Here is a 144179-nt window from a genome sequence, read left to right on the forward strand (position 1 = left end):
TGGGCTGTGTGTGGTATTATTTACACATTGTATGGTGCTGTTATATGGGCTCTGTGTGTGGTATTATTTACACATTGTATGGTGCTATTATATGGGCTGTGTGTGGTATTATTTACACATTGTATAGTGCTGTTATATGAGCTCTGTGTGTGGTATTATTTACACATTGTATGGTGCTGTTATATGGGCGCTCTGTGTGGTATTTACACATTGTATGGTGGTGTTATATGAGCTCTGTGTGTGGTATTATTTACACATTGTATGGTGCTGTTATATGGGCACTGTGTGTGGTATTATTTACACATTGTATGGTGCTGTTATATGGGCTGTGTGTGGTATTTACACATTGTATGGTGCTGTTATATGGGCACTGTGTGTGGTATTTACACATTGTATGGTGCTGTTATATGGGCACTGTGTGTGGTATTATTTACACATTGTATGGTGCTGTTATATGGGCACTGTGTGTGGTATTATTTACACATTGTATGGTGCTGTTATATGGGCTCTGTGTGGTATTATTTACACATTGTATGGTGCTGTTATATTGGCACTGTGTGTGGTATTATTTACACATTCTATGGTGCTGTTATATGGGCTCTGTGTGTGGTATTATTTACACATTGTATGGTGCTGTTATATGGGCGCTTTGTGTGGTATTATTTACACATTGTATGGTGCTGTTATATGGGCGCTTTGTGTGGTATTATTTACACATTGTATGGTGCTGTTATATGGGCACTGTGTGTGGTATTATTTACACATTGTATGGTGCTGTTATATGGGCTGTGTGTGGTATTATTTACACATTGTATGGTGCTGTTATATGGGCTCTGTGTGTGGTATTATTTACACATTGTATGGTGCTGTTATATGGGCACTGTGTGTGGTATTATTTACACATTGTACGGTGCTGTTATATGGGCTGTGTGTGGTATTATTTACACATTGTATGGTGCTGTTATATGGGCACTGTGTGTGGTATTATTTACACATTGTATGGTGCTGTTATATGGGCTGTGTGTCTTATTATTTACACGTTGTATGGTGCTGTTATATGGGCTGTGTGTGGTATTATTTACACATTGTATGGTGCTGTTATATGGGCTGTGTGGGGTATTATTTACACGTTGTATGGTGCTGTTATATGGGCTGTGTGTGGTATTATTTACACATTGTATGGTGCTGTCATATGGGCTGTGTGGGGTATTATTTACACGTTGTATGGTGCTGTTATATGGGCTGTGTGTGGTATTATTTACACATTGTATGGTGCTGTTATATGGGCACTGTGTGTGGTATTATTTACACATTGTATGGTGCTGTTATATGGGCTGTGTGTCTTATTATTTACACGTTGTATGGTGCTGTTATATGGGCTGTGTGTGGTATTATTTACACATTGTATGGTGCTGTTATATGGGCTGTGTGGGGTATTATTTACACGTTGTATGGTGCTGTTATATGGGCTGTGTGTCTTATTATTTACACATTGTATGGTGCTGTTATATGGGCTGTGTGGGGTATTATTTACACGTTGTATGGTGCTGTTATATGGGCTGTGTGTGGTATTATTTACACATTGTATGGTGCTGTTATATGGGCTCTGTGTGTGGTATTATTTACACACTGTATGGTGCTGTTATATGAGCTCTCTGTGTGGTATTATTTACACATTGTATGGTGCTGTTATATGGGCTCTGTGGTATTATTTACACATTGTATGGTGCTGTTATATGGGCTCTGTGTGTGGTATTATTTACACACTGTATGGTGCTGTTATATGAGCTCTCTGTGTGGTATTATTTACACGTTGTATGGTGCTGTTATATGGGCTGTGTGTGGTATTATTTACACATTGTATGGTGCTGTTATATGGGCTCTGTGTGTGGTATTATTTACACACTGTATGGTGCTGTTATATGAGCTCTCTGTGTGGTATTATTTACACGTTGTATGGTGCTGTTATATGGGCACTGTGTGTGGTATTATTTACACATTGTATGGTGCTGTTATATGGGCTGTGTGTGGTATTATTTACACATTGTATGGTGCTGTTATATGGGCACTGTGTGTGGTATTATTTACACATTGTATGGTGCTGTTATATGGGCTGTGTGTGGTATTATTTACACGTTGTATGGTGCTGTTATATGGGCTGTGTGTGGTATTATTTACACATTGTATGGTGCTGTTATATGAGCTCTCTGTGTGGTATTATTTACACATTGTATGGTGCTGTTATATGGGCACTGTGTGTGGTATTATTTACACATTGTATGGTGCTGTTATATGGGCACTATGTGTGGTATTATTTACACATTGTATGGTGCTGTTATATGGGCTGTGTGTGTGGTATTATTTACACATTGTATGGTGCTGTTATATGGGCTGTGTGTGTGGTATTATTTACACATTGTATGGTGGTGTTATATGGGCCCTGTGTGTGGGGTATTATTTACACATTGTATGGTGCTGTCATATGGGCTGTGTGTGGTATTATTTACACATTGTATGGTGCTGTTATATGGGCGCTGTGTGTGGTATTATTTAGACATTGTATGGTGCTGTTATATGGGCTGTGTGTGGTATTATTTACACATTGTATGGTGCTGTTATATGAGCTCTGTGTGTGGTATTATTTACACATTGTATGGTGCTGTTATATGGGCTGTGTGTGGTATTATTTACACATTGTATGGTGCTGTTATATGGGCTGTGTGTGGTATTATTTACACATTGCATGGTGCTGTTATATGGGCTCTGTGTGTGTGGTATTATTTACACATTGTATGGTGGTGTTATATGGGCTGTGTGTGGTATTATTTACACATTGTATGGTGCTGTTATATGGGCACTGTGTGTGGTAATTTTTACACATTGTATGGTGCTGTTATATGGGCGCTCTGTGTGGTATTATTTACACATTGTATGGTGCTGTTATATGGGCTCTGTGTGTGGTATTATTTACACATTGTATGGTGCTGTTATATGGGCTGTGTGTGTAGTATTATTTACACATTGTATGGTGCTGTTATATGGGCTCTGTGTGGTATTATTACACATTGTATGGTGCTGTTATATGTGCTCTGTGTGTGGTATTATTTACACATTGTATGGTGCTGTTATATGGGCTGTGTGTGTGGTATTATTTACACATTGTATGGTGCTGTTATATGGGCTGTGTGTGTGGTATTATTTACACATTGTATGGTGCTGTTATATGGGCTCTGTGTGGTATTATTTACACATTGTATGGTGCTGTTATATGGGCTGTGTGTGGTATTATTTACACATTGTATGGTGCTGTTATATGGGCTCTGTGTGTGGTATTATTTACACATTGTATGGTGCTGTTATATGGGCTGTGTGTGGTATTATTTACACATTCTATGGTGCTGTTATATGGGCACTGTGTGTGGTATTATTTACACACTGTATGGTGCTGTTATATGAGCTCTGTGTGTGGTATTATTTACACATTGTATGGTGCTGTTATATGGGCTGTCTGTGGTATTATTTACACATTGTATGGTGCTGTTATATGGGCACTGTGTGTGGTATTATTTACACATTGTATGGTGCTGTTATATGGGCACTGTGTGTGGTATTATTTACACATTGTATGGTGCTGTTATATGGGCGCTCTGTGTGGTATTATTTACACATTGTATGGTGCTGTTATATGGGCGCTCTGTGTGGTATTATTTACACATTGTATGGTGCTGTTATATGGGCTGTGTGTGGTATTATTTACACATTGTATGGTGCTGTTATATGGGCTGTGTGTGGTATTATTTACACGTTGTATGGTGCTGTTATATGAGCTCTCTGTGTGGTATTATTTACACATTGTATGGTGCTGTTATATGTGCTCTGTGTGTGGTATTATTTACACATTGTATGGTGCTGTTATATGGGCTGTGTGTGGTATTATTTACACATTGTATGGTGCTGTTTATATGGGCTCTGTGTGTGGTATTATTTACACATTGTATGGTGCTGTTATATGGGCTGTGTGGGGTATTATTTACACATTGTATGGTGCTGTTATATTGGCTGTGTGTGGTATTATTTACACATTGTATGGTGCTGTTATATGGGCGCTTTGTGTGGTATTATTTACACATTGTATGGTGCTGTTATATGGGCGCTTTGTGTGGTATTATTTACACATTGTATGGTGCTGTTATATGGGCACTGTGTGTGGTATTATTTACACATTGTATGGTGCTGTTATATGGGCTGTGTGTGGTATTATTTACACATTGTATGGTGCTGTTATATGGGCTCTGTGTGTGGTATTATTTACACATTGTATGGTGCTGTTATATGGGCACTGTGTGTGGTATTATTTACACATTGTATGGTGCTGTTATATGGGCTGTGTGTGGTATTATTTACACATTGTATGGTGCTTGTTATATGGGCACTGTGTGTGGTATTATTTACACATTGTATGGTGCTGTTATATGGGCTGTGTGTCTTATTATTTACACGTTGTATGGTGCTGTTATATGAGCTCTCTGTGTGGTATTATTTACACATTGTATGGTGCTGTTATATGGGCACTGTGTGTGGTATTATTTACACGTTGTATGGTGCTGTTATATGGGCTGTGTGTGGTATTATTTACACATTGTATGGTGCTGTTATATGAGCTCTCTGTGTGGTATTATTTACACATTGTATGGTGCTGTTATATGGGCACTGTGTGTGGTATTATTTACACATTGTATGGTGCTGTTATATGGGCACTATGTGTGGTATTATTTACACATTGTATGGTGCTGTTATATGGGCTGTGTGTGTGGTATTATTTACACATTGTATGGTGCTGTTATATGGGCTGTGTGTGGTATTATTTACACATTGTATGGTGCTGTCATATGGGCTGTGTGTGTGGTATTATTTACACATTGTATGGTGGTGTTATATGGGCCCTGTGTGTGGGGTATTATTTACACATTGTATGGTGCTGTCATATGGGCTGTGTGTGGTATTATTTACACATTGTATGGTGCTGTTATATGGGCGCTGTGTGTGGTATTATTTACACATTGTATGGTGCTGTTATATGGGCTGTGTGTGGTATTATTTACACATTGTATGGTGCTGTTATATGAGCTCTGTGTGTGGTATTATTTACACATTGTATGGTGCTGTTATATGGGCTGTGTGTGGTATTATTTACACATTGTATGGTGCTGTTATATGGGCTGTGTGTGGTATTATTTACACATTGCATGGTGCTGTTATATGGGCTCTGTGTGTGGTATTATTTACACATTGTATGGTGGTGTTATATGGGCTGTGTGTGGTATTATTTACACATTGTATGGTGCTGTTATATGGGCTGTCTGTGGTATTATTTACACATTGTATGGTGCTGTTATATGGGCTCTGTGTGTGGTATTATTTACACATTGTATGGTGCTGTTATATGGGCTCTGTGTGTGGTATTATTTACACATTGTATGGTGCTGTTATATGGGCTGTGTGTGGTATTATTTATACATTGTATGGTGCTGTTATATGGGCGCTCTGTGTGATATTATTTACACATTGTATGGTGCTGTTATATGGGCTGTGTGTGTTATTATTTACACATTGTATGGTGCTGTTATATGGGCACTGTGTGTGGTATTATTTACACATTGTATGGTGCTGTTTATATGGGCTGTGTGTGGTATTATTTACACGTTGTATGGTGCTGTTATATGAGCTCTCTGTGTGGTATTTACACATTGTATGGTGCTGTTATATGGGCACTGTGTGTGGTATTATTTATACATTGTATGGTGCTGTTATATGAGCACTGTGTGTGGTATTATTTACACGTTGTATGGTGCTGTTATATGAGCTCTCTGTGTAGTATTTACACATTGTATGGTGCTGTTATATGGGCACTGTGTGTGGTATTATTTATACATTGTATGGTGCTGTTATATGAGCTCTGTGTGTGGTATTATTTACACATTGTATGGTGCTGTTATATGGGCTGTGTGTGGTATTATTTACACATTGTATGGTGCTGTTATATGGGCTGTGTGTGGTATTATTTACACGTTGTATGGTGCTGTTATATGGGCTGTGTGTGGTATTATTTACACATTGTATGGTGCTGTTATATGGGCTGTGTGTGGTATTATTTACACGTTGTATGGTGCTGTTATATGGGCTGTGTGTGTGGTATTATTTACACATTGTATGGTGCTGTTATATGGGCTGTGTGTGTGGTATTATTTACACATTGTATGGTGCTGTTATATGGGCACTGTGTGTGGTATTATTTACACATTGTATGGTGCTGTTATATGGGCTCTGTGTGTGGTATTATTTACACATTGTATGGTGCTGTTATATGGGCTGTGTGTGGTATTATTTACACGTTGTATGGTGCTGTTATATGAGCTCTCTGTGTGGTATTATTTACACATTGTATGGTGCTGTTATATGGGCTGTGTGTGGTATTATTTACACATTGTATGGTGCTGTTATATGAGCTCTCTGTGTGGTATTATTTACACATTGTATGGTGCTGTTATATGGGCTCTGTGTGTGGTATTATTTACACATTGTATGGTGCTGTTATATGGGCTGTGTGTGGTATTATTTACACATTCTATGGTGCTGTTATATGGGCACTGTGTGTGGTATTATTTACACACTGTATGGTGCTGTTATATGAGCTCTGTGTGTGGTATTATTTACACATTGTATGGTGCTGTTATATGGGCTGTCTGTGGTATTATTTACACATTGTATGGTGCTGTTATATGGGCACTGTGTGTGGTATTATTTACACATTGTATGGTGCTGTTATATGGGCACTGTGTGTGGTATTATTTACACATTGTATGGTGCTGTTATATGGGCGCTCTGTGTGGTATTATTTACACATTGTATGGTGCTGTTATATGGGCGCTCTGTTGTGGTATTATTTACACATTGTATGGTGCTGTTTATATGGGCTGTGTGTGGTATTATTTACACATTGTATGGTGCTGTTATATGGGCTCTGTGTGTGGTATTATTTACACATTGTATGGTGCTGTTATATGGGCTGTGTGTGTTATTATTTACACATTGTATGGTGCTGTTATATGGGCACTGTGTGTGGTATTATTTACACATTGTATGGTGCTGTTATATGGGCTGTGTGTGGTATTATTTACACGTTGTATGGTGCTGTTATATGAGCTATCTGTGTGGTATTATTTACACATTGTATGGTGCTGTTATATGGGCACTGTGTGTGGTATTATTTATACATTGTATGGTGCTGTTATATGAGCTCTGTGTGTGGTATTATTTACACATTGTATGGTGCTGTTATATGGGCTGTGTGTGGTATTATTTACACATTGTATGGTGCTGTTATATGGGCTGTGTGTGGTATTATTTACACGTTGTATGGTGCTGTTATATGAGCTCTCTGTGTGGTATTATTTACACATTGTATGGTGCTGTTATATGGGCACTGTGTGTGGTATTATTTACACATTGTATGGTGCTGTTATATGGGCACTATGTGTGGTATTATTTACACATTGTATGGTGCTGTTATATGGGCTGTATGTGTGGTATTATTTACACATTGTATGGTGCTGTTATATGGGCTGTGTGTGGTATTATTTACACATTGTATGGTGCTGTCATATGGGCTGTGTGTGTGGTATTATTTACACATTGTATGGTGGTGTTATATGGGCTCTGTGTGTGGGGTATTATTTACACATTGTATGGTGCTGTCATATGGGCTGTGTGTGGTATTATTTACACATTGTATGGTGCTGTTATATGGGCGCTGTGTGTGGTATTATTTACACATTGTATGGTGCTGTTATATGGGCTGTGTGTGGTATTATTTACACATTGTATGGTGCTGTTATATGAGCTCTGTGTGTGGTATTATTTACACATTGTATGGTGCTGTTATATGGGCTGTGTGTGGTATTATTTACACATTGCATGGTGCTGTTATATGGGCTCTGTGTGTGGTATTATTTACACATTGTATGGTGGTGTTATATGGGCTGTGTGTGGTATTATTTACACATTGTATGGTGCTGTTATATGGGCTGTCTGTGGTATTATTTACACATTGTATGGTGCTGTTATATGGGCTGTGTGTGGTATTATTTACACATTGTATGGTGCTGTTATATGGGCGCTGTGTGTGGTATTATTTACACATTGTATGGTGCTGTTATATGGGCACTGTGTGTGGTATTATTTACACACTGTATGGTGCTGTTATATGAGCTCTGTGTGTGGTATTATTTACACATTGTATGGTGCTGTTATATGGGCTGTCTGTGGTATTATTTACACATTGTATGGTGCTGTTATATGGGCTCTGTGTGTGGTATTATTTACACATTGTATGGTGCTGTTATATGGGCACTGTGTGTGGTATTATTTACACATTGTATGGTGCTGTTATATGGGCGCTCTGTGTGGTATTATTTACACATTGTATGGTGCTGTTATATGGGCGCTCTGTGTGGTATTATTTACACATTGTATGGTGGTGTTATATGGGCGCTCTGTGTGTGGTATTATTTACACATTGTATGGTGCTGTTATATGAGCTCTGTGTGTGGTATTATTTACACATTGTATGGTGGTGTTATATGGGCGCTCTGTGTGTGGTATTATTTACACATTGTATGGTGCTGTTATATGGGCTCTGTGTGTGGTATTATTTACACATTGTATGGTGCTGTTATATGGGCTGTGTGTGGTATTATTTACACATTGTATGGTGCTGTTATATGGGCGCTCTGTGTGGTATTATTTACACATTGTATGGTGCTGTTATATGAGCTCTGTGTGTGGTATTATTTACACATTGTATAGTGCTGTTATATGGGCTGTGTGTGGTATTATTTACACATTGTATGGTGCTGTTATATGAGCTCTGTGTGTGGTATTATTTACACATTGTATGGTGCTGTTATATGAGCTCTGTGTGTGGTATTATTTACACATTGTATGGTGCTGTTATATGGGCTGTGTGTGGTATTATTTACACATTGTATGGTGGTGTTATATGGGCTGTGTGTGGTATTATTTACACATTGTATGGTGCTGTTATATGTGCTCTGTGTGTGGTATTATTTACACATTGTATGGTGCTGTTATATGGGCTGTGTGTGGTATTATTTACACATTGTATGGTGCTGTTATATGTGCTCTGTGTGTGGTATTATTTACACATTGTATGGAGCTGTTATATGGGCACTGTGTGTGGTATTATTTACACATTGTATGGTGCTGTTATATGGGCTCTGTGTGTGGTATTATTTACACATTGTATGGTGCTGTTATATGGGCTGTGTGTGGTATTATTTACACATTGTATGGTGCTGTTATATGGGCTCTGTGTGTGATATTATTTACACATTGTATGGTGCTGTTATATGGGCTGTGTGGGGTATTATTTACACATTGTATGGTGCTGTTATATTGGCTGTGTGTGGTATTATTTACACATTGTATGGTGCTGTTATATGGGCTCTGTGTGTGGTATTATTTACACATTGTATGGTGCTGTTATATGGGCACTGTGTGTGGTATTATTTACACATTGTATGGTGCTGTTATATGGGCTCTGTGTGTGGTATTATTTACACATTGTATGGTGCTGTTATATGAGCTCTGTGTGTGGTATTATTTACACATTGTATGGTGCTGTTATATGAGCTCTGTGTGTGGTATTATTTACACATTGTATGGTGCTGTTATATGGGCTGTGTGTGTGGTATTATTTACACATTGTATGGTGCTGTTATATGGTCTGTGTGGGGTATTATTTACACATTGTATGGTGCTGTTATATTGGCTGTGTGTGGTATTATTTACACATTGTATGGTGCTGTTATATGGGCTGTGTGTGGTATTATTTACACATTGTATGGTGCTGTTATATGAGCTCTGTGTGTGGTATTATTTACACATTGTATGGTGCTGTTATATGGGCACTGTGTGTGGTATTATTTACACATTGTATGGTGCTGTTATATGGGCACTGTGTGTGGTATTATTTACACATTGTATGGTGCTGTTATATGGGCTGTGTGTGGTATTATTTACACATTGTATGGTGCTGTTATATGGGCTGTGTGTGTGGTATTATTTACACATTGTATGGTGCTGTTATATGGGCTCTGTGTGGTATTATTTACACATTGTATGGTGCTGTTATATGGGCTGTGTGTGGTATTATTTACACATTGTATGGTGCTGTTATATGGGCTCTGTGTGTGGTATTATTTACAAATTGTATGGTGCTGTTATATGGGCTGTGTGTGGTATTATTTACACATTGTATGGTGCTGTTATATGGGCTGTGTGTGGTATTATTTACACATTGTATGGTGCTGTTATATGGGCTCTGTGTGTGGTATTATTTACACATTGTATGGTGCTGTTATATGGGCTGTGTGTGGTATTATTTACACATTGTATGGTGCTGTTATATGGGCACTGTGTGTGGTATTATTTACACATTGTATGGTGCTGTTATATGGGCTGTGTGTGGTATTATTTACATATTGTATGGTGCTGTTATATGGGCGCTGTGTGTGGTATTATTTACACATTGTATGGTGCTGTTATATGGGCTCTGTGTGTGGTATTATTTACACATTGTATGGTGCTGTTATATGGGCTGTGTGTGGTATTTACACATTGTATGGTGCTGTTATATGGGCTCTGTGTGTGGTATTATTTACACATTGTATGGTGCTGTTATATGGGCTGTGTGTAGTATTATTTACACATTGTATGGTGCTGTTATATGGGCTCTGTGTGTGGTATTATTTACACATTGTATGGTGCTGTTATATGGGCTGTGTGTGGTATTATTTACATATTGTATGGTGCTGTTATATGTGCTCTGTGTGTAGTATTATTTACACATTGTATGGTGCTGTTATATGGGCTCTGTGTGTGGTATTATTTACACATTGTATGGTGCTGTTATATGGGCTGTGTGTGGTATTATTTACACATTGTATGTTGCTGTTATATGGGCTGTGTGTGGTATTTACACATTGTATGGTGCTGTTATATGGGCGCTCTGTGTGTGGTATTATTTACACATTGTATGGTGCTGTTATATGGGCTGTGTGTGGTATTATTTACACATTGTATGGTGCTGTTATATGGGCTGTGTGTGGTATTATTTACACATTGTATAGTGCTGTTATATGGGCTGTGTGTGGTATTATTTACACATTGTATGGTGCTGTTATATGGGCACTGTGTGTGGTATTATTTACACATTGTATGGTGCTGTTATATGGGCTGTGTGTGGTATTATTTACACATTGTATAGTGCTGTTATATGGGCTGTGTGTGGTATTATTTACACATTGTATGGTGCTGTTATATGGGCTGTGTGTGGTATTATTTACACATTGTATGGTGCTGTTATATGAGCTCTGTGTGTGGTATTATTTACACATTGTATGGTGCTGTTATATGGGCTCTGTGTGTGGTATTATTTACACATTGTATGGTGCTGTTATATGGGCTCTGTGTGTGGTATTATTTACACATTGTATGGTGCTGTTATATGGGTGCTGTGTGTGGTATTATTTACACATTGTATGGTGCTGTTATATGGGTGCTGTGTGTGGTATTTACACATTGTATGGTGCTGTTATATGGGCTGTGTGTGGTATTATTTACACATTGTATGGTGCTGTTATATGGGCTGTGTGTGGTATTATTTACACATTGTATGGTGCTGTTATATGGCCTGTGTGTGGTATTATTTACACATTGTATGGTGCTGTTATATGGGCACTGTGTGTGGTATTATTTACACATTGTATGGTGCTGTTATATGGGTGCTGTGTGTGGTATTTACACATTGTATGGTGCTGTTATATGGGCTGTGTGTGGTATTATTTACACATTGTATGGTGCTGTTATATGGGCTGTGTGTGGTATTATTTACACATTGTATGGTGCTGTTATATGGCCTGTGTGTGGTATTATTTACACATTGTATGGTGCTGTTATATGGGCTCTGTGTGTGGTATTATTTACACATTGTATGGTGCTGTTATATGGGCTGTGTGTGGTATTATTTACACATTGTATGGTGCTGTTATATGGGTGCTGTGTGTGGTATTTACACATTGTATGGTGCTGTTATATGGGCTGTGTGTGGTATTATTTACACATTGTATGGTGCTGTTATATGGGCTGTGTGTGGTATTATTTACACATTGTATGGTGCTGTTATATGGGCTCTGTGTGTGGTATTATTTACACATTGTATGGTGCTGTTATATGGGCTGTGTGTGGTATTATTTACACATTGTATGGTGCTGTTATATGGGCTGTGTGTGGTATTATTTACACATTGTATGGTGCTGTTATATGGGTGCTGTGTGTGGTATTTACACATTGTATGGTGCTGTTATATGGGCTGTGTGTGGTATTATTTACACATTGTATGGTGCTGTTATATGGCCTGTGTGTGGTATTATTTACACATTGTATGGTGCTGTTATATGGGCTCTGTGTGTGGTATTATTTACACATTGTATGGTGCTGTTATATGGGCTGTGTGTGGTATTATTTACACATTGTATGGTGCTGTTATATGGGCTGTGTGTGGTATTATTTACACATTGTATGGTGCTGTTATATGGGCTGTGTGTGTGGTATTATTTACACATTGTATGGTGCTGTTATATGGGCTGTGTGTGGTATTATTTACACATTGTATGGTGCTGTTATATGGGCACTGTGTGTGGTATTATTTACACATTGTATGGTGCTGTTATATGAGCTCTGTGTGTGGTATTATTTACACATTGTATGGTGCTGTTATATGGGCGCTCTGTGTGTGGTATTATTTACACATTGTATGGTGCTGTTATATGGGCTGTGTGTGGTATTATTTACACATTGTATGGTGCTGTTATATGGGCTCTGTGTGTGGTATTATTTACACATTGTATGGTGCTGTTATATGGGCGCTCTGTGTGTGGTATTTACACATTGTATGGTGCTGTTATATGGGCTGTGTGTGGTATTATTTACACATTGTATGGTGCTGTTATATGGGCTGTGTGTGGTATTATTTACACATTGTATGGTGCTGTTATATGGGCTCTGTGTGTGGTATTATTTACACATTGTATGGTGCTGTTATATGGGCTGTGTGTGGTATTATTTACACATTGTATGGTGCTGTTATATGGGCTGTGTGTGGTATTATTTACACATTGTATGGTGCTGTTATATGGGTGCTGTGTGTGGTATTTACACATTGTATGGTGCTGTTATATGGGCTGTGTGTGGTATTATTTACACATTGTATGGTGCTGTTATATGGCCTGTGTGTGGTATTATTTACACATTGTATGGTGCTGTTATATGGGCTCTGTGTGTGGTATTATTTACACATTGTATGGTGCTGTTATATGGGCTGTGTGTGGTATTATTTACACATTGTATGGTGCTGTTATATGGGTGCTGTGTGTGGTATTTACACATTGTATGGTGCTGTTATATGGGCACTGTAGTGTGACTGCTCTTACAGTAATAATAGTATAGGTGATGTATAATAATAGTATAGGTGATGTATAATAATAGTATAGATGATGTATAATAATAGTATAGGTGATGTATAATAATAGTATAGGTGATGTATAATAATAGTATAGATGATGTATAATAATAGTATAGGTGATGTATAATAATAGTATAGATGATGTATAATAATAGTATAGGTGATGTATAATAATAGTATAGGTGATGTATAATAATAGTATAGGTGATGTATAATAATAGTATAGGTGATGTATAATAATAGTATAGGTGATGTATAATAATAGTATAGGTGATGTATAATAATAGTATAGGTGATGTATAATAATAGTATAGATGATGTATAATAATAGTATAGGTGATGTATAATAATAGTATAGATGATGTATAATAATAGTATAGGTGATGTATAATAATAGTATAGATGATGTATAATAATAATATAGATGATGTATAATAATAGTATAGGTGATGTATAATAATAGTATAGGTGATGTATAATAATAGTATAGATGATGTATAATAATAATATAGATGATGTATAATAATAGTATAGATGATGTATAATAATAGTATAGGTGATGTATAATAATAGTATAGATGATGTATAATAATAGTATAGGTGATGTATAATAATAGTATAGATGATGTATAATAATAGTATAGGTGATGTATACTAATAGTATAGGTGATGTATACTAATAGTATAGGTGATGTATAATAATAGTATAGGTGATGTATAATAATAGTATAGGTGATGTATAATAATAGTATAGGTGATGTATAATAATAGTATAGGTGATGTATAATAATAGTATAGATGATGTATAATAATAGTATAGGTGATGTATAATAATCGTATAGGTGATGTATAATAATAGTATAGGTGATGTATAATAATAGTATAGGTGATGTATAATAATAGTATAGATGATGTATAATAATAGTATAGGTGATGTATAATAATAGTATAGGTGATGTATAATAATAGTATAGATGATGTATAATAATAGTATAGGTGATGTATAATAATAGTATAGGTGATGTATAATAATAGTATAGGTGATGTATAATAATAGTATAGATGATGTATAATAATAGTATAGGTGATGTATAATAATAGTATAGGTGATGTATAATAATAATATAGATGGTAAATACAGTTTTCATTTATCACTCATTTGACATTGACGGACTCTTTTTGTTTTTTCTTACATGGTTGTGACCTCTGAATTTTTCAGTCTGGCACCGGGTGTTTGCCAACGGTGAGTCCATAAATGTCCGTGTGCCGTGTAGCCTCTCTGATCATGGAACAACTTGTCAGATTATATCATGGGAAATAACACTGTGAATTCTTTGTTTCACATCTTAAGCTCTGATCACTACCAGAGCTGCATTCACAATTCTACTGGCTGCCACTTGGGATTCCTCTGATAGACCCAGGCCCAGCAGCTCAGCTGAGATCTTATAATGCACTGCACTGTGGGTTCATATTTTTTCTCTGTCTGGGTGTTGAACGATGCCTTGTGTAAACACTTCATCTCCAACAATCCACTGCAGCAGAGAAATCTCCATCAGAATCAAGCAAGGAAATGTGATTTCATGCAGCCTTATAGTATAAAGAAACCAAGGGTGGGGGGGGGGGTCTGTGTGGCTCATGAGAGGAATTCATAAATCCATTAGTAGCTCTACAAATTGTCCATTATAAAACCCATTCTTTAATAAACCACAAGCCGCTCGGTGATCATGTGGAATAAATCTCTTGTTGTGGCCGTAGAAAGTATGGTGGGGGCACGGGGCGTCAGACAGACATGAATAATTCTGCTGTGTACATATATTACATTACTTATTCTGTACTGATCCTGAGTTATATCCTGTATTATACTCCAGAGCTGCACTCACTATTCTGCTGGTGGAGTCACTGTGTATATACATTACATTACTTATCCTGTACTGATCCTGAGTTATATCCTGTATTATACTCCAGAACTGCACTCACTATTCTGCTGGTGGAGTCACTGTGTACATACATTCTATTACTTATCCTGTACTGATCCTGAGTTACATCCTGTATTATACTCCAGAGCTGCACTCACTATTCTGCTGGTGGAGTCACTGTGTACATACATTACTTATCCTGTATTATACTCCAGAGCTGCACTCACTATTCTGCTGGTGGAGTCACTGTGTACATACTGTTAAGGATCTGCCAGGCACAGCTTCTGTATCCACGCCCTAAGGTAATCAGTCTGCACCTGCTTCTATGTCTGTGAGACTGACTCCATCTTCCACCACTCAGGATGGCAGGCTTAGGAGTGGGAGAGCCTATCACAGCCTGGCCAGACGGAGCTAGCTCCCGCCCTCTGTCTATTTATACCTGCCTTTCCTGTTCCTCCTTGCTTGTGATTCTTCTCTGTTGTTTTCCTGGCCCTGCTGCAGCTTCTGAACTATTTGTCCCTGCTTCTTATTGACCCTGGCTTACTGACTACTCTCCCTCTCTGCGTTTGGTACATCGTACACTCCTGGTTTGACTCGGCTCGTTCACCTCTCTTGTTGCTCACGGTGTTGCCGTGGGCAACTGCCCCTTTTCCCTTAGCTTCTGTGTACCATTGTCTGTTTGTCTGTCGTGCACTTATTGAGCGTAGGGACCGTCGCCCAGTTGTACCCCGTCGCCTAGGGAGGGTCGTTGCAAGTAGGCAGGGACTGAGTGGCGGGTAGATTAGGACTCACTTGTCTTATCCTTACCCCCATCATTACATAATCACAAGCCCATATACCTACTCTACCCTGGTCCCTCACACTACTATGGACCCCCTTGAGACCCTGGTTCAGCAAATGCAGGGTCTCTCACTACAGGTGCAGGCCCTGGCTCAGAGGGTCAACCAGCCTGATGCTACCATGGTAGTGCCCCTCACCTCACCTCTTGAACCCCACCTCAAGTTGCCTGACCAGTTCTCAGGGGACCGGAAGACTTTTCTCTCCTTTCGGGAGAGTTGTAGGCTCTATTTTCGTTTAAAGCCCCACTCCTCAGGTTCTGAGAGCCAGCGCGTGGGTATAATTATGTCCCAGCTCCAGGAAGGGCCCCAAGAATGGGCCTTCTCCTTGGCTCCTGACGCCCCTGAACTTTCCTCTGTTGATCTTTTCTTTTCTGCTCTCGGACTCATTTATGACGAGACTGACAGGACTGCCTTTGCTGAGAGTCAGCTAGTGACCTTACGTCAGGGTAAGAGACCTGTTGAGGAGTATTGCTCTGACTTTAGGAAGTGGTGCGTAGCTTCTCGGTGGAATGACCCTGCCTTAAGGTGCCAGTTTAGGTTGGGTCTGTCGAACGCCCTGAAAGACCTGCTAGTTAGCTATCCCTCTTCTGACTCCCTTGACCAGGTTATGGCTTTAGCGGTACGACTTGACCGACGTCTCAGGGAACGACAACGTGAAAGTTTTTATGTTTTCTCTAAGGAGGCCTCCGAAGTGTTACCACCTCATAGAGAATATGATTGCGCAATCAATTTGGTACCAGGAGCTGAGCTCTCTAAGGGTAGGATATTTAATCTCTCTTGTCCCGAACGTGAAGCCATGAGAGAGTATATCCAGGAATGCCTGGCCAAGGGTTACATTCGCCCCTCTACTTCTCCGGTAGGTGCTGGCTTCTTCGTAGGGAAGAAGGATTGTGGTCTTAGGCCATGCATTGACTACCGAAGCTTGAATAAGGTCACTGTAAGGAACCAGTATCCCCTTCCTCTGATTCCTGATCTCTTTAATCAAGTTCAGGGGGCCCAATGGTTCTCTAAATTCGATCTACGGGGGGCGTATAACCTTATCCGCATCAAAGAGGGGGATGAGTGGAAGACTGCGTTTAACACGCCCGAAGGTCATTTCGAATACCTCGTCATGCCCTTTGGGTTGTGTAATGCTCCCGCGGTCTTCCAGAATTTCATAAATTAGATTTTAAAAGATTACCTGGGGGTATTTCTTGTAGTGTACCTTGATGACATACTGGTGTTTTCCAAGGACTGGTCCTCCCACATTGAGCATGTCAGGAAGGTGCTCCAGGTCCTTCGGGAAAACAAACTGTTTGCGAAGACCGAAAAATGTGTGTTTGGGGTGCAGGAGATACCATTTTTGGGTCAAATCCTCACTCCTCATGAATTCCGCATGGACCCCGCCAAGGTCCAGGCTGTGGCGGAATGGGTCCAACCTGCCTCCCTGAAGGCGTTACAGTGCTTCTTGGGGTTCGCTAATTATTACAGGAGATTTATTGCTAACTTCTCGGTCATCGCTAAGCCTCTTACGGACCTCACTCGCAAGGGTGCTGATCTCCTTCGCTGGCCTCCTGAGGCTGTCCAGGCTTTTGAGGTCCTTAAGAAGTGCTTTATCTCGGCCCCGGTGTTGGTTCAGCCCAACCAAATGGAGCCATTTTATCGTGGAGGTTGACGCGTCCGAGGTGGGAGTGGGGGCTGTCTTGTCCCAGGGTACCAGGTCCCTCACCCATCTCCGTCCCTGTGCCTACTTCTCCAGGAAGTTTTCGCCCACTGAGAGTAACTATGATATTGGCAACCGCGAACTCTTAGCCATTAAATGGGCATTTGAAGAGTGGCGCCACTTCCTGGAGGGGGCTAGGCACCAGGTAACGGTCCTTACCGGCCACAAGAATCTGGTTTTCCTAGAATCTGCCCGGAGGCTAAACCCGAGACAAGCTCGATGGGCGTTATTTTTTACCAGATTCAATTTTTTGGTTACCTATAGGGCTGGGTCTAAAAATATTAAGGCTGATGCACTGTCGCGTACCTTCATGGCCAGCCCTCCTTCGGAGGAAGATCCTGCTTGTATTTTGCCTCCAGGTATAATCATTTCCTCTATTGATTCTGATTTAGTCTCTGAAATTGCGGCTGATCAAGGTTCAGCTCCCGGGAACCTTCCTGAGAACAAGCTGTTTGTTCCCCTGCAATTCCGGCTAAGGGTACTTAGTGCGGAGTCATGATTTTCCCTATCTGGTCATCCAGGCATCCTGGGTACCAAGCACCTCATTGCCAGAAACTATTGGTGGCCTGGGTTGCCTAAAGACGTTAAGGCCTACGTCGCCGCTTGTGAGGTTTGTGCTAGGTCCAAGACTCGCAGGTCCCGACCAGCGGGCTTGCTACGTTCTTTGCCCATTCCCCAGAGACCTTGGACCCATATCTCCATGGATTTTATCACCGATTTGCCTCCATCTCAAGGCAAGTCGGTGGTGTGGGTTGTAGTAGACCGCTTCAGTAAGATGTGCCACTTTGTGTCCCTCAAAAAACGACCCAATGCTAAGACGTTAGCTACCTTGTTTGTCAAACACATCCTGCGTCTCCATGGGGTCCCTGTCAATATTTTTTCTGATAGAGAGGTACAATTTGTTTCATTGTTTTGGAGAGCCTTCTGTAAAAAGTTGGAGATTGATCTGTCCTTCTCCTCTGCCTTCCATCCTGAAACTAATGGCCAAACTGAGAGGACTAATCAGTCTCTAGAACAATATTTAAGGTGTTTTATCTCTGACTGTCAATATGATTGGGTCTCATTCATTCCACTCGCCGAATTTTCCCTTAATAACCGGGTCAGTAACTCGTCAGGGGTCTCCCCCTTTTTCTGTAATTTTGGGTTTAATCCATGGTTCTCCTCCGTTTCACCTGGTAGTTCCAACAATCCCGAGGTAGAGGTCGTTCATCGGGAACTGTGCACAGTCTGGGCCCAGGTTCAGAAGAACCTAGAGGCGTCCCAGAGCATACAAAAAACTCAGGCAGATAGAAGACGTTCTGCTAACCCCTTATTTATGGTCGGGGATCTGGTGTGGCTATCGTCTAAGAACTTGCGCCTTAAAGTCCCGTCCAAGAAGTTTGCTCCCCGGTTTATAGGGCCGTACAAGGTCATTGAAGTCCTCAATCCTGTCTCCTTCCGACTGGAGTTGCCCCCATCTTTTCGAGTACATGACGTGTTTCATGCCTCCCTCCTTAAACGCTGCTCCCCGTCCTTGGCTCCCTCGAGGAACCCTCCTGTCCCCGTTCTCACCCCTGAGGGGGTAGAATTTAAGGTGGCCAAGATTGTGGACAGCAAGATGGTCCAAGGCTCCCTCCAGTACCTGGTCTATTGGTCAGGAGGTTCCACCTTCGTTTCCCCAATAAACCAGGTCCATCTAGAAAGTGTCCGGTGGCCCCTCATAAAAGGGGGGGTACTGTTAAGGATCTGCCAGGCACAGCTTCTGTATCCACGCCCATAGGTAATCAGTCTGCACCTGCTTCTATGCCTGTGAGACTGACTCCATCTTCCACCACTCAGGATGGCAGGCTTAGGAGTGGGAGAGCCTATCACAGCCTGGCCAGACGGAGCTAGCTCCCGCCCTCTGTCTATTTATACCTGCCTTTCCTGTTCCTCCTTTGCTTGTGATTCTTTTCGTTTGGTTTCCTGGCCCTGCTGCAGCTTCTTGAACCATTTGACCCTGCTTCTTATTGACCCTGGCTTACTAACTACTCTCCTGCTCTGCATTTGGTACCTCGTACACTCCTGGTTTGATTCGGCTCGTTCACCACTCTTGTTGCTCACGGTGTTGCTGTGGGCAACTGCCCCTTTTCCCTTGCTTCTGTGTACCCTTGTCTGTTTGTCTGTCGTGCACTTATTGAGCGTAGGGACCGTCGCCCAGTTGTACCCCGTCGCCTAGGGCGGGTCGTTGCAAGTAGGCAGGGACTGAGTGGCGGGTAGATTAGGGCTCACTTGTCTTTCCTTACCCCCATCATTACACATACATTACATTACTTATCCTGTACTGATCCTGAGTTACATCCTGTATTATACTCCAGAGCTGTACTCACTATTCTGCTGGTGGAGTCACTGTGTACATACATTACTTACACTGTACTGATCCTGAGTTATATCCTGTATTATACTCCAGAGCTGCACTCACTATTCTGCTGGTGGAGTCACTGTGTACATACATTACATTACTTATCCTGTACTGATCCTGAGTTATATCCTGTATTATACTCCAGAGCTGCGCTCACTATTCTGCTGGTGGAGTTACTGTGTACATACATGACATGACTTCTCCTGTACTGATCCTGAGTTACATCCTGTATTATAATCCAAAGCTGCACTCACTATTCTGCTGGTGGAGTCACTATACATACATTACATGACTTATCCTGTACTAATCCTGAGTTACATCCTGTATTATACTCCAGAGCTGCACTTACTATTCTACTGGTGGAGTCACTGTGTACATACATTACTGATCCTGAGTTACATCCTGTATTATACTCCAGAGCTGCACTCACTATTCTGCTGGGGGAGTCACTATGTACATACATTACATTACTTATCCTGTACTGATCCTGAGTTTCATCCTGTATTATACCCCAGAGCTGCACTTACTATTCTGCTGGTGGAGCCACTATGTACATACATTACATTACTTATCCTGTACTGATCCTGAGTTACATCCTGTATTATACTCCAGAGCTGCACTCACTATTCTGCTGGTGGAGTCACTGTGTACATACATTACATTACTTATCCTGTACTGATACTGAGTTACATCCTGTATTATACTCCAGAGCTGCACTCACTATTCTGCTGGTGGAGTCACTGTGTACATACATTACATTACTTATCCTGTACTGATCCTGAGTTATATCTTGTATTATACTCCAGAGCTGCACTCACTATTCTGCTGGTGGAGTCACTGTGTACATACATTACATTACTTATCCTGTACTGATCCTGAGTTATATCCTGTATTATACTCCAGAGCTGCACTCACTATTCTGCTGGTGGAGTCACTGTGTACATACATTACATTACTTATTCTGTACTGATCCTGAGTTATATCCTGTATTATACTCCAGAACTGCACTCACTATTCTGCTGGTGGAGTCACTGTGTGCATACATTACATTACTTATCCTGTACTGATCCGGAGTTACATCCTGTATTATACTCCAGAGCTGCACTCACTATTCTGCTGGTGGAGTCACTGTGTACATACATTACATTACTTATCCTGTACTGATCCTGAGTTACATCCTGTATCTCTTTATTTTATATAAATTTACAAAACATAAACTGAAAAACAAATACATAACTAATTCCATATAACCAAAAAGTCACAACCCAATTCTTATAAACAAATTTTCTTATATACATCTCTGTATATGAGAAGAGAAAACTATACCAGACCCGGCCACATACACCCCACTCTTATATACTTACATCTACACTTCATCCGAAACGAAACAATAACTAGAATATATATATACACATCATATAAACGTGATATTATTATATAGAGACTGTACACTGAATATAGGAGGAGATATTATTATATAGTGGCTGTACACTGAATATAGGAGGGAGATATTATTATATAGAGACTGTACACTGAATATAGGAGGATATATTATTATATAGAGACTGTACACTGAATATAGGAGGGAGATATTATTATATAGTGACTGTACACTGAATATAGGAGGAGATATTATTATATAGAGACTGTACACTGAATATAGGAGGGAGATATTATTATATAGAGACTGTACACTGAATATAGGAGGGAGATATTATTATATAGAGACTGTACACTGAATATAGGAGGGAGATATTATTATATAGAGACTGTACACTGAATATAGGAGGGAGATATTATTATATAGTGACTGTACACTGAATATAGGAGGGAGATATTATTATATAGAGACTGTACACTGAATATAGGAGGGAGATATTATTATATAGAGACTGTGCACTGAATATAGGAGGGAGATATTATTATATAGAGACTGTACACTGAATATAGGAGGGAGATATTATTATATAGAGACTGTGCACTGAATATAGGAGGGAGATATTATTATATAGAGACTGTACACTGAATATAGGAGGGAGATATTATTATATAGTGACTGTACACTGAATATAGGAGAGATATTATTATATAGAGACTGTACACTGAATATAGGAGGGAGATATTATTATATAGTGACTGTACACTGAATATAGGAGGGAGATATTATTATATAGAGACTGTACACTGAATATAGGGGGGAGATATTATTATATAGTGACTGTACACTGAATATAGGAGGAGATATTATTATATAGTGGCTGTACACTGAATATAGGAGGAGATATTATTATATAGAGACTGTACACTGAATATAGGAGAGATATTATTATATAGAGACTGTACACTGAATATAGGAGGGAGATATTATTATATAGTGACTGTACACTGAATATAGGGGGGAGATATTATTATATAGTGACTGTACACTGAATATAGGAGGGAGATATTATTATATAGAGACTGTACACTGAATATAGGGGGGAGATATTATTATATAGAGACTGTACACTGAATATAGGAGAGATATTATTATATAGAGACTGTACACTGAATATAGGAGGGAGATATTATTATATAGAGACTGTACACTGAATATAGGAGGGAGATATTATTATATAGAGACTGTACACTGAATATAGGAGGGAGATATTATTATATAGAGACTGTATACTGAATATAGGAGGGAGATATTAATATATAGTGACTGTACACTGAATATAGGAGGGAGATATTATTATATAGAGACTGTACACTGAATATAGGAGGGAGATATTATTATATAGAGACTGTATACTGAATATAGGAGGGAGATATTATTATATAATGACTGTACACTGAATATAGGAGGGAGATATTATTATATAGAGACTGTACACTGAATATAGGAGGGAGATATTATTATATAGAGACTGTACACTGACTATAGGAGGGAGATATTATTATATAGTGACTGTACACTGAATATAGGAGAGAGATATTATTATATAGACACTGTACACTGAATATAGGAGAGATATTATTATATAGGGACTGTACACTGAATATAGGAGGGAGATATTATTATATAGTGACTGTACACTGAATATAGGAGGGAGATATTATTATATAGTGACTGTACACTGAATATAGGAGGGAGATATTATTATATAGAGACTGTACACTGAATATAGGAGGGAGATATTATTATATAGTGACTGTACACTGAATATAGGAGGGAGATATTATTATATAGAGACTGTACACTGAATATAGGAGGGAGATATTATTATATAGTGACTGTACACTGAATATAGGAGGGAGATATTATTATATAGAGACTGTACACTGAATATAGGAGGGAGATATTATTATATAATGACTGTACACTGAATATAGGAGGGAGATATTATTATATAGAGACTGTACACTGAATATAGGAGGGAGATATTATTATATAGAGACTGTATACTGAATATAGGAGGGAGATATTAATATATAGTGACTGTACACTGAATATAGGAGGGAGATATTATTATATAGAGACTGTACACTGAATATAGGAGGGAGATATTATTATATAGAGACTGTATACTGAATATAGGAGGGAGATATTATTATATAATGACTGTACACTGAATATAGGAGGGAGATATTATTATATAGAGACTGTACACTGAATATAGGAGGGAGATATTATTATATAGAGACTGTACACTGACTATAGGAGGGAGATATTATTATATAGTGACTGTACACTGAATATAGGAGAGAGATATTATTATATAGACACTGTACACTGAATATAGGAGAGATATTATTATATAGGGACTGTACACTGAATATAGGAGGGAGATATTATTATATAGTGACTGTACACTGAATATAGGAGGGAGATATTATTATATAGTGACTGTACACTGAATATAGGAGGGAGATATTATTATATAGAGACTGTACACTGAATATAGGAGGGAGATATTATTATATAGTGACTGTACACTGAATATAGGAGGGAGATATTATTATATAGAGACTGTACACTGAATATAGGAGGGAGATATTATTATATAGTGACTGTACACTGAATATAGGAGGGAGATATTATTATATAGAGACTGTACACTGAATATAGGAGGGAGATATTATTATATAATGACTGTACACTGAATATAGGAGGGAGATATTATTATATAGAGACTGTACACTGAATATAGGAGGGAGATATTATTATATAGAGACTGTACACTGAATATAGGAGGGAGATATTATTATATAGACACTGTATACTGAATATAGGAGGGAGATATTATTATATAGAGACTGTGCACTGAATATAGGAGGGAGATATTATTATATAGACACTGTATACTGAATATAGGAGGGAGATATTATTATATAGACACTGTATACTGAATATAGGAGGGAGATATTATTATATAGAGACTGTACACTGAATATAGGAGGGTGATATTATTATATAGAGACTGTACACTGAATATAGGAGGGAGATATTATTATATAGAGACTGTATACTGAATATAGGAGGGAGATATTATTATATAGAGACTGTACACTGAATATAGGAGGGAGATATTATTATATAGAGACGGTACACTGAATATAGGAGGGAGATATTATTATATAGTGACTGTACACTGAATATAGGAGGGAGATATTATTATATAGACTGTACACTGAATATAGGAGGGAGATATTATTATATAGTGACTGTACACTGAATATAGGAGGGAGATATTATTATATAGTGACTGTACACTGAATATAGGAGGGAGATATTATTATATAGTGACTGTACACTGAATATAGGAGGGAGATATTATTATATAGAGACTGTACACTGAATATAGGAGGGAGATATTATTATATAGTGGCTGTACACTGAATATAGGAGGGAGATATTATTATATAGTGACTGTACACTGAATATAGGAGGAGAGATATTATTATATAATGACTGTACACTGAATATAGGAGGGAGATATTATTATATAGAGACTGTACACTGAATATAGGAGGGAGATATTATTATATAGAGACTGTACACTGAATATAGGAGGGAGATATTATTATATAGTGACTGTACACTGAATATAGGAGGGAGATATTATTATATAGTGACTGTACACTGAATATAGGAGGAGAGATATTATTATATAATGACTGTACACTGAATATAGGAGGGAGATAGTATTATATAGAGACTGTACACTGAATATAGGAGGGAGATATTATTATATAGAGACTGTACACTGAATATAGGAGAGAGATATTATTATATAGTGACTGTATACTGAATATAGGAGGGAGATAGAGACTGTACACTGAATATAGGAGGGAGATATTATTATATAGACACTGTATACTGAATATAGGAGGGAGATATTATTATATAGAGACTGTGCACTGAATATAGGAGGGAGATATTATTATATAGACACTGTATACTGAATATAGGAGGGAGATATTATTATATAGACACTGTATACTGAATATAGGAGGGAGATATTATTATATAGAGACTGTACACTGAATATAGGAGGGTGATATTATTATATAGAGACTGTACACTGAATATAGGAGGGAGATATTATTATATAGAGACTGTACACTGAATATAGGAGGGAGATATTATTATATAGTGACTGTACACTGAATATAGGAAGGAGATATTATTATATAGTGACTGTACACTGAATATAGGAGGGAGATATTATTATATAGAGACTGTACACTGAATATAGGAGGGAGATATTATTATATAATGACTGTACACTGAATATAGGAGGAGATATTATTATATAGAGACTGTACACTGAATATAGGAGGGAGATATTATTATATAGTGACTGTACACTGAATATAGGAGGGAGATATTATTATATAGAGACTGTATACTGAATATAGGAGGGAGATATTATTATATAGTGACTGTATACTGAATATAGGAGGGAGATATTATTATATAGTGACTGTATACTGAATATAGGAGGGAGATATTATTATATAGTGACTGTACACTGAATATAGGAGGGAAATATTATTATATAGAGACTACACTGAATATAGGAGGGAGATATTATTATATAGAGACTGTACACTGAATATAGGAGGGAGATATTATTATATAGTGACTGTACACTGAATATAGGAGAGAGATATTATTATATAGTGACTGTACACTGAATATAGGAGGGAGATATTATTATATAGAGACTGTACACTGAATATAGGAGGGAGATATTATTATATAGAGACTGTATACTGAATATAGGAGGGAGATATTATTATATAGAGACTGTACACTGAATATAGGAGGGAGATATTATTATATAGTGACTGTACACTGAATATAGGAGGGAGATATTATTATATAGTGACTGTACACTGAATATAGGAGGGAGATATTATTATATATTGACTGTACACTGAATATAGGAGGGAAATATTATTATATAGAGACTGTACACTGAATATAGGAGAGAGATATTATTATATAGTGACTGTAGACTGAATATAGGAGGGAGATATTATTATATAGAGACTGTACACTGAATATAGGAGGGAGATATTATTATATAGTGACTGTACACTGAATATAGGAGAGAGATATTATTATATAGAGACTGTACACTGAATATAGGAGGGAGATATTATTATATAGAGGCTGTACACTGAATATAGGAGGAGATATTATTATATAGACACTGTACACTGAATATAGGAGGGAGATATTATTATATAGTGACTGTACACTGAATATAGGAGAGATATTATTATATAGTGACTGTACACTGAATATAGGAGGGAGATATTATTATATAGTGACTGTACACTGAATATAGGAGGGAGATATTATTATATAGAGGCTGTACACTGAATATAGGAGAGAGATATTATTATATAGAGACTGTACACTGAATATAGGAGGGAGATATTATTATATAGTGACTGTACACTGAATATAGGAGGGAGATATTATTATATAGTGACTGTACACTGAATATAGGAGGGAGATATTATTATATAGTGACTGTACACTGAATATAGGAGAGAGATATTATTATATAGTGACTGTACACTGAATATAGGAGGAAGATATTATTATATAGGGACTGTACACTGAATATAGGAGGGAGATATTATATAGAGACTGTACACTGAATATAGGAGGGAGATATTATTATATAGTGACTGTACACTGAATATAGGAGGGAAATATTATTATATAGTGACTGTACACTGAATATAGGAGGGAGATATTATTATATAGTGACTGTACACTGAATATAGGAGAGAGATATTATTATATAGTGACTGTACACTGAATATAGGAGAGAGATATTATTATATAGTGACTGTATACTGAATATAGGAGAGATATTATTATATAGAGACTGTACACTGAATATAGGAGGGAGATATTATTATATAGTGACTGTACACTGACTATAGGAGGGAGATATTATTATATAGAGACTGTACACTGAATATAGGAGGGAGATATTATTATATAGTGACTGTACACTGAATATAGGAGAGAGATATTATTATATAGAGACTGTACACTGAATATAGGAGAGAGATATTATTATATAGAGACTGTACACTGAATATAGGAGGGAGAGATTATTATATAGTGACTGTACACTGAATATAGGAGGGAGATATTATTATATAGTGACTGTACACTGAATATAGGAGGGAGATATTATTATATAGTGACTGTACACTGAATATAGGAGGGAGATATTATTATATAGAGACTGTACACTGAATATAGGAGGGAGATATTATTATATAGTGACTGTACACTGAATATAGGAGGGAGATATTATTATATAGTGACTGTACACTGAATATAGGAGGGAGATATTATTATATAGTGACTGTACACTGAATATAGGAGAGAGATATTATTATATAGTGACTGTACACTGAATATAGGAGGAAGATATTATTATATAGGGACTGTACACTGAATATAGGAGGGAGATATTATATAGAGACTGTACACTGAATATTGGAGGGAGATATTATTATATAGTGACTGTACACTGAATATAGGAGGGAGATATTATTTTATAGTGACTGTATACTGAATATAGGAGGGAGATATTATTATATAGTGACTGTACACTGAATATAGGAGAGAGATATTATTATATAGAGACTGTACACTGAATATAGGAGAGAGATATTATTATATAGAGACTGTACACTGAATATAGGAGGGAGGATATTATTATATAGTGACTGTACACTGAATATAGGAGGGAGATATTATTATATAGTGACTGTACACTGAATATAGGAGAGAGATATTATTATATAGTGACTGTACACTGAATATAGGAGGAAGATATTATTATATAGGGACTGTACACTGAATATAGGAGGGAGATATTATATAGAGACTGTACACTGAATATTGGAGGGAGATATTATTATATAGTGACTGTACACTGAATATAGGAGGGAGATATTATTTTATAGTGACTGTACACTGAATATAGGAGGGAGATATTATTATATAGAGACTGTACACTGAATATAGGAGGGAGATATTATTATATAGTGACTGTACACTGAATATAGGAGGGAGATATTATTATATAGAGACTGTACACTGAATATAGGAGGAGATATTATTATATAGTGACTGTATACTGAATATAGGAGGGAGATATTATTATATAGAGACTGTACACTGAATATAGGAGGGAGATATTATTATATAGTGACTGTATACTGAATATAGGAGGGAGATATTATATAGTGACTGTACACTGAATATAGGAGGGAGATATTATTATATAGAGACTGTACACTGAATATAGGAGGGAGATATTATTATATAGAGACTGTACACGGAATATAGGAGGGAGATATTATTATATAGTGACTGTACACTGAATATAGGAGGGAGATATTATTATATAGTGACTGTACACTGAATATAGGAGGGAGATATTATTATATAGTGACTGTACACTGAATATAGGAGGGAGATATTATTATATAGAGACTGTACACTGAATATAGGAGGGAGATATTATTATATAGAGACTGTACACTGAATATAGGAGAGATATTATTATATAGTGACTGTATACTGAATATAGGAGGGAGATATTATTATATAGTGACTGTACACTGAATATAGGAGGGAGATATTATTATATAGAGACTGTACACTGAATATAGGAGGGAGATATTATTATATAGAGACTGTATACTGAATATAGGAGGGAGATATTATTTTATAGTGACTGTACACTGAATATAGGAGGGAGATATTATTATATAGTGACTGTACACTGAATATAGGAGAGATATTATTATATAGAGACTGTACACTGAATATAGGAGGGAGATATTATTATATAGAGACTGTACACTGAATATAGGAGGGAGATATTATTATATAGAGACTGTACACTGAATATAGGAGAGAGATATTATTATATAGTGACTGTACACTGAATATAGGAGGGAGATATTATTATATAGAGACTGTACACTGAATATAGGAGGGAGATATTATTATATAGAGACTGTACACTGAATATAGGAGAGATATTATTATATAGTGACTGTACACTGAATATAGGAGGGAGATATTATTATATAGAGGCTGTACACTGAATATAGGAGAGAGATATTATTATATAGAGGCTGTACACTGAATATAGGAGAGAGATATTATTATATAGAGGCTGTACACTGAATATAGGAGGGAGATATTATTATATAGAGACTGTACACTGAATATAGGAGGGAGATATTATTATATAGAGACTGTACACTGAATATAGGAGAGATATTATTATATAGTGACTGTACACTGAATATAGGAGGGAGATATTATTATATAGAGACTGTACACTGAATATAGGAGGGAGATATTATTATATAGTGACTGTACACTGAATATAGGAGGGAGATATTATTATATATTGACTGTACACTGAATATAGGAGGGAAATATTATTATATAGAGACTGTACACTGAATATAGGAGAGAGATATTATTATATAGTGACTGTAGACTGAATATAGGAGAGATATTATTATATAGAGACTGTATACTGAATATAGGAGAGAGATATTATTATATAGAGACTGTATACTGAATATAGGAGGGAGATATTATTATATAGTGACTGTACACTGAATATAGGAGGGAGATATTATTATATAGTGACTGTACACTGAATATAGGAGGGAGATATTATTATATAGTGACTGTACACTGAATATAGGAGGGAGATATTAATATATAGTGACTGTATACTGAATATAGGAGGGAGATATTATTATATAGTGACTGTATACTGAATATAGGAGGGAGATATTATATAGAGACTGTACAATGAATATAGGAGGGAGATATTATTATATAGAGACTGTACACTGAATATAGGAGGGAGATATTATTATATAGTGACTGTATACTGAATATAGGAGGGAGATATTATTATATAGTGACTGTATACTGAATATAGGAGGGAGATATTATTATATAGTGACTGTACACTGAATATAGGAGGGAGATATTCTTATATAGAGACTGTAGACTGAATATAGGAGGGAGATATTATTATATAGTGACTGTATACTGAATATAGGAGGGAGATATTATTATATAGTGACTGTACACTGAATATAGGAGGAGATATTATTATATAGTGACTGTACACTGAATATAGGAGGGAGATATTATTATATAGAGACTGTACACTGAATATAGGAGGGAGATATTATTATATAGAGACTGTACACTGAATATAGGAGAGATATTATTATATAGTGACTGTATACTGAATATAGGAGGGAGATATTATTATATAGTGACTGTACACTGAATATAGGAGGGAAATATTATTATATAGAGACTGTACACTGAATATAGGAGAGAGATATTATTATATAGTGACTGTACACTGAATATAGGAGAGATATTATTATATAGAGACTGTATACTGAATATAGGAGAGAGATATTATTATATAGTGACTATACTGAATATAGGAGAGATATTATTATATAGTGACTGTACACTGAATATAGGAGGGAGATATTATTATATAGTGACTGTACACTGAATATAGGAGGGAGATATTATTATATAGAGACTGTACACTGAATATAGGAGAGAGATATTATTATATAGAGACTGTACACTGAATATAGGAGGGAGATATTATTATATAGAGACTGTACACTGAATATAGGAGAGATATTATTATATAGTGACTGTACACTGAATATAGGAGGGAGATATTATTATATAGTGACTGTACACTGAATATAGGAGGGAGATATTATTATATAGAGGCTGTACACTGAATATAGGAGAGAGATATTATTATATAGAGACTGTACACTGAATATAGGAGGGAGATATTATTATATAGTGACTGTACACTGAATATAGGAGAGAGATATTATTATATAGTGACTGTACACTGAATATAGGAGAGAGATATTATTATATAGAGACTGTACACTGAATATAGGAGGGAGATATTATTATATAGAGACTGTACACTGAATATAGGAGGGAGATATTATTATATAGTGACTGTACACTGAATATAGGAGAGAGATATTATTATATAGAGACTGTACACTGAATATAGGAGGGAGATATTATTATATAGAGACTGTACACTGAATATAGGAGGGAGATATTATTATATAGTGACTGTACACTGAATATAGGAGGGAGATATTATTATATAGAGACTGTACACTGAATATAGGAGGGAGATATTATTATATAGTGACTGTACACTGAATATAGGAGGGAGATATTATTATATAGAGACTGTACACTGAATATAGGAGGGAGATATTATTATATAGAGACTGTACACTGAATATAGGAGGGAGATATTATATAGTGACTGTACACTGAATATAGGAGGGAGATATTATTATATAGTGACTGTACACTGAATATAGGAGGGAGATATTATTATATAGAGACGGTACACTGAATATAGGAGGGAGATATTATTATATAGAGACTGTACACTGAATATAGGAGGGAGATATTATTATATAGAGACTGTATACTGAATATAGGAGGAGATATTATTATATAGTGACTGTACACTGAATATAGGAGGGAGATATTATTATATAGTGACTGTATACTGAATATAGGAGGGAGATATTATTATATAGTGACTGTATACTGAATATAGGAGGGAGATATTATATAGAGACTGTACACTGAATATAGGAGGGAGATATTATTATATAGAGACTGTACACTGAATATAGGAGGGAGATATTATTATATAGTGACTGTATACTGAATATAGGAGGGAGATATTATTATATAGTGACTGTATACTGAATATAGGAGGGAGATATTATTATATAGTGACTGTACACTGAATATAGGAGGGAGATATTCTTATATAGAGACTGTAGACTGAATATAGGAGGGAGATATTATTATATAGTGACTGTATACTGAATATAGGAGGGAGATATTATTATATAGTGACTGTATACTGAATATAGGAGGGAGATATTATATAGAGACTGTACACTGAATATAGGAGGGAGATATTATTATATAGAGACTGTACACTGAATATAGGAGGGAGATATTATTATATAGTGACTGTATACTGAATATAGGAGGGAGATATTATTATATAGTGACTGTATACTGAATATAGGAGGGAGATATTATTATATAGTGACTGTACACTGAATATAGGAGGGAGATATTATTATATAGAGACTGTACACTGAATATAGGAGGGAGATATTATTATATAGTGACTGTATACTGAATATAGGAGAGAGATATTATTATATAGAGACTGTACACTGAATATAGGAGGTAGATATTATTATATAGAGACTGTACAGTGAATATAGGAGGTAGATATTATTATATAGAGACTGTACACTGAATATAGGAGGGAGATATTATTATATAGAGACTGTACACTGAATATAGGAGGGAGATATTATTATATAGTGACTGTACACTGAATATAGGAGGGAGATATTATTATATAGTGACTGTACACTGAATATAGGAGGGAGATATTCTTATATAGAGACTGTAGACTGAATATAGGAGGGAGATATTATTATATAGTGACTGTATACTGAATATAGGAGGGAGATATTATTATATAGTGACTGTACACTGAATATAGGAGGGAGATATTATTATATAGTGACTGTACACTGAATATAGGAGGGAGATATTATATAGTGACTGTACACTGAATATAGGAGGGAGATATTATTATATAGTGACTGTACACTGAATATAGGAGGGAGATATTATTATATAGAGACTGTACACTGAATATAGGAGGGAGATATTATTATATAGAGACTGTACACTGAATATAGGAGGGAGATATTATTATATAGTGACTGTACACTGAATATAGGAGAGATATTATTATATAGTGACTGTACACTGAATATAGGAGGGAAATATTATTATATAGAGACTGTACACTGAATATAGGAGAGAGATATTATTATATAGTGACTGTACACTGAATATAGGAGAGATATTATTATATAGAGACTGTATACTGAATATAGGAGAGAGATATTATTATATAGAGACTGTACACTGAATATAGGAGAGAGATATTATTATATAGAGACTGTACACTGAATATAGGAGGGAGATATTATTATATAGTGACTGTACACTGAATATAGGAGGGAGATATTATTATATAGAGACTGTACACTGAATATAGGAGAGAGATATTATTATATAGTGACTGTACACTGAATATAGGAGGGAGATATTATTATATAGAGACTGTACACTGAATATAGGAGAGATATTATTATATAGTGACTGTACACTGAATATAGGAGGAGATATTATTATATAGTGACTGTACACTGAATATAGGAGGGAGATATTATTATATAGAGACTGTACACTGAATATAGGAGGGAGATATTATTATATAGTGACTGTACACTGAATATAGGAGGGAGATATTATTATATAGAGACTGTACACTGAATATAGGAGGGAGATATTATTATATAGTGACTGTACACTGAATATAGGAGGGAGATATTATTATATAGAGACTGTACACTGAATATAGGAGGGAGATATTATTATATAGAGACTGTACACTGAATATAGGAGGGAGATATTATTATATAGTGACTGTACACTGAATATAGGAGAGAGATATTATTATATAGAGACTGTACACTGAATATAGGAGGGAGATATTATTATATAGAGACTGTACACTGAATATAGGAGAGATATTATTATATAGTGACTGTACACTGAATATAGGAGGGAGATATTATTATATAGTGACTGTACACTGAATATAAGAGGGAGATATTATTATATAGAGACTATACACTGAATATAGGAGGGAGATATTATTATATAGTGACTGTACACTGATTATAGGAGGGAGATATTATTATATAGTGACTGTACACTGAATATAGGAGAGAGATATTATTATATAGAGACTGTACACTGAATATAGGAGGGAGATATTATTGTATAGAGACTGTACACTGAATATAGGAGGGAGATATTATTATATAGTGACTGTATACTGAATATAGGAGGGAGATATTATTATATAGTGACTGTACACTGAATATAGGAGGGAGATATTATTATATAGTGACTGTACACTGATTATAGGAGGGAGATATTATTATATAGTGACTGTACACTGAATATAGGAGAGAGATATTATTATATAGAGACTGTACACTGAATATAGGAGAGAGATATTATATAGAGACTGTACACTGAATATAGGAGGGAGAGATTATTATATAGTGACTGTATACTGAATATAGGAGGGAGATATTATTATATAGTGACTGTACACTGAATATAGGAGGAGATATTATTGTATAGAGACTGTACACTGAATATAGGAGGGAGATATTATTATATAGTGACTGTATACTGAATATAGGAGGGAGATATTATTATATAGTGACTGTACACTGAATATAGGAGGGAGATATTATTATATAGAGACTGTACACTGAATATAGGAGGGAGATATTATTATATAGAGACTGTACACTGAATATAGGAGGGAGATATTATTATATAGTGACTGTATACTGAATATAGGAGGGAGATATTATTATATAGTGACTGTACACTGAATATAGGAGGGAGATATTATTATATAGAGACTGTACACTGAATATAGGAGGGAGATATTATTATATAGTGACTGTACACTGAATATAGGAGGGAGATATTATTATATAGAGACTGTACACTGAATATAGGAGGGAGATATTATTATATAGTGACTGTATACTGAATATAGGAGGGAGATATTATTATATAGTGACTGTACACTGAATATAGGAGGGAGATATTATATAGACACTGTACACTGAATATAGGAGGGAGATATTATTATATAGAGACTGTACACTGAATATAGGAGAGATATTATTATATAGTGACTGTACACTGAATATAGGAGGGAGATATTATTATATAGTGACTGTATACTGAATATAGGAGGGAGATATTATTATATAGAGACTGTATACTGAATATAGGAGGAGATATTATTATATAGAGACTGTACACTGAATATAGGAGAGAGATATTATTATATAGTGACTGTACACTGAATATAGGAGGGAGATATTATTATATAGTGACTGTATACTGAATATAGGAGGGAGATATTATTATATAGTGACTGTATACTGAATATAGGAGGGAGATATTATTATATAGAGACTGTATACTGAATATAGGAGGGAGATATTATTATATAGTGACTGTACACTGAATATAGGAGGGAGATATTATTATATAGAGACTGTACACTGAATATAGGAGGGAGATATTATTATATAGTGGCTGTACACTGAATATAGGAGGGAGATATTATTATATAGAGACTGTACACTGAATATAGGAGAGAGATATTATTATATAGTGACTGTATACTGAATATAGGAGGGAGATATTATTATATAGTGACTGTATACTGAATATAGGAGGGAGATATTATTATATAGTGACTGTACACTGAATATAGGAGGAGATATTATTATATAGAGACTGTACACTGAATATAGGAGGGAGATATTATTATATAGAGACTGTACACTGAATATAGGAGGGAGATATTATTATATAGAGACTGTACACTGAATATAGGAGGGAGATATTATTATATAATGACTGTACACTGAATATAGGAGGGAGATATTATTATATAGAGACTGTACACTGAATATAGGAGGAGATATTATTATATAGAGACTGTACACTGAATATAGGAGGAGATATTATTATATAGTGACTACACTGAATATAGGAGGGAGATATTATTATATAGAGACTGTACACTGAATATAGGAGGAGATATTATTATATAGAGACTGTACACTGAATATAGGAGGGAGATATTATTATATAATGACTGTACACTGAATATAGGAGGGTGATATTATTATATAATGACTGTACACTGAATATAAGAGGGAGATATTATTATATAGTGACTGTACACTGAATATAGGAGGGAGATATTATTATATAGTGACTGTACACTGATTATAGGAGGGAGATATTATTATATAGAGACTGTACACTGAATATAGGAGGGAGATATTATTATATAGAGACTGTACACTGAATATAGGAGGGAGATATTATTATATAGTGACTGTACACTGAATATAGGAGAGATATTATTATATAGTGACTGTACACTGAATATAGGAGGGAGATATTATTATATAGAGACTGTACACTGAATATAGGAGGGAGATATTATTATATAGTGACTGTACACTGACTATAGGAGGGAGATATTATTATATAGAGACTGTACACTGAATATAGGAGGGAGATATTATTATATAGAGACTGTACACTGAATATAGGAGGGAGATATTATTATATAGTGACTGTACACTGACTATAGGAGGGAGATATTATTATATAGAGACTGTACACTGAATATAGGAGGGAGATATTATTATATAGAGACTGTACACTGAATATAGGAGGGAGATATTATTATATAGAGACTGTACACTGAATATAGGAGGGAGATATTATTATATAGTGACTGTACACTGAATATAGGAGAGATATTATTATATAGTGACTGTACACTGAATATAGGAGGGAGATATTATTATATAGAGACTGTACACTGAATATAGGAGGGAGATATTATTATATAGAGACTGTACACTGAATATAGGAGGGAGATATTATTATATAGAGACTGTACACTGAATATAGGAGGGAAATATTATTATATAGTGACTGTACACTGAATATAGGAGGGAGATATTATATAGTGACTGTACACTGAATATAGGAGGGAGATATTATTATATAGAGACTGTACACTGAATATAGGAGGGAGATATTATTATATAGAGACTGTACACTGAATATAGGAGGGAGATATTATTATATAGAGACTGTACACTGAATATAGGAGGAGATATTATTATATAGAGACTGTACACTGAATATAGGAGAGAGATATTATTATATAGAGACTGTATACTGAATATAGGAGGGAGATATTATTATATAATGACTGTACACTGACTATAGGAGGGAGATATTATTAAATAGAGACTGTACACTGACTATAGGAGGGAGATATTATTATATAGTGACTGTACACTGAATATAGGAGGGAGATATTATTATATAGAGACTGTACACTGAATATAGGAGGAGATATTATTATATAGAGACTGTACACTGACTATAGGAGGGAGATATTATTAAATAGAGACTGTACACTGACTATAGGAGGGAGATATTATTATATAGTGACTGTACACTGAATATAGGAGGGAGATATTATTATATAGAGACTGTACACTGAATATAGGAGGGAGATATTATATAGAGACTGTACACTGAATATAGGAGGGAGATATTATTATATAGTGACTGTACACTGAATATAGGAGGGAGATATTATTATATAGAGACTGTACACTGAATATAGGAGGGAGATATTATATAGAGACTGTACACTGAATATAGGAGGAGATATTATTATATAGTGACTGTACACTGAATATAGGAGGGAGATATTATTATATAGTGACTGTACACTGAATATAGGAGAGAGATATTATTATATAGAGACTGTACACTGAATATAGGAGGGAGATATTATTATATAGAGACTGTACACTGAATATAGGAGGGAGATATTATTATATAGAGACTGTACACTGAATATAGGAGAGAGATATTATTATATAGTGACTGTACACTGAATATAGGAGGGAAATATTATTATATAGAGACTGTACACTGAATATAGGAGGGAGATATTATTATATAGAGACTGTATACTGAATATAGGAGGGAGATATTATTATATAGAGACTGTACACTGAATATAGGAGGGAGATATTATTATATAGAGACTGTACACTGAATATAGGAGGGAGATATTATTATATAGAGACTGTATACTGAATATAGGAGGGAGATATTATTATATAGTGACTGTACACTGAATATAGGAGGGAGATATTATTATATAGTGACTGTACACTGAATATAGGAGGGAGATATTATTATATAGTGACTGTACACTGAATATAGGAGGGAGATATTATTATATAGTGACTGTACACTGAATATAGGAGGGAGATATTATTATATAGTGACTGTACACTGAATATAGGAGGGAGATATTATTATATAGTGACTGTACACTGAATATAGGAGGGAGATATTATTATATAGTGACTGTACACTGAATATAGGAGGGAGATATTATTATATAGCGACTGTACACTGAATATAGGAGGGAGATATTATTATATAGTGACTGTACACTGAATATAGGAGGGAGATATTATTATATAGAGACTGTACACTGAATATAGGAGGAGATATTATTATATAGCGACTGTACACTGAATATAGGAGGGAGATATTATTATATAGTGACTGTACACTGAATATAGGAGGGAGATATTATTATATAGTGACTGTACACTGAATATAGGAGGGAGATATTATTATATAGAGACTGTACACTGAATATAGGAGGGTGATATTATTATATAGAGACTGTACACTGAATATAGGAGGGAGATATTATTATATAGAGACTGTACACTGAATATAGGAGGGAGATATTATTATATAGCGACTGTACACTGAATATAGGAGGGAGATATTATTATATAGAGACTGTACTCTGAATATAGGAGGGAGATATTATTATATAGCGACTGTACACTGAATATAGGAGGGAGATATTATTATATAGAGACTGTACACTGAATATAGGAGGGAGATATTATTATATAGAGACTGTACTCTGAATATAGGAGGGAGATATTATTATATAGTGACTGTACACTGAATATAGGAGGGAGATATTATTATATAATGACTGTACTCTGAATATAGGAGGTAGATATTATTATATAGTGACTACACTGAATATAGGAGGCAGATATTATTATATAGAGACTGTATACTGAATATAGGAGGGAGATATTATTATATAGAGACTGTATACTGAATATAGGAGGGAGATATTATTATATAGAGACTGTACACTGAATATAGGAGGGAGATATTATTATATAGTGACTGTATACTGAATATAGGAGGGAGATATTATTATATAGCGACTGTACACTGAATATAGGAGGGAGATATTATTATATAGAGACTGTACACTGAATATAGGAGAGAGATATTATTATATAGTGACTGTACACTGTATATAGGAGGGAGATATTATTATATAGAGACTGTACACTGAATATAGGAGGGAGATATTATTATATAGAGACTGTACACTGAATATAGGAGGGAGATATTATTATATAGAGACTGTACACTGAATATAGGAGGGAGATATTATTATATAGTGACTGTACACTGAATATAGGAGGTAGATATTATTATATAGAGACTGTACACTGAATATAGGAGGGAAATATTATTATATAGAGACTGTACACTGAATATAGGAGGGAGATATTATTATATAGAGACTGTATACTGAATATAGGAGGGAGATATTATTATATAGAGACTGTACACTGAATATAGGAGGGAGATATTATTATATAGAGACTGTACACTGAATATAGGAGGGAGATATTATTATATAGAGACTGTATACTGAATATAGGAGGGAGATATTATTATATAGTGACTGTACACTGAATATAGGAGGGAGATATTATTATATAGTGACTGTACACTGAATATAGGAGGGAGATATTATTATATAGTGACTGTACACTGAATATAGGAGGGAGATATTATTATATAGTGACTGTACACTGAATATAGGAGGGAGATATTATTATATAGTGACTGTACACTGAATATAGGAGGGAGATATTATTATATAGTGACTGTACACTGAATATAGGAGGGAGATATTATTATATAGTGACTGTACACTGAATATAGGAGGGAGATATTATTATATAGCGACTGTACACTGAATATAGGAGGGAGATATTATTATATAGTGACTGTACACTGAATATAGGAGGGAGATATTATTATATAGAGACTGTACACTGAATATAGGAGGAGATATTATTATATAGCGACTGTACACTGAATATAGGAGGGAGATATTATTATATAGTGACTGTACACTGAATATAGGAGGGAGATATTATTATATAGTGACTGTACACTGAATATAGGAGGGAGATATTATTATATAGAGACTGTACACTGAATATAGGAGGGTGATATTATTATATAGAGACTGTACACTGAATATAGGAGGGAGATATTATTATATAGAGACTGTACACTGAATATAGGAGGGAGATATTATTATATAGCGACTGTACACTGAATATAGGAGGGAGATATTATTATATAGAGACTGTACTCTGAATATAGGAGGGAGATATTATTATATAGCGACTGTACACTGAATATAGGAGGGAGATATTATTATATAGAGACTGTACACTGAATATAGGAGGGAGATATTATTATATAGAGACTGTACTCTGAATATAGGAGGGAGATATTATTATATAGTGACTGTACACTGAATATAGGAGGGAGATATTATTATATAATGACTGTACTCTGAATATAGGAGGTAGATATTATTATATAGTGACTACACTGAATATAGGAGGCAGATATTATTATATAGAGACTGTATACTGAATATAGGAGGGAGATATTATTATATAGAGACTGTATACTGAATATAGGAGGGAGATATTATTATATAGAGACTGTACACTGAATATAGGAGGGAGATATTATTATATAGTGACTGTATACTGAATATAGGAGGGAGATATTATTATATAGCGACTGTACACTGAATATAGGAGGGAGATATTATTATATAGAGACTGTACACTGAATATAGGAGAGAGATATTATTATATAGTGACTGTACACTGTATATAGGAGGGAGATATTATTATATAGAGACTGTACACTGAATATAGGAGGGAGATATTATTATATAGAGACTGTACACTGAATATAGGAGGGAGATATTATTATATAGTGACTGTACACTGAATATAGGAGGTAGATATTATTATATAGAGACTGTACACTGAATATAGGAGGGAGATATTATTATATAGTGACTGTACACTGAATATAGGAGGGAGATATTATTATATAGTGACTGTATACTGAATATAGGAGGGAGATATTATTATATAGTGACTGTACACTGAATATAGGAGGAGATATTATTATATAGAGACTGTACACTGAATATAGGAGAGAGATATTATTATATAGTGACTGTACACTGAATATAGGAGAGAGATATTATTATATAGTGACTGTACACTGAATATAGGAGGGAGATATTATTATATAGTGACTGTACACTGAATATAGGAGGGAGATATTATTATATAGTGACTGTACACTGAATATAGGAGGGAGATATTATTATATAGAGACTGAATATAGGAGGGAGATATTATTATATAGAGACTGTATACTGAATATAGGAGGGAGATATTATTATATAGTGACTGTACACTGAATATAGGAGGGAGATATTATTATATAGAGACTGTACACTGAATATAGGAGGGAGATATTATTATATAGTGACTGAATATAGGAGGGAGATATTATTATATAGAGACTGTATACTGAATATAGGAGGGAGATATTATTATATAGTGACTGTACACTGAATATAGGAGGGAGATATTATTATATAGTGACTGTACACTGAATATAGGAGGGAGATATTATTATATAGAGACTGTATACTGAATATAGGAGGGAGATATTATTATATAGTGACTGTACACTGAATATAGGAGGGAGATATTATTATATAGTGACTGTACACTGAATATAGGAGGGAGATATTATTATATAGTGACTGTACACTGAATATAGGAGGGAGATATTATTATATAGAGACTGTACACTGAATATAGGAGGAGATATTATTATATAGAGACTGTACACTGAATATAGGAGAGAGATATTATTATATAGAGACTGTACACTGAATATAGGAGGGAGATATTATTATATAGTGACTGTACACTGAATATAGGAGGGAGATATTATTATATAGTGACTGTACTCTGAATATAGGAGGGAGATATTATTATATAGTGACTGTACACTGAATATAGGAGAGAGATATTATTATATAGTGACTGTACACTGAATATAGGAGGGAGATATTATTATATAGAGACTGTACACTGAATATAGGAGGGAGATATTATTATATAGAGACTGTACACTGAATATAGGAGGGAGATATTATTATATAGAGACTGTACACTGAATATAGGAGAGATATTATTATATAGAGACTGTATACTGAATATAGGAGGGAGATATTATTATATAATGACTGTACACTGAATATAGGAGAGAGATATTATTATATAGTGACTGTATACTGAATATAGGAGGGAGATATTATTATATAGAGACTGTACACTGAATATAGGAGGGAGATATTATTATATAGAGACTGTACACTGAATATAGGAGGGAGATATTATTATATAGTGACTGTACACTGAATATAGGAGGGAGATATTATTATATAGAGACTGTACACTGAATATAGGAGGGAAATATTATTATATAGTGACTGTACACTGAATATAGGAGGGAGATATTATTATATAGTGACTGTATACTGAATATAGGAGGGAGATATTATTATATAGAGACTGTACACTGAATATAGGAGAGAGATATTATTATATAGTGACTGTACACTGAATATAGGAGGGAGATATTATTATATAGTGACTGTACACTGAATATAGGAGGGAGATATTATTATATAGTGACTGTACACTGAATATAGGAGGGAGATATTATTATATAGAGACTGTACACTGAATATAGGAGGGTGATATTATTATATAATGACTGTACACTGAATATAGGAGGGAGATATTATTATATAGAGACTGTATACTGAATATAGGAGAGATATTATTATATAGAGACTGTACACTGAATATAGGAGGAGATATTATTATATAGAGACTGTACACTGAATATAGGAGGGTGATATTATTATATAATGACTGTACACTGAATATAGGAGGGAGATATTATTATATAGAGGCTGTACACTGAATATAGGAGAGAGATATTATTATATAGAGACTGTACACTGAATATAGGAGGGAAATATTATTATATAGAGACTGTACACTGAATATAGGAGGGAGATATTATTATATAGAGACTGTACACTGAATATAGGAGGAGATATTATTATATAGTGACTGTACACTGAATATAGGAGGAGATATTATTATATAGAGACTGTACACTGAATATAGGAGGGAGATATTATTATATAGAGACTGTACACTGAATATAGGAGGGAGATATTATTATATAGAGACTGTACACTGAATATAGGAGGTAGATATTATTATATAGAGACTGTACACTGAATATAGGAGAGATATTATTATATAGTGACTGTACATTGAATATAGGAGGGAGATATTATTATATAATGACTGTACACTGAATATAGGAGAGAGATATTATTATATAGAGACTGTACACTGAATATAGGGGGGAGATATTATTATATAGAGACTGTACACTGAATATAGGAGGAGATATTATTATATAGAGACTGTACACTGAATATAGGAGAGAGATATTATTATATAGAGACGGTACACTGAATATAGGAGGGAGATATTATTATATAGAGACTGTACACTGAATATAGGAGGGAGATATTATTATATAATGACTGTGCACTGAATATAGGAGGGAGATATTATTATATAGAGACTGTATACTGAATATAGGAGGGAGATATTATTATATAGAGACTGTATACTGAATATAGGAGGGAGATATTATTATATAATGACTGTGCACTGAATATAGGAGGGAGATATTATTATATAGAGACTGTACACTGAATATAGGAGGGAGATATTATTATATAGTGACTGTACACTGAATATAGGAGAGAGATATTATTATATAGTGACTGTACACTGAATATAGGAGGAAGATATTATTATATAGTGACTGTACACTGAATATAGGAGGGAAATATTATTATATAGAGACTGTATACTGAATATAGGAGGGAGATATTATTATATAGAGACGGTACACTGAATATAGGAGGGAGATATTATTATATAGAGACTGTGCACTGAATATAGGAGGGAGATATTATTATATAATGACTGTGCACTGAATATAGGAGGGAGATATTATTATATAGAGACTGTATACTGAATATAGGAGGGAGATATTATTATATAGAGACTGTATACTGAATATAGGAGGGAGATATTATTATATAATGACTGTGCACTGAATATAGGAGGGAGATATTATTATATAGAGACTGTACACTGAATATAGGAGGGAGATATTATTATATAGTGACTGTACACTGAATATAGGAGAGAGATATTATTATATAGTGACTGTACACTGAATATAGGAGGAAGATATTATTATATAGTGACTGTACACTGAATATAGGAGGGAAATATTATTATATAGAGACTGTATACTGAATATAGGAGGGAGATATTATTATATAATGACTGTGCACTGAATATAGGAGGGAGATATTATTATATAGAGACTGTACACTGAATATAGGAGGGAGATATTATTATATAGTGACTGTACACTGAATATAGGAGAGAGATATTATTATATAGTGACTGTACACTGAATATAGGAGGAAGATATTATTATATAGAGACTGTACACTGAATATAGGAGGGAGATATTATTATATAGTGACTGTACACTGAATATAGGAGGGAGATATTATTATATAGTGACTGTACACTGAATATAGGAGGGAAATATTATTATATAGAGACTGTACACTGAATATAGGAGGGAGATATTATTATATAGTGACTGTACACTGAATATAGGAGGGTCGATATTATTATATAGTGACTGTACACTGAATATAGGAGGGGAGATATTATTATATAGTGACTGTACACTGAATATAGGAGGGAGATATTATTATATAGTGACTGTACACTGAATATAGGAGGGAGATATTATTATATAATGACTGTACACTGAATATAGGAGAGAGATATTATTATATAGAGACTGTACACTGAATATAGGAGGAGATATTATTATATAGAGACTGTACACTGAATATAGGAGGGAGATATTATTATATAGTGACTGTACACTGAATATAGGAGGGAGATATTATTATATAGTGACTGTACACTGAATATAGGAGGAGATATTATTATATAGTGACTGTACACTGAATATAGGAGGGAGATATTATTATATAGAGACTGTACACTGAATATAGGAGGGAGATATTATTATATAGTGACTGTACACTGAATATAGGAGGGAGATATTATTATATAGTGACTGTACACTGAATATAGGAGGGAGATATTATTATATAGTGACTGTATACTGAATATAGGAGGGAGATATTATTATATAGTGACTGTACACTGAATATAGGAGGGAGATATTATTATATAGAGACTGTACACTGAATATAGGAGGGGAGATATTATTATATAGAGACTGTACACTGAATATAGGAGGGAGATATTATTATATAGTGACTGTACACTGAATATAGGAGGGAGATATTATTATATAGTGACTGTACACTGAATATAGGAGGGAGATATTATTATATAGTGACTGTACACTGAATATAGGAGGAGATATTATTATATAGTGACTGTACACTGAATATAGGAGGGAGATATTATTATATAGTGACTGTACACTGAATATAGGAGGGAGATATTATTATATAGTGACTGTACACTGAATATAGGAGGGAGATATTATTATATAGAGACTGTACACTGAATATAGGGGGGAGATATTATTATATAGAGACTGTACACTGAATATAGGAGGAGATATTATTATATAGAGACTGTACACTGAATATAGGAGGGAGATATTATTATATAGGGACTGTACACTGAATATAGGAGGAAGATATTATTATATAGGGACTGTACACTGAATATAGGAGGGAGATATTATTATATAGAGACTGTACACTGAATATAGGAGGAGATATTATTATATAGACTGTACACTGAATATAGGAGAGAGATATTATTATATAGAGACTGTATACTGAATATAGGAGGGAGATATTATTATATAGGGACTGTACACTGAATATAGGAGGAAGATATTATTATATAGTGACTGTACACTGAATATAGGAGGAGATATTATTATATAGAGACTGTACACTGAATATAGGAGGGAGATATTATTATATAGTGACTGTACACTGAATATAGGGGGGAGATATTATTATATAGAGACTGTACACTGAATATAGGAGGGAGATATTATTATATAGAGACTGTACACTGAATATAGGAGGGAGATATTCTTATATAGAGACTGTAGACTGAATATAGGAGGGAGATATTATTATATAGTGACTGTACACTGAATATAGGAGAGAGATATTATTATATAGTGACTGTACACTGAATATAGGAGGGAGATATTATTATATAGTGACTGTACACTGAATATAGGAGGGAGATATTATTATATAGAGACTGTACACTGAATATAGGAGAGAGATATTATTATATAGAGACTGTACACTGAATATAGGAGGGAGATATTATTATATAGAGACTGTACACTGAATATAGGAGGAGATATTATTATATAGAGACTGTACACTGAATATAGGAGGGAGATATTATTATATAGAGACTGTACACTGAATATAGGAGGGAGATATTATTATATAGTGACTGTACACTGAATATAGGAGAGAGATATTATTATATAGTGACTGTACACTGAATATAGGAGGGAGATATTATTATATAGTGACTGTACACTGAATATAGGAGGGAGATATTATTATATAGGGACTGTACACTGAATATAGGAGGGAGATATTATTATATAGTGACTGTACACTGAATATAGGAGGAGATATTATTATATAGACTGTACACTGAATATAGGAGAGAGATATTATTATATAGAGACTGTACACTGAATATAGGAGGGAGATATTATTATATAGTGACTGTATACTGAATATAGGAGGGAGATATTCTTATATAGAGACTGTAGACTGAATATAGGAGGGAGATATTATTATATAATGACTGTACACTGAATATAGGAGGGAGATATTATTATATAGAGACTGTACACTGAATATAGGAGAGAGATATTATTATATAGAGACTGTACACTGAATATAGGAGGGGAGATATTATTATATAGAGACTGTACACTGAATATAGGAGGGAGATATTATTATATAGAGACTGTACACTGAATATAGGAGGGAGATATTATTATATAGTGACTGTACACTGAATATAGGAGGGAGATATTATTATATAGAGACTGTACACTGAATATAGGAGGGAGATATTATTATATAGAGACTGTACACTGAATATAGGAGGGAGATATTATTATATAGAGACTGTACACTGAATATAGGAGAGATATTATTATATAGAGACTGTACACTGAATATAGGAGAGAGATATTATTATATAGTGACTGTATACTGAATATAGGAGGGAGATATTATTATATAGGGACTGTACACTGAATATAGGAGGGAGATATTATTATATAGTGACTGTACACTGAATATAGGAGGAGATATTATTATAGTGACTGTACACTGAATATAGGAGGGAGATATTATTATATAGAGACTACACTGAATATAGGAGGGAGATATTATTATATAGAGACTGTACACTGAATATAGGAGGGAGATATTATTATATAGAGACTACACTGAATATAGGAGGGAGATATTATTATATTCATGCCTATACGAAAAAGTTATATATTGCACTCCTGCCTGTATACTTTTACATGTATACATTGTCGTACACTAAGCTGATTATAATTCTTATTTTCCAGAGCTGCCCGTCCCGGATGACCTCCGCGCTCCACTGAAATGTCTGAGGGAAGAACAACGCACCAAACACTTCTTCCCTCCAGAGTACGGCTGTAAGGAACGCATCACACGCTCTTACCTACCCTGTCTCTGCCTGTCACTGGTGTGCACACATATTTAATCATACTTATGTGTACCTCACCCCTGTCCCCCCACATGTCTGTGACACGTCTGTGGCTGTGTGACTTGTTCTGTGCGGTCTTCTATTCATCTGTGTTTCCTTTTACTGAATCTGTCATAAAGGCCCATAACCCCTCAGTGCCTGAATCAAATAAATGTGCGGGAGCGTTATAAGAGGAGCTGCTGAAATCAATCACATATAGAAGGTTCTCCGCACCGGGGATATGTGACATAATGTAGTGATTTGGTAAGGCCTCGTGCACACTTCCGACACCGTTTTCACGGCCGTTTGTGACGGATCCGTGTGCCTGATTTAGCGGCCGTGTGCACTCCGTGTTTCCGTTTCCGTGCGCCGAGCATGGTACTGTCCAGGGTGCTGAAAGAGTTAATGGGCTGCACTGATCGGCGGTAACTCTTTCAGCACCCTGGACAGTACATGCTCGGCGCTCGTAAAATAGAATTTTAATGTAATAAAAAAATATGTTCATACTTACTTTCCTCCTGTCCGGCCTCCTGGGATGACGTTTCATCCATGTCACCGATGCAGCCAATCACAGGCTGTAGTGGCGGTCACGTACGTCAGGATGACGTCAGAAGGCCGGCCTCCAGGGATGACGCTTCATCCCACGTGACCGCCTCTGCAGCCAATCATAGGCTGCCGCGTCATACAGGAAGGTCGGACTGGAGGAAGAAGAGGGACTTGTCACCAAGACAACGACCGGGTACGTATGAACTGATTTTTTTTTTTTATCAGCAACCTCTTTTCTCTATCAGTGATAGATAGAGACAAGGGGCTGCCGATTAGTGTCATATTTCTGTAATGTTTTTTTGCCCGTTGCCACGCAACGGCTCTGTCACACACGGACGACACACGTATGCCTTCCGTGTGCCTTCAGTTTTTTTGACGGCCACATTGACTTGCGTGGGCCTCACGGTCACGGAATCTCGGACCAAAGTAGGACATGCTCTACTTTGGAACGGAACAACAAGACCGTCACAATAACGGAAGTGTGCATGGCCCCATTGAAATGAATGGGTCAGGGTGCTAGCCGTCAGAAAAACGGCTAGATCTCTGAAGAAAGAGACTGAAGTGGGCATGAGGCCTAAAGGGAGATATCTACGTTCTCTGTCACTCATCCCATTGGGGAACACTACAGTCATCCTCCCCCAGCCTATGTCAGATAACAGAGAACAATAGATTGTATTCACCTGTCCTACAGTCATCCTCCCCCAGCCTGACATGTCTGATAACAGAGAACAATAGATTGTATTCACCTGTCCTACAGTCATCCTCCCCCAGCCTATGTCAGATAACAGAGAACAATAGATTGTATTCACCTGTCCTACAGTCATCCTCCCCCAGCCTGACATGTCTGATAACAGAGAACAATAGATTGTATTCACCTGTCCTACAGTCATCCTCCCCCCAGCCTGACATGTCTGATAACAGAGAACAATAGATTGTATTCACCTGTCCTACAGTCATACACCCCCCAGCCTGACATGTCTGATAACAGAGAACAATAGATTGTATTCACCTGTCCTACAGTCATACTCCCCCCAGCCTGACATGTCTGATAACAGAGAACAATAGATTGTATTCACCTGTCCTACAGTCATCCTCCCCCCAGCCTGACATGTCTGATAACAGAGAACAATAGATTGTATTCACCTGTCCTACAGTCATCCTCCCCCCAGCCTGACATGTCTGATAACAGAGAACAATAGATTGTATTCACCTGTCCTACAGTCATCCTCCCCCAGCCTGACATGTCTGATAACAGAGAACAATAGATTGTATTCACCTGTCCTACAGTCATCCTCCCCCCAGCCTGACATGTCTGATAACAGAGAACAATAGATTGTATTCACCTGTCCTACAGTCATCCTCCCCCAGCCTATGTCAGATAACAGAGAACAATAGATTGTATTCCCCTGTCCTACAGTCATCCTCCCCCAGCCTGACATGTCTGATAACAGAGAACAATAGATTGTATTCACCTGTCCTACAGTCATACTCCCCCCAGCCTGACATGTCTGATAACAGAGAACAATAGATTGTATTCACCTGTCCTACAGTCATCCTCTCCCAGCCTGACATGTCTGATAACAGAGAACAATAGATTGTATTCACCTGTCCTACAGTCATCCTTCCCCAGCCTGACATGTCTGATAACAGAGAACAATAGATTGTATTCACCTGTCCTACAGTCATCCTCCCCCAGCCTGACATGTCTGATAACAGAGAACAATAGATTGTATTCACCTGTCCTACAGTCATCCTCCCCCCAGCCTGACATGTCTGATAAGAGAGAACAATAGATTGTATTCATCTGTCCTACAGTCATCCTCCCCCAGCCTATGTCAGATAACAGAGAACAATAGATTGTATTCCCCTGTCCTACAGTCATCCTCCCCCAGCCTGACATGTCTGATAACAGAGAACAATAGATTGTATTCACCTGTCCTACAGTCATCCTCCCCCCAGCCTGACATGTCTGATAACAGAGAACAATAGATTGTATTCACCTGTCCTACAGTCATCCTCCCCCCAGCCTGACATGTCTGATAACAGAGAACAATAGATTGTATTTGCTTGCCTAGCAAATGGATATAAACAGCCTGCAGGTATAATGTAAATTATTGCCATAAAACATATACAGTATAGTAGTATTTGTACTACTTGGTGACATTCTATATTATCGCCCCCTGCTGTGCTGGTAACTGACTCTCTTCATACTCTCTCTAGCTGTTGAAGATGGTACTGAAGTGGATATCTTCTCCTTTGGCATGTGTGCCCTAGAGGTAAGATATTTAACATATATCTCTTTCTCATCTGAGAACCTCTCTAATAATATAAAGAAAGTTAATGCAGAGCAACATGACAAGTATATAAGGGATTAATCTTGCTCTATATTAAAATGTCCTACTCTGAGATCAGATCTCCAGGAGGACAGTGAGGTAGAGGAGACACTTCCTAGTTCTCATCTGTAGTAATGTCTCCTGTACTGAGATCAGATCTCCAGGAGGACAGTGAGGTAGAGGAGACACTTCCTAGTCCTCTCCTGTAGTAATGTCTCCAGTGCTGAGATCAGGTCTCCAGGAGGACAGTGAGGTAGAGGAGACACTTCCTAGTCCTCACCTGTAGTAATGTCTCCAGTGCTGAGATCAGATCTCCAGGAGGACAGTGAGGTAGAGGAGACACTTCCTAGTCCTCACCTGTAGTAATGTCTCCAGTGCTGAGATCAGATCTCCAGGAGGACAGTGAGGTAGAGGAGACACTTACTAGTCCTCACCTGTAGTAATGTCTCCAGTACTGAGATCAGGAGGACAGTGAGGTAGAGGAGACACTTCCTAGTCCTCTCCTGTAGTAATATCTCCAGTGCTGAGATCAGGTCTACAGGAGGACAGTGAGGTAGAGGAGACACTTCCTAGTCCTTTCCTGTAGTAATGTCTCCAGGGCTGAGATCAGATCTGCAGGAGGACAGTGAGGTAGAGGAGACACTTCCTAGTCCTCTCCTGTAGTAATGTCTCCAGTGCTGAGATCAGGTCTCCAGGAGGACAGTGAGGTAGAGGAGACACTTCCTAGTCCTCTCCTGTAGTAATGTCTCCAGTGCTGAGGTCAGATCTCCAGGAGGACAGTGAGGTAGAGGAGACATTCCTATTCCTCACCTGTAGTAATGTCTCCAGTGCGGAGATCAGATCTCCAGGAAGACAGTGAGGTAGAGGAGACACTTCCTAGTTCTCACCTGTAGTAATGTCTCCAGTACTGAGATCAGATCTCCAGGTCGACAGTGAGGTAGAGGAGACACTTCCTAGTCCTCACCTGTAGTAATGTCTCCAGTGCGGAGATCAGATCTCCAGGAAGACAGTGAGGTAGAGGAGACACTTCCTAGTCCTCACCTGTAGTAATGTCTCCAGTACTGAGATCAGATCTCCAGGAGGACAGTGAGTTAGAGGAGACACTTCCTAGTCCTCACCTGTAATGTCTTCAGTGCTGAGATCAGATCTCCAGGAGGACATTGAGGTAGAGGAGACACTTCCTAGTCCTCACCTGTAATAATATCTCCAGTGCTTAGGTTAGAGCTCCAGGAGGACAGTGAGGTAGAGGAGACACTTCCTAGTCCTCTCCTGTAGTAATGTCTCCAGTGCTGAGATCAGATCTCCAGGAGGACAGTGAGGTAGAGGAGACACTTCCTAGTCCTTACCTGTAGTAATGTCTCCAGTGCTGAGGTCAGATCTCCAGGAGGACAGTAAGGTAGAGGAGACACTTCCTAGTCCTCTCCTGTAGTAATGTCTTCAGTACTGAGATCAGATTTCCAGGAGGACAGTGAGGTAGAGGAGACACTTCCTAGTCCTCACCTGTAGTAATGTCTCCAGTGCTGAGGTCAGATCTCCAGGAGGACTGTGAGGTAGAGGAAACACTTCCTAGTCCTGTCCTGTAGTAATGTCTCCAGTGCTGAGGTCAGATCTCCAGGAGGACAGTGAGGTAGAGGAGACACTTCCTAGTCCTCTCCTGTAGTAATGTCTTCAGTGCTGAGATCAGATTTCCAGGAGGACAGTGAGGTAGAGGAGACACTTCCTAGTCCTCACCTGTAGTAATGTCTCCAGTGCTGAGATCAGATCTCCAGGAGGACAGTGAGGTAGAGCAGACACTTCCTAGTCCTCACCTGTAGTAATGTCTCCAGTGCTGAGATCAGATCTCCAGGAGGACAGTGAGGTAGAGGAGACACTTCATAGTCCTCACTTGTAGTAATGTCTCCAGTACTGAGATCAGGAGGACAGTGAGGTAGAGGAGACACTTCCTAGTCCTCACCTGTAGTAATGTCTCCAGAGCTGAGATCAGATCTCCAGGAGGACAGTGAGGTAGAGGAGACACTTCCTAGTCCTCACCTGTAGTAATGTCTCCAGAGCTGAGATCAGATCTCCAGGAGGACAGTGAGGTAGAGGAGACAGTTCCTAGTCCTCTCCTTTTAGTAATGTCTCCAGTGCTGAGATCAGGAGGACAGTGAGGTAGAGGAGACACTTCCTAGTCCTCACCTGTAGTAATGTCTCCAGTGCTGAGATCAGATCTCCAGGAGGACAGTGAGGTAGAGGAGACAGTTCCTAGTCCTCTCCTTTTAGTAATGTCTCCAGTGCTGAGATCAGGAGGACAGTGAGGTAGAGGAGACACTTCCTAGTCCTCACCTGTAGTAATGTCTCCAGTGCTGAGATCAGATCTCCAGGAGGACAGTGAGGTAGAGGAGACACTTCCTAGTCCTCCCCTGTAGTAATGTCTCCAGTGCTGAGATCAGATCTCCATGAGGACAGTGAGGTAGAGGAGACACTTCCTAGTCCTTACCTGTAGTAATGTCTCCAGTACTGAGATCAGGAGGACAGTGAGGTAGAGGAGACACTTCCTAGTCCTCTCCTGTAGTAATGTCTCCAGTGCTGAGATCAGATCTCCAGGAGGACAGTGAGGTAGAGGAGACACTTCCTAGTCCTCCCCTGTAGTAATGTCTCCAGTGCTGAGATCAGATCTCCAGGAGGACAGTGAGGTAGAGGAGACACTTCCTAGTCCTTACCTGTAGTAATGTCTCCAGTACTGAGATCAGGAGGACAGTGAGGTAGAGGAGACACTTCCTAGTCCTCTCCTGTAGTAATGTCTCCAGTGCTGAGATCAGATCTCCAGGAGGACAGTGAGGTAGAGGAGACACTTCCTAGTCCTCCCCTGTAGTAATGTCTCCAGTGCTGAGATCAGATCCCCAGGAGGACAGTGAGGTAGAGGAGACACTTCCTAGTCCTCTCCTGTAGTAATGTCTCCAGTGCTGAGATCAGATCTACAGGAGGACAGTGAGGTAGAGGAGACACTTCCTAGTCCTCTCCTGTAGTAATGTCTCCAGTGCTGAGGTCAGATCTCCAGGGGGACAGTGAGGTAGAGGAGACACTTCCTAGTACAGATCTCCAGGAGGACAGTGAGGTAGAGGAGACACTTCCTAGTACAGATCTCCAGGAGGACAGTGAGGTAGAGGAGACACTTCCTAGTACAGATCTCCAGGAGGACAGTGAGGTAGAGGAAACACTTCCTAGTCCTCTCCTGTAGTAATGTCTCCAGTGCTGAGATCAGATCTCCAGGAGGACAGTGAGGTAGAGGAGACACTTCCTAGTCCTTACCTGTAGTAATGTCTCCAGTACTGAGATCAGGAGGACAGTGAGGTAGAGGAGACACTTCCTAGTCCTCTCCTGTAGTAATGTCTCCAGTGCTGAGATCAGATCTCCAGGAGGACAGTGAGGTAGAGGAGACACTTCCTAGTCCTCCCCTGTAGTAATGTCTCCAGTGCTGAGATCAGATCCCCAGGAGGACAGTGAGGTAGAGGAGACACTTCCTAGTCCTCTCCTGTAGTAATGTCTCCAGTGCTGAGATCAGATCTACAGGAGGACAGTGAGGTAGAGGAGACACTTCCTAGTCCTCTCCTGTAGTAATGTCTCCAGTGCTGAGGTCAGATCTCCAGGGGGACAGTGAGGTAGAGGAGACACTTCCTAGTACAGATCTCCAGGAGGACAGTGAGGTAGAGGAGACACTTCCTAGTACAGATCTCCAGGAGGACAGTGAGGTAGAGGAGACACTTCCTAGTACAGATCTCCAGGAGGACAGTGAGGTAGAGGAAACACTTCCTAGTCCTCCATATTTCTTTGCTGTATTCTATATCCGGTCTTTCTGAGCAGAGAAACAATTGCAGATTCTTTATGCCTGTAAGGCGAAACATGTGATATTGTTTTTTTGGCTTCAAATCTTGGCGTGTGTATTGTTTCTCTTTGTAGAGTCTCATGATCCAGCTGCAGAGCAAGAGATATTGGCAGATGTCCACATCCTTTTGAATTTTTTTACTTAAATTGCACAACTTGTAATGCATAAATGTGTAGATGCAGGTTCTCACCAGGATACAGATCACACCAGGACACGACTTGGCTTTTATAGAGCACAGCTCTAACCAGGACTCGGATCTCACCAAGAGATGACCAGGATACGGATCTCACAAGGATATGGCTCTAACCATTGACACGTCTCTTTCCACGACACGTTTCTCCCCTGGACACGTCTCTCCCCTGGACACGTCTCTCCCCTGGACACGTCTCTCCCCAGGACACGTCTCTTCCCTGGACACGTCTCTTCCCTGGACACGTCTCTCCCCAGGACACGTCTCTCCCCAGGACACGTCTCTCCCCAGGACACGTCTCTCCCCAGGACACGTCTCTCCCCAGGACACGTCTCTCCCCAGGACACGTCTCTCCCCAGGACACGTCTCTCCCCAGGACACGTCTCTCCCCAGGACACGTCTCTCCCCAGGACACGTCTCTCCCCAGGACACGTCTCTCCCCAGGACACGTCTCTCCCCAGGACACGTCTCTCTCTCTCCCCCGGACACGTCTCTCTCTCTCCCCCGGACACGTCTCTCTCTCTCCCCCGGACACGTCTCTCTCTCTCCCCCGGACACGTCTCTCTCTCTCCCCCGGACACGTCTCTCTCTCTCCCCCGGACACGTCTCTCTCTCTCCCCCGGACACGTCTCTCTCTCTCCCCCGGACACGTCTCTCTCTCTCCCCCGGACACGTCTCTCTCTCTCCCCCGGACACGTCTCTCTCTCTCCCCCGGACACGTCTCTCTCTCTCCCCCGGACACGTCTCTCTCTCTCCCCCGGACACGTCTCTCTCTCTCCCCCGGACACGTCTCTCTCTCTCTCTCTCCCCCGGACACGTCTCTCTCTCCCCCGGACACGTCTCTCTCTCCCCCGGACACGTCTCTCTCTCCCCCGGACACGTCTCTCTCTCCCCCGGACACGTCTCTCTCTCCCCCGGACACGTCTCTCTCTCCCCCGGACACGTCTCTCTCTTCCCCGGACACGTCTCTCTCTCCCCCCCGGACACGTCTCTCTCTCCCCCCCGGACACGTCTCTCTCTCTCCCCCCCGGACACGTCTCTCCCCAGGACACGTCTCTCCCCAGGACACGTCTCTCCCCAGGACACGTCTCTCCCCAGGACACGTCTCTCCCCAGGACACGTCTCTCCCCAGGACACGTCTCTCCCCAGGACACGTCTCTCCCCAGGACACGTCTCTCCCCAGGACACGTCTCTCCCCAGGACACGTCTCTCCCCAGGACACGTCTCTCCCCAGGACACGTCTCTCCCCAGGACACGTCTCTCCCCAGGACACGTCTCTCCCCAGGATACGTCTCTCCCCAGGATACGTCTCTCTCTCTCCCCCGGACACGTCTCTCTCTCTCCCCCGGACACGTCTCTCTCTCTCCCCCGGACACGTCTCTCTCTCTCCCCCGGACACGTCTCTCTCTCTCCCCCCCGGACTCGTCTCTCTCTCTCCCCCGGACACGTCTCTCTCTCCCCCGGACACGTCTCTCTCTTCCCCGGACACGTCTCTCTCTTCCCCGGACACGTCTCTCTCTTCCCCGGACACGTCTCTCTCTTCCCCGGACACGTCTCTCTCTCTTCCCCGGACACGTCTCTCTCTCTCCCCCCCGGACTCGTCTCTCTCTCTCTCCCCCCCGGACACGTCTCTCTCTCTCTCCCCCCGGACACGTCTCTCTCTCTCCCCCCCGGACACGTCTCTCTCTCTCTCCCCCGGACACGTCTCTCTCTCTCTCTCCCCCGGACACGTGTCTCTCTCTCTCTCTCCCCCGGACACGTGTCTCTCTCTCTCTCTCTCCCCCGGACACGTGTCTCTCTCTCTCTCTCTCCCCCGGACACGTGTCTCTCTCTCTCTCTCTCCCCCGGACACGTGTCTCTCTCTCTCCCCCGGACACGTGTCTCTCTCTCTCCCCCGGACACGTGTCTCTCTCTCTCCCCCGGACACGTGTCTCTCTCTCTCCCCCGGACACGTGTCTCTCTCTCTCCCCCGGACACGTGTCTCTCTCTCTCCCCCGGACACGTGTCTCTCTCTCTCCCCCGGACACGTGTCTCTCTCTCTCCCCCGGACACGTGTCTCTCTCTCTCTCCCCCGGACACGTGTCTCTCTTTCTCTCCCCCGGACACGTCTCTCTCTCTCCCCCGGACACGTGTCTCTCTCTCTCTCCCCCGGACACGTGTCTCTCTCTCTCTCCCGGACACGTCTCTCTCTCTCTCTCCCCCGGACACGTCTCTCTCTCTCTCCCCCGGACACGTCTCTCTCTCTCTCCCCCGGACACGTCTCTCTCTCTCTCTCCCCCGGACACGTCTCTCTCTCTCTCCCCCGGACACGTCTCTCTCTCTCTCCCCCGGACACGTCTCTCTCTCTCTCCCCCGGACACGTCTCTCTCTCTCTCCCCCGGACACGTCTCTCTCTCTCTCCCCCGGACACGTCTCTCTCTCTCTCCCCCGGACACGTCTCTCTCTCTCTCCCCCGGACACGTCTCTCTCTCTCTCCCCCGGACACGTCTCTCTCTCTCTCCCCCGGACACGTCTCTCTCTCTCTCCCCCGGACACGTCTCTCTCTCTCTCCCCCGGACACGTCTCTCTCTCTCTCCCCCGGACACGTCTCTCTCTCTCTCCCCCGGACACGTCTCTCTCTCTCTCCCCCGGACACGTCTCTCTCTCTCTCCCCCGGACACGTCTCTCTCTCTCTCCCCCGGACACGTCTCTCTCTCTCTCCCCCGGACACGTCTCTCTCTCTCTCCCCCGGACACGTCTCTCTCCAGGAAAGTGATCTAAGGCTTCGTTCACATCTGTGACGGATCTGGTGCCAATGGTTTCCGTTTGTCTCGGTTGTGCAAGGGTTCCGTCGTTTTGACGTAATCAATAGCGCAGTCGACTACAGAACATCGGAACGGGACCCTGGCGCAGATGTGAACGATGCCGAAGTCCTTCATAGAGATCATAATCTCACCTTGTACTCTGGATTTATCACTAAGTCTGTACGCAAGTAAACAAAGAGACGGAGCAGCTATTGCGGCGCTGAGACATAGCCAAACACTGAATATTGAAATAATCGCCCCCTACATCCCTGCCATAAGTAATAAAAATAACTGCACTTTAAGGAACCTATGAAGTTCCGGGGCGGGTACGGCGTTAACCATTCGTGCCGCCTCCTCCCCGCAGGTCATTATGTTGCAGAGAGATTTTGGGTTCTGGTTTTGCTCGTTCACTGTATTCAGCGATCTTCTGACTTGTATTGTGTAGAGCGTCGTATGGGAGTTTCTGAGTGATGGAGCACAGCGCCACCTGCAGGCAGAGCAGATATGACATGCATTACATTGTATAGACTTTCTATATTTATTATTGATCACATCTCCTATTGATTAGATCCACATTACTCTCCGCAGATGGCGGTGCTGGAGATCCAGTGCAACGGGGATAAAGTCTGTGACGAAAATATTAACATGGCAGTAAGCTCCTTAGAAGACTCCAACATGAAGGTGCGGAGATGAGGGGCCCCTGCACATGAGATGAAAAAAGAGGGGCCCCTGTATATAGGAGTGAGGTACATGATGGAGGGGCCCCCGTATATAGGAGTGAGGTACAGGATGGAGGGGCCCCTGTATATAGGAGTGAGGTACAGGATGTTGGGGCCCCTGTATATAGGAGTGAGGTGCAGGATGTTGGGGCCCCTGTATATAGGAGTGAGGTACAGGATCTGGGGGCCCCTGTATATAGGAGTGAGGTACAGGATCTGGGGGCCCCTGTATATAGGAGTGAGGTACAGGACGGTGGGGCCCCTGTATATAGGAGTGAGGTACAGGATGTTGGGGCCCCTGTATATAGGAGTGAGGTACAGGATCTGGGGCCCCTGTATATAGGAGTGAGGTACAGGATCTGGGGGCCCCTGTATATAGGAGTGAGGTACAGGACGGTGGGGCCCCTGTATAGGAGTGAGGTACAGGATGGAGGGGCCCCTGTATATAGGAGTGAGGTACAGGATGTTGGGGCCCCTGTATATAGGAGTGAGGTACAGGATGTTGGGGCCCCAGTATATAGGAGTGAGGTACAGGATGTTGGGGCCCCAGTATATAGGAGTGAGGTACAGGATGTTGGTGTAATGATAGGGGTAGGGAAACGGACAAGTGAGCCCTAATCTACCCGCCACTCTGTCCCTGCCTACTTGCAACGACCCGCCCTAGGCGACTGGGTACAACTGGGCGGCGGTCCCTACGCTCAGTAAGTGCACGAGACAAACAGACAAGGGTACACAAAGCTAAGGGAAACGGGGCATTTGCCCACGGCAACACCGTGAGCAACAAGAGTGGTGAACGAGCCGAGTCAAACCAGGAGAGCACGAGGTACCAAACGCAGAGCAGAAGAGTAGTCAGTAAGCCGGGGTCAAAATGAAGCAGGGTCAAATAGATAGAAGCTGTAGCTGGGCCAGGAAACCACACGAGAAGAATCACAAGCAAAGGAGGAACAGGAAAGGCAGGTATAAATAGACAGAGGGCGGGAGCTAGCTCCGTCTGGCCAGGCTGTGATAGGCTCTCCCACTCCTAAGCCTGCCATCCTGAGTGGTGGAAGATGGAGTCAGTCTCACAGACATAGAAGCAGGTGCAGACTGATTACCTATGGGCGTGGATACAGAAGCTGTGTCTGGCAGATCCTTTACAGTTGGGGCCCCTGTATATAGGAGTGAGGTACAGGATGGAGGGGCCCCTGTATATAGGAGTGAGGTACAGGATGTTGGGGCCCCTGTATAGGAGTGAGGTACAGGATGGAGGGGCCCCTGTATATAGGAGTGAGGTACGGGATGTTGGGGCCCCTGTATATAGGAGTGAGGTACAGGATGTTGGGGCCCCTGTATATAGGAGTGAGATACAGGATGTTGGGGCCCCTGTATATAGGAGTGAGGTACAGGATGTTGGGGCCCCTGTATATAGGAGTGAGGTACGGGATGTTGGGGCCCCTGTATATAGGAATGAGGTACGGGATGTTGGGGCCCCTGTATATAGGAGTGAGGTACAGGATGTTGGGGCCCCTGTATATAGGAGTGAGGTACAGGATGTTGGGGACCCTGTATATAGGAGTGAGGTACAGGATGTTGGGGCCCCTGTATATAGGAGTGAGGTACAGGATGGAGGGGCCCCTGTATATAGGAGTGAGGTACAGGATGTTGGGGCCCCTATATATAGGAGTGAGGTACAGGACGTGGGGCCCCTGTATAGGAGTGAGGTACAGGATGGTGGGGCCCCTGTATAGGAGTGAGGTACAGGATGGAGGGGCCCCTGTATATAGGAGTGAGGTACAGGATGTTGGGGCCCCTGTATATAGGAGTGAGGTACAGGATGTTGGGGCCCCTGTATATAGGAGTGAGGTACAGGATGTTGGGGCCCCTGTATATAGGAGTGAGGTACAGGATGTTGGGGCCCCTGTATATAGGAGTGAGGTACAGGATGTTCGGGCCCCTGTATATAGGAGTGAGTTACAGGATGTTGGGGCCCCTGTATATAGGAGTGAGGTACAGGATGTTGGGGCCCCTGTATATAGGAGTGAGGTACAGGATGTTGGGGCCCCTGTATATAGGAGTGAGATACAGGATGTTGGGGCCACGTTTTATATTTCTATATTTCGCTGTCCGTTTTTGCTGAGGTTCCTGTTTTTTTAGGAGTTCGTCTTGAGGTGTCTGTCCGTGTCCCCCGAGGAGCGGCCGTCGGCACATAATCTGCTCTTCCATCGGGTGCTGTTTGAGGTTCACTCTCTGAAGCTGCTGTCCGCCCACTGCTTCCTCAATACTCCCTGTGAGTACTGAAAGGGTTAACACGCTGACTATGTACAGGGTCCACGCACTGTCAGACACATCTACTCCAGTCACATCTAGAGCTGCACTGACAGCACTGTTACTTTCCCCTTCTCCGTCTCCAGAACTTTACATCTCAATGCTGCTCCTACTTTGCTGCCATGCGTTGTAGGAGATGTAGTGATTAAACTGTAGAGTAGTCTATTGTAACAAAAAAAAACCTGCTATGTAAAAGCAGAATTGTGACTGCAGCTGTGGAAGTGACTGGAGTATAATACATGATGTAAGTGCAGAATTGTGACTGCAGCTGTGAATGTGACTCGAGTATGAGACATGATGTAAGTGCAGAATTGTGAATGCAGCTCTGGGTGTGACTGGAGTATAAGACATGATGTAAGTGCAGAATTGTGACTGCAGCTCTGGGTGTGACTGGAGACGGGGTGTAATTGTGTAACACAATAATCTTTGATAGACGAGCGCATTATTGTGGTTGATCTTCTCTCCTCAGCAGATCTCGTGCCAGACAACCTCCTGGAGGAGAAGACCAAGCTCATCGACCCCCAGGCTGTCATGGCTTCAATACCACAGAAGGGCCAGACGGGGGTGCTGTGGAGGTGAGGGCAGCGCTTGTATCCGGGGTGTAAACACTGGGGCAGGTGAAGGCTGGCAGATAGAGGCCCTCTGTATGTGACGGCAGCTCCATAGGGGCCACACATTAAAACTAAGGGTCATAAAAAAGACTTTGTATGTAAGAGACACCCAGAACCTCACACCTCGCTCTCGTGTCTTTCAGGTATTCTCAGGTGTCGTCTATGGAGCTGGACAAGTTCCTGGAGGATGTGAGGTAACTGTCTCTCTGCTCTCATGTCTGTCTCTCTACCCACTACCTGGGAGGAGGGGGCTGTGTGGCACTACCTGGGAGGAGGGGGCTGTGTGGCACTCCCTGGGAGGAGGGGGCTGTGTGGCACTACCTGGGAGGAGGGGGCTGTGTGGGACTACCTGGGAGGTGGGGGCTGTGTGGGACTACCTGGGAGGTGGGGGCTGTGTGGCACTACCTGGGAGGAGGGGGCTGTGTGGCACTCCCTGGGAGGAGGGGGCTGTGTGGCACTCCCTGGGAGGAGGGGGCTGTGTGGCACTCCCTGGGAGGAGGGGGCTGTGTGGCACTACCTGGGAGGAGGGGGCTGTGTGGCACTACCTGGGAGGAGGGGGCTGTGTGGCACTACCTGGGAGGTGGGGGCTGTGTGGGACTACCTGGGAGGAGGGGGCTGTGTGGCACTCCCTGGGAGGAGGGGGCTGTGTGGCACTCCCTGGGAGGAGGGGGCTGTGTGCCACTCCCTGGGAGGAGGGGGCTGTGTGGCACTACCTGGGAGGTGGGGGCTGTGTGGCACTACCTGGGAGGAGGGGGCTGTGTGGCACTACCTGGGAGGAGGGGGCTGTGTGGCACTACCTGGGAGGAGGGGGCTGTGTGGCACTACCTGGGAGGAGGGGGCTGTGTGGCACTACCTGGGAGGAGGGGGCTGTGTGGCACTCCCTGGGAGGAGGGGGCTGTGTGGCACTACCTGGGAGGTGGGGGCTGTGTGGCACTACCTGGGAGGAGGGGGCTGTGTGGCACTACCTGGGAGGAGGGGGCTGTGTGGCACTACCTGGGAGGAGGGGGCTGTGTGGCACTCCCTGGGAGGAGGGGGCTGTGTGGCACTCCCTGGGAGGAGGGGGCTGTGTGGCACTACCTGGGAGGAGGGGGCTGTGTGGCACTCCCTGGGAGGAGGGGGCTGTGTGGCACTACCTGGGAGGAGGGGGCTGTGTGGGACTACCTGGGAGGTGGGGGCTGTGTGGCACTACCTGGGAGGAGGGGGCTGTGTGGCACTACCTGGGAGGAGGGGGCTGTGTGGCACTACCTGGGAGGAGGGGGCTGTGTGGCAATACCTGGGAGGAGGGGGCTGTGTGGCACTACCTGGGAGGAGGGGGCTGTGTGGCACTACCTGGGAGGAGGGGGCTGTGTGGCAATACCTGGGAGGAGGGGGCTGTGTGGCACTCCCTGGGAGGAGGGGGCTGTGTGGCACTCCCTGGGAGGAGGGGGCTGTGTGGCACTCCCTGGGAGGAGGGGGCTGTGTGGCACTACCTGGGAGGAGGGGGCTGTGTGGCACTCCCTGGGAGGAGGGGGCTGTGTGGCACTCCCTGGGAGGAGGGGGCTGTGTGGCACTACCTCGGAGGCACTACCCTTCGTTATGTCTGTCTCTCTCTACCCCTCGTTATGTCTGTCTCTCTCTCTACCCCTCGTTATGTCTGTCTCTCTCTCTACCCCTCGTTATGGCTGTCTCTCGACCCCTCGTTATGTCTGTCTCTCTCTACCCCTCGTTATGTCTGTCTCTCTCTACCCCTCGTTATGTCTGTCTCTCTCTCGACCCCTCGTTATGACTGTCTCTCTCTACCCCTCGTTATGGCTGTCTCTCTCGACCCCTCGTTATGTCTGTCTCTCTCTACCCCTCGTTATGTCTGTCTCTCTCTCTACCCCTCGTTATGTCTGTCTCTCTCTACCCCTCGTTATGTCTGTCTCTCTCGACCCCTCGTTATGTCTGTCTCTCTCGACCCCTCGTTATGGCTGTCTCTCTCTACCCCTCGTTATGTCTGTCTCTCTCTACCCCTCGTTATGTCTGTCTCTCTCGACCCCTCGTTATGTCTGTCTCTCTCTACCCCTCGTTATGTCTGTCTCTCTCGACCCCTCGTTATGTCTGTCTCTCTCGACCCCTCGTTATGTCTGTCTCTCTCTACCCCTCGTTATGTCTGTCTCTCGACCTTTCGTTATGTCTGTCTCTCTCGACCCCTCGTTATGTCTGTCTCTCTCTACCCCTCGTTATGTCTGTCTCTCTCGACCCCTCGTTATGTCTGTCTCTCTCGACCCCTCGTTATGTCTGTCTCTCTCGACCCCTCGTTATGTCTGTCTCTCTCGACCCCTCGTTATGTCTGTCTCTCTCGACCCCTCGTTATGTCTGTCTCTCGACCCCTCGTTATGTCTGTCTCTCTCTACCCCTCGTTATGTCTGTCTCTCTCGACCCCTCGTTATGTCTGTCTCTCTCGACCCCTCGTTATGTCTGTCTCTCTCGACCCCTCGTTATGTCTGTCTCTCTCGACCCCTCGTTATGTCTGTCTCTCTCGACCCCTCGTTATGTCTGTCTCTCTCGACCCCTCGTTATGTCTGTCTCTCTCTACCCCTCGTTATGTCTGTCTCTCTCTACCCCTCGTTATGTCTGTCTCTCTCGACCCCTCGTTATGTCTGTCTCTCTCTACCCCTCGTTATGTCTGTCTCTCTCTACCCCTCGTTATGTCTGTCTCTCTCTACCCCTCGTTATGTCTGTCTCTCTACCCCTCGTTATGTCTGTCTCTCTCGACCCCTCGTTATGTCTGTCTCTCTCGACCCCTCGTTATGTCTGTCTCTCTCGACCCCTCGTTATGTCTGTCTCTCTCTACCCCTCGTTATGTCTGTCTCTCTCGACCCCTCGTTATGTCTGTCTCTCTCGACCCCTCGTTATGTCTGTCTCTCTCTACCCCTCGTTATGTCTGTCTCTCTCGACCCCTCGTTATGTCTGTCTCTCATGCCGCCCCTCTCGGTTTCTCTCTTGGGGGAATCTTTTTCCTCCTTCTATTTATAAACCTTGTGGTTCTTGTAGGAATGGGATTTACCCTCTCATGAACTTTGCCGTGTCTCGCCCTCATGTGTTGCCACGAACGCTCTCACAGTCCCAGGAAGACTTACAGACTGCCAAGACCCCCACACCGGAGCCGCTGGAGGTGGAGACCCGGAAGGTGAGAGGACTATGGGAGTCTCCTGCCCCACGACAGCAGAACACATCAGACCGGATGCTATAGGATGATGGGAGTGAAATGATGGGGGGTCTGGAGATTGTCCTCTACATCCACTGGTGCAGAATACCTGAATACCTGTCCGTGCGTCTCCTGGGGAGGTTCAGGCCAGGCTCGCTCCTCATTACATTACGTGGGATATATGCTGTATAGCGTCCTGCAGACATAACGGGACGCCGTACCTCTCCGTATACTGAGCCCCTCTATATTTCTCATCTCACTGCAGGTCATACAGATGCACTGCAACCTGGAGTGCCGGGGAAGATAAGGCTCGGATACATGTATGTGATATATCGAAGTCATCACCCCCCCTGCACTCCCTATAATGACCGGATATATGTGACTGCTCTCTATACGTTGTCTATATGTGACTGCTCTCTATAGGTCAGCTATATGTGACTGCTCTGTAGGTCAGCTATATATGACTGCTCTCTATAGGTCAGCTATATGTGACTGCCCTCCGTAGGTCAGCTATATGTGACTGCTCTCTCTAGGTCAGCTATATGTGACTGCCCTCTGTAGGTCAGCTATATGTGACTGCTCTCTCTAGGTCAGCTATATGTGACAGCTCTCTGTAGGTCAGCTATATGTGACTGCTCTCTGTAGGTCAGCTATATGTGACTGCCCTCTGTAGGTCCGCTATATGTGACTGCCCTCTGTAGGTCAGCTATATGTGACTGCCCTCTGTAGGTCAGCTATATGTGACTGCTCTCTGTAGGTCAGCTATATGTGACTGCCCTCTGAAGGTCAGCTATATGTGACTGCTCTCTGTAGGTCAGCTATATGTGACTGCTCTTTATAGGTCAGCTATATGTGACTGCTCTCTGTAGGTCAGCTATATGTGACTGCTCTCTGTAGGTCAGCTATATGTGACTGCCCTCTGAAGGTCAGCTATATGTGACTGCTCTTTATAGGTCAGCTATATGTGACTACTCTCTGTAGGTCAGCTATATGTGACTGCCCTCTGTAGGTCAGCTATATGTGACTGCTCTCTGTAGGTCAGCTATATGTGACTGCTCTCTGTAGGTCAGCTATATGTGACTGCTCTCTGTAGGTCAGCTATATGTGACTGCTCTCTGTAGGTCAGCTATATGTGACTGCCCTCTGTGGGTCAGCTATATGTGACTGCTCTCTGTAGGTCAGCTATATGTGACTGCCCTCTGTGGGTCAGCTATATGTGACTGCTCTCTGTAGGTCAGCTATAAGTGACTGCCCTCTGTGGGTCAGCTATATGTGACTGCTCTCTGTAGGTCAGCTATATGTGACTGCTCTTTATAGGTCAGCTATATGTGACTGCTCTCTGTAGGTCAGCTATATGTGACTGCCCTCTGTAGGTCAGCTATATGTGACTGCTCTCTGTAGGTCAGCTATATGTGACTGCTCTCTGTAGGTCAGCTATATGTGACTGCTCTCTGTAGGTCAGCTATATGTGACTGCCCTCTGTGGGTCAGCTATATGTGACTGCTCTCTGTAGGTTAGCTATATGTGACTGCTCTCTGTAGGTCAGCTATATGTGACTGCCCTCTGTGGGTCAGCTATATGTGACTGCTCTTTATAGGTCAGCTATATGTGACTGCTCTCTGTAGGTCAGCTATATGTGACTGCTCTCTGTAGGTCAGCTATATGTGACTGCTCTTTATAGGTCAGCTATATGTGACTGCTCTCTGTAGGTCAGCTATATGTGACTGCCCTCTGTAGGTCAGCTATATGTGACTGCCCTCTGTAGGTCAGCTATATGTGACTGCTCTCTGTAGGTCAGCTATATGTGACTGCTCTCTGTAGGTCAGCTATATGTGACTGCTCTCTGTAGGTCAGCTATATGTGACTGCCCTCTGTGGGTCAGCTATATGTGACTGCTCTCTGTGGGTCAGCTATATGTGACTGCCCTCTGTGGGTCAGCTATATGTGACTGCTCTCTGTAGGTCAGCTATATGTGACTGCCCTCTGTGGGTCAGCTATATGTGACTGCTCTTTATAGGTCAGCTATATGTGACTGCTCTCTGTAGGTCAGCTATATGTGACTGCTCTCTGTAGGTCAGCTATATGTGACTGCTCTCTGTAGGTCAGCTATATGTGACTGCTCTCTGTAGGTCAGCTATATGTGACTGCTCTCTGTAGGGCAGCTATATGTGACTGCCCTCTGTGGGTCAGCTATATGTGACTGCTCTCTGTATGTCAGCTATATGTGACTGCCATCTGTAGGTCAGCTATATGTGACTGCTCTTTATAGGTCAGCTATATGTGACTGCCCTCTGTAGGTCAGCTATATGTGACTGCTCTCTGTAGGTCAGCTATATGTGACTGCTCTCTGTAGGTCAGCTATATGTGACTGCTCTCTGTAGGGCAGCTATATGTGACTGCCCTCTGTGGGTCAGCTATATGTGACTGCTCTCTGTATGTCAGCTATATGTGACTGCCATCTGTAGGTCAGCTATATGTGACTGCTCTTTATAGGTCAGCTATATGTGACTGCCCTCTGTAGGTCAGCTATATGTGACTGCTCTCTGTAGGTCAGCTATATGTGACTGCTCTGTAGGTCAGCTATATGTGACTGCTCTCTGTAGGTCAGCTATATGTGACTGCTCTCTGTAGGTCAGCTATATGTGACTGCTATCTGTAGGTCAGCTATATGTGACTGCTCTTTATAGGTCAGCTATATGTGACTGCCCTCTGTAGGTCAGCTATATGTGACTGCCATCTGTAGGTCAGCTATATGTGACTGCTCTTTATAGGTCAGCTATATGTGACTGCCCTCTGTAGGTCAGCTATATGTGACTGCCATCTGTAGGTCAGCTATATGTGACTGCTATTTATAGGTCAGCTATATGTGACTGCTCTCTGTAGGTCAGCTATATGTGACTGCTCTCTGTAGGTCAGCTATATGTGACTGCCCTCTGTAGGTCAGCTATATGTGACTGCTCTCTATAGGTCGGCTATATGTGACTGCTCTCTGTAGGTCGTCTATATGTGACTCCTCTCTTATCTGTCATTTATCTGGACATGTGCAGTACCTACATAAAAGTTTTACCCCCCCTGAAATGTCAAAGTGAAAACAAATCTCTGCAAAGTGATGGACACAAAATAACCGAGTGCATAACTATTCACGCCCCTCACGTCATTATTTAGTGGGAGCACCAGGGGCAGCGGGGACAGCTTTGAGTCGGTGCGGGGGGGGGGGGGCACTTACCTCCTCATTCTTCTTCACATGGGGACTGTGAGCAGATGATTTCACGCACAATTTCTCCATTGCGTCCCGGACGTTGTTCTTCATTGTTGCTCCTGCTCGGCTGGGTCTCGGTTCTCTTGCAGTCTGCAGCAGGTTTTCCTCCAGGGTCCCCCCTCCTCCAGTATTGCTCTGCCTACACTATATGGAGCCTCGTCGGCAGTGACACTGACCAGTCTCCTCCTTGGTGGTTTGCTTTGGGCAGGTTTACGGTTGTGTCACCATCTTTACATTTTTTTTAATAACGTCTTTGTCAGTCACGTGGAAATATTGTCGTCTCCATCCCCTGGCGGCACTTTTCCGTTTCCTTGTCACACAGCTGTCTGAATAGTTTTTCTGACTTCATGGTGCCATTTTTATAATACTGTAGTCACATGATGATGACCTGGACATGACATGTGACTTCCTCTGGGGGTGGGGTCAGCAGTCATCTCATTATCATAGATAACACAGGATCACACTATTAATAATAGATCATGTACGCAGCTCCTACTTCCTTGTACCTCTACCTGCACATTTCATGGAGCATGCTCACTACACTATAATAGATGATGGACACAGCTCCTCCTCCCTTGTCCATCTCCCTGCACATGTCATGGAGCATGCTCACTACATAATAATAGATGATGGACACAGCTCCTCCTCCCTTGTACCTCTCTCTGCTCATTTCGTGAAGCATGCTCCCTACACTGTAATAAATTATATACGCAGCTCCCCCTCCCTCTCCCTGCACATTTCATGGAGCATGCTCACTACACTATAATAGATGATGGACACAGCTCCTCCTCCCTTGTCCATCTCCCTGCACATGTCATGGAGCATGCTCACTACACAATAATAGATGATGGACACAGCTCCTCCTCCCTTGTACCTCTCCCTGCTCATGTCGTGAAGCATGCTCACTACACTATAATAGATGACAGACACAGCTCCTCCTCCCTTGTACCTCTCCCTGCTCATGTCGTGAAGCATGCTCACTACTCTATAATTGATTATGGACGCAGCTCCTCCTCCCTCTCCCTGCACATGTCATTGAGCATGCTCACTACACTCTGCAATAGTCATTAGCTTGTTTTTTGACTCGGCCAAGATGGCTGCCCCTATAATCACGGAAAGAAGATAAAGAGAGAATTTAATTTTGCCGAGATTTGTCTTCAGTCCTTCATCTTAAAGTATTCAATGTCATGAGATCATAAAACATGAAAACTTTTTGTGGACACTGTAATGGGAGCAGTCGTAGGGATCAGTAATTACTAAGAATTATACCGATCCCATTGTCTCCTCCCCCTCTATACTCTCTTTTGTATACACCCCTCCTGCCGGTCCGCCCTCTTATCTCTCTGACTTCTCCTTCCCAGCTCACCTTGTACCTGAAGTTGGAAGACAAGTTACATCGGCACCTGAGCTGCGACCTGCTGCCCAGTAAGTGCCTGACCCTTGTGGACAGTCCGTGTCTGATGGTCCTCGTACGCCCACTACTAGGAGCCACTAAAGGGAGGAGGATCTTTACTCGTCTGTGGCAGCTGATTCTTTGTTGTACCACAATAGAAGATTTACCGGCCTAGGCTGAAGCTCCTGGACCCAATGTCAAATCTGTAACTGGCCCCCCCACCTACCATGTACCTTTTATGATAATGGGGTATTTTTATGTGGCCCCCTCTCAGGCACTTGGGCCCGTGTGTGACTGCTGTCTCTACACCTCCAATAGCTACATTTTTGGGAAAATTCAGTTTCACGTTGGGATGGGTGGGATTACATAAAGCTACCAGATATTTAGCGGTGTTCTCATCACCTGTGGTTAAGGGGGCACTCCTCCCGTGTTAGTTCTATAATAAGGCACTAGGATATGGAACAGGATTAGTGGTCTAGTAGTGGGACACGGCTGTGCACATTCCAGTGGCTTCAGGTTACAAACTAGAGTTGTTAGGTGTAAGAAATGAAGAACAGTGGCGGTCCGGTCCATCGGGACCACTACATCGGGCCCGTGTTCCACTGGTAGCGGAGTGAGGAGTGTGGGATTGTTGTGTGTCTCAAGTCTCTGTCTTTTTCCTTCTGTTGTAGATGAAAGTTCTCAGACACTCGCCTCGGAGCTCGTGCACTACGGCTTTATCAGTGAGGTGAGTGGATAATAATGTATTTGTAGTGGTCTTACATGGGGCACATTTTTGCGGTTGGATTTTCCAGGCCCCGATAAATTTAATTTGTTTCAATGAGTACCTGAATCTCTCTGGGGCCACAGCTGCCAGGACTGCGTGACCTGATTCCAGCCGCAAGCGATCATCTCTCTGATGAATTTCAGGGGTTGTGTCACTGCTTTATACGTCAAGAAGTTTAGATGATTGAAAAGGGTGTAATGTTTATGAATATCTTACAAAATTGTGAAATACCCTGCATGGCGATGGTACGGTTCTCTGAGTGATCACATTACATAACTTCAAAGAGTCCTCCAGGAAATCATAGCTGTAATACAGCCAGTATTATACTCCAGAGCTGCACTCACTATTCTGCTGGTGGAGTCACTTTGTACATACATTACATTACTTATCCTGTACTGATCCTGAGTTATATCTTGTATTATACTCCAGAGCTGCACTCACTATTCTGCTGGTGGAGTCACTGTGTACATACATTACATTACTTATCCTGCACTGATCCTGAGTTATATCCTGTATTATACTCCAGAGCTGCACTCACTATTCTGCTGGTGGTCACTGTGTACATACATACATACATTACTTATCCTGTACTGATCCTGAGTTACATCCTGTATTATACTCCAGAGCTGCACTCACTGTTCTGCTGGTGGAGTCACTGTGTACATACATTACATTACTGATCCTGTGTTACATCCTGTATTATACTCCAGAGCTGCACTCACTATTCTGCTGGTGGAGTCACTGTGTACATACATTACATTACTTATCCTGTACTGATCCTGAGTTATATCCTGTATTATACTCCAGAGCTGCACTCACTATTCTGCTGGTGGTCACTGTGTACATACATACATACATTACTTATCCTGTACTGATCCTGAGTTACATCCTGTATTATACTCCAGAGCTGCACTCACTGTTCTGCTGGTGGAGTCACTGTGTACATACATTACATTACTTATCCTGCACTGATCCTGAGTTACATCCTGTATTATACTCCAGAGCTGCACTCACTATTCTGCTGGTGGAATCACTGTGTACATACATTACATTACTTATCCTGTACTGATCCTGAGTTACATCCTGTATTATACTCCAGAGCTGCACTCACTGTTCTGCTGGTGGAGTCACTGTGTACATACATTACATTACTTATCCTGCACTGATCCTGAGTTACATCCTGTATTATACTCCAGAGCTGCACTCACTATTCTGCTGGTGGAATCACTGTGTACGTACATTACATTACTTATCCTGTACTGATCCTGAGTTACATCCTGTATTATACTCCAGAGCTGCCCTCACTATTCTGCTGGTGGAGTCACTGTGTACATACATTACATTACTTATCCTGTACTGATCCTGAGTTACATCCTGTATTATACTCCAGAGCTGCACTCACTATTCTGCTGGTGGAGTCACTGTGTACATACATTACATTACTTATCCTGTACTGATCCTGAGTTACATCCTGTATTATAATCCAGAGCTGCCCTCACTATTCTGCTGGTGGAGTCACTGTGTACATACATTACATTACTTATCCTATACTGATCCTGAGTTACATCCTGTATTATACTCCAGAGCTGCACTCACTATTCTGCTGGTGGAGTCACTGTGTACATACATTACATTACTTATCCTGTACTGATCCTGAGTTACATCATGTATTATACTCCAGAGCTGCACTCACTATTCTGCTGGTGGAGTCACTGTGTACATACATTACATTACTTATCCTGTACTGATCCTGAGTTATATCCTGTATTATACACCAGAGCTGCACTCACTATTCTGCTGGTGGAATCACTGTGTACATACATTACATTACTTATCCTGTACTGATCCTGAGTTACATCCAGTATTATACTCCAGAGCTGCACTCACTATTCTGCTGGTGGAGTCACTGTGTACATACATTACATTACTTATCCCGTACTGATCCTGAGTTATATCCTGTATTATTCTCCAGAGCTGCACTCACTATTCTGATGGTGGAATCACTGTGTACATACATTACATTACTTATCCTGTACTGATCCTGAGTTATATCCTGTATTATACTCCAGAGCTGCACTCACTATTCTGCTGGTGGAGTCACTGTGTACATACATTACATTACTTATCCTGTACTGATCCTGAGTTATATCCTGTACTGATCCTGAGTTACATCCAGTATTATACTCCAGAGCTGTACTCACTATTCTGCTGGCTTCAGAGCTTAAATCTTCCCGCAATTCCAGCTTGTTCAGTTTTTAAACTGAGCATGTTCTAGTGATTTGCATTCTGGGATGTGTCGTCTCTACACTAGGCACTGAATGGTGATCTAAACCAAAAGGAGCATATAGACTTGAATATATATATTGTATCAAAAAGATGTTTATTTATTAATTTAAACAACAACAACAACAACGATAAAAACACAAATATATAATGTATTACAAAAATTAAAAAAATATAAAATGATATCAAACACCAAATATACAACGCCACATTGGTTTCCATGGGGTGAGATATGAGATTATTTTGCTACATTAGGTAACAGCAGCACGGCGAGGTATATATGTTGCGGAGATACGTCTATAAGTAAAGGTCAGTACATATCACAATAGAGGTGTATTAAATCATCACCTTGAAAAACCTCTGACATCAAATATGCAGATAGTGCTGAAACCTTGCCAGGAAAAGCAAAGATTAAACTCTTACTCACATGAAATAAAGTGCAGGGCAGTAACTGGCGCGTACGCCGCCGCCGCCACGCGCGTCACTTGCTTCATTTTTATGTGAGATTTCAGCTTCAAAATGCATTGGATCGTTTAGAGATAAAGTTGCATCCAGTTATAAAGGGGTTAATAAATCCCTGTCCTCTGAGTTTTCACCATTTTCATTTGGTTCCTCTGATTAACGTTAATTTATCTCCTTTCTCTGATTGGTTGCTCTAGGAGGACTGCCAGAAAATGGCCAATTTCTTGGAAGACGCTCTGCACAAGCATCGCCCCCCTCTGAACTGACAGCCGCAGCGGTGTCCACACTGGGGAAGATTGTTACCGGGATGGCCTTGAATGGCACAAAGTTGTCAGGTGCCGCACATGGCTGAAAAGGAGGAGATGGAGGCAAACGCCATTTGGTTTCCATCCTTTTAAGGCGTTTTGGCTCCAGCACCGATGAGGACTGCACCTAGAAAAGCCTCCGGGGAGAGGTCGGCAGTACATTACTTTTAAACTGCATTGCGTCGTGAATTTCTTGACCGTGAAGGAGTTAATTGTGCAGTCTACGCTACGTGTTCACCAGCAACAAGCACCTGAACGCACCTTGTCCTGAACTGAATAAACATTTGTCTTTCTGCTGATTGCTGAGGAGGAGATTGATAAAGTCTTAATTATAATGCAAATTACTCAACAAGTCCCATTAATTAGAAGTATCTACTCTTGGTTCCCTGGAGAGGATGGAAATAAGGTCTCGTTCTCTGAGAATGATAGAAACGCGTCAGATGAGTAGTCATAACTGTTCCTGTTACATATGAGTAGTGATAACTGTTCCTGTTACATACACAATTATGATTACAGGGCCACGCAGAGGACATTTTGGAGGGTTTATTAAGTAGCACAAGGGTCACGGATTATAGAACAGTCCCATTGAGATGTAGGAGTTAGAACATAGGGTGAGGCATGAAGAGTAGGCTGGTGATGGAACATACGGTGAGGCATGAGGAGTAGGCTGGTGATGGAACATAGGGTGAGGCATGAGGAGTAGTCTTGTGATGGAACATAGGGTGAACTATGAGGAGTAGGCTGGTTATGGAACATAGGGTGAGGCATGAGGAGTAGGCTGGTGATGGAACATAGGGTGAGGCATGAGGAGTAGGCTGGTGATGGAACATAGGGTGAGGCATGAGGAGTAGGCTGGTGATGGAACATGCGGTGAGGCATGAGGAGTAGGCTGGTGATGGAACATACGGTGAGGCATGAGGAGTAGGCTGGTGATGGAACATAGGGTGAGGCATGAGCAGTAGGCTGGTGATGGAACATAGGGTGAGGCATGAGGAGTAGGCTGGTGATGGAACATACGGTGAGGCATGAGGAGTAGGCTGGTGATGGAACATAGGGTGAGGCATGAGCAGTAGGCTGGTGATGGAACAGGGTGAGGCATGAGGAGTAGGCTGGTGATGGAACATACGGTGAGGCATGAGGAGTAGGCTGGTGATGGAACATAGGGTGAGGCATGAGGAGTAGGCTGGTGATGGAACATACGGTGAGGCATGAGGAGTAGGCTGGTGATGGAACATACGGTGAGGCATGAGGAGTAGGCTGGTGATGGAACATAGGGTGAGGCATGAGCAGTAGGCTGGTGATGGAACATAGGGTGAGGCATGAGGAGTAGGCTGGTGATGGAACATAGGGTGAGCTATAAGGAGTAAGGCTGGTGATGGAACATAGGGTGAGGCATGAGGAGTAGGCTGGTGATGGAACATAGGGTGAGGCATGAGGAGTAGGCTGGTGATGGAACATAGGGTGAGCTATGTGGAGTAGGCTGGTGATGGAACATACGGTGAGGCATGAGGAGTAGGCTGGTGATGGAACATATGGGGAGGGATGAGGAGTAGGCTGGTGATGGAACATAGGGTGAGGCATGAGGAGTAGGCTGGTGATGGAACATACGGTGAGGCATGAGGAGTAGGCTGGTGATGGAACATATGGGGAGGGATGTGTAGTAAAGCTGGTGGTAGAACATAGTGAGGCATCAAGAGTAAGGTGGGTGGTAGAAAATACGGTGAGAGAGATGAGGAGTAAAGCGGGTGGTGGAACATAGGGTGAGCTATAAGGAGTAAGGCTGGTGGTGGAATATAGTTTGAGGGATGATGGGTAAGCTTGGTAATGGTACATCAGATGAGAGGGATCAGGTGTAAGGCTGGCAGTAGAACATATTGTTAGAGGGATGAGGAGCAAGGCAGGTGGTGGAACATTGGGTGAGAGGGATGAAAAGTAAGACTGATGATAAAACAAAGGGCTGGTGGGGGAACATAGGGCTGAGGGGCATGTGGAGTAAGAGTTAGTAAATGTACAGTAGGGTGTAAACTGACGCTCCCATGCTGCAGTGGTGATGTCATGTGACATCTCATGATGAGTAATAAAAAGATGGCGTTGGAACATAGGATGAGGAGTAAGGTGGGTGGTGGAACATAGGGTGAGGCATGAGGAGTAAGGCGGGTGGAATTTACACTTCTCAACATTGAAATGACAACACCAAGAAGGATGATCCGCAAAGTTCTGTAAATCGAGGAAGTCGCAGGTGTCGCTAATATCTGCAAATTACGACATTTTCCAGCACCCGCTCCAATCTGTGACATGTGGGGGGATAAAAGTCAGAATGAAAACAACGTTTTTAGCCACGTGAAACCTTAATAACCGGATGGCGTTGTGCGTGATGATTGTGCGATGCCTCCTGTTTGTCGATGTGCCAGTTCTCACCACTCATCACAAACTGAGAGGGACAGAATCCTTGACCTGAGACCTTGGTTTATCACTCCGGCAGATCGCTACGCACCAAGGCCGAGATGTCACTACTGCTCAACGTTACGCGTCCCGGAGGTTGGGAGAACAACAAGGAACAGGAATGACAGCAGGAGGTGCGCTGAGGTGAACCTCTGCACGGACGGATCGTCTGATGGGAAGAATGGCGCGTAGTGATCCACTCTGTACTACAAGTGAAATTGGACGTCACATCCCAAGCCTAGGGCGGCAACCAGTGTCCGCACAAACCATCAGAAGGCGTTTATACCACATTGGGCTACGAGCCGGACGTCCTGCCACAGGTGCTCCATTGACCTCACGCCACCGCTCTCAAGGACGATCGTGGTGCACAGCGAGACGGCAATGGAGACTGGAATGGAGGTTGTCGCTACAGAATTTACTTCTTACGTAAATCAGGACTATCTGCATTTGTCTATGAGTTCCAAATGAATTAATACGATATGTCTGAGAGAGGCCGGCCAGAGAGAGGCCATGACACGCAGCGGCGGTGTTCAAAAACAGTCCCTGCACTGGGGGGGGGGGCAGATGCATCTTTATCTATGAGGAGACGTGAGCAGGCGTTGCCCTCATACTTGCACATGCACTTTCCACAAAATACAGAATTACAAGCTCGTCTTCATATATATCTTTGGCCAAAATGGAATACAAACGCCATCAAGGTTTGTCATGTCAGACTTTGTAGCAGCTGAATGTGAGGTCATTGGGTCATAGACCAGAAGTCTTAGAATAGAAAACCCGTCCTCCTCCGTAAGCTCCAGTTACTACGATCCATAGCAATAAATATTAAGCAATTTTAAGTTCACATTTTAAAAAGATATTAAAATATCTTTGACAAGGTTTATCCTCCTCAGAGTTGAGTCCGGCTTCTGTCTCGCACGCAATGAGAGCCGGAGATTGTTCTGGAGACCACGTGGGCAGCACCATGAAGAGGCCTTCACAAGGGACCGTCACACGGTCCTACTCCCGGGATTGTGGCGTGGGGTGGTATAATGTACAGTAGCCGGACCCCTCTAGTCTTCATTTCACTAACAGCTCGGTGTTACATTGATTTGGTCGTGGCTCCAGTGGTGCAGCCATTTATCCAAAGTTTCCCAGAAGCCGTTTTTCAGAAGCACTGCGCCAGGCCGCGTGTTACTCGTTTTACTGTGAGCAGCCTGCGATCGAGCACATCTGGGACGTCATTGGTCGGTAATTGCACAGGGTGCGGCCAGCAGCCAATCCTGATGATTTCTGTGCCCAAGCGCATTCAGCGCGGCAGAACATTCCTCAGACAGCCAGTAATAACCTCAGTGATCGCTGCCGGGGCGCGGGAGTGCGGGGATCGCTGCACGTGGCGCTCACACTCCATACTGAGGAAATCAAGATGTCTGGAAGATTGTGTTTCCATGTTTTTACCATTTGCAGATCATTAACATATCATTACCATATCTAGCCATCCTGTGATCTCCACAATTCCAAAACTTTTCCGTCCTGGTGTTACAATGTCAATGTTGAGGAGAGTAGGTCCAGAGAGATGAGGCTGATGGTGGAACTGGGGTGAGAGGGGCAAGGAGTAAGGCTGGCGGTGGACCACAGGGTGAGATACAGGGCTGGCAGTGGACCACAGGGTGAGATATAGGGCTGGTGGTAGACCATAGGGTGAGATATAGGGCTGGCGGTGGACCATAGGGTGAGATATAGGGCGGTTGGTAGACCATAGGGTGAGATATAGGGCTGGCGGTGGACCATAGGGTGAGATATAGGGCTGGTGGTAGACCATAGGGTGAGATATAGGGCTGGCGGTGGACCATAGGGTGAGATATAGGGCTGGCGGTGGACCATAGGGTGAGATATAGGGCTGGCGGTGGACCATAGGGTGAGATATAGGGCTGGTGGTAGACCATAGGGTGAGATATAGGGCTGGCGGTGGACCATAGGGTGAGATATAGGGCTGGCGGTGGACCATAGCGTGAGATATAGGGCTGGCGGTGGACCATAGGGTGAGATATAGGGCTGGCGGTGGACCATAGGGTGAGATATAGGGCTGGCGGTGGACCATAGCGTGAGATATAGGGCTGGCGGTGGACCATAGCGTGAGATATAGGGCTGGCGGTGGACCATAGGGTGAGATATAGGGCTGGCGGTGGAACTGGGGTGAGCGGCATGTGGAGAAGAGATAATAAATGTACAGTCGGGTGTCTCCTGCCGCTCACAGGCTTCAGTGTTGGTATAACATGTGACGTCTCGTGATGATTAATAAAATGTTCTGAGTTACTGCTCATTGGCTCCAGGTGGAGGAGAAGGTCCTGGGTACATTTTTGGGACGTTTATTCTGCGGTGAATCTTCGGATCGCAGTGGAAGGATTGTCCCACGCGTTAGGACTAAACCTCTACACAATGTCGACATGAAGCAGTCTCAGCGACATTATAACATCCATCCTGCAGAGGGAGCACCACCCGTCACACAGCACTGGCCTGTCATCTGGGTGGGGTCCTCGGCCTGGCTTTATATAGCATATTGTATACCCCTCCCTGAAATATCAGGAGTTCTCCTGGCATTGACTGGCAACTTACCCGCAAATACCTCACCATGTTCTCATTTATATAGCGCTGAGAACTGTCCTGCTCACACATCTGAGGGTTTGTTTCAATGTATCATGTGGACAATCTTTAGTAAACTGAAAGCTTTCACCTACACTGATACATTGTGACAAGCTGTATAAGAATGAGGCGGTCAAGACGATTATTTAGTATGTGCATTTACATTATTAGTGTTCCCATTCACTGATAGCAAGCAGAGGACTTCAAAATGGTGAGGAATTGACAAAGTCTATTAGAAAGTTTTAGACTTTTTCATGATACAATGATGAAGCTTCATGTGTAACATGTACAACGCTGAGCAACTGATTACAGCGTTAACCTGCGGTAACACACCCCGGGGGGAGGGGGAAGTGTCACGGGAGAAATAACATCCTGTACAAGAGACGCCACAGAAGCTCCTGATACCTGGAATCACTCGGCCCAATGTAATGTCAATGCCAGAATGTTGCTGTGCTAAAAACATGAGATTTCTTTCTTCAAGTGAAGCTCCAACTTCTATCATCACATTGTTTTTAGGTTTAAAAATCTGCACCGATTAATTTCTTAATATATTTTTATAGCAATCAAATCCATTTCTCTGATACAGAGCTCCAAATCCCCTGCTGGACACAGTTACATGATAAAATTCTTGCTACCTGCAGCCAACACTAGGGGGAGCTCACTACATACAGGTATATACAGCTCCCATAGAGTTACATGGCAACATTTTTCTGCCTGCAGCCACCACTAGAGGGAGCTTACTACATACAGATTTATACAGCTCCCATAGAGTTACATGATTTTAATCTGCTGCTTGCAGCCACCACTAGGGGGAGCTCACTACATACAGATTGTAGCGTCCATGGCCGCAGGCCGTCGGGTTTACTCACCTCCCGTCGCCCGCAGCCATGGATCAGTGAGCACTGGCTCGCATCACCTTCCTAGGAGACGCCAGTGCTCATTTCTGCTCCGGTTCGCTGTGTCCCTTAGGGTGCGCACACACGCTCGTGCCCAGTCTTAAAAGGCCAGCACGCACATGTGAACAATCATCAACACACATGATTTCCTGGACTATAAGAAGTCCCTGCCCTTCTGATCCTTGCCTGAGCGTTGTTAGTGTTTCCCGAGTCTGTCTTGCAAATGGTCCCTTAGTGTCTCCTGTTCCAGTTGTTACCCGTGCCCTGTTACCTGTTCCTGTATCCCTTGCTGTGTTCTTGCTCCAGAGCCTGTTAGTGTTGGAGTCGTGTCTACTGCACCTGCTGTCGTTTGCCACGTCCTGTGTCATTTGCCACGTCCAGTGTGATTGACTGGCGTTACCTACTGCACCCACCTCCATCCGTGCCAAAGCCTTGGCCACTGTCTGGACTATTCAGGTACCCTTGTGTGAGACTTTGTATTGCTGGAGTGCTCTGTTGATTGGCCAGCAGCCTCCCTGCTACAGCGGTGCGGCCTAGTGGGTCCACACACCCACAGACCGTGACCGTACGCTCAGGCCATGGACCCCGCTGGTCAACCTGAGACCTTGATGACACAAGCCATGCTGGCGGAGATGCAAGACCTCCAGTCATGGCAAGACCAACTCCTCCTGTCGGTGAACGCCATTACTCATCGGCTGGTTGCTCCAACCACAGTCGTCACCGCACCCATTTCTGCTGTTCCTCCTGCTACACTTCCTGTCAGTACCAGTGCCGATCCCCTATGTTTCTTCCTGCCGCTTCCTCCTCGTTATGACGGAGACACGAGGACCTGCAGGGGATTTCTGAACCATTGCCAGATCCACTTCAGACTACATGCCATCTGATGATGTCAGGATCGCCTTCATAATCTCTCTCCTTACTGGCAAAGCCCTGGCATGGGCGAATCTTCTGTGGGAACATCAGGGACCAGAGACCCGTGACTTGCAGTGCTTCTTACGGACTTTCCGCTCGATCTTTGAGGAAACTGGTAGAGTTTCTTCTGCTGTTGCATCCTTGCTGATCCTACACCAGGGAGACCTCTCCGTGGGTGAGTATGCCATCCAGTTCAGTATCCTGGCTGCTGAATTAACCTGGAACAACGAGGCTTTGGTGGCCACATTCTGGCAGGGACTGTCTTCTGGGATTAAAGACGAGCTGGCCGTTCGCGATCTGCCACCTGCCCTGGACGATCTTATCCTACTCGCCACCCGGTTTGAGAGAACTTCCTAGGCTGGATCCTACTTTCCAGCAATCCTCCTCAATTGTCCCACCAGAGGATCCTACGCAGATGAACCGAGTCAAATTGTCTACCCAGGAGAGACAACACAGAGGCACTTCTGGACTTTGTCTGTATTGCGGCCTCGGAGGCCATATTGTGCGTCTGTATCCCCAGAGGCCAGAGAGACCCCATTGCCTAGGATTGGTTGGAGAGACAATCCTAGGTGGAACGGTACCAAATAAAGCATTCTGTTCCGAGCTGACTATTCCTGTGACCCTAGTATCCGGCGAGAAGACGCATCAAGTTTCTGCCTATCTTGACTCTGGGTCTGCGGAAAACTTCATCCAAAAGGAGCTAGTGGATCATCTTCAGTTGCCCACAGTTCCCCTGGAGACATCTTTGGCTGTTGCCTCAGTTAATGGACTGCCTCTGCCGGATCCCATCGTTTCTAAAACCAAGCCGTTGAAGCTCCAGGTTGGAGTCCTGCATTTTGAATTAATTTCTTTCCTTGTTTTGCCCAAGGCCATCAATCCGATTCTGCTGGGCCTGCCTTTCGCTTCGACTACATGCCCCAGTCCTGGACTGGAATGCTGGAGAGGTTCTCCAATGGGGCTCCAAGTGCCATGGTCGTTGTCTGTTGCAGATCCATCCTGTCATCCTCCTCTGCCTCAGTCATTGGTGGACTGCCCCCCCAGTTTGCTCAGTTTGCAGATGTCTTCAGCAAGAGAGAGGCTGAGACGTTGCCTCCACATCGGACTTATGACTGCCCCATTGAACTGGTTCCTAATGCCTCTCTACCCCGTGGACGGGTATATCCTCTCTCCTTGCCAGAGTCTCTATCCTTGTTGGCCTATATCAAGGAGAATTTGGAGAGGGGTTTCATACGAAAGACCCTGCATTGACTACCGTGGTCTCAACCAGATCACGGTCAAGAACAAATACCCATTGCCACTTATGTCTGAACTGTTTGACTAGATATAAGGAGCCAGAATTTTTTCAAAACTAGACCTGCGTGGGGCTTATAATTTTATCCGAATTCATCAAGGGGATGAGTGGAAGACGGCATTTAACACCTGGAATGGGCACTACGAATACCTGGTGATGCCCTCCGGACTGTGTAACGCTCCCGCGGTCTTCCAGGAATTCGTCAATGATATCTTCCGACATTTCCTCTATATCTGTGTTGTAGTTTATCTGAATGATATTTTGATTTTCTCCCGAGATCCGACGACTCATCGGAGGCATGTCCGTCAGGTTCTACTACGATTAAGGGAGAATCGTTTATACGCCAAGCTGGAGAAGTGCGTCTTTGAGAGGAATTCTCTGCCCTTCCTGGGCTACATAATCTCGGATCAAGGTCTCAAGATGGATCCTGAGAAAGTGAAGGCTGTCCTGGAATGGCCACGTCCCCAAGGCTTAAGGACCATACAGCGTTTCCTGGGATTCGCCAATTTCTACCGGCAGTTTATTCCTAACTTCTCTTCTCTGACGGCTCCCATCTCTACCCTTACCAAGAAGGGTGTGAACGCCAAGGTGTGGACTCCAGAGGCAGAGTCCGCATTTATTAGCCTCAAGAGAGCCTTCACTTCAGCCTCGATCCTCCATCATCCTGACGTATCTCGGCAGTTCTCATTGGAAGTGGACGCTTCCTCTGTTGGTGCAGGCGCACTTCTGTTCCAGAGGAGCTCCAAAGGACTGGCAGTGGTATGTGGCTACTACTCTAGACTTTTTTCCTCCGCAGAGCGCAATTACTCTATTGGGGATTGGGAGCTACTGGCCATCAAATTGGCTCTGGAGGAGTGGAGACATCTTCCATAGGGTGCAGCTCACCCCATCTTGGTCTACACCGACCTCACCTACCTCCAGTCCGCTCAAAGACTGAATCCTCGTCAAGCCAGGTGGTCGCTGTTCTTCACCCATTTCCAATTTGTGCTCCACTACCGTCCCGCGGACAAGAATGTGAGGGCCGATGCCCTGTCCAGATCGTTTGAGACGGAAGACAGGTTAGAGACATCCCTCCTGTGAGGACTTTTGTTCGGTTGGCAGACAGGAGAAGAATTCTCCGCTGGGGACACAGTTCTAAACTAGCTGGGAACGCTGGTGTCCGTAAGACCCGAGACCTGATTGCTCGTCACTTCTGGTGGCCCACGCTACCTAAAGAGGTTCTGGACTTTGTCTCTGCTTGCACGGTGTGTGCTTCTAACAAAGTTGCTCACTCCAAGCCTGCCGGCCTGCTTCAACCTCTGCCTGTACCCAGTGCCCCCTGGCAGCACATCGGATTGGACTTCGTCACAGACCTTCCCCCCTCAGCAGGATGTAACACCATCTGGGTGGTGGTGGACCGGTTCTCTAAGATGGCACATTTTATCCCGCTAACCGGCCTTCTGCTCCTCGTCTGGCGAGTCTCTTCATTCAGCACATCTTCCGCTTGCATGGCTTGCCTCTTCACATTGTCTACGACCGGGGGGTTCAGTTTACCTCCAAGTTCTGGAGAGCCCTCTGTAAACTCCTGGATGTGAGATTGGACTTTTCCTCTGCCTATCACCCCCAGTCCAATGGGCAAGTTGAGAGGATCAACCAGATCATGGAAAATTATCTCCGCCACTTCATCTCTTCACAGCACGATAACTGGGTACAGCTTCTTCCATGGGCCGAGTTTTCATACAACAACCACACAAGTGAGTCCACCACTTCCACTTAATTTCACATTGTGTACAGTCAACATCCCAGAGTCCCTCTTCCTGTGTCGACCACATCTCAGGTACCCGCTGCTGACTCTGCATATGGGGACTTCCTGCAAATCTGGCAACAGACCCGGTCCTCTATTTTGCTGGCGGTGGATCGCATGAAGCGAAAAGCGGATACTAGGAGAAGAGAGCCGCCTCAGTATCTTCTGGGGACTAAAGTTTGGCTGTCCTCTCGGAACATTCGCTTGAGGGTGCCTTCATACAAGTTTGCTCCCAGGTTCCTTGGTTCTTTTGAGAACCTACAACAGATAAACCCTGTCTCCTATAAGCTGCGGCTGCCTCCTACCCTCAGAATCCCTAACTCCTTCCATGTGTCCCTCCTGAAACCAGTGGTCCTGAACCGCTACAGCAAGACCTCTAGTTCCACAGTTTCTCCCAGCGGTCCTTCTGATGTATTCGAGGTGAGGGAGATCCTGGACTGCAAGAGGGTAGGAGGAAGGACTTTCTATTTGGTGGACTGGAGAGGGTTTGGTCCTAAGGAGAGGTCCTGGGAGCCAGAAGAGAACCTTAATGCCCCTACCCTCATTAGGATACGTAAGAGGGGGGATACTGTAGCGTCCATGGCCACAGTCAGCAGAATGTTAACATGTAACTCTATGGGAGCTGTATATATCTGTATGTAGTGAGTTCCCTCTAGTGGTGATTGCAGGTAGCATAATGTTAGCATGTAACTCTATGGGAGCTGTATATATCTGTATGTAGTGAGCTCCCCCTAGTGGTGACTGCAGGCAGCAGAATGTTATCATGTAACTCTATGGGAGCTGTATATATATATCTGTATGTAGTGAGCTCCCCTAGTGGTGGCTGCAGCCAGCAGAATGTTATCATGTAACTCTATAGGAGCTGTATATATCTGTAGGGTTTGACCTACCCCTAGTGGTGACTGCAGGCAGCAAAATGTTATCATGTAACTATAAGAGTTGTATATATCTATATGTATTGATCTCCCCCTAGTGGTGGCTGCAGGCAGCAGAATGTTATCATGTAACTCTATGGGCGCTGTATATATCTGTATGTAATGAGCTCCCCTAGTGGTGGCTGCAGGCAGTAGAATCTTATCATAACTCTATGCCTGACGCCTGCATCCTCTTATGTGGATTTTTCGTGTATATAACTGGGACGTCACAGGTTGTCACTGAGTTCTGCTGCGAGATGATCCAGAACACAAGAACAAGTCCACATGTGACTGAGGAGACACCACATGAAGGTTCTGGACATGACCCCGATAGAGATGACAGGAGTGGAGACGCGCGGTTCATGCTGGAGAACTCTTAATGTTTCAATAACAGCAAGGAGAAGAGGGTGTGGCCCAGTTCACACAGAGATTTTTGGCGCTGATTTTCACGTGGAAACCGCCTCCTATTGATTTTAATGGTGCTCAATGCCAGTGGGCGAAAAACGCAGTGAAAACCGCAGCAATAAAGTGCAGGCAGGTCCAAATCTGAATCAAAATTCCTGAAGGAATTTCTGCCTGCAAAATGCTCCGTCTGAACAGGGTCTAATACAGGGGGAGAATGTTGCTATTTTGGTGATTGCAGGAATCATTCAGGATCGTCTGTGATCGCTGTGTAAAATATTAGATTAGATTTGCTGCAGGATATCTTATTTTATGTTACTCCACTTGCATCCAGAGCTGCACTCACAAGTTTTCTGGTCACCCTTGTAAATTTACTGGGAATTACTTCAATGTTACAGCCGTGTGAACTAACAACATAACAGGAAATCGACAGAGTTTTGAAAACAGCTCTGGATGTGACTGGAGTATAGGTCATGACGTAACAGGAGGATTGTGAATGCAGCTCTGGATGTGACTGGAATATAAGACATGATGTAACAGCAAGATTGTGAATGCAGCTCTGGATGTGACTGGAGTATAGGTCATGATGTAACAGGAGGATTGTGAATGCAGCTCTGGATGTGACTGGAATATAAGACATCATGTAACAGCAAGATTGTGAATGCAGCTCTGGATGTGACTGGAATATAAGACATGATGCAACAGCAAGATTGTGAATGCAGCTCTGGATGTGACTGGAGTATAAAACATGATGTGACAGCAAGATTGTGAATGCAGCTCCGGATGTGACTGGAGTATAAAACATGATGTGACAGCTGGTTTGTGAATGGAGCTCTGGATGTGACTAAATTATAAGATTTGATGTAACAGCAGGATTGTGAATGCAGCTCTGGATGTGAATGGAGTATTGGACGTGCTGTAGCTCAGGATAAGTTCAGGTTGTACAATTACTTGCGTTATGGAGATTTAATCAGTGAAATGTTCAATGTCAATGAAATACAGACCTGAAGCAGCAGCGAGAATCCGCAGAACACAGAAATATCTCTGATTCTCACTATTATTAGTAAGTGCTGACAGCGAGACGTGCGCAGCGAATACCCCGAACCGGCTGCGGGAAAATGTGACACAGGACCCACCCCAAAATACACATCCGGCAGCCGCAAGGTCACCTCAACATAACACTGCTTACTGACAATGACTGGAATGTATCCGAGCTGTGATCACATGAGCGCCCCCTACTGACAGAGACTGCACACCACACAGTGTGAACTATCTATCTATCTATCTATCTCATATCTATCTATCTATCTATCTATCTCATATCTATCTATCTATCTATCTATCTATCTATCTATCTATCTATCTATCTATCTATCTATCTATCTATCTATCTATCTATCTATCTATCTCATATCTATCTATCTATCTATCTATCTATCTATCTATCTATCTATCTATCTATCTATCTATCTATCTATCTATCTATCTATCTATCTATCTATCATAGTGCAGTGTATTAGAATAGCGATCAGGGCTTCAGGGCTTCAGGCCTTCAAGTCCCTAGTGGAACAAAAAAAAAAGTTTAAAAAGTTCATAAAAATGTTGTAAAAAAAGAAAAGTTTAAAGTTAAAAAACCCAAAATTGCCTTTTTTTCCATAATAAGTCTTTTATTATTAGAAAAAAAATGCAAAAAATAAAAAACCATATACATACATAATTGGTATTGCCGCGTCTGTAGCGACCCAAACCATAAAACTATTATGTAATGTATCCCGCGCAGGGTAAATGGCGTAAAAAAAAAAAAGAAATTAAAAACAAAGCCAGAATCGCTGTTTTTAAGTTCCATCTCCGGCCAAAAAATGGAATAAAAAGTGATCAAAAAGTCACATTCACCCCAAAATGGTACCAATAAAAACGACAGCCCGTCCCACGATAAAGAGTCCCTGACAACGCTTCGCCCGCGCAAAAATAAAAAAAGTTCTGGGTCTTAGAATACGGCGACACCGAAAACAAATGATTGTTTTTTAAAAAGTGATTTTATTGTGCAAATCTGAAATACATGAAAAAAACGATATAAATTTGGTATCGCCGTAATCGTACCGACCCGCAGAATAATGTTAACATTAAATTTATGGCGCCCGGTGAATGCCGCAAAAAACAAACAATAAAAAAATTCCAGAATTGCTTGTGTTTGGTCATTTCCTCTTCCAAAAAATTTGATAAAAACTGATCAAAAAGTTGAATGTGTCCCAAAATGTTACCAAGAAAATCTACAGCTCGTCTCGCAAACAACACGCCCGCACACCGCCCCATCAACCGAAAAATAACCAAGTTATGGCACTAGTGATGAAAAAACATCCTGATGTGCAGGCGGAGGGGAACTTTCCTTCAGTTTCAGGGCCATAGTATTTAGGAACTAGGAAGGGAAGGGACATAGAACATCTGCTGGCAGCGAGGGCGCCCGTATTATACCAGCGCAAAACTTTCCCAGCAAATTTTCCTAAACCACAAATCAGGAAAAGTCCCTGAAAGCTGCAGAGTGTTACAAAAGGGGGACAAGGAAGGACATCGTCTATCAGTGCGACACCGGTCTGTGCATAATGGATTTCTTCACAGCGTAACACAGAGCCATGCCTCCCAACTGTCCCGGATTCAGCGGGACAGTCCCGATTACGGGTGGTGTCCCGCTGTCTCGTGTGGCCGGGGTTTTGTTTGGCTGAGCTCCTCCGCTCACCTAGGACTCTCCGGGCACAGCGCTACTTTAAGTGATGTGCTCGGGGAAGCCCTTAACGTCACTATCCATATATGGACAGTGACGTCAGTGGTTACTCCTTGAGCGGAATCCCCGTTGCCGATAATCTGGCCGGGCATTCCGCTCCTAGAGGAAACCCCTGAGGTCACCGTCCATATGTTTGCTATTTGCCTCCTCCTGGAGCAGAATACCCAGCTAGAGTCGGCAACGGGGATTCCGCTCAACAGTGACATCAGGGCTTCCCTCTAGGAGCGGAATACACAGTCTATGCTCTGGCTAGGGATTCCGATCCTAGAGGGAGTCCCAATGGTGCTATCTACAGGAGGGAGTGGCACTATTTACATGGACACCGTGGCACTATATAGAGGCACTATCTACAGGGGACACTGTGGGTCTATCTACATGTTCACTATCTACATGGGCACAGTGTCTCTGTCTACAAGGGCACTGGCACTAGGAGCAGCTAATGGGACATTATACTGTTTAAGGGCAGCTTGGGGGCATTAAACTGTATGGGGGCAGCTTTGGGGGCATTAAGCTGTATGGGGGCATTATACTTTATGGGGGTATCTGTGTGGGAATTATACTGTATGGGGGAATTATACACTATGTCGCAGATATAGGGGCATTATACTGTATGGGGGAATTTGGGCATTAGACTGTATGGGGGCATCTGTGGGGCAGTATACTGTATAAGGCAGCTATGGGGGCATTAAACTTTATGGGTGCAGCTACTTGGTATTATACTGTGTGGGAGGCACTAGGGTAGCATGATACTGTGTGGGCAGAACCGGGTGTGTATGGGCGGGGATTGTGTGGGATTAGAGGCATGACTTTAAGGAAAAAAACGAAGTTGTCCCTCTTTGTGATACTTGAAATTTGGGAGCTATGTAAACGTCTATATATAGTTTTATTATTTACCCCGTTATTATACCCTCATAATATACCCTGATGTACTCCTCACATATTACATATATCCTGATGTACTCCTCACATATTACATATATCCTGATGTACTCCTCACATATTACATATATCCTGATGTACTCCTCACATATTACATATACCCTGATGTACTCCTCACTTATTACATATACCCTGATGTACTCCTCACATATTACATATACCCTGATGTACTCCTCACATATTACATATATCCTGATGTACTCCTCACACATTACATATACCCTGATGTACTCCTCACATATTACATATACCCTGATGTATTCCTCACATATTACATATACCCTGATGTACTCCTCACATATTACATATATCCTGATGGTACTCCTCACATATTACATATACCCTGATGTACCCCTCACATATTACATATATCCTGATGTACTCCTCACATATTACATATATCCTGATGTACTCCTCACATATTACATATACCCTGATGTACTCCTCACATATTACATATACCCTGATGTACTCCTCACATATTACATATATCCTGATGTACTCCTCACATATTACATATATCCTGATGTACTCCTCACATATTACATATACCCTGATGTACTCCTCACATATTACATATACCCTGATGTACTCCTCACATATTACATATACCCTGATGTACTCCTCACATATTACATATACCCTGATGTACTCCTCACATATTACATATATCCTGATGTACTCCTCACATATTACATATATCCTGATGTACTCCTCACATATTACATATACCCTGATGTACTCCTCCCATATTACATATACCCTGATGTACTCCTCCCATATTACATATATCCTGATGTACTCCTCACATATTACATATACCCTGATGTACTCCTCACATATTACATATATCCTGATGTACTCCTCACATATTACATATATCCTGATGTACTCCTCACATATTACATATATCCTGATGTACTCCTCACATATTACATATATCCTGATGTACTCCTCACATATTACATATATCCTGATGTACTCCTCACATATTACATATACCCTGATGTACTCCTCACATATTACATATACCCTGATGTACTCCTCACATATTACATATACCCTGATGTACTCCTCACATATTACATATATCCTGATGTACTCCTCACATATTACATATACCCTGATGTACTCCTCACATATTACATATACCCTGATGTACTCCTCACATATTACATATACTCTGATGTACTCCTCACATATTACATATACCCTGATGTACTCCTCACATATTACATATACCCTGATGTACTCCTCACATATTACATATACCCTGATGTACTCCTCACATATTACATATATGCTGATGTACTCCTCACATATTACATATATCCTGATGTACTCCTCACATATTACATATATCCTGATGTACTCCTCACATATTACATATACCCTGATGTACTCCTCACATATTACATATACCCTGATGTGCTCCTCACATATTACATATATCCTGATGTCCTCCTCACATATTACACATATCCTGATGTACTCCTCACATATTACATATACCCTGATGTACTCCTCACATATTACACATATCCTGATGTACTCCTCACATATTACATATACCCTGATGTACTCCTCACATATTACATATACCCTGATGTACTCCTCACATATTACATATACCCTGATGTACTCCTCACATATTACATATACCCTGATGTACTCCTCACATATTACATATACCCTGATGTACTCCTCACATATTGCATATATCCTGATGTACTCCTCACATATTACATATATCCTGATGTACTCCTCACATATTGCATATATCCTGATGTACTCCTCATATATTACATATATCCTGATGTACTCCTCACATATTACATATATCCTGATGTACTCCTCACATATTACATATACCCTGATGTACTCCTCACATATTACATATAGCCTGATATACTCCTCACATATTACATATACCCTGATGTACTCCTCACATATTACATATATCCTGATGTACTACTCACATATTACATATACCCTGATGTACTCCTCACATATTACATATATCCTGATGTACTCCTCACATATTACATATACCCTGATGTACTCCTCACATATTACATATATCCTGATGTACTCCTCACATATTACATATACCCTGATGTACTCCTCACATATTACATATACCCTGATGTACTCCTCACATATTACATATACCCTGATGTACTCCTCACATATTACATATATCCTGATGTACTCCTCACATATTACATATATCCTGATGTACTCCTCACATATTACATATATCCTGATGTACCCCTCACATATTACATATACCCTGATGTACTCCTCACATATTACATATACCCTGATGTACTCCTCACATATTACATATATCCTGATGTACTCCTCACATATTACATATATCCTGATGTACTCCTCACATATTACATATATCCTGATGTACTCCTCACATATTACATATACCCTGATGTACTCCTCACATATTACATATATCCTGATGTACTCCTCACATATTACATATACCCTGATGTACTCCACACATGTTACATATACCCTGATGTACTCCTCACATGTTACATATACCCTGATGTACTCCTCACATATTATATATATCCTGATGTACTCCTCACATATTACATGTACCCTGATGTACTCCTCACATATTACATATATCCTGATGTACTCCTCACATATTACATATACCCTGATGTACTCCTCACATATTACATATATCCTGATGTACTCCTCACATACTCCATATACCCTGATGTACTCCTCACATATTACATATACCCTGATGTACTCCTCACATATTACATATACCCTGATGTACTCCTCACATATTCCATATATCCTGATGTACTCCTCACATATTACATATACCCTGATGTACTCCTCACATATTACATATACCCTGATGTACTCCCCACATATTACATGTACCCTGATGTACTCCTCACATATTACATATACTCTGATGTACTCCTCACATATTACATATACCCTGATGTACTCCACACATATTACATATACCCTGATGTACTCCTCACACATTACATATATCCTGATGTACTCCTCACATATTACATATACCCTGATGTACTCCTCACATATTACATATATCCTGATGTACTCCTCACATATTACATATATCCTGATGTACTCCTCACATATTACATATACCCTGATGTACTCGTCACATATTACATATATCCTGATGTACTCCTCACATATTACATATATCCTGATGTACTCCTCACATATTACATATACCCTGATGTACTCCTCACATATTACATATACCCTGATGTACTCCTCACATATTACATATACCCTGATGTACTCCTCACATATTACATATTACATATACCCTGATGTACTCCTCACATATTACATATATCCTGATGTACTCCTCACATATTACATATATCCTGATGTACTCCTCACATATTACATATATCCTGATGTACTCCTCACATATTACATATACCCTGATGTACTCCTCACATATTACATATATCCTGATGTACTCCTCACATATTACATATATCCTGATGTACTCCTCACATATTACATATATCCTGATGTACTCCTCACATATTACATATACCCTGATGTACTCCTCACATATTACATATACCCTGATGTACTCCTCACATATTCCCTGATGTACTCCTCACATATTCCCTGATGTACTCCTCACATATTACATATACCCTGATGTACTCCTCACATATTACATATATCTTGATGTAATCCTCACATATTACATATATCCTGATGTACTCCTCACATATTACATATACCCTGATGTACTCCTCACATATTACATATATCCTGATGTACTCCTCACATATTACACATACCCTGATGTACTCCTCACATATTACATATACCCTGATGTACTCCTCACATATTACATATATCCTGATGTACTCCTCACATATTACATATACCCTGATGTACTCCTCACATATTACATATATCCTGATGTACTCCTCACATATTACATATACCCTGATGTACTCCTCACATATTACATATATCCTGATGTACTCCTCACATATTACATATACCCTGATGTACTCCTCACATATTACATATATCCTGATGTACTCCTCACATATTACATATACCCTGATGTACTCCTCACATATTACATATATCCTGATGTACTCCTCACATATTACATATATCCTGATGTACTCCTCACATATTACATATATCCTGATGTACTCCTAACATATTACATATACCCTGATGTACTCCTCACATATTACATATACCCTGATGTACTCCTCACATATTACATATACCCTGATGTACTCCTCACATATTACATATATCCTGATGTACTCCTCACATATTACATATATCCTGATGTACTCCTCACATATTACATATACCCTGATGTACTCCTCACATATTACATATACCCTGATGTACTCCTCACATATTACATATACCCTTATGTACTCCTCACATATTACATATATCCTGATTTACTCCTCACATATTACATATACCCTGATGTACTCCTCACATATTACATATACCCTGATGTACTCCTCACATATTACATATACCCTGATGTACTCCTCACATATTACATATATCCTGATGTACTCCTCACATATTACATATATCCTGATGTACTCCTCACATATTACATATACCCTGATGTACTCCTCACATATTATATATACCCTGATGTACTCCTCACATATTACATATATCCTGATGTACTCCTCACATATTACATATACCCTGATGTACTCCTCACATATTACATATACCCTGATGTACTCCTCACATATTACATATACCCTGATGTACTCCTCACATATTACATATATCCTGATGTACTCCTCACACATTACATATACCCTGATGTACTCCAAACATATTACATATATCCTGATGTACTCCTCACATATTACATATATCCTGAGGTACTCCTCACATATTACATATACCCTGATGTGCTCCTCACATATTACATATATCCTGATGTACTCCTCACATATTACATATACCCTGATGTACTCCTCACAGATTACATATATCCTGATGTACTCCTCACACACATATTACATATATCCTGATGTACTCCTCACATATTACATATACCCTGATGTGCTCCTCACATATTACATATACACTGATGTACTCCTCACATATTACATATACCCTGATGTACTCCTCACATATTACATATATCCTGATGTACTCCTCACAGATTACATATATCCTGATGTACTCCTCACATATTACATATACCCTGATGTACTCCTCACATATTACATATATCCTGATGTACTCCTCACATATTACATATACCCTTATGTACTCCTCACATATTACATATATCCTGATATACTCCTCACATATTACATATACCCTGATGTACTCCTCACATATTACACATATCCTGATGTACCCCACACATCAGGGGCGTAGCTAGAGGCTCATGGGCCCCGATGCAAAAATTCTTACTGGGCCCCCCCCCCCCCCCCCGCAAACTTCTCATGGCCGACGGTCCGCTTTCAGCTGCATCGCTGGGTCTCCTAAGTGACCCAACAATGCAGCACTAGCAGCCGGGGGCGTCACTAAGGCTGGGTTCACACACACTATTTACGGACGTAATTCGGGCGTTTTAGCATTGAATTACGTCCGAAAATGCGTCTCAAAAGCGTCGGCAAACATCTGCCCATTCATTTGAATGGGTCTTACGATGTTCTGTGCCGACGGTCATTTTTTTTTACGCGTCGCTGTCAAAAAGCGGCGCGTAAAAAAGTGCCTGTCACTTCTTCAGACGTAAATGGAGCCGTTTTCCATGGACTCCATGGAAAACCAGCTTCAGTTACTTCCGTAATGGACGCAGCAAAAGACGCCTGCACATGCCATTACGGCTGAAATTACGGTGCTGTTTTCTCCTGAAAACAGCACAGTAATTTCAGCCGTAACGGACGCTGCCGTGTGAACATACCCTCAGGGCTTAAAATGTCCGGGAAATAGCCCCAATACATATGTGTCCGCCCCAAAAAAAAGTGTGTATATGAGACAGCATAGCATATCTATAGCACTACGACCCTATAAACTATGGATAGGATTAGATACAGTGGCTGAGCAGACAGTATCACACATGATAGGATTAGATACAGTGGCTCAGAAGGCAGTATCACACATGATAGGATTAGATACACAGCTCAGCACAGTATCACACATGATAGGATTAGATACAGTGGCCCAGCAGACAGTATCACACATGATAGGATTAGATACAGTGGCTCAGCAGACAGTACCACACATGATAGGATTAGATACAGTGGCTCAGCAGACAGTACCACACATGATAGGATTAGATACAGTGGCTCAGCAGACAGTATCACACATGATAGGATTAGATACAGTGGCTCAGCAGACAGTACCACACATGATAGGATTAGATACAGTGGCTCAGCAGACAGTATCACACATGATAGGATTAGATACAGTGGCTCAGCAGACAGTATCACACATGATCGGATTAGATATAGGGCCCAGCAGACAGTATCATACATGATTGGATTAGATACACAGCTCAGCAGACTGTATCACACATGATAGGATTAGATACAGGGCCCAGCTCGCTGACATTGCGGCTCCAGCGCTGGACCCAGGATAGGTAAGAATAATAATTTTGCTTCTTTATGTGTTACTGATTATTTTTGTGTTTGTTTTTTTTTTTACAGGTTCGGTTGTTGGACTTCGGATACGAGGACTTCAATGACGGCGTTTTTTTTATTCTCAATAAAATGGTTAATGAGGGTTGTGTTTTTTTATTTCAATAAAATATTTTTTCTATGTGCTTGTATCTTTTTAAACTTTATTATCACCGCCTTACTAATGGCCGCTGGCTGATTGACAACCTCCATTACTAAGGCGAGGCTTAATGTTAGCCGGTGCAGAGGCTACACTAACCCCCATTATTACCCCGGTACCCACCGCCACCAGGGGTACTGGGAAGAGCCGGGTACAAACCAGTACCCGACCATCTGTAGTGACGGGCAGGCACCGGGGTGGCCGCAGGCTGGTAGTATTAGGCTGGGGAAGGCCAAAAACAGTGGCCCTTCCTACCCTGGTAATGCTGCCTGCTGCTGCTGTGTTGTATCTGGCTGGTTATGAAAATTGGGGGGGACCCGACATCGTTCTTTCCAATTATATATATATATATTTTTTTTAAAATCACGTGGGGTCCCCCCCATTTTCATAACCAGCCAGATACAATAAAGCAGCAGCAGGCAGCATTACCAGGATGGGAAGGGCCACTGTTTTTGGCCTTTCCCCTCCTGATAATACCAGCCTGCGGCCACCCCAGTGGCCGACCATCACTACAGATGGTCAGGTACTGGATGGTACCTGGCTCTTCCCAGCACCCCTGGTGGCGGTGGGTACCGGGGTAATAAAGGGGGTTAGTGTTAGCCTCTGCACCGGCTAACACTAAGCCCCGCCTTAGCAATGGATGCTGTCAATCAGCCGGCGGCCATTACTAAGGCGGTAGTAATATAGTTTAAAAAAAAACACAAAGACATAGAAAAAATATTTTATTGAAATAAAAAAAAACCCACACAACCCTCATTAACCATTTTATTGATAATAAAAAAAAAAGCCGTCATCGAAGTAGTCCTGGAATCCGCCGTAGTTCAACGACCGAACCTGTAAGAAAACACACAAAAAATGATTAGTAACACGTGTGTTAGGGTATGTGCACACACACTAATTACGTCCGTAATTGACGGACGTATTTCGGCCGCAAGTACCGGACCAAACACAGTGCAAGGAGCCGGGCTCCTAGTATCATACTTATGTACGATTCTAGGAGTCCCTGCCTCGCTGCAGGACAACTGTCCCGTACTGAAAACATGATTACAGTACGGGACAGTTGTCCTGCAGCGAGCCAGGGACTCCTAGCATCGTACATAACTATAATGCTAGGAGCCCGGCTCCCTGCACTGAGTTCGGTCCGGTACTTGCGGCCGAAATACGTCCGTCAATTACGGACGTAATTAGTGTCTGTGCACATACCCTAAGGCTTAGATACAGGGCCCATGTGTGATACTGTCTGTGGGACCCTGTATCTAAGCCTACCACAAGGTAGGCTTAGATACAGGGTCCAGCAGACAGTAATCTTATACAGTATAAGATTACTGTGTGCTGGGGCCCTGTATCTAAACCTACAGTGTGGTAGGCTTAGATACAGGGCCCAGCAGACAGGATCACGCATGGGCCATGTATCTAAGCCTACCATGTGATTGGCTTAGATACAGGGCCCAGCAGACAGGATCACGCATGGGCCATGTATCTAAGCCTACCATGTGATTGGCTTAGATACAGGGCCCAGCAGACAGGATCACACAATCTGTGATCCTGTCTCATGGGCCCCCTAAGCCTGATACATCGTAGGCTTAGGAGTTGTGCAGTCCCTAAACATTGATGGCCTATCCACAGGATAGGCCATCAATAGCTGATGTGTCGCCCGGGACCCGCAAATCAGCTGTTTTGAAGGGGCCGCAGCACTCGTACGAGAGCTGCTTCCCCTTCATTTCACTACTCGCTCACACTGTGAATCGCCGACACCGATTCACAGTGTGACCGGAATGAAGTGACTGGAATGAAGGAGAGCAGCTCTCGTACGAGTGCTGCGGCCCCTTCAAAACAGCTGATTGGCGGGTCCCGGGAGTCAGACCCCGCCAGTCAGGGCTAACCTTACCTTCCTCTTCGGCCGCGGCGGGAGTTCTGTAGTCTCGATGCTGTGCGCGGCGGCATAGCGCTGTGACGTCATGCGCTGCGCACAGCGCTTGACGTCAGGACCTCCGCTGCGATCCGGAACCAGGAAGGTAAGTAAAGTATGTTACTATAGTAACAGGGGCCCGCGGCCCGAGTTACTATAGTAACTTTTTATTGATGTGGTGCGGGGGGCCGTGGGCCCCCCTGGCTTCGGGGCCCGGTCGCAATTGCGACCGCTGCGACCCCTATAGCTACGCCAGTGCCACACATATTACATACACCCTGATGTACTCCTCACATATTACATATATCCTGATGTTCTCCTCACATATTACATATATCCTGATGTACTCCTCACATATACCCTGATGTACTCCTCACATATTACATATACCCTGATGTGCTCCTCACATATTACATATACACTGATGTACTCCTCACATATTACATATACCCTGATGTTCTCCTCACATATTACATATATCCTGATGTTCTCCTCACATATTACATATATCCTGATGTACTCCTCACATATACCCTGATGTACTCCTCACATATTACATATACCCTGATGTGCTCCTCACATATTACATATACACTGATGTACTCCTCACATATTACATATATCCTGATGTACTCCTCACATATTACATATACCCTGATGTACTCCTCACATATTACATATACCCTGATGTACTCCCCACATATTACATATACTCTGATGTACTCCTCACATATTACATATACCCTGAGGTACTCCTCACATATTACATATATCCTGATGTACTCCTCACATATTACATATACCCTGATGTACTCCTCACATATTACATATATCCTGATGTACTCCTCACATATTACATATATCCTGATGTACTCCTCACATATTACATATATCCTGATGTACTCCTCACATATTACATATACCCTGATGTACTCCTCACATATTACATATATCCTGATGTACTCCTCACATGTTACATATATCCTGATGTTCTCCTCACATATTACATATACCCTGATGTACTCCTCACATATTACATATATCCTGATGTACTCCTCACATATTACATATTACATATACCCTGATGTACTCCTCACATATTACACATATCCTGAAGTACTCCTCACATATTACATATATCCTGATGTACTCCTCACATATTACATATATCCTGAAGTACTCCTCACATATTACATATATCCTGATGTACTCCTCACATATTACATATTACATATACCCTGATGTACTCCTCACATATTACATATATCCTGATGTACTCCTCACATATTACATATTACATATACCCTGATGTACTCCTCACATATTACATATATCCTGATGTACTCCTCACATATTACATATTACATATACCCTGATGTACTCCTCACATATTACATATATCCTGATGTACTCCTCACATATTGCATATATCCTGATGTACTCCTCACATATTACATATATCCTGATGTACTCCTCACATATTACATATACCCTGATGTACTCCTCACATATTACATATATCCTGATGTACTCCTCACATATTACATATACCCTGATGTACTCCTCACATATTACATATACCCTGATGTACTCCGCACATATTACATATACCCTGATGTACTCCTCACATATTACATATACCCTGATGTACTCCTCACATATTACATATATCCTGATGTACTCCTCATATATTACATATACCCTGATGTACTCCTCATATATTACATATACCCTGATGTACTCCTCACATATTACATATACCCTGATGTACTCCTCACATATTACATATATCCTGATGTACTCCTCACATATTACATATACCCTGATGTACTCCTCACATATTACATATACCCTGATGTACTCCTCACATATTACATATATCCTGATGTACTCCTTACATATACCCTGATGTACTCCTCACATATTACACATATCCTGATGTACTCCTCACATATTACATATATCCTGATGTACTCCTCACATATTACATATACCCTGATGTACTCCTCACATATTACATATATCCTGATGTACTCCTCACATATTACATATATCCTGATGTACTCCTTACATATTACATATATCCTGATGTACTCCTCACATATTACATATATCCTGATGTACTCCTCACATATTACATATACCCTGATGTACTCCTCACATATTACATATACCCTGATGTACTCCTCACATATTACATATATCCTGATGTACTCCTCACATATTGCATATATCCTGATGTACTCCTCACATATTACATATACCCTGATGTACTCCTCACACATTACATATACCCTGATGTACTCCTCACATATTACATATACCCTGATGTACTCCTCACATATTACATATACCCTGATGTACTCCTCACATATTACATATACTCTGATGTACTCCTCACATATTACATATATCCTGATGTACTCCTCACATATTACATATACCCTGATGTACTCCTCACATATTACATATACTCTGATGTACTCCTCACATATTACATATATCCTGATGTACTCCTCACATATTGCATATACCCTGATGTACTCCTCACATATTACATATACCCTGATGTACTCCTCACATATTACATATATCCTGATGTACTCCTCACATATTGCATATACCCTGATGTACTCCTCACATATTACATATATCCTGATGTACTCCTCACATATTACATATACCCTGATGTACTCCTCACATATTACACATATCCTGATGTACTCCTCACATATTACACATATCCTGATATACTCCTCACATATTACATATACCCTGATGTACTCCTCACATATTACACATATCCTGATGTTCTCCTCACATATTACATATATCCTGATGTACTCCTCACATATTACATATACCCTGATGTACTCCTCACATATTACATATATCCTGATGTACTCCTTACATATACCCTGATGTACTCCTCACATATTACACATATCCTGATGTACTCCTCACATATTACATATATCCTGATGTACTCCTCACATATTACATATACCCTGATGTACTCCTCACATATTACATATATCCTGATGTACTCCTCACATATTACATATACCCTGATGTACTCCTCACATATTACATATACCCTGATGTACTCCTCACATATTACATATACCCTGATGTACTCCTCACATATTACATATACCCTGATGTACTCCTCACATATTACATATACCCTGATGTACTCCTCACATATTACATATATCCTGATGTACTCCTCACATATTACATATACCCTGATATACTCCTCACATATTACATGTATCCTGATGTACTCCTCACATATTACATATACCCTGATGTACTCCTCACATATTACATATACCCTGATGTACTCCTCACATATTACATATACCCTGATGTACTCCTCACATATTACATATATCCTGATGTACTCCTCACATATTACATATATCCTGATGTACTCCTCACATATTACACATATCCTGATGTACTCCTCACATATTACATATACCCTGATGTACTCCTCACATATTACATATATCCTGATGTACTCCTCACATATTACATATATCCTAATGTACTCCTCACAAATTACATATACCCTGATATACTCTTTATAGATTATATATGACCACACATAATAAAATGAAATACCAGTAATACTCAAATAAAACTACTATAGAGCAAAATGTACCCTCCAAATGGTGGTCCTTCCCTTCTAAACCCTACAGTTTGCCCAAACAGCACTTTACTTCCACATGCACTGGCGTAACTACCGCTGTAGCAGCCGTAGCAGCTGCTATGGGGCCCACGGCATGAGGGGACCCGTGACGCCCGCCGACACGCCCCCCCCTATATGCCCAGTGGCACCGCTAGCAGTCGTTATTGATGCTACAGTGGTAGCGACGCTACTACATGGCCTGGACCACCGAGTCTCTAACATTTATGGACCGGGCGACACGAGGACACCCTACATAGGGGGGCCATATTTAGGGCACTATCTACATGGTTGGGCTATATGTTGGACACTATATACAGGGGTTGGCTATATGTGGGACACTATCTACATGGGTGGGCTATAAGTGGGACACTATATACAGGTGTGGACTATATTTTGAACAATATATACAGGCGTGGGCTACATGTGGAGCACTATGTATTGGGGGAGCTATTTGTAGGGCACTATCTATAGGGGTGTGCTATATGTGGGACACTATATACATGGGTGAGTTAGCTGTGGGGCACTATCTACAGGGGGGCTATATGTTGGGCACTGTCTACAGAGGTGGGCTATACGTGAAGCACTATCTATAGGGAAAGCTGTGTGTAGGGTACCACGGTGGCTCTATTGCCTTGCAGCCCTGGAGTCCATATGTGGGCATTATCTACAGAGGCTCTATGGGGTCACTATCTAAAGGGGGCTATGGGGGCACTATCTACAGGGGGCACAGTGTGTGAGTGTGTGTGTGTGTGGGACACTGTGTATGGTATTATTATAATCAGGGACACAGTGTATGGTGCTATTATAGTTAGAGGTGCAGTGTATGGTACTATTATAATCAGGGACACAGTGTATGGCGCTATTATATTTAGAGGTATGGAGAATTTTATCTTTATTTATAGGTGCAGAAATGTTTTAAAAGTGAGAAGATGAAGACATCTGAGAGGAAAACTGCAGAAATGGGCCGTGGCCGGGAGAAATCCATCATTGAGGTCTGGACCGGAGGGAGAAGAAAAGAGAAAAAGATCTAGAATCTGAGACGTCGCCAATGAGTCACTTAATGTAAATGTTTATTCTGCCTCTAATCAGCACTGTAGTCACTGTATGATCTGCAACGAGATGATGGGTGGCATGATTTTTTCTTTTTGTGAAACAGCATCTCCCAGGATATCCTTACCATTGTTCGTGCCATGCTGGGCGCTGTAGTTTTACACCGTACAAACCTATATGGCAGGGGTTGCACTAAGTTGAGCTGTATTTGTTCTGGTGTTGTATATATGTACTGAGCTTGGTTCTGGTGCTATATATATAAACTGAGGTTGGTTCTGGTGCTGTATATATGTATTGAGCTTTGTTCTGGCGCTGTATTTATGTACTGAGTTTGGTTCTGGAGTTGTATATATGCCCTGAGCATGGTTCTGGTGCCGTATATATGTATTGAGCTTGGTTCTGGCGCTGTATTTATGTACTGAGTTTGGTTCTGGAGTTGTATACATGTATGAGCTTGGTTCTGGTTTTGCATATATGTATGGGCTTTGTTCTTGTGCTGTATATATGTACTGAGCTTTGTTCTGGTACTGTATATATGTACTGCGCTTTTTTCTGGTGCTGTATATATGTATCAGCTTGGTTCTGGTGTTGTATTTATGTACTGAGCTTTGTTCTGGTACTGTATATATGTACTGAGCTTGCTTCTGGTACTGTATATATTTCAGAGCTTGCTTCTTGTGTTGTATTTATGTACTGAGCTTTGTTCTGGTACTGTATATATGTTTTGAGCTTGGTTCTGGAGCTGTAATTATAGAGAATATATTTATAATAACAAAATTGCAGAGCAGATGGAATTGTTCTCAATTCATTGTATATTTAATGGGAACCGGTCTGGTAGTTTTAACCCCTTGAACCGCCACCATGCAGTAATACATGACCTGACAATATTTATGTTTTTTTCAGATGCAGCAAAATCTTTAAAATCCACTTTAAAATGCACACTACGTGTTAATTACTCATTAGAGGGTCATGGGTCAGTGCCACTATCCTGAATAGTCACATAGTCCGGCCTCCAAACCCACCTTTCTATGTTTGATTGACATCCCCCTGGCTGATACAACTTTCTCTAATGCGCCATTGCCTTTTACTACTTGGGTGGCTGTGTGGCACTATATACAAGGGGGGCTGTGTGGCTCTATACACAAGGGGGAGCTGTGTGTCACCATAGACAAGGGGAGCTGTGTGGCACTATACACAAGGGGGAGCTGTGTGGCACTATACAAAAGGGGGAGCTATGTGGCACTATGCACATGGGGAGCTGTGTGGCACTATATACAAGGGGCTGTGTGGCACTACTAAGGGGAAGCTGTGTGGCACTATCTACCAGGGGGGCTGTATGGCATTATTTACACGGGGGAGGGCTGTGGCTCTATCTACAGGTATCTGTGGGTGGCACTAGCTACTAAGGGGGGGCTGTGTGGCACAATCTACTAAGGGGGGGCTGTGTGGCACTATATACAAGGGGGGCTGTGTGGCTCTATACACAAGGGGGAGCTGTGTGTCACCATAGACAAGGGGAGCTGTGTGGCACTATACACAAGGGGGAGCTGTGTGGCACTATACAAAAGGGGGAGCTATGTGGCACTATGCACATGGGGAGCTGTGTGGCACTATATACAAGGGGCTGTGTGGCACTACTAAGGGGAAGCTGTGTGGCACTATCTACCAGGGGGGCTGTATGGCATTATTTACACGGGGGAGGGCTGTGGCTCTATCTACTAAGTGGGGGCTGTGTGGCACAATCTACTAAGGGGGGGCTGTGTGGCACTATATACAGGGGGAGTTGTATTACGCTATTCACAGGGGGACTTTATGGCGATATCTACAGGGGGGCTTATGGCACTATATACAAGGGGGAGGTTGGGGGCGCTAGCTACAAGTGGGGTGTGACACTCTTTATAGGCGGGGCTGTTTAGCACTGTCTACAGGTGGGCTGTATGGCACAATCTACAGGGGGCACTATCTATAAGGTGGGCTGCATGTGGCACCTGGGGGAGCCCCAGTCAAGAGTTTGCTATGGGGCCCAGTGTTTCCTATTTACGCCCCTGACCACATGTAAGGCATTGTCATAACCAGGAGAACCCTCTTAACAATTTATGGGGTAAGATTCTCCAGGGGCACAACATATTGTGCGGTGAAATGACAGATCAGTGGAAACATTGCAATTTTCACTTTGCATCATCCACAGCGTATACATTTCTGAAAAACACCTGTGGGGTCTAAATTCTCACTACACCCTTTGATAAATTTCTTTAGGGGTGTAGTTTCTAAAGTGGGGCCACTTTTTTGGGGATTACAAATGCGTCTGTAAACCATTACGGCAAAATCTACGCTCAAAGTCAAATACCGCTCCTTTTCTTCTGAACTCTCCCATATGTCCAAACAGCCATTTATAACCACATGTGGGGTATTGCCATACTCGGGAGACATTGCTTTACAAATGTTGGGGTGCTTTTTCTTTTTTATTCCTTGGGAAAATTAAAAATGTTGATCTAAACTACATCTTATTGGAAAAAAAATAAAATTCTAATTAATTCAGCAAAAAACATTTGGGGTCAAAACTCTTACTGTACCCCTAGATGATTCCTCAAGGGGTGTAATTTCCCAAATGGAGTCACTTTTGGGGTGTTTCCACTGTACTAGTACTACAGGGGCTCAGCAAATGCGACATGGCGCCCAGAAACCTTTCCAAAAGCCAAATGGCACTCTTTCTTTTCTGAGTCCTGCCGTGTGTCCAAACAGCAGTTTATGACCACATATGGGGTATTGTTGTACTCGGGAGCGATTGCTTTAAAAATGTTGGGGTTTTTTCTCCTTTAATTTTTGTAGAAATGAAAAAATGTTTGTTAAACCTTCATTTTATTGGAAAAAAAATAATATTTTCATTTTCACGGCCTAATTCCAATAATTTCTGCAAAAAACATGTAGTTTCAAAATGTTTACCATAATCCTAGATAATTTCCTTGAGGCAAGTAGTTTCCCAAATGGGGTAAATTGTTGGGGGTTTCCACTGTTTTGTCCCCCCAGGGGCTTTGCAAATGTGGCATGACCTCCACAAACCATTCCTGCTAAATATGAGCCGGCATGTTCTTAAAGAGACAGTAACAGTAAATGTTCCATTAAACCCCTCTGAAGAGTATTGCGGTACATTGGACATTACTAGACCATCACACCCGCAGGAATAAGTCGAGTTGCTCAGTTTGGGAGAAGCCTAATTCCATTCAGGAGTTTTGGAAACCTGCGTGACAACCGTGTGGTTATAGTAAAGGCGGCTTTATTGCTTGTCCCCCAGCTTTATCAGATACAGATATAATAGATGTGGGGTTGAATTAGAACGCATTTATTTTTGAGTTTAATCAGATTTAAGTTTTATGCTAAAGAACTGGCCACAGCTGATACCTCTGAAGTTCTCCTAGAACGTGGCAGCTACTAGCATTCATTGACCGGGGCTCCATAAACCTCGACCTCGCACAGCGTCAGATACTCTGTGCGTCCTGGGATCACCACGCTGACGTACTGACCTTCCATCCCATTACAGCAAAATGTGATTGTGGCAGCCGCAACACTGGTGACCTTGCCGCACCTGGAGGAGAAAACCAACAAGACCCGGTGATGATCAACTGCTTATTTCTCCCCACTCATTACATCTAGACAGAAATGAAACATGAAACCCATAGCCATTGCGCTACAACACAGATATTACTGAATGTAAAATACGTGGAACAATTCTCCAACTTTAAGATCCAATGTGACCAATTAGTGTTGCAAAGTTGGTCAAACTGACGTGATTGACTTAAAAACTGAACATCTTCTTGAATCCTCCTCGTCCTGTAAATAATGTGAGCCAATATGATGGTCCATAAAATCTAGAGAAGATTAGGAAATGTGTATGTTACTGTATGAAGGCTAAACTAATGTGTGCGAATACAAAATCACTAAAAAAACAACAAAATGCCAGTCAGGAGGCAAAATAATAAACCACACTCCTCTACATCTCATGTCTATTGTGAGCCATCTAAGGAGTCAAATTGGCTGTAAGACAAATGACCAATTGTTTCACTGTACATTTGGTCATACATGCAGCCATACACAGTCAAAAATTGCCAAATGAAGTGGGAGAAAATAAAACATATAACCATTCCCCAGGTAGTGGCCAATCATACGCTACACTACAGGTGAACATGGCCAGTTAATGGTTGACAATAACTGAATGTATTGAGACATTCAAAAGAATCATGATCATGACTAACATTAAGAAGCCAAAAGACCCAGACACTAGCCAGAAGATAAGACAGGGCATCGTGGAGAAACGCAAGACGGGGCATCGTGGAGAAACGCAAGACGGGGCATCGTGGAGAAACGCAAGACGGGGCATCGTGGAGAAACGCAAGACAGGACATCGTGGAGAAACGCGAGACAGGACATCGGAGAAACACGAGACAGGACATCGTGGAGAAACACGAGACGGGACATCGGGGAGAAACACGAGACGGGACATCGGGGAGAAACACGAGACGGGACATCGTGGAGAAACACGAGACGGGACATCGTGGAGAAACACGAGACGGGACATCGTGGAGAAACACGAGACGGGACATCGTGGAGAAACACGAGACGGGACATCGTGGAGAAACACGAGACGGGACATCGTGGAGAAACACGAGACGGGACATCGTGGAGAAACACGAGACGGGACATCGTGGAGAAACACGAGACGGGACATCGTGGAGAAACACGAGACGGGACATCGTGGAGAAACACGAGACGGGACATCGTGGAGAAACACGAGACGGGACATCGTGGAGAAACACGAGACGGGACATCGTGGAGAGACACAAGACGGGACATTGTGGAGAAACAAGACGGGACAGTGTGGAGAAACACAAGACGGGACATTGTGGAGAAACACAAGACGGGACATTGTGGAGAAACACAAGACGGGACATTGTGGAGAGACACAAGACGGGACATTGTGGAGAGACACAAGACGGGACATTGTGGAGAAACACAGGACGGGACATTGTGGAGAAACACAAGACAGAACATTGTGGAGAAACACAGGAGAGGACATTGTGGAGAAACACAAGACAGGACATTGTGGAGAAACACAAGACAGGACATTGTGGAGAAACACAAGACAGGACATTGTGGAGAAACACAAGACAGGACATTGTGGAGAAACACAAGACAGAACATTGTGGAGAAACACAAGACAGGACATCGTGGAGAAACACAAGACGGGACATCGTGGAGAAACACGAGACAGGACATCGTGGAGAAACACGAGACGGGACATCGTGGAGAAACACAAGACGGGACATCGTGGAGAGACACAAGACGGGACATTGTGGAGAAACACAAGACAGGACATTGTGGAGAAACACAAGACAGGACATTGTGGAGAAACACAAGACAGGACATTTTTATTGTATGGTCTCGTGGTCTCCAGGAGTGGAAAGTAAGTTATTGGCTCTTAACATGAAGAACTTACACTGGGTTGTTGTTGTCGGGGGAATTCCCGATTCGGACTTCAGCTTCCATCAGCCGCTTCGCGCAACAGTCCTGCCTATTTGTCAGGACAACATTTGATATCTTGTAGATCTGTTTGAGGTCCAGCTTCCACCAGGGATCTTTTACCGCATTGGTGTGAGTGCAGGAGCCCTTGATGTAAGTTGTGTCTTTGACACCATCTATGGCTTTTTTGGCATATCCCATTACTGAATGCTGATAGACAGATTGCTGGGAGGCTTCTCCATTTCTTGCTATATTTGAGGCTGAGGAAATGAAAACAGTAGAGATTTCTGGGATCAGTTGTCCTGCCGTCTGTTTCCCCATATTAATCCAATAATCGCCATTAACTGAAATGGATGTAAAGCGGCGAATGTGTCTTGTCTATAAATAAAATGGATCCACTGCTAGATCCGTTAACTATTGACGCTGCCCTCCATGTTCTTTACTCCACTGAGAACAAAAAATGAAATGTTTTTTTTATTTTACCATTGTAGACCCCAAAATTCTCTGCAATAGACCACCCCATTTAGATCAAATTTTTCTATAACCCTGCGTTCTTGTGTGGGGTACAGAGATATATTACAGCTCTACAATCCTATGTGTAGAAGTCCTCACCTCCAGGTTCCAGACGACATCCCAGCGCCAGAGCCAGAGATCCGATCAGAAACACAGACGACAGAAGAATCATTCTGGAGGAAGGAAAGAAACACAGACGACAGAAGAATCATTCTGGAGGAAGGAAAGAAACACAGACGACAGAAGAATCATTCTGGAAGGAGGAAAGAAACACAGATAAGAAGGAGATTTTACTAATCCCAAGAAAGTTACTGAAGGTAAAAAATAATAATAATAATAATAATAATAATAATAAATCTCTGTATAATAGTCAGAAACCTTGTAAATATTTACTTTACTGATCCTAAGTTCTATCATATCTTATACTCCAGTCCCAACCAGAGCTGCATTTACTCTGCTGGTTGCTGCTGCTTGGAATCTGTTATCACTGTGATGACCGGCACAGCTCAGCTGTTCTCCCATGTAGTGCAGTATATCTACATCAGAATACTGTACGGTGTAAACACTACATCTCCCACAATGCACACATGCGCTGTACAGAGAATGAATTAGCACAATGCCGCAGTTCTGCCATCCTGAAGCCTGAGTGCTAACAAGAAAGCAATGGCATTGTGAATGCAGCTCTGGATGTGGCTAAAGTACCCCACTGCTCATCCATTTCAGTTCGCTACCCAAATCATCTATTGTTAGTAATGACCCTGAGCGCTGGTTTGTGATGGCTCCGGATCACTTCGGTTTATAGATGTTTTATACTCATGGACACTGATCAGTTGATCTTTGATCTCCCCCTCCGCTCCTCCGTCTCCCCCTCAGCAGTGATCACAGTGGGGTTCACGCTGGCCGTTCTGTCCGTTCTGTCTCTTGTAGAAACTCCCAGAGGTGATTTTGGGTCGTAACCTGCGCATCTCCTCACCCCCCGTCGGGGGCTCTGGGGGGGGGGTCAACCACGTTCTTCAGCGCTTGTTCTCCTTCTTCTGACTGGACACACTTGTTATAATGACAGCAGGTAAATATATATCTAATGACAGCGGGTATATATGAGGTTTTGGGTCGTTATCTTGCTGTAGTGTGAAGTCACAACCAATAAGATGGGTGCCGGTAGGGACGGCATGCCGCCAGCAGGGCTGGCCTTAGGATAGATTTTGGCCCGTGTAAAATGATCTTTCGGTGCCCCATCCGCTCCATAAAAAAATTCCCCATGTAAAGTATAATGCCCCCCCCCCCACAGTATAATGCCCTATATAGTGCCCCAAAACCCCTGAGGACGCTGCATCAGCGAAACATGTCGGGGGGGGGGGGGGTCTATATTAATCCTATTTTAGAGCAATGCTAACAGCGGACCTTTACTATTGGCCACAGCGAGCGCTTTTACTCAGTGCTTATGATTTGCTTTGGGTTATTCTTATCCCTTGTATGACAGGATCTGATACTGTTACTGGGCGGCGCACATCGTAGTTTTAGATTCTATGTTGTTTGTCTCTACTTGATTTACATAAAGGTATTTTTTACAATTTAGCTATTCCACTAGGTAGCAAGTAGTTGGGAAAAAAACGGGTTTCTATTGCCTCCGGCAACTTTTCTATATATTCAAAGTTTTTAACCCGCCAACTACTAGGGTCTTTTTCTATTTTTTTTGTTAAGCTATATAGTGCCCCCACACAGTATAATGCCCCTTTAGTGCCCCCCATACAGTATAATAATAATAAAATATATTAAAACCCCTTCAAGGACACAGTATTTTGTCCTCTAATTGTGCCCACACTGTAATGACAGGGATAGGGAAACAGACAAGTGAGCCCTAATCTACCCGCCACTCAATCCCTGCCTACTTGCAACGACCCGCCCTAGGCGACGGGGTACAGCTGGGCGACGGTCCCTACACTCAGTAAGTGCACGACAGACAACCAGACAAGGAAACACAGAACAAAGGGAAACGGGGCAGTTGCCCACGGCAACACCGTGAGCAACAAGAGTAGTAAACGAGCCAAGTCAAACCAGGAGAGTATGAGGTGCCAAACGCAGAGCAGGAGAGTAGTGAACAAGCCGAGTCAAACCAGGAGTGTACGAGGTACCAAACGCAGAGCAGAAGAGTAGTCAGTAAGCCAGGGTCAATACGAAGCAGGGACAAGTAGTTCAAGAAGCTGTAGCAGGGCCAGGAAACCAAACGAGAAGAATCAGAAGCAAAGGAGGAACAGGAAAGGCAGGTATAAATAGACAGAGGGCGGGAGCTAGCTCCATCTGGCCAGGCTGTGATAGGCTCTCCCACTCCTAAGCCTGCCATCCTGAGTGGTGGAAGATGGAGTCAGTCTCACAGACATAGAAGCAGGTGCAGACTGATTACCTATGGGCGTGGATACAGAAGCTGTGCCTGGCAGATCTTTAACAGTACCCCCACTTTTATGAGGGGCCACCAAACCCTTTCTAGATGGACCTGGTTTATTGGGGAAACTAAGGTGGAACCTCCTGACCAATACCCCAGCGTGAACATCCCGGGCGGGTACCCAAGTCCTCTCCTCAGGCCCGTATCCTCTCCAATGGACCAGGTACTGGAGGGAGCCTTGGACCATCTTGCTGTCCACAATCTTGGCCACTCGAATTCTACCCCCTCAGGGGTGAGAACGGGGACAGGAGGTTTCCTCGAGGGAGCCAAGGACGGGGAGCAGCGTTTAAGGAGGGAGGCATGAAAGACGTCGTGCACTCGAAAAGACGGGGGCAACTCCAGTCGGAAGGAGACAGGGTTAAGGACTTCAATGACCTTGTACGGCCCTATAAACTGGGGAGCGAACTTCTTGGACGGGACTTTAAGGCGCAAATTTCTAGAAGATAGCCACACCAGATCCCCAACCACAAACAAGGGTTTAGCAGAACGTCTTCTATCTGCCTGAGTCTTTTGTATGCTCTGGGACGCCTCTAGATTCTTCTGAACCTGGGCCCAGACTGTGCACAGTTCCTGATGAACGACATCTACTTCGGGATTGTTGGAACTACCAGGTGAAACGGAGGAGAACCGTGGATTAAACCCAAAATTACAGAAAAAGGGAGAGACCCCTGACTAGTTACTGACCCAGTTATTAAGGGAAAATTCGGCGAGGGGAATGAATGAGACCCAATCATGTTGACAGTCAGAGATAAAACACCTTAAATATTGTTCTAGAGACTGATTAGTCCTGTCCGTTTGGCCATTAGTTTCAGGATGGAAAGCCGAGGAGAAGGACAGATCAATCTCCAACTTTTTACAGAAGGCTCTCCAAAACAATGAAACAAATTGTACCCCTCTGTCAGAAACAATATTGACAGGAAACCCATGGAGACGCAGGATGTGTTTGACAAACAAGGTAGCTAACGTCTTAGCATTGGGTAATTTCTTGAGGGGCACAAAGTGGCACATTTTACTGAAGCGGTCTACTACAACCCACACCACCGACTTGCCTTGAGATGGAGGCAAATCGGTGATAAAATCCATGGAGATATGGGTCCAAGGTCTCTGGGGAATGGGCAAAGAACATAGTAAGCAAGCTGGTCGGGACCTGGGAGTCTTGGACCTAGCACAAACCTCACAAGCGGCGACGTAGGCCTTAACGTCTTTAAGCAACCCAGGCCACCAGTAGTTTCTGGCAATGAGGTGCTTGGTACCCAGGATGCCTGGATTGCCAGATAGGTCAGAGTCATGATTTTCCCTAGGTACCCTTAGCCGGAGTTGCAGGGGAACAAACAGCTTGTTCTCAGGAAGGTTCCCGGGAGCTGAACCTTGATCAGCCGCAATTTCGGAGACTAAATCAGAATCAATAGAGGAAATGATTATACCTGGAGGCAAAATACAAGCAGGATCTTCCTCCGAAGGAGGGCTGGCCATGAAGCTACGCGACAGTGCGTCAGCCTTAATATTTTTAGACCCAGCCCTATAGGTGACCAAAAAGTTTAATCTGGTAAAAAATAACGCCCATCGAGCTTGTCTCGGGTTTAGCCTCCGGGCAGATTCTAAGAAAACCAGATTCTTGTGGTCGGTAAGGACTGTTACCTGGTGCCTAGCCCCCTCCAGGAAGTGGCGCCACTCTTCAAATGCCCATTTAATGGCTAGTAGTTCGCGGTTGCCAATATCATAGTTACTTTCAGTGGGCGAAAACTTCCTGGAGAAGTAGGCACAGGGACGGAGATGGGTGAGGGACCTGGTACCCTTGGACAAGACAGCACCCACTCCCACCTCGGAGGCGTCAACCTCCACGATGAATGGCTCCATTTGGTTGGGCTGAACCAGCACTGGGGCCGAGATAAAGCACTTCTTAAGGACCTGAAAAGCCTGGACAGCCTCAGGAGGCCAGTGGAGGAGATCAGCACCTTTGCGAGTGAGATCCGTAAGAGGCTTAGCGATGACCGAGAAGTTAGCAATAAATCTCCTGTAATAATTAGCGAATCCCAGGAAGCACTGTAACGCCTTCAGGGAGGCAGGTTGGACCCATTCCGCCACAGCCTGGACCTTGGCGGGGTCCATGCGGAATTCATGAGGACTGAGGATTTGACCCAAAAATGGTATCTCTTGCACCCCAAACACACATTTTTCGGTCTTAGCAAACAGTTTGTTTTCCCGAAGGACCTGGAGCACCTTCCTGACATGCTCAATGTGGGAGGACCAGTCCTTGGAAAACACAAGTATGTCATCAAGGTACACAACAAGAAATACCCCCAGGTAGTCTCTTAAAATCTAATTTATGAAATTCTGGAAGACCGCGGGAGCATTACACAACCCAAAGGGCATGACGAGGTATTCGAAATGACCTTCGGGCGTGTTAAACGCAGTCTTCCACTCATCCCCCTCTTTGATGCGGATAATGTTATAAGCCCCCCGTAGATCAAACTTAGAGAACCATTGGGCCCCCTGAACCTGATTGAAGAGATCAGGAATCAAAGGTAGGGGGTACTGGTTCCTTACAGTGACCTTATTCAAGTTCCGGTAGTCGATGCACGGCCTAAGACCACCATCCTTCTTCCCTACGAAGAAGAAGCCAGCACCTACCGGAGAAGTAGAGGGGCGAATTTAACCCTTGGCCAGGCATTCCTGGGTATACTCTCTCATGGCTTCACGTTTGGGACAAGAGAGATTGAATTTCCTACCCTTAGGGAGCTTAGCTCCTGGTACCAAATCGATTGCGCAATCGTATTCTCTATGAGGAGGTAACACTTCGGAGGCCTCTTTAAAGAAAACATTAGTGAAGTCCTGAACAAACTCAGGTAGAGTGTTCACCTCCTCAGGGAGAGAAATAGAATTAACAGAAAAACATGACGTCAGGCATTCATTACCCCATTTGGTGAGATCCCCAGTATTCCAGTTAAATGTGGGATTATGCAACTGCAACCAGGGAAGGCCTAAAACCAAATCGGACGATAATCCCTGCATCAACAGTACAGAGCACTGCTCCAAATGCATGGAGCCAACAAGGAGTTCAAAAACAGGGGTATGCTGTGTAAAATAACCATTAGCAAGAGGAGTGGAGTCGATACCCACTACCGGGACAGGTTTAGGCAAATCAATCAATGGCATAGCTAGAGACATAGCAAATTCCACAGAAATTATATTAGCAGAAGACCCTGAATCCACGAAGGCACTGCCGGTAGCAGACCTACCACCAAAAGAGACCTGAAAGGGAAGCAAGATCTTATTACGTTTCATATTTACGGGAAATACCTGTGCGCCCAAGTGACCTCCCCGATGGTCACTTAGGAGCGGAAGTTTTCCGGCTGCTTATTCTTACGCCTAGGACAGTTGTTCACTTGATGCTTGTCATCCCCACAGTAGAAACAGAGACCATTCTTCCTGCGGAACTCTCTACGTTGTTGGGGGGACACGGAGGCCCCGAGTTGCATAGGTACATCCGAGTCTTCCGTGGAAGAACGAAGCAACGGAACCTCGGGAGCCATCATGGGGGAGTCAGAGGAGAAGGCACAAAAACGTTCAAGTCGTCGTTCCCTGAGACGTGGGTCAAGTCGTACCGCTAAAGCCATAACCTGATCTAGGGAGTCAGCAGAGGGATAGCTAACTAGCAGGTCTTTCAGGGTGTTCGACAGACCCAATCTAAACTGGCACCTCAAGGCAGGGTCATTCCACCGAGAAGCTACGCACCACTTCCTAAAGTCAGAACAATACTCCTCTACAGGTCTCTTACCCTGACGTAAGGTCACCAGCTGACTCTCGGCAAAGGCAGTCTTGTTAGTCTCGTCATAAATGAGCCCGAGAGCAGAAAAGAAAATATCAACGGAGGAAAGTTCAGGGGCGTCAGGAGCCAAGGAGAAGGCCCATTCTTGGGGCCTGTCCTGGAGCCGGGACATAATTATACCCACCCGCTGGCTCTCAGAACCTGAGGAGTGGGGCTTTAAGCGAAAATAGAGCCTACAACTCTCCTGAAAGGAGAAAAAAGTCTTTGGGTCCCCTGAGAACCGGTCAGGCAACTTGAGGTGGGGTTCAAGAGGTGCGGTGGGGGGCACTACCAGGGAAGCATCACGCAGGTTGTCCCTCTGAGCCAGGGCCTAGACCTGTAGGGAGAGGCCCTGCATCTGCTGAGACAGGGTCTCAAGGGGGTCCATAGATGTGTCAGGGACCAGGGTAGACTAGGTATATGGGCCTGTGATTATGTACTGACCGGGTAGGGAGACAGACAGGTGAGCCATAATCTACCCGCCACTCAGTCCCTGCCTACTTGCAGCGACCCGTCCTAAGCGACGGGGTACAACTGGGCGACGGTCCCTACGCTCAGTAAGTGCAAGACAGACAAACAGACAAGGGTACACAGAAGCTAGGGAAACGGGGCAGCTGCCCACGGAAACACCGTGAGCAACAAGAGTAGTGAACGAGCAGAGTCAAACCAGGAGAGAACGAGGTACAAAACGCTGAGCAGGAGAGTGGTCAGAAAGCCAAGGTCAATAACAAGCAGAGGATGAGTAGTACAAGCAGCAGCAAGCCAGGAAACAAGCATAGAAGAATCACAGGCAATGGAGGAACAGGAAAGGCAGGTATAAATAGACAGTGGGCGGGAGCTAGCTCCGTCTGGCTAGGCTGTGATAGGCTCTCCCACTCCTAAGCCTGCCATCCTGAGTGGTGGAAGATGGAGTCAGTCTCACAGACATAGGAGCAGGTGCAGACTGATTGCCCACGGGCGTCGACACAGAAGTTGTGTCTGGCAAATCCTTTACATAGTAACTGACTAATATCCCTATACTGTTACTGAATAATACCGCCACACCATAACCACATAGTGAGTGAATAATACCCCCATACTGATACTGATTAATACCGCCAAACCATAACCACATAGTGAGTGAATAATACACCCATACTGATACTGATTAATACCGCCACACCATAACCACATACTGACTGAATAATACCCCCACACCATAACCACATAGTGACTGAAAAATACCACCACACTGTTACTGAATAATATTTCCACACCATAACCACAGTGACTGAATAATACCCCCATACTGTTACTAAATAATACCGCCACACCATAACCCCAAAGTGACTGCATAATACCCCCATACTGTTACTGAATAATATCACCACACCATAACCACATAGTGATGAATAATACCCCATACTGATACTGAATAATACCCCCATACTGATACTGAATAATACTGTAATGGCAGGAAGGAGGTGAAGGGAAAGTGAGCCCTAATCTACCCACCGCCCTGTCCCTGCCTACTTGCAACGACCCGCCCTAGGCGACGGGGTACAACTGGGAGGCGGTCCCTACGCTGTCTAAGTGCACGGGAGAACAAACAGGGAACACGCAAGGGAAGGGGCAGTAGCCACGGAACGCCGCGAGGAAACGGAGCGGTGAATGAGTAGTCAGGACCAGGATGAAGTGGAGTATACCAAAGTGAGCACGGAGAAGGAAGCAAGCCAGGGGCAAAGCAAAGCAGGTTAAGCGGAACTGCAGCAAGGCAGAAGCACGGCAGAAGCAGGCTGGAGCAAGCAGCAGTGAGGCCAGGAATCCAGAAGAATTACAAGCACTGAGGAAGAGAACACGGCAGGTAATAAAGGACAGGGGGCGGAGCTAACTCCGACTGACCAGGCCGCGATAGGCTCTCCCACTCCTGAGCCTGCCACCCTGGTTGGTGGGAGATGGTGTCAGTCGAACAGGTCTGGCCTCAGGTGTGGATTGATTAATCCCAGGAGTATACCTAGACGTAGTACCTGGCAGATCCCTAACAGTACTCCCCCTTTTATGAGGGGCCACCGGACCCTTACTAAGAGGACCCGGTTTAGTAGGGAAGAGAAGGTGGAACCTCCTGATCAATACCCCAGCGTGAACATCACGGGCAGGTACCCAAGTCCTCTCCTCCGGGCCGTATCCTCTCCAATGGACCAGGTACTGGAGGGAGCCCTGGACCATCCTACTGTCCATAATCTTGGCCACCTCGAATTCCACCCCCTCAGGGGTGAGAACGGGAACAGGAGGTTTCCTCGAGGGGACCAGGACGGGGAGCAGCGTTTGAGGAGGGAGGCATGGAAGACGTCATGTATGCGAAAGGATGGGGCAGCTCCAGACGGAAGGATACAGGGTTGAGGACTTCAATGATCTTATAAGGTCCAATAAATCGGGGGGCAAACTTCCTGGACGGGACCTTAAGGCGCAAGTTCCTGGACGACAACCAGACCAAATCCCCGACGACAAACCGGGGGTTAGCAGAACGTCTACTATCAGCCTGAATCTTTTGTGCACTCTGGGACGCCTCTAGGTTCTTCTGAACCTGGGCCCAGACTGTGCACAGTTCCCGATGAACATCCTCTACCTTAGGATTATTGGAACAACCAGGGAGAAACGGAGGAGAACCTTGGGTTAAACCCGAAATTACAGAAAAACGGGGAGACCCCTGACGAGTTACTGACCCGGTTATTCAGGGAAAATTCAGCAAGGGGAAGGAATGAGACCCAATCGAATTGACAGTCAGAGATGAAACACCTTAAATATTGTTCCAGGGATTGGTTAGTCCTTTCCGTTTGGCCATTCGTTTCGGGATGGAAGGCAGAGGAGAAGGACAGATCAATCTCCAACTTTTTACAAAAAGCTCTCCAAAATAAGGAAACAAATTGTACCCCTCTGTCAGAAACGATATTGACTGGGGCCCCATGGAGACGCAGGATGTGTTTCACAAACAAAGAAGCTAACGTCTTGGCGTTAGGTAGCTTCTTAAGGGGCACAAAGTGGCACATCTTGCTGAAGCGGTCTACTACCACCCACACCACCGACTTGCCCTGAGATGGGGGCAAATCGGTGATAAAATCCATGGAGATATGGGTCCAAGTTCTCTGGGGAATGGGCAAGGAACGTAGTAGGCCCGCAGGTCGGGACCTAGGGGTTTTGGACCTAGCGCAAACCTCACAAGCGGCGACGTAAGCCCTAACGTCTTTAGGCAACCCAGGCCACCAATAGTTTCTGGTAATGAGGTGTTTGGTGCCCAAGATGCCAGGATGACCAGATAGAGCGGAGTCATGGTTTTCCCTGAGTACCCTTAGCCGGTATTGCAGGGGAACAAACAGTTTGTCCCCAGGGACGTTCCCGGGAGCTGAACCCTGATCAGCCGCAATATCAGAAGCTAAATCAGAATCCGTGGCAGAAACGATTATACCAGGGGGTAAAATACAAGCAGGATCCTTCTCGGAAGGAGATTGGCCATGAAACTACGTGACAGAGCATCAGCCTTAATATTCTTGGACCCAGCCCTATAGGTAACCAAGAAATTAAATCTGGTAAAGAATAGTGCCCACCGAGCTTGTCTAGGATTAAGCCTCCGGGCCGATTCTAGGAAAACCAGATTCTTGTGATCCGTAAGGACCGTTACCTGGTGTCTGGCCCCCTCCAGGAAGTGCCGCCACTCTTCAAAAGCCCATTTAATGGCTAGAAGTTCGCGGTTGCCAATATCATAGTTACTCTCCGTGGGCGAAAACTTCCTAGAGAAGTAAGCACAGGGGCGGAGATGGGTGAGGGAGCTGGTACCCTGGGACAAGACGGCCCCCACTCCCACCTCGGATGCGTCAACCTCCACAATAAATGGCTCCTCTTGGTTGGGCTGAATCAGCACGGGGGCCGAGATAAAGCACTTCTTGAGGGTCTCAAAGGCCTGGACGGCCTCAGGGGGCCAATGGAGGACATCAGCACCCTTGCGAGTAAGGTCCGTAAAGAGGCTTAGCGACGACCGAGAAGTTGGCAATAAATCTCCTGTAATAGTTGGCGAACCCTAAAAACACTGTAACGCCTTAAGGGAGGCAGGTTGGACCCATTCCGCCACAGCCTGAACCTTGGCAGGGTCCATGCGGATTCATGAGGAGTGAGGATTTCCCTAAAAATGGTATCTCCTGTACCCCAAAGACACATTTTTCAGTCTTAGCAAACAGATTATTCTCCCGAAGGACCTGGAGCACCTTCCTGACATGCTCCACGTGGGAGGACCAGTCCTTGGAAAACACAGTATGTCATCAAGGTACACAACAAGAAAATTACCCAGGTAATCTCTCAGGATTTCATTAATAAAATTCTGGAAGACAGCAGGGGCATTACACAACCCAAAGGGCATGACCAGGTATTCGAAATGACCCTCGGGTGTGTTGAACGCAGTTTTCCACTCATCCCCCTCTTTTGATGCGGATAAGGTTATATGCCCCCCGTAGATCGAACTTAGAAAACATTGGGCTCCCTGAACCTGATTAAAAAGATCCGGAATCAAAGGAAGTGGGTACTGGTTCCTTACGGTGACCTTATTCAGGGTTCCCGATAATCAATGCACGGCCTGAGACCACCATCCTTCTTCCCCACGAAGAAGAAGCCAGCACCTACAGGAGAAGTAGAGGGGCGAATAAAACCCTTGGCCAGGCATTCTTGGATATACACCCTCATAGCTTCACGTTCAGGACATGAAAGATTAAAATATTCCTACCCTTTAGGAAGCTTGGCACCAGGCACCAAATCGATGGCGCAATCGTAATCTCTATGGGGGGGCAACACCTCGGAGGCCTCCTTAGAAAACACATCGGCGAAGTCCTGACAACTCAGGAAGCGTGTTTACCTCCTCCCGGGGAAGAAATAGAGTTAACAGAAAGACATGACATAAGACATTCATTACCCCATTTGGTAAACTCCCCAGTTATTCCAATCAAACGTGGGATTATGCAGCTGCAACCAGGGAAGACCTAATACCAGATCAGACGATAATCCCTGCATCACCAGTACAGAGCACTGCTCCAAATGCATGGAGCCAACAAGGAGTTCAAAAACAGGGGTATGCTGAGTAAATACCATTAGCAAGGGGGGTTGAGTCAATACCTACTACAGGGATAGGATAAGGTAAATCAATAAAGGCATCTTTAGAGACATAGCAAATCCACAGACATGATATTAGCAGATGAGCCAGAATCCACGAAAGCACTGCCCGTGGCAGACCGGCCAGCAAACGAGACCTGAAAGGGAAGCAAAACTTTATTGCGTTTCACATTAACGGGAAATGCCTGTGCGCCCAAGTGACCTCCCCGATGATAACTTAGGCGCGGAAGTTTTCCGGCTTTTTATTCTTGCGCCTGGGACAGGTGTTCAGTAGATGCTTGTCGTCCCCACAGTAGAAGCAGAGACCATTCATTCTGCGAAACTCCCTACGTTGTAGAGGGGACATGGAGGCCCCGAGTTGCATAGGTACCTCCGAGTCCTCCGTGGAGGGGCGAGGGGACGGGACCTCGGGGGGGATCGCAGAAAAGTCAGAGGGGAGCACATTGAAACGTTCAAGCTGACGTTCCCTGAGACGTCGGTCAAGTCGTACTGCTAGGGCCATAACCTGGTCAAGGGAGTCAGAAGAGGGGTAGCTAACCAGCAGATCCTTCAGGGCGTCAGATAATCCTAACCTAAACTGGCACCTTAGGGCCGGATCGTTCCACCGAGAAGCTACGCACCACTTTCTAAAATCAGAACAGTATTCCTCAACCGGTCTCCTACCCTGACGTAAGGTCACCTTCTGACTCTTGGCTAAAGCAGTCCTGTCAGTCTCGTCGTAAATGAGTCCGAGGGCAGAGAAAAAACGATCAACAGAGGAAAGTTCAGGGGCGTCAGGAGCCAAGGAGAAGGCCCACTCTTGGGGCCCTTCCTGGAGTCGGGATATGATGATACCCACCCGCTGGTTCTCAGAACCTGAGGAGTGGGGTTTTAGGCGGAAATACAGTCTGCAACTCTCCCGGAAGGAGAGAAACGTCTTACGGTCCCCTGAGAACCGGTCAGGTAACTTGAGGTCGGGTTCTAAAGGTGAGGAGAGGGGTACTACTAAAGCAGCGTCACCCTGGTTGACCCTCTGGGCCAGGGCCTGGACCTGTAGGGAGAGGCCCTGCATCTGCTGGGTCAGGGTCTCAAGGGGGTCCATGATAGCGTCAGCGTAGGAGAAATGGTAGACTAAGTAGGGTGGCTTGTAATTATGTAACGGCAGGAAGGAGGTGAAGGGAAAGTGAGCCCTAATCTACCCACCGCCCTGTCCCTGCCTACTTGCAACGACCCGCCCTAGGCGACGGGGTACAACTGGGCGGCGGTCCCTACGCTGTCTAAGTGCACGGGAGAACAAACAGGGAACACGCAAGGGAAGGGGCAGTAGCCACGGAACGCCGCGAGGAAACAGAGCGGTGAATGAGTAGTCAGGACCAGGATGAAGTGGAGTATACCAAAGTGAGCACGGAGAAGGAAGCAAGCCAGGGGCAAAGCAAAGCAGGTTAAGCGGAACTGCAGCAAGGCAGAAGCACGGCAGAAGCAGGCTGGAGCAAGCAGCAGTGAGGCCAGGAATCCAGAAGAATTACAAGCACTGAGGAAGAGAACACGGCAGGTAATAAAGGACAGGGGGCGGAGCTAACTCCGACTGACCAGGCCGCGATAGGCTCTCCCACTCCTGAGCCTGCCACCCTGGTTGGTGGGAGATGGTGTCAGTCGAACAGGTCTGGCCTCAGGTGTGGATTGATTAATCCCAGGAGTATACCTAGACGTAGTACCTGGCAGATCCCTAACAAATACCTCCACAATATAACCACATAGTGATGAATAATACCCCATATTGATACTGAATAATACCCCCATACTGATACTGAATAATACCTCCACAATATAACCACATAGTGATGAATAATACCCCCATACTGATACTGAATAATACCTCCACAATATAACCACATAGTGATGAATAATACCCCCATGCTGATACTGAATAATACCGCCACACCATAACCCCAAAGTCACTGAATAATACCCCCATATTGTTACTGAATAATATCACCACACCATAACCACATAGTGATTGAATAATACCCCCATACTGTTACTGAATAATACCGCCATACTGATACTAAATAATACCTCCACAACATAACCACATAGTGATGAATAATACCCCCATACTGTTACTGAATAATATCGCCACACCATAACCCCAAAGTGACTGCATAGTACCGCCAAACTCTTACTGAATAATACCGCCACATCATAACCACATTGGGATGAATAATACCCCCATACTGTTACTGAATAATACCCCATACTGTTACTAAATAATACCGCCACACCATAACCATACATACTGAATAATACACCCATACTGTTACTGAATAATACCTCCACACCATAACCACATAGTGACTGAATAATACACCCATACTGTTACTGAATAATACCGCCACACCATAACAACATAGTAACTAAATAATACCCCTGTACTGTTACCTAATAATACCACCACAACATAACCACATAGTGACTGAATAATACCCCATTCTGTTACTGAATAATACTGCTGCAACATAACCACATAGTGACTGACTAATACTCCCATACTGTTACCGAATAATACCACCACACCATAACCACATAGTGACTGAATAAAACCCCCATACTGTTACTTAGTAATACAACCACACCATAACCACATAGTGACTGAATAATACCTCCATACTGTTACTGAATAATACCCCCACACCATAACCACATAGTGACTGAATAATACCCCCATACTGTTACTGAATAATACCACCATACTATTACTGAATAATACCTCCACACCATAACCACATATTGACTTAATAATAACCCCATACTGTTACTGAATAATACCCCCACACTATAATCACATAGTGACTGAATAATACCGCCTACTGTTACTGAATAATACCGCCACACCATAACCACATAGTGACTGAATAATACCCCCATACTGTTACTGAATAATACCGCCACAACGTAACCACATAGTGACTGAATAATACACCCATACAGTTACTGAATAATACCCCCACAACATAACCACATAGTAACTGAATAATACCCCCATACTGTTACTAAATAATACCTCCATAACATAACCACAGTGACTGAATAATACCCCCATACTGTTACTGAATAATACCCCCACACCATAACCACATAGTGACTGAATAATATCCCCATACTGTTAATGAATAATACAGCCACACCATAACCACATAGTGACTGAATAATACTCCCATACTGTTACTGAATAATACCACCACACCATAACCACATAGTGAGTGAATAATAACCCCATACTGTTACTGAATAATACCTCCACACCATAACCACATAGTGACTGAATAATACCCCCATACTGTTACTGAATAATACCACCACACCATAACCACATAGTGACTGAATAATACCATCATACTGTTACTGAATAATACCGCCACAACGTAACCACATAGTGACTGAATAATACACCCATACTGTTACTGAATAATACCCCCACAACATAACCACATAGTAACTGAATAATACCCCCATACTGTTACTAAATAATACCTCCATAACATAACCACAGTGACTGAATAATACCCCCATACTGTTACTGAATAATACCTCCACACCATAACCACATAGTGACTGAATAATACCCCCATACTTTTACTGAATAATACCGCCACACCATAACCACATAGTGACTGAATAATACTCCCATACTGTTACTGAATAATACCACCACACCATAACCACATAGTGAGTGAATAATACCACCATACTGTTACTGAATAATATCTCCACACCATAACCACATAGTGACTGAATAATACCCCATACTGTTACTGAATAATACCGCCACACCATAACCACATAGTGACTGAATAATACCCCCATACTGTTACTGAATAATATCTCCACACCATAACCACATAGTGACTGAATAATACCCCATACTGTTACTGAATAATACCGCCACACCATAACCACATAGTGACTAAATAATACCCCCATACTGTTACTGAATAATACCTCCATACCATAACCACATAGTGACTGAATAATACCCCCATACTGTTACTGAATAATATCTCCACACCATAACCACATAGTGACGGAATAATACCCCATACTGTTACTGAATAATACCGCAACACCATAACCACATAGTGACTGAATAATACCCCATACTGTTACTGAATAATACCGCCACACCATAACCACATAGTGACTGAATAATACCCCCACACTGTTACTGAATAATACCTCCACACCATAACCACATAGGGACTGAATAATACCCCCATGCTGATACTGAATAATACCTCCACACCATAACCACATAGTGACTGTATAATACCCCCATACTGTTACTGAATAATACCGCCACACCATAACCACATAGTGACTGAATAATACCCCCACACTGTTACTGAATAATACCTCCACACCATAACCACATAGGGACTGAATAATACCCCCATGCTGATACTGAATAATACCTCCACACCATAACCAAATAGTGACTGAATAATACCCCCATACTGTTATTGAATAATACTGCCACACCATAACCACATAGTGACTGAATAATACCCCCATACTGATACTGACTAATACCACCACACCATAACCACATAGTGACTGAATAATACCCCCATGCTGATACTGAATAATACCTCCACACCATAACCACATAGTGACTGAATAATACCGAAACAATATAACTACACTGTTACTGAATAATACTGCCACATCATAACCACGTAGTGTCTGAATAATACCCCCATATTGTTACTGAATAATACCTCCACAACATAACCACATAGTGACTGAATAATACCCCCAAACTCTTACTGAATAATACCGAAACACCATAACCACATAGTGACTGAATAATACCCCCATACGGTTACTGAATAATACCTCCATACCGTAAACACATTGTGACTGAATAATACCTCATACGGTTACTGAATAATACCCCCACACCATAACCACATAGTGATTGAATAATACCCCCATACTGTTACTGACTAATACCACCACACCATAACCACATAGTGATTGAATAATACCCCCATACTGTTACTGAATAATACTGCCACACCATACCCACATAGTGACTGACTAATACCCCCATACTATTACTGAATAATACCCCCACACCATAACCACATAGTGACTGAATAATACCCCCATACTGTTACTGAGTAATACCTCCACACCATAACCACATAGTGACTGAATAATACCCCCATACTGTTACCTAATAATACCTCCACACCATAACCACATAGTGACTGAATAATACCCCCATACTGTTACTGAATAATACCACCACACCATAACCACACAGTGACTGAATAATACCCCCATACTGTTACCTAATAATACCTCCACACCATAACCACATAGTGACTGAATAATACCCCCATACTGTTACTGAATAATACCGCCACACCATAACCACATAGTGACTGAATAATACCCCCATACTGTTACCTAATAATACCTCCACACCATAACCACATAGTGACTGAATAATACCCCCATACTGTTACTGAATAATATCACCACACCATAACCACATAGTGACTGAATAATACCCCCATACTGTTACCTAATAATACCTCCACACCATAACCACATAGTGACTGAATAATACCCCCATACTGTTACTGAATAATACCACCACACCATAACCACATAGTGACTGAATAATACCCCCATACTGTTACCTAATAATACCTCCACACCATAACCACATAGTGACTGAATAATACCCCCATACTGTTACTGAATAATACCACCACACCATAACCACACAGTGACTGAATAATACCCCCATACTGTTACTGAATAATACCTCCATACTGTAAACACATTGTGACTGAATAATACCTCATAAGGTTACTGAATAATACCACCACACCATACCTACATAGTGACTGACTAATACCCCCATACTGTTACTGAATAATACCGCCCCACCATAACCACATAGTGACTGAATAATACCCCCATACTGTTACTGAATAATACCCCCATACACTTACTGAATAATATCGCCACACCATAACCTCATAGTGACTGAATAATACCCCCATAAGGTTACTAAATAATACCTCTACACCATAACCACATAGTGACTGAATAATACCCCCATACTGTTACTGAATAATACAGCCACACCATAACCACATAGTGGGTGAATAATACCCCCATACTGTTACTGAATAATACTGAAACACCATAGCCACATAGTGGGTGAATAATACCCCCTTACTGTTACTGAATAATACCCCCACACCATAACCACATAGTGACTGAATAATACCTCCATATTGTTACTGAATAATACCGCCACACAATAACCACAGTGACCGAATAATACCACCATACCATAACCTCATAGTGACTGAATAATACCCCCATAAGTTTACTAAATAATACCGCCACACATTAACCAAATAGTGACTGAATAATACCTTGATACTGTTACTGAATAATAACGCCACACCATATCCACATAGTGACTGAATTATACCCCCATACTGTTACTGAATAATACCCCCACACCATAACCACATAGTGACAGAATAATACCCCCATACTGTTACTGAATAATACCTCCACACCATAACCACATAGTGACTGAATAATACCCCCATACTGTTACTGAATAATACCTCCACACAATAACCACAGTGACCGAATAATACCACCATACCATAACCTCATAGTGACTGAATAATACCCCCATAAGTTTACTAAATAATACCGCCACACATTAACCAAATAGTGACTGAATAATACCTTGATACTGTTACTGAATAATAACGCCACACCATATCCACATAGTGACTGAATTATACCCCCTACTGTTACGGAATAATACCAACACACCATAACCACATAGTGACTGAATAATACACCCATACTTTTACTGAATAATACTGCCACACCATTACCATAGTGACTGAATAATACCCCCCTACTGTTACTGAATAATACCCCCACACCATAACCACATAGTGACAGAATAATACCCCCATACTGTTACTGAATAATACCTCCACACCATAACCACATAGTGACTGAATAATACCCCCATACTGTTACTGAATAATACCTCCACACCATAACCGCATAGTGACTGAATAATACCACCATACTGTTACTGAATAATACCACCACGCCATAACCACATAGTGACTGAATAATACCCCCATACTGTTACTGAATAATACTGCCACGCCATAACCACATAGTGACTGAATAATACCCCCATACTGTTACTGAATAATACCGCCACACCATAACCACATAGTGACTGAATAATACCCCCATACTGTTACTGAATAATACTGTCACATCATAACCACATAGTGACTGAATAATACCCCCATACTGTTACTGAATAATACTGAAACACCATAGCCACATAGTGGGTGAATAATACCCCCTTACTGTTACTGAATAATACCCCCACACCATAACCACATAGTGACTGAATAATACCTCCATATTGTTACTGAATAATACCGCCACACAATAACCACAGTGACCGAATAATACCACCATACCATAACCTCATAGTGACTGAATAATACCCCCATAAGTTTACTAAATAATACCGCCACACATTAACCAAATAGTGACTGAATAATACCTTGATACTGTTACTGAATAATAACGCCACACCATATCCACATAGTGACTGAATTATACCCCCTACTGTTACGGAATAATACCAACACACCATAACCACATAGTGACTGAATAATACACCCATACTTTTACTGAATAATACTGCCACACCATTACCATAGTGACTGAATAATACCCCCCTACTGTTACTGAATAATACCCCCACACCATAACCACATAGTGACAGAATAATACCCCCATACTGTTACTGAATAATACCTCCACACCATAACCACATAGTGACTGAATAATACCCCCATACTGTTACTGAATAATACCTCCACATCATAATCACATAGTGACTGAATAATACCCCCATACTGTTACTGAATAATACCCCCACACCATAACCACATAGTGACTGAATAATTCCCCCATACTGTTACTGAATAATACCTCCACACCATAACCGCATAGTGACTGAATAATACCACCATACTGTTACTGAATAATACCACCACACCATAACCACATAGTGACTGAATAATACCGCCATACTGTTACTGAATAATACTGTCACATCATAACCACATAGTGACTGAATAATACCCCCATACTGTTACTGAATAATACTGCCACGCCATAACCACATAGTGACTGAATAATACCCCCATACTGTTACTGAATAATACCGCCACACCATAACCACATAGTGACTGAATAATACCCCCATACTGTTACTGAATAATACCGCCACACATTAACCACATAGTGACTGAATAATACCTTGATACTCTTACTGAATAATAACGCCACACCATATCCACATAGTGACTGAATTATACCCCCTACTGTTACGGAATAATACCACCACACCATAACCACATAGTGACTGAATAATACACCCATACTTTTACTGAATAATACTGCCACACCATTACAATAGTGACTGAATAATACCCCCCTAATGTTACTGAATAATACCCCCACACCATAACCACATAGTGACAGAATAATACCCCCATACTGTTACAGAATAATACACCCACACCATAACCACATAGTGACTGAATAATACCCCCATACTGTTACTGAATAATACCTCCACACCATAACCGCATAGTGACTGAATAATACCACCATACTGTTACTGAATAATACCACCACACCATAACCACATAGTGACTGAATAATACCGCCATACTGTTACTGAATAATACTGTCACATCATAACCACATAGTGACTGAATAATACCCCCATACTGTTACTGAATAATACTGCCACACCATAACCACATAGTGACTGAATAATACCCCCATACTGTTACTGAATAATACCGCCACACCATAACCACATAGCGACTGAATAATACCCCCATACTGTTACTGAATAATACCCCCACACCATAACCACATAGTGACTGAATAATACCCCCATACTGTTACTGAATAATACCACCACACCATAACCGCATAGTGACTGAATAATACCACCATACTGTTACTTAATAATACCCCCACACCATAACCACATAGTGACTGAATAATACCCCCATACTGTTACTAAATAATACCGCCACACCATAACCACATAGTGACTGAATAATACCCCCATACTGATACTGAATAATACCGCCACACCATAACCACATAGTGACTGAATAATACCCACCATACTGTTACTGAATAATACCGCCACACCATAACCGCATAGTGACTGAATAATACCCCCATACTGTTACTGAATAATACCGCCACACCATAACCATATAGTGACTGAATAATACCTCCATACTGTTACTGAATAATACCCCCATTCTATTACTGAATAATACCGCCACACCATAACCACATAGTAACTGAATAATACCCCATTACTATTACTGAATAATACAGCCACAGCATAACGATAGTGACTGAATAATACACCCATACTGTTACTGAATAATACTGCCACACCATAACCACATAGTGACTGAATAATACCGCCATACTGTTACTGAATAATACCACCACACCATAACCACATAGTGACTGAATAATACCCCCATACTGTTACTGAATAGTAACTCCACACCATAACCACATAGTGACTGAATAATACCGCCATACTGTTACTGAATAATACTGCCACACCATAACCACACAGACTGAATAATACCGCCATACTGTTACTGAATAATACCGCCACACCATAACCACATAGTGAATGAATATTACCCCCATACTGTTACTGAATAATACCGCCACACCATAACCACATAGTGACTGAATAATACCCCCATACTGTTACTGAATAATACCGCCCCACCATAACCACATAGTGACTGAATAATACCCCCATACTGTTACTGAATAATACCACCACACCATAACCACATAGTGACTGAATAATACCCCCATACTGTTACTGAATAATACCACCACACCATAACCACATAGTGACTGAATAATACCCCCATACACTTACTGAATAATATCGCCACACCATAACCTCATAGTGACTGAATAATACCCCCATAAGGTTACTAAATAATACCTCTACACCATAACCACATAGTGACTGAATAATACCCACATACTGTTACTGACTAATACCCCCACACCATAACCACAGTGACTGAATAATACCCCCATACTGTTACTGAATAATACAGCCACACCATAACCACATAGCGGGTGAATAATACCCCCATACTGTTACTGAATAATACTGAAACACCATAGCCACATAGTGGGTGAATAATACCCCCTTACTGTTACTGAATAATACCCCCACACCATAACATAGTGACTGAATAATACCTCCATATTGTTACTGAATAATACCGCCACACAATAACCACAGTGACCGAATAATACCACCATACCATAACCTCATAGTGACTGAATAATACCCCCATAAGTTTACTAAATAATACCGCCACACATTAACCACATAGTGACTGAATAATACCTTGATACTGTTACTGAATAATAACGCCACACCATATCCACATAGTGACTGAATTATACCCCCTACTGTTACGGAATAATACCACCACACCATAACCACATAGTGACTGAATAATACACCCATACTTTTACTGAATAATACTGCCACACCATTACCATAGTGACTGAATAATACCCCCCTACTGTTACTGAATAATACCCCCACACCATAACTACATAGTGACAGAATAATACCCCCATACTGTTACTGAATAATACCTCCACACCATAACCACATAGTGACTGAATAATACCCCCATACTGTTACTGAATAATACCTCCACACCATAACCACATAGTGACTGAATAATACCCCCATACTGTTACTGAATAATACCCCCACACCATAACCACATAGAGACTGAATAATACCCCCATACTGTTACTGAATAATACCTCCACACCATAACCGCATAGTGACTGAATAATACCACCATACTGTTACTGAATAATACCACCACACCATAACCACATAGTGACTGAATAATACCGCCATACTGTTACTGAATAATACTGTCACATCATAACCACATAGTGACTGAATAATACCCCCATACTGTTACTGAATAATACTGCCACACCATAACCACATAGTGACTGAATAATACCCCCATACTGTTACTGAATAATACCACCACACCATAACCACATAGTGACTGAATAATACCGCCATACTGTTACTGAATAATACTGTCACATCATAACCACATAGTGACTGAATAATACCCCCATACTGTTACTGAATAATACCGCCACACCATAACCACATAGTGACTGACTAATACCCCCATACTGTTACTGAATAATACCTCCACACCATAACCACATAGTGACTGAATAAAACCCCCCTACGTTTACTGAATAATACCACCACACCATAACCACATAGTGACTGAATAATGCCCCCATACTGTTACTGAATAATACCCCCATACTGTTACTGAATAATCCTGCCACACCATAACGACAGTGACTGAATAATACACCCATACTGTTACTGAATAATGCCGCCACACCATAACCACACAGACTGAATAATACCCCCATACTGTTACTGAATAATACTGCCACACCATAACCACACAGACTGAATGCCGCCATACTGTTACTGACTAATACCGTCACACCATAACCACATAGTGAATGAATAATACCCCCATACTGTTACTGAATAATACCACCACACCATAACCTCATAGTGACTGACTAATACCCCCATACTATTACTGAATAATACCCCCACACCATAACCACACAGTGACTGAATAATACCCCCATACTGTTACTGAATAATACCTCCACACCATAACCACATAGTGACTGAATAATACCCCCATACTGTTACTGAATAATACCTCCACACCATAACCACATAGTATCTGAATAATACCCCCATACTGTTACTGAATAATACCTCCACACCATAACCACATAGTATCTGAATAATACCCCCATACTGTTACTGAATAATACCACCACACCATAACCACTTAGTGACTGAATAATACCCCCATACTGTTACTGAATAATACCTCCATACCGTAAACACATAGTGACTGAATAATACCCCCATACTGTTACTGAATAATATCACCACACCATAACCACATAGTGACTGAATAATACCCCCATACTGTTACCTAATAATACCTCCACACCATAACCACATAGTATCTGAATAATAACCCCATACTGTTACTGAATAATAACTCCACAACATAACCACATAGTGACTGAATAATACCCCCATACTGTTACTGAATAATACCGCCACACCATAACCACATAGTGACTGAATAATACCCCCATACTGTTACTGAATAATACCTCCATACCGTAACCATATAGTGACTGAATAATACCACCATACTGTTACTGACTAATACCGCCACACCATAACCACATAGTGACTGAATAATACCACCATACAGTTACTGAATAATACCTCCACACCATAACCACATAGTGACTGAATAATACCACCTTACTGTTACTGAATAATACCCCCACACAATAACCACATAGTGACTGAATAATACCCCCATACTGTTACTGAATAATACCTCCACACCATAACCACATAGTGACTGACTAATACCCCCATACAGTTACTGAATAATATCCTCATACTGTTACTGAATAATACCACCATAACAACATAGTGACTGAATAATACCCCCGTACTGATACTGAATAATACCTCCACACCATAACCGCATAGTGACTGAATAATACCCCCATCCTGTTACTGAATTATACCGCCACACCATAACCACATAGTGACTGAATAATACCCCCGTACTGATACTGAATAATACCTCCACACCATAACCGCATAGTGACTGAATAATTCCCCCATACTGTTACTGAATAATACCTCCACACCATAACCACATAGTATCTGAATAATACCCCCATACTGTTACTGAATAATACCTCCACACCATAACAACATAGTGACTGAATAATACCCCCATTCTGATACAGAATAATACCTCCACACCATAACCACATAGTGACTGAATAATACCCCCATACTGTTACTGAATAATACCTCCACACCATAACCACATAGTGACTGAATAATACCCCATACTATTACTGAATAATACCGCCACACCATAACCACATAGTGACTGAATAATACCCCCATATTGTTACTGAATAATACCGCCACACCATAACCACATAGTGACTGAATAATACCCCCCATACTGTTACTGAATAATACCGCCACACCATAACCACATAGTGACTGAATAATACCCCCCATACTGTTACTGAATAATACCACCACACCATAACCACATAGTGACTGAATAATACCCCCATACTGTTACTGAATAATACTGCCACACCATAACCACATAGTGACTGAATAATACCCCCATACTGTTACTGAATAATACCGCCACACCATAACACAGTGACTGAATAATACCCCCATACTGTTACTGAATAATACCGCCACACCATAACCACATAGTGACTGAATAATACCCCCATACTGTTACTGAATAATACCACCACACCATAAACACAGGGACTGAATAATACCACCATACTATTACTGAATAATACCGCCACACCATAACCACATAGTGACTGAATAATACCCCCATACTGTTACTGAATAATACCACCACACCATAACCACAGTGACTGAATAATACCACCATACTATTACTGAATAATACTGCCACACCATAACCACATAGTGACTGAATAATACCTCCATACTGTTACTGACTAATACCTCCACACCATAACCACATAGTGACTGAATAATACCCCCATACTGTTACTGAATAATACCTCCACACCATAACCACATAGTGACTAAATAATACCCCCATACTGTTACTGAATAATACCACCACACCATAACCACATAGTGACTGAATAATACCCCCATACTGTTACTGAATAATACCCCCACACCATAACCACATAGTGACTGAATAATACCCCCATACTATTACTGAATAATACCACCACACCATAACCACATAGTGACTGAATAATACCCCCATACTGTTACTGAATAATACCCCCACACCATAACCACATAGTGACTGAATAATACTCCCATACTGTTACTGAATAATACCACCACACCATAACCACATAGTGACTGAATAATACTCCCATACTGTTACTGAATAATACCACCACACCATAACCACATAGTGACTGAATAATACCCCCATACTGTTACTGAATAATACCGCCCCACCATAACCACATAGTGACTGAATAATACCCCCATACTGTTACTGAATAATACCGCCACACCATAACCACATAGTGACTGAATAATACCCCCATACTGTTACTGAATAATACCTCCACACCATAACCACATAGTGACTGAATAATACCCCCATACTGTTACTGAATAATACCCCCACATCATAACCACATAGTGACTGAATAATACCACCATACTGTTACTGAATAATACCACCACACCATAACCACATAGTGACTGAATAATACCCCCATACTGTTACTGAATAATACCTCCACACCATAACCACATAGTGACTGAATAATACCCCCATACTGTCACTGAATAAAAAAACACTGTACAATGACCAATGTTACCACCATGTAGTGGCCATATAGTGGTAGATGTCAGTTATAGCGCCACACACAGCCCCCCAGTAGATAGCGCCACAGTCCTCCCCCTTGAATATAGTGCCACACATTCCCATAGTAAATAGTACCACCTAGCCCCCCTTAGTAGATAGTGCCATATAGCCCCCCTTTATATAGTGCCACCAAGCCCCCCTTGTATGTAGTGCCACCCAGCCCCCCTTGTTTGTAGTGCCACCCAGCCCCCTTGTATGTAGTGCCACCCAGCCCCCCTTGTATGTAGTGCCACCCAGCCCCCTTGTATATAGTGCCACACAGCCCCCCTTTCATATAGTGCCACACAGCCCCCTCTCCCTTGTATATAGTGGCACACAGCCCCCTCTTAGAAAGTGCCACACAGGCCGGAGGGGACGCCTGTGCAGACCAGCGTGATGCAGTGATGACTAACGTGGCCTGCAGCCTATAGTATCCACTTGTTTTTGCGTCCGGAGGACGCAGATACAAGTTAATGTGACAGTCGAATGTTATGGGCCGGGCGGCGCGGGCCCCCTCGCCTCTGGCTACGTAGCAGCCGCAGGCAGGGAGCCCTAAGAGGATGGGGGCCCTGGCCAATTGTGCAGTTTGCCTCCCCTAATGACACCCCTGAGTATCACAATACAAGGAGGACACAGCGCTGTCACTGTGTACAGGGGGGATTATAAACCTGTGTAAAAGAGAAACTGTCATTGTTGCCTATAGCAACCAATCACAGCGCAGCTTTTATTTCATATTCTGCTCTTAAAACATGAAAGCTGTGCTGTGATTGGTTGCTATAGGCAACAATGACTGTTTCTCTTTTACACAGGATTCATAGCCGATGAGACGATGCCGGCGAGCGCCAAAAGGGTTTACAATGGGAGAATGACTCATTTCTGTGCAAAACACACAAATCACGTACAGAGAGATCCACGAATCTGGGGCGTATGGAAATTAATGAGCAGTAGTCTTGTGTGTATATATATATATATAAAATGTATCTCAGAAACAGTACACGATAAGTAAAGGATTTATAATGGGTCACACACTTCTGATATCTGCGACATCTAATCCTCGTGACTCCCACATACACAGGCAAAATAATTTCGGCCGAGAGTACAATAGATTGTATTCACCTGTCCTACAGTCATCCTTCCCCAGCCTGACATGTCTGATAACAGAGAACAATAGATTGTATTCACCTGTCCTACAGTCATCCTCTCCCAGCCTGACATGTCTGATAACAGAGACCAATAGATTCTATTCACCTGTCCTACAGTCATCCTCCCCCAGCCTGACATGTCTGATAACAGAGAACAATAGATTGTATTCACCTGTCCTACAGTCATCCTCCCCCAGCCTGACATGTCTGATAACAGAGAACAATAGATTGTATTCACCTGTCCTACAGTCATCCTCCCCCCAGCCTGAGATGTCTGATAACAGAGAACATTAGATTGTATTCACCTGTCCTACAGTCATCCTCCCCCAGCCTGACATGTCTGATAACAGAGTACAATAGTGTAATGACGGGGGTGGGGAGACAGACAAGTGAGCCCTAATCTACCCACCACTCAGTCCCTGCCTACTTGCAACGACCCGCCCTAGGCGACGGGGTACAACTGGGCGACGGTCCCTACGCTCAATAAGTGCACGACAGACAAACAGATAAGGGTACACAGAGCTAGGGGGAGAAACGGGCAGTTGCCCACGGCAACACTGTGAGCAACAAGAGAAGTGAACAAGCCGAGTCAAACCAGGAGAGTACGAGGTACCAAACGCAGAGCAGGAGAGTAGTCAGCAAGCCGGGGTCAATATGAAGCAAGGACAATAGTACAAGAAGCTGCAGCAGGGCCAGGAAACCAAACGAGAAGAATCACAAGCAAAGGAGGAACAGGAAAGGCAGGTATAAATAGACAGAGGGCGGGAGCTAGCTCCGTCTGGCCAGGCTGTGATAGGTTCTCCCACTCCTAAGCCTGCAATCCTGAGTGGTGGAAGATGTAGTCAGTCTCACAGACATAGAAGCAGGTGCAGACTGATTACCTATGGGCGTGGATACAGAAGCTGTGCCTGGCAGATCCTTTACAAATAGGGTATGTGCACACACACTAATTACGTCCGTAAATGACGGACGTATTTCGGCCGCAAGTAGTGGACCGAACACAGTGCAGGGAGCCGGGCTCCTAGCATCATACTTATGTACGATGCTAGGAGTCCCTGCCTCTCCGTGGAAATACTGTCCCGTACTGAAAACATGATTACAGTACGGGACAGTTGTCCTGCAGAGAGGCAGGGACTCCTAGCATCGTATATAACTATGATGCTAGGAGCCCGGCTCCCTGCACTGTGTTCGTTCCGGGACTTGCGGCCGAAATACGTCCGTCAATTACGGACGTAATTAGTGTGTGTGCACATACCCATAGATTGCATTAACCTGTCCTACAGTCATCCTCCCCCAGCCTGACATGTCTGATAACAGAGAACAATAGATTGTATTCACCTGTCCTACAGTCATCCTCCCCCAGCCTGAGATGTCTGATAACAGAGAACATTAGATTGTATTCACCTGTCCTACAGTCATCCTCCCCCAGCCTGACATGTCTAATAACAGAGTACAATAGTGTAATGACGGGGGTGGGGAGACAGACAAGTGAGCCCTAATCTACCCACCACTCAGTCCCTGCCTACTTGCAACGACCCGCCCTAGGCGACGGGGTACAACTGGGCGACGGTCCCTACGCTCAATAAGTGCACGACAGACAAACAGATAAGGGTACACAGAGCTAGGGGGAGAAACGGGCAGTTGCCCACGGCAACACCGTGAGCAACAAGAGAAGTGAACAAGCCGAGTCAAACCAGAAGAGTACGAGGTACCAAACGCAGAGCAGGAGAGTAGTCAGCAAGCCGGGGTCAATATGAAGCAAGGACAATAGTACAAGAAGCTGCAGCAGGGCCAGGAAACCAAACGAGAAGAATCACAAGCAAAGGAGGAACAGGAAAGGCAGGTATAAATAGACAGAGGGCGGGAGCTAGCTCCGTCTGGCCAGGCTGTGATAGGTTCTCCCACTCCTAAGCCTGCCATCCTGAGTGGTGGAAGATGTAGTCAGTCTCACAGACATAGAAGCAGGTGCAGACTGATTACCTATGGGCGTGGTTACAGAAGCTGTGCCTGGCAGATCCTTTACAAATAGGGTATGTGCACACACACTAATTACGTCCGTAAATGACGGACGTATTTCGGCCGCAAGTAGTGGACCGAACACAGTGCAGGGAGCCGGGCTCCTAGCATCATACTTATGTACGATGCTAGGAGTCCCTGCCTCTCCGTGGAAATACTGTCCCGTACTGAAAACATGATTACAGTACGGGACAGTTGTCCTGCAGAGAGGCAGGGACTCCTAGCATCGTATATAACTATGATGCTAGGAGCCCGGCTCCCTGCACTGTGTTCGTTCCGGGACTTGCGGCCGAAATACGTCCGTCAATTACGGACGTAATTAGTGTGTGTGCACATACCCATAGATTGCATTAACCTGTCCTACAGTCATCCTCCCCCAGCCTGACATGTCTGATAACAGAGAACAATAGATTGTATTCACCTGTCCTACAGTCATCCTCCCCCCAGCCTGAGATGTCTGATAACAGAGAACATTAGATTGTATTCACCTGTCCTACAGTCATCCTCCCCCAGCCTGACATGTCTGATAACAGAGTACAATAGTGTAATGACAGGGGTGGGGAGACAGACAAGTGAGCCCTAATCTACCCACCACTCAGTCCCTGCCTACTTGCAACGACCCGCCCTAGGCGACGGGGTACAACTGGGCGACGGTCCCTACGCTCAATAAGTGCACGACAGACAAACAGATAAGGGTACACAGAGCTAGGGGGAGAAACGGGCAGTTGCCCACGGCAACACCGTGAGCAACAAGAGAAGTGAACAAGCCGAGTCAAACCAGGAGAGTACGAGGTACCAAACGCAGAGCAGGAGAGTAGTCAGCAAGCCGGGGTCAATATGAAGCAAGGACAATAGTACAAGAAGCTGCAGCAGGGCCAGGAAACCAAACGAGAAGAATCACAAGCAAAGGAGGAACAGGAAAGGCAGATATAAATAGACAGAGGGCGGGAGCTAGCTCCGTCTGGCCAGGCTGTGCACATACCCATAGATTGCATTAACCTGTCCTACAGTCATCCTCCCCCAGCCTGACATGTCTGATAACAGAGAACAATAGATTGTATTCCCCTGTCCTATAGTCATCCTCTCCCCAGCCTGACATGTCTGATAACAGAGAACAATAGACTGTAATCACCTGTCCTACAGTCATCCTCCCCCAGCCTGACATGCCTGATAACAGAGAACAATAGATTGTATTCACCTGTCCTCCAGTCATCCTCTCCCCAGCCTGATATGTCTGATAACAGAGAACAATAGATTGAATTCCACTTTCCTACAACTAGACTGGTATGGCTGATAACAGGTAGCGATAGCCTATAGAACAGGTCAATAAAAGCTTTCTCTAGCATGAAATGGCTGATAACAGGGAATAATAGGTTGTAATTACCTATAAAAGAAATGGAGAGATGGTCTTCAGGTGAAGTTCCTAAAGTGTAATTAAAATCCACACTGCATAAGAGATGGATCCACCCCAATAGTCAGCGACTAGTTCCTATTATCACATATAGGAAATTACTTACATGTGAAGTCTCCTGCAGCCTCTATGACTGGAGCAGCCTCAGTGCTGTGTATTTATACCTTATTACGCTCCAGTGTCTCCTCCCGGGCCGCTCTTACCCTGCCCACACCCTGAATTTACATCCTGAAGCGAAATATTGTTACCAATAATAAAACCACATAAAACAAAACTAAGAAAACAAGGACAGCCCAGTATCACTGGACAACATCACGGTGTGAACTGTGTAATAATCGTATCCACTCTTCAACCACTCACCAAACATCCGCTGCGTATCTCCCCCTCCTCACCGGACTTCCACACGAATCTGTTCCTAATTCTTCCAATAAATAAATAAACACAAACAAGTCTCAGGAGTGAATTTGCTGGAGTCGGCGCAGCGAAGACAATCACAATGATCTGTACAATACTCACAAGATCCCCCGCTCTCCTGTAATCCACGATAGCCTTAGAGTGAAGTGTCGAGAAACACGATGCTTCATGTACCCCGGATAATACTGAACCTATGTCTGCTGACTCTTCCCATGTTGTTCTATCCGCGTCCTGGAGGCCACGGCGGGATCTCCAGCACGAAAATCATTGGTCAAAAATAGTTTAATTTCCAACGCTCCCCAGTTGTTCTACACTTAATTTCCATCCTCCTGTGTGTCATCTCCGTACAACCTTTACACCAAGATGTCCACATGTAAACTCTCCACTATTAGGCCCTTTTGCAAAATTCTGCCTCCCTATAATTTCAATCGGAGTCAGACGCTTCTTTTTCCCATTGATTTTTTCATCTAGCGGGAAAAATAAGTGTCCTGCCCGTTTTTCTTGTGGATTCCGGCCGAACCTCCCATTGAAGTCAATGGGAGGAGGAATCTTCCTGTCGATAGCAGGAATAATTTCACGGCGGATTTTGAGGCGGGTGCCGCCACGCAAAATCCATCATGTGAGCTGACCCACAGTCACCAGTCCCATTCCATTTGTTATCTTTGTTCCTTCTTTTATTTTGGATAGGAAGGTGCCTCTATATCTTTTATTGTTGTTGATGTTTTAGAAATCATTTGAGGCGCCCCTTTCACTTCTTCTTTCAAAAACAGATCACTCATTAAAATTTCCCAATTATTCTTTAAGATACTTTTCATTTCTCCAACATTCCCATTACATTTAGTCACATAAGCTGGTCCAAATGTATCTTTTTCATTTTCTCATTTTTTTTCATTCGTTACTTTTTTCCTAACTTGCCTCATTTTTACGTTTTTTTTATAATTCAAATGTGATAGAAACAGAGAAAAATAAGCATGTTTATATAGAACTACTTGTTTGATTTTTTACACTTTTAGCTTCCCTCTCTCTATGATTATTTTTGGGTATTTTTTATCTTTTAGCCTCTGACATTTGATTTATACAGTTCTCTTCTTTCAAGCAATTCCTTTTTATTCCAATCATCTGACCAGATGGCATATTTACCATCCATTGCTTTAGATGTTTACTTTCAATATTTTGAAATCATGTCAACAAAGATCTGTAAATGTAATAACTTCACTTCTTTTCTATCACTATGCGCCATGAATTTTACCCCCACTGGCTATTATATAACAAAGCAATGAATTTATTCAACATCTCAACTGATCTTTGTCAAATAAAAATCAAATCATCTATGAATCTTTTATAAAACATATAAATGGTAAAAATCCACTTTGATTAGAAATAATTTCCCTCTCATATGCCCCCATATATAAATTTGTCACAACTGGGGTGCATTTCGCACCCATTGCCGTACCTTTAAATTGTAAAAACTGTTTAATTCAAAAACAAAACAATTATGACTTAAAATAAAGTGTAAACCATTCATTATAAATTGTTGCTGATTTGCTGGCATTGAGGGATCTGTTTATAAAAAAAAAAACGTTTGACTACCGCCATTCCTCTTTCATGCAGTATATATGTCTACAATGCAGTAACGTCCAGTCTCACCCACATTATATTCTCTTGCCATTCTTTTTCCATTAACAGGGCTACAAGTTGTCCCGAATCTCTTCTATATGCAGGTGAGGGAATCCATCTCTGCAATTATTGGTCTTCCCGGCAGTTTCAGAGGGTCCTTTTAGAGTTTAGGTAAGAAATAAAAATATGGGGTTGATGGAATATCTGCCAGAATATAATCCCTTTCTTCCTTTGTCACAATCTTATTTTCAGAAGCCTCCTTATTAAATAAATAATTTTTCATTTTAAAAATAGGCAAAGGTCATTCTCCAATAACCTGTAATATTTCTTACTCTGTAGAATTTTATATGCATCTTCAATGTAACAGTTTTTTTTCCATAATAAAAGTCGTCCCCGTCCTCCCATTATCCGCTTTTTAATAATAATCTCTGGATTTTTACTCAATCCTTCTAGTGCCCTCCTCTGTTTTTTAACTAATATTTTGTCTTGTTTTATTCCCTTTCAATTACTTTACATCAATTCTCTAAAATCGTTCATTACTATATCGTAAAAAGTATTAATAAAGTGTCCCTTACTTTCCATAGGAAATAAGGAAGGTTTATTTTTTAGCTCTGTGGTTATGGGTTTATCTAAAATCTCCTCTACGATACTTTCTGGTTCAAGTAATTGTACAGCACATGCACTTCCATCACTAGAGAATAATGGTACCTTGTTTTCTGCTTTCCTAATGGAAAAATGCTCTTTCAGGTTCAGTTTTCTAATGAACTCATTCAGTTTCAAGTAATAAAAAGGAGAAATAAAATGAGGCACATGTAAAAAAAAAAAGACCATGGGACTCATATGTGACAAAGACATAGCATGCACAGGTGACATAGACATAGGAGACACAGCACAGGTGACAAAGACATAGGAGACACAGCACAGGTGACATAGACATAGCAGACACAGCACAGGTAACAAAGACATAGCATGCACAGGTGACATAGACATAGGAGACACAGCACAGGTGACAAAGACATAGGATGCACAGGTGACATAGACATAGGAGACACAGTACAGGTGACAAAGACATAGGAGACACAGCACAGGTGACACAGACATGAGAGACACAGCACAGGTGACAAAGACATAGGATGCACAGGTGACACAGACATGGGAGACATTGCACAGGTGACAAAGACATAGGATGCACAGGTGACACAGATATGGGAGACACAGCACAGGTGACAAAGACATAGGATGCACAGGTGACACAGATATGAGAGACACAGCACAGGTGACAAAGACATAGAATGCACAGGTGACACAGACATGGGAGACACAGCACAGGTGACAAAGACATAGGTTGCACAGGTGACACAGATATGGGAGACAGCACAGGTCACAAAGACATAGGATGCACAGGTGACACAGACATGGGAGACACTGCACAGGTGACACAGACATAGGATGCACAGGTGACACAGACATGAGAGACACAGCTCAGGAGACAAAGACATAGGATGCACAGGTGACACAGACATGGGAGACACAGCACAGGTGACAAAGACATAGGATGCAAAGGTGACACTGACATGGGAGACACAGCACAGGTGACAAAGACATAGGATGCATAGGTGACACAGACATGGGAGACACAGCACAGGTGACAAAGACATAGGATGCACAGGTGACACGGACATGGGAGACACAGCACAGGTGACAAAGACATAGGATGCACAGGTGACACAGACATGGGAGACACAGCACAGGTGACAAAGACATAGGATGCACAGATGACACAGACATAGGATGCACAGGTTACACTGACATGGGATGCACAGGTGACACAGACATGGGAGACACAGCACAGGTGACAAAGACATAGGATGCACAGGTGACATAGACATGGGAGACACAGCACAGGTGACAAAGACATAGGATGCACAGGTGACATAGACATGGGAGACAGCACAGGCGACAAAGACATAGGATGCACAGGTGACACAGACATGGGAGACACAGCACAGGTGACAAAGACATAGCATGCACAGGTGACACAGATATGGGAGACTGCACAGGTGAAAAAGACATAGGATGCACAGGTGACACAGACATGGGAGACACAGCACAGGTGACAAAGACATAGCATGCACAGGTGACACAGACATGGGAGACTGCACAGGTGAAAAAGACATAGGATGCACAGGTGACACAGACATGAGAGACACAGCACAGGTCACAAAGACATAGCATGCACAGGTGAAACAGACATGGGAGACACTGCACAGGTGACAAAGACATAGGATGCACAGGTGACACAGACATAGGATGCACAGGTGACACAGACATGGTAGACACTGCACAGGTGACAAAGACATAGGATGCACAAGTGACACAGACATGGGAGACAGCACAGGTGACACAGACATGGGAGACACAGGTGACATAGACATTGGAGGCCCAGGTGACACGGACATGGGAGGTACAGGTGACACAGACATGGGAGGCACAGGTGACACAGACATGGGAGGTACAGGTGACATAGACATTGGAGGCACAGGTGACACAGACATGGGAGGTACAGGTGACACAGACATGGGAGGCACAGGTGACACAGACATGGGAGGTAAAGGTGACACAGACATGGGAGGCACAGATGACACAGACATGGCAGGTACAGGTGACACAGACATGGGAGGTACAGGTCACATAGACATGGGAGGTACAGGTGACAGACATGGGAGGTAAAGGTGACACAGACATGGGAAGCACAGTTGACACAGACATGGAAGGCACAGGTGACACAGGTATGGGGGGTACAGGTGACACAGACATGGGAGGCAGAGGTGACACAGACATGGGAGGTACAGGTGACACAGACATGGGAGGCACAGGTGACACAGACATGGGAGGCACAGGTGACACAGACATGGGAGGCACAGGTGACACAGACA

The 144179-nt window shown here is 42.4% G+C and overlaps 2 protein-coding genes across 2 annotated transcripts; one reads left to right on the plus strand and one right to left on the minus strand.

Moving 5' to 3' along the window:
- Positions 1-14824: 14824 nt before the first annotated feature.
- On the plus strand, positions 14825-74388 carry LOC142723854 (nuclear receptor-binding protein 2-like). Its single transcript, XM_075848945.1, is given in 13 exon segments — positions 14825-14846; positions 48909-48998; positions 51815-51870; positions 59354-59446; positions 61618-61750; positions 62261-62363; positions 62543-62593; positions 65415-65550; positions 65834-65866; positions 65868-65888; positions 70189-70252; positions 70892-70947; positions 73929-74388. Coding segments are annotated over 11 exon segments (774 nt in total). The 5' UTR covers positions 14825-14846; positions 48909-48998; positions 51815-51855; the 3' UTR covers positions 73998-74388.
- A 31432-nt stretch (positions 74389-105820) lies between these two features.
- Positions 105821-108711, minus strand: LOC142723852 (fucolectin-4-like). The gene is made up of 3 exons (XM_075848944.1): positions 108639-108711; positions 108004-108286; positions 105821-106095 (listed from the first exon to the last, which is right to left on the minus strand). The coding sequence occupies exons 1-3, from the start codon at positions 108709-108711 to the stop codon at positions 105942-105944; spliced, it is 510 nt and encodes a 169-aa protein (XP_075705059.1). The 3' UTR covers positions 105821-105941.
- Positions 108712-144179: the final 35468 nt, after the last annotated feature.

This window comes from Rhinoderma darwinii, unplaced genomic scaffold (genome assembly GCF_050947455.1).
Source record: "Rhinoderma darwinii isolate aRhiDar2 unplaced genomic scaffold, aRhiDar2.hap1 Scaffold_560, whole genome shotgun sequence".
Classification (NCBI taxonomy): domain Eukaryota; kingdom Metazoa; phylum Chordata; class Amphibia; order Anura; family Rhinodermatidae; genus Rhinoderma; species Rhinoderma darwinii.

Bases quoted from the DNA above. Each gene is read 5' to 3' on its own strand.
- LOC142723852 (XM_075848944.1), bottom strand. From the start codon at position 108,711: ATGATTCTTCTGTCGTCTGTGTTTCTGATCGGATCTCTGGCTCTGGCG. The intron at 108,287-108,638 runs GTGAGGACTTCT...TCATTTCCTCAG, and splicing joins ATGTCGTCTGGAACCTGGAG to CCTCAAATATAGCAAGAAAT. The intron at 106,096-108,003 runs GTAAGTTCTTCA...TTTCTCCTCCAG, and splicing joins CCCGACAACAACAACCCAGT to GTGCGGCAAGGTCACCAGTG.